The 144,179-nt window shown below is 40.7% G+C and overlaps 1 protein-coding gene across 1 annotated transcript; it reads right to left on the bottom strand.

Annotated features, from left to right (window-relative positions):
• Positions 1 to 34,104: 34,104 nt before the first annotated feature.
• BCAS1 (brain enriched myelin associated protein 1) lies at positions 34,105 to 112,792 on the bottom strand. Its single transcript, XM_077832320.1, has 12 exons — positions 112,721 to 112,792; positions 112,064 to 112,148; positions 98,450 to 99,039; positions 85,064 to 85,207; positions 84,184 to 84,228; positions 76,986 to 77,126; positions 72,748 to 72,783; positions 72,173 to 72,376; positions 57,376 to 57,543; positions 46,647 to 46,712; positions 41,132 to 41,383; positions 34,105 to 34,179 (listed from the first exon to the last, which is right to left on the bottom strand). The coding sequence occupies exons 1-12, from the start codon at positions 112,790 to 112,792 to the stop codon at positions 34,105 to 34,107; spliced, it is 1,878 nt and encodes a 625-aa protein (XP_077688446.1).
• Positions 112,793 to 144,179: the final 31,387 nt, after the last annotated feature.

Below are 144,179 nucleotides of genomic sequence, written 5' to 3'. Positions count from 1 at the left end.
CATGGACACCCACATCTTGAATACTGCATGCAGATGTGGTCGCCCCATCTCAAAAAAGATATATTGGAATTGGAAAAGGTTCAGAAAAGGGCAACAAAAATGATTAGGGGTATGGAACAGCTTCCATATGAGGAGAGGTTAATAAGACTGGGACTTTTCAGCTTGGAAAAGAGACGACTAAGGGGGGGATATGACAAAGGTCTATAAAATCATGATTGGCGTGGAGAAAGTAAATAAGGAAATGTTGTTTACTCCTTCTCAGAACACAAGAACTAGAGGCCACCAAATGAAATTAATAGGCAGCAGATTTAAAACAAACAAAAGGAAGTATTTTTTCACACAACACATAGTCAACCTGTGGAACTCCTTGCCAGAGGATGTTGTGAAGGCCAAGACAATAACAGGGTTAAAAAAAAGAGTTGGATAAATTCCTGGAAGATAGGTCTATCAATGGCTATTAGCCAGGATGGGCAGGGATAGTGTCCCTAGGCTCTGTTTACCAGAAGCTGGGAATGGGCGAGAGGGGATGGATCACTTGATGATTACATGTTCTGTTCATTACTTTTGGAGCACCTGGCATTTGCCACTGTCAGAAGACAGAATACTGGGCTAGGTGGACCTTCGGTCTGGCCAAGTATGGCCATTTTTATGTAATAAAGTTGAAGGTGTTAAATTATGTTTATATTGGTGTTAAGAGGGGTATTACATCAAGTTAACTTTACAGAACTGAAATTAACTCAGCTGAAATATATACATCTCGTAGGGACTTGCCTACATAGGGAAATTGACTGATGTAGCTCTGTTCTAGGTATGCAGGTCAAATTTCAAGCGTGGACAAGGCCCCAGTCTAGATAGGGCCACAGAAGAGTAGCAGGTTCTACTCATACAGCATAGAAAGAACTATAGACGGAAATTAAATAAGAGTCATTACAAGCAGGTTTTTTAAATAGCAAAGAAAGAGTCTCCTTATTCTTAGGTTTCAGAGTAACAGCCGTGTTAGTCTGTATTCGCAAAAAGAAAAGGAGTACTTATGGCACCTTAGAGACTAACCAATTTATTTGAGCATGAGCTTTCGTGAGCTACAGCTCACTTCATCGGATGCCTGCATGATCCGATGAAGTGAGCTGTAGCTCACAAAAGCTCATGCTCAAATAAATTGGTTAGTCTCTAAGTTGCCACAAGTACTCCTTTTCTTTCTCCTTATTCTTAGATTAACAATATATACCCCCAAATCCCAATGACAAATGTAAAGGGAAAATATTTCTTTATAAACAATCAATAAGAAGATGCGAGGTTTCAAGGGTGCAGTAGGTATGTAAATAAAAGGCTAGTTTAATTACTATAAGAAAAGCTTTCATCAGGGTGTTCATTTTTTTATCCATTGTTCTTAGCATATTACTAGCAATAATCATACTTCAAAAAAATGATGCAGGAGGGAGGGACCCTTTTTCCAACAAAGCAAACATGCCCTGACAAATATGAAGCTTTGCAAATTCATCTCTATTTCTGGAAAAGCCAGACATTCATAGAGAGTACAGTTGCTTCTCCCAACATTCAGCTTTTCTAAATAGTCATGGCATAGGGACCAACATGAGTGTTTGCATGTGTGTGTTACCATGGGCAACTGAATAACTGGGCTGAATAAATAGTTGTCAAAACCACTCATATCTTGCAGACACACCTATAAAAGATTTACATGCATTCACTCTGTTCTTTCGGTTATTCAATACTGCATTTAGCAAAAGGTTAGTGTGGGTGTGACAAGTACTTTATAATCTTGCAGGGTGACCTAGTAACTTCCTTAAAAGGTATGGTTCCCCCCACCATGTTCCCTTTTTTCAATTACAATGGGTAAAAAATACTTTATGTAGGTGATTAAAGTTTAAGTTGTCTCATGCATTTTAGAACTGTTTACCTGTGATTTAAAACCAGTATCTGTTGATCAAAGAGATAAGCTGTCTCCATTCTGTCTGGTGATTAGTAGTTTAATAGGCCCTTCTCCACCTTCAGTTAATTTCTTTTAGTTTTACCTGAGTAAGAATGAATGGATGAATGCAAGTTTGAAGTTTGCTATTATAAGTTGACATATTATTTTGCCTAGCTCTACATTATTATGTCTGATGTAATGGTTCTGCAATTTAAGTTTTAACAGCTGCTGCAGAGAACTGCAATTGGATAATCACAACCACACAATTACTTTGAAGTTGCCATGTCACAATAAAACCTGCAGTTTCTTGCTAATGCTGCACTTGGGGTTATTAACAGCCATTTGGGGGAGAAGATTTTTGACATGTCTTCAAAAACTTGTTAGCTGTTTCTGCTAACTTCATCTTGAGAACTGCAGATAAATTAATACTGCATTCTTCTTAATGGAAGTTTCACATGTAAAAGAAACTGAAATAAAGTTTGGCCTGATTTCCTTTAGCATTTGTTTATAACATCGGAGCTGAAAGAATCTTATGGCTTGGCAGTCCATTGCCTGAATTAAGAAAAAAAAATTAGTGCAAATTGCATTGAGATTGTGACACTTTGATAACGTGAATAATTCACCTGGTTGAATATTAAAGATAGACGAGAGACTCTGTCCATTTACCAGCTCCATCACAGAGAACAAGTCATCAGCTTTAAATATTTTATACCCACTGAAGAACAGTAAATGTTACACTCCACCCTTGCAATGATTAACTTGTTAGACAGAAAACTCTTGAATCCCATCCTCTCTTTGGGATGATGGGACGTCATCAATGATTATAAATATTTACTTGAAAATAATGTCAGAGTTAGACTTCATTGAAATGCTAAGTCTTTGTTGGCTTCCCCTAGTTCAGGACAGCTGAAACAACAAAACCAGTTAGACAACTTTTTTTTGGTCAGGTATGTACTGAATTACTGGCAATAAGCTTCAGGCTTCTTGAAAAAGTTGGTTTCTTTTTCCAAATCCTTACAGTGTGGCTTCATTTGACTATCTTCGTTGCTTTTTCTATGGATGTTTGTTGCTGGTTCAGATGGTTACAATATCCATTTTGGAGCCAGACACGTAGGCTTTAGTAAAAAAAATAAAAATAAAAATTTGTTGTAGCTTCCTTTTTTCAAAACACCAATGGGCTACGTTACAGCTTTTTCATGCTGAAAGTTATTATACATAGGCCAGGTATACGTATGTGTGGGGGGGACTGGGTTTTGTTTACTAGAAAAGGTAAGGAATACTTGGAAAATGAAGATAAAAGGAATTGCTTTCATGCTTTTTCACATATGTCATTATATACGTTTGTCTGGAATATAGTGCCTGATAACAAATTTCATGAGAGCTTTTTCTGAGTAGGAATTTCAAGATTAACCAATTCAGTCTCAGAGAGTTTATCTAAATTAGGGAAATTTGATCTATCTATCGAGGTACTTTTATGCACCCCCCTCCCCACCCCGCCATAGCATCTGAGGGTATACCTACAATACATTGGGAACAGGCGCAGTTGTAGCACAGTAATATAGACGTTTCCAATGTTGAGGGAAAGGGTTTTTCTGTCTATACAAGTAACCAACCTACTCGAGCAGCAATACCTAGGCTAAAGGAAGAATTCTTCCACTGAACTACTTGCATCTACAACCCTGAGCGATGCAGCTAGGTTGACCTAGGTTTTAGGTGAAGACCAGGCTTGAGTGCCATAAACACCTCTGTGTATCTTACCTTACATAAACTCCTCTGTGTAAGTGCTGTTATCCCCCATTTTATATCTGGGAAACTGAGGCCCAGCTCCTCAAAGGTATTTAGGCACATAAGTCCCACTGATAGACTAAGGACCAGATTTTTAAAGGTATGCATAAAGACAAATAGACACCCAGTAAGATTTTTCCAAACTACCTAGATGCCTACCTCCTATTGAATCAATAGAAGTTAGGCATCTAGATACTTTTGAAAATCCTATCTGCATCTTTATGCACTTACATACCTTTAAAAATCTGGCACTAAGTGATATGGCCAAGGTCACACTGGAAGTCTGTGGTGGAGCAGGCAATTGAACCCAGGTTTTTGAAGTCCTCGACTAAGGCCCTACCACTGGACCTTCCTTCCTCTCAATCCCAGTATGTTGATGTTGTATCACAGGGTATGTTCCACTAACGGAAGCGGAAATTCTCTTGTAATCTCTTGACTCCAGCAGCTGAGTCTTTAAGTAATACACCAAATAAATACTATGAAATGCATCAAATATGGAAAGACTCATGATACAATCATGAGAGTTGTCAACTCTGCAAACTATTTACAATCCTGGTGCAGAAGGGGAAAAGTAGCATAACATTGTCTACATCTGGTCATTTTCCAGGTGTAGACAAAGCCACAGAGTTCTGAGGATAATTTCTATATCATTTACACTGAGTGAGAAACAGACAAAACTGGGACAATGTTCAGTCGTCGTCGTCGTCGTCGTCTTTTTTTTTTTTTTAAAGTAGGCATTGTAAATTGCATACCATAAAGACAAAAATGGCTTTTGAAGGGCATATCAATTTCTGTTCTATAGACAATACCTCTTAAGAGTAAATAGGAGTTGGTGTCAGAATTTTCCCACACAGGCCTCTTTTCACAAAGAAACAGAGGAGAAAAAAGGCAATTTATCACTGTGTGTGTGTGTCAGAGAGTATGCGAAGATTCTCTGCTGTTTCATAAGGAAAATGTGGTGATGCATACCAGGATGTGGGTGACTCAAAGGTTAGTGCTAATATTATGCAAAATAAATGTGTGAGAGATGGGGAAACAGATCTACAGTAGAATGGTATACACTGTATATACCCCATTAAACACACACAAAACACACACAGGCAAAATATCTAGAATCCCATTAAAAACCACATACACACAGAGCCAGACAAATGTGTATTTTTTTTTTCAACTATGACTTAACTTCTAATAAGAATTTTTCAAAGGCTATAAATAGGTGACATTCATAGTTCTCTAATTGTGCTTCATGAATTTGGCTGGTAAGATTGTTTAATAAAAGCACAAACGGACATTTATAGTGCTTTGTAAGAGCCAGATTCGGCCACTCTTACTCAATTGCGTTGTGCCATTGATTTCAATGGGACTACTTATCCTGCAAGGTACAACTCAGCCTGAATAAAGGTGGCAGAATCTTGCTCGATAATATTGAATCATAATCTGGATCGTTTAGGGACATTTATTGCTACCAGTCTGCACAGAAAGTAGCATCTTCCTCCATATTGATACCAATTGATTGCAACGGAGCAACTATTCAAAATGATTCAGGGTATCAAAATCTAGCTGTTAGTTTGTTTCTTTCAAAATTTACTTTGATAGTGGTAGCACTTAAAGGCCCTAACCAGGCCTAGAATTCCATTGAGCAGAGCCCTACACAAACATCTAAGCAGACACAAGTCCATGTTTTTACAAAGGTACTTAGATGCCTATAGATGCAGATTGATGCCTAGTGGAATTTTTAAATGGTGCCTAAGCAGGTTAAAAAGAAATGGAGTACTTGTGGCACCTTAGAGACTAACAAATTCATTAGCAAAGGGTTTTCTTCCCCCCCCGCGCCCCCCACTCTCCTGCTGGTAATAGCTCATCTTAAGTGATCACTCTCCTTACAGTGTGCATGATAAAAACCCATTTTTTCATGTTCTGTGTGTATATAAATCTCCTCACTGTATTTTCCACTAAATGCATCCGATGAAGTGAGCTCTAGCTCACGAAAGCTTATGCTCAAATAAATTGGTGAGTCTCTAAGGTGCCACAAGTCCTCCTTTTCTTTTTGCAAATACAGACTAACACGGCTGCTACTCTGAAACCTGAAAAATCCTGCTAGGCATCTGTCTGTATCTTTTGGCACCCAAGTACTGTTGGAATTATAAATGGCCCTATGGTCCCTGCCTTGAAGATCTTACAATTTTATTGAAGTAGTTTCTGACAGTGGTAGAACTGTTAGTGGCAGAACTCACAGCTACTTCATATTGTGCTGTGAACAAAGCAAAAACAAAACTCAAACTTTCATAGGTTGGATTTTCCCTATCTATAAAAGCTACTAATTCTGATGTGATTCCTGTGTCATTACCTTGCATATTAGGCCTCTCTGACTCAGAAAACAAAGGCAGAGTGGGTGAAAAGAGCCCATGATGTAATATACCAGCCTTCAGAGTGAGAAATTCCATCTTGATAAGTAATGGCAAATCCAAATATGTGCAAGTTCAACTTTTGCAATTCTGGGCTAGATTGTGCAATCTTCAACTTGCACTACTGTGCATTTACCTGATCACTTTGACATTGAGCTCAATAGAGCTACCCCAACATCAACAATTCTTGCATAACCTAGTCCTGTCATATGTTTTAATTGTACAGGATACTCAAGATAGTGAATCTGCCACCCTTCCTCCCACTAAATGACATTCATCTCTGTGCAGAGATAGCAAAAACGTACACCATGTTGTCTCACTTCTGGCCCTGTGTGCCCTGTGCTTGCCCATGGGTGCATTTCACCCACGATTGCTTTACTCCACAAGTACTCCTATTGCTGGACTACTCAAGTAAGTAAAGTACAACTCTAGGTGAGTAAAGGTAACAGAACAATGACTAATCCTATTGAGTGGATAAAGGGTTTGCAATCTGGAACCAAAGTACTGCATTTGAAATGAAACGATTAGAGAAAGTGCCTTTTATTAGGAGACAAAGAATTATGAAGCCGTTGTTAATGATGCATATGTTGGCTTCTTTAATGCTCTAATATTTATTAGCAGTGAATTTTTGTTTGTGGGGGGGTTGCCCATCTACTTTTTTGTTAGATTATTGCTAGGAGTCGCTCGTGCAGTACTGGCAGCACAAGATGATTACTTAATAGCAGGCAATGTTGCTTCCACTTTCATTAGATCAGCTGTATGCACCTCTTAGAAACACAGAATAGTTACACACAACAATAGTGCTGCTTTTTATTAAATGTTCAATATTGGTGTTGCAAGCTCAAATGCGAAGCTCAAATGTGTTGGCTCAAATGACCACTGAAAGTCAATGATACTTAGGTGCTTTTGTAAATCCTCCTAGCCACCTAAACACTTTTGAAAATCTGGCCCTTGATCCCATTGACTTTCAATGAGACTAAGGCCTTGTTAAGGCTACAAAATTAAGTTGACCTAAGTTAGGTCAATGTACAGCCAGGGCAGTAAATACTGCGGTGGCTCATGTCCACGCTACACCCCAATGTCAGTGGTGTGCATCCTCACCAGGAGCGCTTCCACTGACTTAACTGTGTAGGCATTGTGGGGCACTGAAAGGTGGAGCCCTGCTGCCCCGGGGCTGACAACCCAAGCTGTGAACCCTGTGTGGGACTGACAGCTTGGACTGTTGGCCCCGGGGTGTGGGGCTCCAGCTGTGAGCCCCATGCAGGGCTGACAGCCAACAGGTGATATAAGTAACGCAGTGTCTACACAGACATTCTATTCCCCTAACTATATTGATCAAAGCTCCATGTCTCTCGTGGAAGTGGAGTTGTTAGGTCGGTGTAGTAGGTGACTTCCATTGGCAGGAGCAATGTTGTAGTGTAGACGCTTATAGAGCTAGATCGACATAAGCTGCCTTACGTCGACCTAAATCTGTAGTGTAGACCAAGCCAGTAGATTTCTAAGTGCCTAAGACACTTTCAAAAATGGGGCTTAGAAACTAAGCCAGTTAGGAGCTTTTGGAAATGTTACCTGCAGAATGCTAAGTATTATTATGTACTAGCTTCCAAGGTATTCAGCAAGTATGCAGACCTGTGATATTGTCTCCTGAGCCTCAGTCTGAGGCAGTTCATCATCCTATTAACAGAGGCTATCTTTCCTTACGGCAGGAGGAGAATGCGATGCATTCTGCTGTAGTGTAATATGATGAATAAGCAATAGAGTTATGGGAATCTGTTTGAAAACTGAAAAGTATATTTATTACCGATGCTCACTATTTACATTTGACAGATAGCATTTGCCTCCAACCTTCTGAGCCAGAAGTGGAACAGATGTTTGGGAAAGCTAGCTAATTTCCTGCCATTTGTGAACTGATTAGAAACTGAAACACTGGCATGCTGACACTTCTTTATTTTTGATCTTATTCATCTTTTGAAAGGAAAAGAAAGGACCACTAGGAGCTACGTTCGCAGAGCAATGGGCTGCACATTCTTGTTTCCTGTTTTAACACACAACCTTTCTGTCAAGGAAACAGAAAAGAGCAAGACTGTTTTCCACAGCCTCCTGCAACTTGGCGTTGCAAACTGTCTGTTTGTAACTGGCACAGTGAATATGTGAGCAAGACAGAGAGAACATCTGGTGTTCTCTCACGCACCTAACTACTATAACAATTGCTCTGTATGTAAATAAGGCAGCTCTGGTTGGTTTCAAATGCTGCTAGCCAGCAGGCAGTTGTGCTCTAAGGGTCATTGTCACAAACTCAAGGCCCTGGCCCATAATGAGGAACAAGGAATAGGGAACCTTTCCAGTTTTGGTTTTCAAAAACGTTGTTACTGAGCTTCATTCATGACTGAAGCCAAACAATCTCTGTGTTGTAATAGTTCTCCAGATTAAGAATTTAGGGCCAAATCCAAACCTGGTGTAAACGGGCTCAACTCCATGCAAAACTGCACCAATTCTCTAGCTCTAACTCCAGGGCAACTCCTTTATTATAAACAATTTATGTACTAGTATGAATCCCAGTGGGAGATCTCTGGGCATGTGTTATGAGTTTATATATTTGAGCCCTGAAAAGGCTTAGGATTTTCACTGTCTTGGGTCAGATAGAGGAGGTTACATAACAGCAATAGAAAGCACTGTCTTTTCCCAATACCCCGAACCAAGCTTTTTTTGTCTATCAGTCTGGGAAGCACTGGACATATATTTGGAAGACCCCAACAGGCCATTGGGCTGGTCATTATTCTGTATCCTTTGCCCATATTGCATATCATAGTGAGATTCAGAGCTGGGAAAGTATCAGTTTTTGACTTCTTAATGTATATTCTGGCACTATAAGTTGCCAAATGGAAGATACATATCTGATGAGCAGTAGGATATTCTGTTTAGTGAGGGCGGACAGTGATAACTAAAGAAATGTGAAGCCTTTCAGAGGTTATGATTAGGGCTATGGAAAAACTTTCACACTAAAACCCAAAGGAGTTAGGTAGAGGGGTGAGAAGAGAAACAAAAGCTCATACTGTACATTTCTTGCCAAACTTTGAATAGGTTTTACAAACCTGTCACTCCAGGTGAGTCTTCTTTACTGTAGCTAGAAAGTTTTTGTTTTGTTTTTGACTGAGTTTCATGATTTCATAACTGAAGGTTGGACAAATCCTCATAAACCCGCATGCATACACAGAGCCTGACTTGTTTTGCCTTTACCATACTAAGTCGGAGGAACACACACAAACTTATGAAACCTTGTGTGAAACTAACTCAAACGTTATCTCTCTCACAGTGTACAAACAGTGAGGATGTTACCAACAGAATATTCTTTTCTGTACTTCATTCTGACTGTTATCCACAGCTGGGGTAAACTTGTGTAGCTCAGTTGAAGTCAACAAGACTTCACATGCTTAAAGTGAAAACAAGTGCTTTGGTGGATTCAAACCAGCATGCTTGCCTCTTGGCAGGATTGAGCCCTGTGTCTTATAAAGATAAGCACAAGTATCTTTGTTCATTCATGGCCTGAATGAATGCAGCAGCATTTCTCCTTCATTCCCACCTCCCAATCACCTCTAATAGTAGTCAGCATTTGGTAGATGCCCATATTAATTAAAATTCCTAGCCCACCCACTTTCTGCCCTCAAATAAAATCCCACTCCCAACTACCAAAGCCCTGTTCCAATGAAATAAATGGACTCTGCAGCAGGCCTCTGGAAGGCTGCTTGGGTTTGGGTTTTTTTGGACCAGGCTCAAGGAGCTTTCCAAAAGAAAGGGACCCTCACAAAGAATGCTTCAGCAGCAGTTCACTCTCCCTTATCCTTATGGGGGTTTCTTGACAATTTCAAGAGAACTTGGAGAGCAGCAACAAAAGTAACTAGATTTCTGGAGGGATTTATTTGTAAGAAAAGGGTAAAAGAACTAACATGTATAACATGGTAAAGTGGTGACTAAGGGAGGAAATGATAATTGTCTACAAATATTTGAAGGTTGTAAGGAGTAGGATGAATAGTATAGGCTGAGACTGAAATTGACCAAAGGAAAAATGAGGCTGAATAGCAATAAGATCTTCTAGACTGGAATATTTTGTTAACAGGGGTGAGAGACGGGGGGGGGCTTGAGTCATTTTAAAACCAGACTAGATGAGGAACTGGAGAATATACTATAAGGAGCAAGACCCAGCTACATCAAAGGCTGAATTTCAAGCTATGAACCACTGACAGCTGTGCTGCTCTGGTGAATGTAGATTGCTAAACCCAGGATGAAGTATGTGAGAGCTGGGGACAAAGCGTTCTCGATTTCAGGGATCCAGCTACAAAACAATTTTCCAGAGCAGATCAGACACATTCAGAACTTTCCCGTCTTTAGGAAATGCTGTAAAATTTTCTTCCTCATTGAGAAAGCCTTTCTACTATAACAGTGGTTCTCAGCTGTGGACCATTGCTTGTTCAGGGAAAGCCCCTGGCAGGCCGGGCTGGTTTGTTTACCTGCCGCGTCCGCAGGTTCGGCCGATCGCTGCTCCCACTAGCCGCGGTTCGCCGCTCCAGGCCAATGGGGGCTGTAGGAAGTGACGCAGGCTGAGGGATGTGCTGGCCGTCTTTCCCGCAGCCCCCATTGGCCTGGAGCGGCGAACCACAGCCAGTGGGAGCCGCGATTGACCGAACCTGCAGATCTGGCAGGTAAACAAACTGACCCGGCTCTCCAGGGGCTTTCCCTGAACAAGTGGTGGACCGCAGTTGAGAACCACTGTACTATAAGAATGACACTCACAATGTTCACAACCCCATCAACCAGAGAAATCCCGCCAATCAAAAACCCTACCCCAAGCAGAGTTTCGATCCCAAAAAAAGAAAGTACCAGAGAATCGCTCAGTGAAGCCCACTTGGGACTTCACTATTGCTACTGATTTTACATGGAAGGTACTCAAATACTATGGTGAAGGGTGACAGTTTAAAACCCTAGAATAGAGGAGGTTAAGCTAAAGCAGAAAAAAAGGCACTCATTTTAAAATAAGAGTGTCCATCTGGGGAGCTATTCCGCAATAGCTGTCTGGTCAATGTACCCTTGTAGACAAGCCCAGATACAATATATGGAACAATCCTACAATAGTAGGGAAATAAGCAATAGCTGATGTTCTAATTGATGTTTTCTCTAATTTCTGATTTTTATAAACTTACATTTTAATAGTTAGTTCTAGGGACTTGTCTGTTAGAAAATTTAGTGTAAATTTAATTTACCTGAATTAAGCTAAACTGATTTAAGTGAAGCTTTAACAGGTTTAAGTTGATCTATATTAGGAGGTTGCACTAGCTTTACCAGATTGATTTAAAAATCAATTTAGTTACCCTAGCGCAACTTTTCTAATGATCTTATTAGTTAAAATTAAGAATGGTTTAGTCATCAGAATGCTTTAAACATGGTCAATACATTTTACATTACCTACCCTGTTTGTTTTAGTGCTTTGGGATGTTTTAAAAACTATACTTTACAGACTTTTTCTCTGTTTAAATGATGAACTGAATAGAAATAATTACTCAGACCTGAATTCATAAAAACTAAAACTGATTTTGCAACAATGGAAGTCCCCCTTTTTTGCCTAATTTAGCAACATCTGGAACATACCAATTGGTGATTTCACAGGGGTAGAAAGGATATCCTCCCAAAATGAACAACAACTTGGAAATATGTAATATGAATATAAAGTGATCATTCTCATTGTCTTATTAAGTCAAAATCAGATTTTAAGTTTCTCCATGGAAGTCAATGAAGTTACATGAGGGATTAATTTGACCCTTTTAAAAAATATGTACACACATGTATAAAAGCAATTTTTGTACACAATGAAGTTAATTTACGTTGCTTTAGGAATACCTATTTAATCCATTGTGCTTTTCAATAGGTGTTCTTTTGTGGTATTTAGTTGAATTGAGCTTCATTAGAAATTTAAAATTAGAAAATATTTCTATTTAAGCAGTGTAGAGGATAGAAATTCTATTTTGCAAAGAATTTTGAGATTAAAAATTTGGCTTTGTTCCAAATCTGAAAATTTTGAAATATCTCCAAAATGTCTCTTATTAGGAGACATATAGCTTGGCGTAGGATAAATGTTTGCTTTTTTACATCTGATCTTGCGGTATGTCTTTTTCTTTACTGTACATTATTGACACAACTAATATTGAACCATGAAGATGGGACTATAGAAAATTAATCATGCTATAGAAATTAATCCAACAGGATTAAAAACTTTTGTTTTCTTGTTTCACCTCTATGCCACTACAGCTTGAGATGTTTGTTGATTCCTACCAATATTCTCATTTCAGCTGAAAGGTCTGATTTTCATAGCTTAAGCATGCAACTGTATGTGGCACCTACATACATAATTGCACCTCTAATTTATGTATGCACACAGATATGTCTTAATAGACATTTGGCGTGTAGTTACCCAAGATGTGCAGGCAATCCTAGGAGCAGAGTCACAGAGAGAAATGAAGAAAGATTAACAACTCACCAGACCTCCAAAAGTGCCCCAATGTTTCCAGAATTTAAAGTTTTGGTTTAGGTTCTAAAATGGGCAAAGATTCATACATTAGTGCTGGCCAACACAGTAAAATAGTGTTTTTAACTATACTTGTACAGAGAACACACTGATATTTAACTAGTTTGATATTGACCCCTTTATTTGCTTGTTTGCAACTGAGCCTGTTTTTATACACAACTAGGTTCAGTGAACGCAAAAGTTACATGAATCCTAGTGTAAATAAATATTTTGGTAGAGCATTTACTACCAAAAGTGTTCTTGTGGCCATTCTGAAAATCCATTTTCATTATTTGCCTAATAGCTAATTTGCAGATGGACCTCTCCCCCCAATATCTCATTTGAGTAATCCCATCAGGAAACAGAAATAATATTATGTGACCAATCACATGACAAGAAAAATGAATGACAATGAATTCTCTTTTTGGCTAGTTCATGAACAAACCACAGGCTAAAATTTGCTTGCATAAACCATTTGCTGAATTAGTTTTGAATAACGAAACAAGAAACAAAAACAGACTTTAAGAACAGAAGAAAAGGCTAAATTGGATAAATCATTTACTGTGAATCAGTGAAATCTAAAAGTGGTTTAGAATTATTTTATTCTATCAAGTTTTTATTTATCCAACAGATCCACCTATCCCAAATTTTTCCATTTATACAAATGACAGCCTCTGGCACACCCCAGATGTGATGAAGGGAGCAACAATGAATAATTATTTGAATGAGAAGGGGGGTGGGGGAAATCTCTGAACTTTTCAAACCTCTTAGTTCAGATTCAGGTTAGTTCTGATTTTATGCAAACTAGTTTGCCTAAATTTGATTTTCACTTACATTATCTCTGCTGCCCACCTTCCTCCAAAAGATTATAAAACCTTACATGCTAGATTCCGAGTCTTTATTTCCTAGAAGTGAGAACATCAACTTCCCTTTTGTGTAACCATATGTGCTGTTACGTACAAATGGTTCATGGCTTTTGGCTGTTTTATCTGTAGCGATGGGCCTAATCCCACAGAAACTGGTTCCAGATCCAAACTTCCCTAGCTTTAGCGGCTTCCAGAACAGATTTAATTTGGTTCCATTTCTATTTATCAAGCTTTGCAAAAAGGACTGTTGGACTTGGTGCTTCTTGTTAAAAGGGCTTGACGCTGCAAAGTACTAACAACTCTCAAATTGGATTTACTTCATTTAGAGTTGAGAGTATTTCCTGCAAGGAATCGTTCAGCACTATGCAGGCTGTATCCTTAGTTGTACTCTAGAATAACATGTTTTCCTCTAGCAGAATTGTGTTGACAAATCTAAAATGAGTGCAGAGTTCTCAGAGTCAGGACAGTCTTTTTCTAAGAACACAGGTATCGCTTAAAAAAAAATCTGTACCAACAGGTTCAGAAGCATGGTACATGTGGGAAGTGGTATTTTGCACTCTTCTCAGAATGTTGCATCCATTGTGTGCAATAATAAAACCAGCATTCAGGCCCTGAGAGTAAGTCACACACTTATTCGGTCTTTAGGCTTTGATACTCTGTTAACAGCTGAGAAATCTTTATTAGAAGCAGAGTAGCACAGTGCATTTTGTTAGGCAGAGGCAGATCTGCAGTGGTGTGTGTGTGTTCCCAGTCTGAGTGAGTTGGACTAGGCAAGCAGACAAGTTTGTCCATATATATTGTGTATCTGAATACAATATAATTATTTACACTCTGCTTCAAGTTTTCATTCATTAAAGCAGGGCTATGGTCAGAGGAGCGATTATTTAAAATGCGCTTAACATTTCTACTCCCTTCTGTACCTCTGACTGATTTTAGGGGCAAAAAGTGGCATCAGGTTTGCCTTCTGATTTTACTGGCAGCAGTAGATACATGGGATCTTTGGGGTGACATAAAATAGACTAGAGCTGGTCAGCCAAATTCATCCCTAGCATAGTGCATTCTGTTATGGCAGGGATGAATTTGGCCCTGTCTGAATAAAAAGTGGCCTTACCCTGGCTGTGACTAAAGTATAGACATACTCTGTGAGTCATTGAAACCTCCCGTCACTTTGTCAGCAGGCATGCGTGCAAACACAATCCAGAGGGTCAGTGTCTGCTTGGAAAGTGGATGCTTGAGTTAGTCCCTGACTGTCCTCTACACTCTCTAATTGATCAAGGCGAGGGCTCTCCTTTTTTGGATTGTCTGATGGGGGCGGGGGGGAAAGGTGTTTAATTCCTGCTTGCAGAGGCTATGTCCACCGTACAGCTTATGTCAACATAATTTATGTCCCTCAGGCGGATGAATAAATCGCCCATCTTAGTGACACTCCTGCTGACGTAGCTACTGCCGCTCGCAGGGGCTCGAGTAGTTAAGCCGATGGGAGACTCTCTCCCATCAGCTTAGAGCAGCTACGTTAGAGAGCTGTGCCCTTAGACTTGGTTCAACACTCCCCATTCTTTGCCACCTCCTCCTTGCGGCGACCATGACCTATGTACACGAACTGCACTGGCAGAAGTGCTCTCGAGTGGAAATGTGACAGGATTGCCCGAGCTGTTTACACTTTATTATCGATTATGAGATGTGATTCCGTTAGGCAGGTAGCTCTGGATACAGCTTTGGAGTCCAACCAAACTTCCCAAAGCTTAAAAATGAAATTATAACCACAAAGGCCCAGCATCAGGTTTGCCTTCTTTTTCTATTTCACATAATTACCTGTTCACACCCTGATTACTCCACCCACCCCTACCAGCCGTGTGAGTAAAGATCAAGGGAGTGCTCTCATTGCTCTGGACAACAGGCCTGTATTGATACATCTATCAGTATCACCCTAGAAACCCCAGCATACTGTCTCCTACCAGGTCAGTGCCAGCATCCTGAAATACTCACCAAACCAACAAAACTTTGAACTTGAACAGTGGATCCCACCTGTGGCGTTCAGAAATCATTCTGAGCCCAAAACACTCAGAAGAGATCCTTTATTTATTTAGTGGTAACTGCCTCTGCATAATGGAACATGGGCTTCTGCAACATCTGTCTCTGAAGCTAAAGTATGGTTCCCAATCCCACACTGCTCACCCAAGCTTTGGAACTGGATCCAGGACTCTGTTTCTCTCTGTAGTGGCCTAACCAGAAGACTGAATCTGCACATCTGGAATTTTGGAGGGTGACATAAATAGGGGTCCGAACTCTCACAGATAGCTCTAAGACCCATCTTTATTTAAAAGTATAATCACTCAAGTGCTTGGGCATTTGCTTTTCATGAGTAAGGGTTGACTGAGAAATGTTTGGGTTTATTAAACATAAATAAGCCCCCCCCTCCTTCTCAATTAAGTATTTGCGTTACCACAGTGCCTAGGAGTCTGTCACAGATTCGTACCCCATGTGCCTAGGTGCTGTCCAAACACAGAATAAAAAGACAGTCCCCATCCCGAACAGCTTACAGTTGAAGTATGAAGATAAATATTTCTTTGACAAAGGGATTGCACTGATAAAAACATTTTCTACACTGGTTGTCCCAGCTGTGTTTTTTAAACCAAAATGTATTTGCAGAATAATACAGAAAACATTGGCATATGGGGCACATTGGGCACTTCTTGCTCGAGCAGGGGCTGAGTATGCTCTGCGAAAGTATGCATGTTAGAGGGGTTAAAACACCTCCTTTTCTGTCAAGATTATTGCTTTCCCTGTTGCTACAACCCAGGGAGCTACATGGATGGTAAATTATGGGTCGTTAGCTTTCCTGGTGTAGACAAGGCCTTCTTTTTACTAGTAATTGAAGTACTGGCTAAGGTCGATTGTTGTGACATGCAGGCAAACATGTACAATTGTATTCCTAATTTACACATGCAATTGCTACAATTGCACCTGGAAATGGGTTAGCCATGCAATGCAAATAGCTAGTTATATCTCACTAGCCATCTACACACTTACCTGATTTACACATGCAATCACAAATAACTGCAAACACAAACTGGTCATGCAGTTGTGTGTACCGTGGACATGTAGTTCTGAAAAATCACACTGTGTAGGTCTTTGCTTAACTGCTTACAATCTTCACAGTCACCGACCCTCTTCCTTTTGCACCCATCATGTATTAATAGCATCAATTAGTTATAGCTAATAGAATTGCTTTCTCCTTTAGAAGCCATTGGTGGGTAGAAAAGTTTTTTCAGTAACAGATATTTCTCAGGTCTTATACAGAAGAATATGAGTTGTTTTCCAGGAAGGATATGATAAGTGTGTGTCGCAATTTTTCAAAGCAATGTGGTGAAGCACACAGGTAAGTAAGTGAGCTCACTGCAGCTGAGTTTCCTGCTCACTGCAAACAGCAGTCGATTTCTCACCCCATCTCTTGTTTTGAGTGCAACCTTTTCATATTTATTATTATTACAATTGTTTATTTAAACGTTACACATACACAAATGGGTCAGCAAGACAAGGGGGGGAATGTTAAACACAAACCTGTTCCCATGCAGCATAATATAATATCACTAGTTCTTTAGACCCACTTTTTTTGGGGGGTGGGAGTCTATGTGAGTGCGTAATGCAACAGGAGGAATCTGGGGGTTGAAAAAGCTTAACTGGCTTTTTTGAAGCGGGGGGGGAGGGGAGACATTTTCCTTGTTTCATATAGTTCCAGTCATTTCTGTTGTGCTCACTTTAGCTGAAGTCCCTTTTATGCATACACAAACTTTGAAATTAATATTGTAGTAATTTTTGAACGATTTCACAACTGTACAGATTGTGGAAGTGACGTTTAGAGAATGGGAGGGACAACTGCAGTACTCTTTTGTCCCCTCTGTCGTGTCTTTCCCCTGCCCCTCGTTGTCAATGTCACCATTTATCTGTCCATTCCTCTCCACATTTGTAGGCCCTGATTCAGAAAAGCATTCCGATTCAGGAGAGCACTTGCTTAACGTTAAGTCAATGGGATTTAAGCACATGTTCAGAATTAAGCATGTGCTTAAGGGCTCACCTGAATATGCACGTACTCAAGTGCTTTGCTGAATAGGGATCATTCTGAGGAGAATATATACATATTTATCTAATATAAATACTATCCCCCTTCACCCGAGGGAAGTGGGAACAGGTATCAACAAGTACATGGTGCAGTGATTACCAGAGACGAGAGAGGTTGAACTGTACCTTCTACCAAAGGAAAGCAAATGACAAAGAGAAGGATAAATAGGAGTGGAGCTATGCTACTGCTCCACATCATCCACAGTTCTTAGGGTGTGCCACCATTTTGTTGTGGCTGTGAACGTGTTCTTGTACAGAACCTGTGTGAAATAATACAGGGGATAGTCTTGCTCGTCATGGAAATGTGTGAGGGTCTGAATGGATTTGTGCAGCAGCCCCTCATCCGCCTCTTTCTGTGAGCAGAAGATTCGTATAGAGAAACTAGAAAGCATAGAGTTTACCAAAATGGTGTCTTCCATTGTCTTCTCATGCAGTGATATCACAGACACAGCTGATGCTGAGGGACCTGAAGCCACCTTCTCTCTCTTCTGCTGATCTAGATATAAATCTTTTATTTATTCACCCACTTTCTGAGCTTGTTTCTACAAGAAAGAACCACCAGGAAAAAGACTGCAGTGCAACTGTCTGAATAGTTTTATTCAGCTCCTAAGAAACTAAATCCAACTGCCCTCTACTGGCCACTGGGGGAAGACATTTGGAATGATAGCGTGGGTGGGGGAAAGGCAGTAAGAACAAGAGGGAAGTGAAATTAAGCAACAGTAGAAGGAAACTGTGTTAATAAAATGGGCATGGCCCAAAAACTGCTCAGATAGCAGGACTAACAACAAAGCCTGCCAACAATGAATAATGTAATGTACGTACATGCTGAGTACTGTATTGCTGGTATGAACCCAATAACAAGCCAGGATGTTGAAACTTCTGTCTAGGGAAAAATAGAATTGAAACCTGTTTTAATAGGTTTCAGAGTAGCAGCCGTGTTAGTCTGTATTCGCAAAAAAAACACCAAACCCTGTTTTAAGTCATTATTTTTCCTGTATCAGAAGAATTTAACACAGGAGCTTTGTGATTTTGTTTTAATTACTTCATTTTGGAAGAGAGAAAGAATTGGGATTATTCAGTATTTAATGTCAGTATTTACAGCTAAGAAAAGCAGTTGTGCACAACAGTACCACAGGAAGATAGGCCTGGAAACAATGATATGTGTGCTTTAGAGCAGTGCTTCTCAACCTATCTGATGTGGGGGACAGGCAATTTTTTTCTTCAATGTGCACGCAGATCGGCAGCCGATGGTGCCGGTCCACGGACCACCACTTTGAGTAGCCCTGCTTTAGAGAACTTAATCCATGAGACCCTAGAAACTGTGGGTTTGTGTGGATGAGAATATGCATACACACATGCACTGACAAAAGCAGTTCATGGAAAATCTTGTTTCAAAAAGACAGGCCTCTCTGGATAGTACAGTTTGCCCTAGCCCTGTTAGAACAGCAAATACCTTTGTGAGGTTTTATTGCTTAAAGTGGTGTCACTGTGCTGATTGTAAATTCCTAACATGGTTTACTAAACTTGGGAGATCATATATAATACTCCGTGATATAAAGGTATAAGAACACACAGAATTTATAGAGTGTAATACCCTGCAGGGTCTTCACAACCTCAGTAAAAGTTAGAAACAAACTGAACTAATACTGCAGAACAACTCCAATAATCTACCGGGGCAAAAAGTAGAAAAAGCGAGACATATCAATGGTGAAAATAATAATTTTTTAAAAACCTTGTTAAAGTTCTATAATAGATGGTGTTTTTTCTTCTGCTTCAGTTTCGAGACCATGACTAAGACTTAAGGCATTTATAGGGAGACAAAGATATTGGGAAGTTAGCAGTAAAGTGGGAGAACTGGGCTGCGACTTCAAATCATCATCTAATAATAACTAAGAATGGAGTTCAACTGCAGTATGAGGAAGTTACTCAGGAAAGCTGTAGTCTTGCCTTTGGGGAGGGGGGAGGATACTATGATCTGGTACAGCCTTTATGAAGCTGGATGGTATTGCAATTATTCACTTGAAAATAAGCAGACAGACTGTACATCTCTGCAGTCCTCATTTCATCTTTCTGCTTTACCACTCGTAGTGACTCAGGCACAGAACTGCATTTCTGACACCGGGTTTGGATAATTACCATGTTGTGATTTTGTAGGAGCTGTACGTGAGGCCTGATTCCAATTTCACTTATACCTGTTTTGTGCAGCTGTAATGCCATTAATGTCAATTTAACTGAGATCCGAATCAATCCATACTTTCTAAATAACTTTAACATGTGTTTGAAAGAATAGCATCAAAACCTTGTGCAGAGTCAAAGATTCTTGAATTGTATTTTGGCTTGTACTTATTATATTTATTTAGTCATTTATATTGCAGGAGCACTCTAAGGCCTGGATCAAGAAACATGGCCCCACTGTGCCAGGCACCTATACAAAGATGTAGTTAAGAGACCATTCTTGCCCTAAGGAGCTTAAAATTTTGATCTAATTTTTGACTGAAGTGTCTTCACTTATACCCGAAAGAGACTGGCTCTATCTGAATAAAATGTATGTTTCTATCTAGCATCTCCCACTGTCCATTCATAAAAAGGATTGTGGTCTTAATATAAACACACACAATAACATTATTTTCAGTATCAGTGATGCTTTTATCAGCTCCATCTTTAATAATTTACTGCTGGGAGTAGTCAGCCCATATGGCTATGCAGTGGTTTGTTTGCAGTCCATCTCTCTCCATCAGCACCTCCCTTTAACCACACTACCAGCCTTGCCTGAGTTATGAAAGCTCACTTACTGCTGAAATCATTTATACAGAACACAACAGTCCTAGACTTCAAATCATGTTCATTATTTGGCTCATGCATAAGCCTCTCACACGGCGGATATTAAACCATAAACATCTCAAGATTAGTTTTAATATTGAAAAGCTGAATTTCTATAAAATGCAATAGGGGAAAAATTAAGATTGGAAAAAAGCTATTTTGACTCATCTGTGGCTAGATGGATGCATGTAACCAGAACACCCACTTCATCTGAATAATAACTTGGATGAACCTGAAATATTGTTCCTGGGAGTCCGTTGTTATCGGAACTGTCCTTTGGAAATAGGGCTGGATTACGATATACGCCGAGAGAGTCTGCTTATACATACACAGATGAAACATGTATAGATATCATTTCATATGTTCCTGGCAGGTCATTCCAAACAGCACCAAAGACTTGATTTGACATGGAACAGTGTTTCACTAAAGTCAATGGAGTTGAGAGATCATAGGATTAGGGTGCAAATTATGGACAAGGTCCTCATATCTGCTCTGGCCCCTTTGTGACAGCTAAAGGCCAGTGGAGTAACACAAGAAGTCCTTAAAAACCTAACACCGGAGAGAGGAAGGATTTCCTGGTGCAGGTACTGTGGAGGACCCCATCACAAGCCGGGGTGTAACGTTTATCAGGGCCATGGCTGCAGCCCATAGGGCAGGCCTGGAAAGCTGTTGTAATTTAGATAGAATCCCAGGACTGCCTAAATTATGCCAGGGACCTCCTGAGCAGCCCAGGGTTAGGAGGGCACAAGGATATCTTAAAGCTGCGTTAGCTGCCCCCTCTAGCTTGGCTGGGGTTTTTGCACTAAGAAGTGCATTATGAAATCTCACCCCATGAATATAAACATGCTACGATCTGACTGGACCACAAATTCCCCTCTTCCAGTGGGTTCCAGAGTGGTTTTTTATAAACCAACCAGCCAACCAACCAACTCCCAAACCCCAGTGTTTTGGCTTCAGTGAAAAGAAACTGAACTACTTCTATCACTTGCTTCAGTTATTTGCACTGAATGGAATAGCATCATATTATCTAAATGGGGAAATCATTTTTGGAAGCAGATATTACCCTACCTTGCCAAATCTGATCTTTCATTGTAGCTCAGTAGAGAATTTTCTTGCTGGCTACACAGTAATACCTGAAGAACTAATTTAGAAGATCTGTAGTGGCCTGGTGTGTATGTTAATAATGAATTAATGCCATTGGTTACAAGAATTAATTTAAGGCTGTACAGTGAGACTTTCAGAATTGTTTAAGAATTGTTTACGTGCCCAATTCCCACTGACTTTTAATGAGAGTTGGATGCTTAACTTCCTAAGGCACTCGTGAAAAATCCCACTCATTAATATTATGTGCTTATTTCTTCCCCCAAACAAGTGAGCATGATGAGTGTAATGGGAGGAGCAAAACAACTACAATTTTTGGGGTGGAAGGAAGCATTAGGATCAATACACCAGCTCTGATAATATACGGCTAGACTTATTTACACCTGTATACATCTGGAATAACACCATCAGAGCTATACTAGATTAAAACTTCACTGTAATTACTGCAGTGTAATTAAGATACATATTGGGTCCATAGTGTATTTTTCCAAAACCTATAGGGCCCAATCCTGCATTTTGCTAATCTGGCAAAATGAGTGCTGAGCTGGGATTGGGTCCACAGTGGGTAAAATAGTTGCAAGTGACTATTGCTTTTGGATATCCCAGTTCTTGGATGCTCACTTTAAGGAACTTTAAAGGTGCCTGATTTTCAAAGGGTGGATGCTCAAGATTTTCTGAAAACTGGCTCCCTTTTAAGGTTCCTCAAATTAGGCACCCCAAAATTGAGGCACCCAAAATGAGAGTCAGCTCGGAAAATCTTGGTAGATGTGTGCACATAAAGAGACATTGATGAACAAAAAAGCTCAAGGAATATTGTATGCAAAACCTTTAGAACTATTTCTATCCTAGAATAAAGACATTTACAGGTAGTTCTGTCAGTGGTCAGTTGTAGTTGTAGTGATGTTCATTTCCAAGCAGTTAAAAGCACTACCCTATGTAATTGACTAGGAATGGTAAATGCCATTGCTTGTCCTGCCTACAATGGTTAAGATTTTTTTTTTCTAAAGATAGAAAAACAAAGCAGAAATTTGATGGAAATGGAGTAAAATATACACTTCTTCCATTGGTAGCTGAAACAGATCCATAGTCTCTCTAAGATAACACACCACCCATTGCAGGAGACATGAGGATGAACACTTAATTCAGGCTAAAGTAAAATAAACTCTGTTACCATATGGCACCTTGACAAAAGCATATGCTTTAAATGCTTCAGTGTCCATTTTATATCACATCACTTTGAGTCAGCCATAATGATTGTCACGTCAGTGTCGATAAAAGAATGAAGACTTTTGAATCCATTGAGACTTTCCTTAACCCCTTCTACACCACTCCAAATGACATGCTTCAAACGGATAGGCCCAGGATCTCTTTCTCTGGCCCCTTTTGTCACTCCCTTTAAAGCCATTTGCATTAGAAATGTATGTATCTGATGAAGTGAGCTGTAGCTCACGAAAGCTTATGCTCAAATAAATTTGTAAGTCTCTAAGGTGCCACAAGTACTCCTTTTCTTTATACATTTAAAAGGAAGTGTGCAGCATCTAATGTGTTCATTAAAGGCGAACTGCAGTGCTAATATAAACAATAAGACAAGGCTGGAAATCTGTGCTAAAAGGCACCACTTTAAAAAAAAAAAGATTGAAGAAAACATTCACCATCGAAAGCTCAACTTCCTCTTTTTAAAAAAAAAAAAAAAAAAAAAAGTTACTCCTTTGGAAATTCTCTGCCACTTGCTGACAAAGACACTCCAGAATTAATCGCTCTAACTTCAAAGATGTCAATATGTCCAGTGCAACCCTGTGTGTGTTAATGCCGTCAGTGTGATGCCACAGAGTGGTTCTGGAATGTCTTTTGAGCATCAAACACAGGAATTTACAGGGAGGAGCGATATGTGTTTTATGCTCTCGTGTATTTCTGAGTCAAGTTACATTTTGGCATTGTTGTTTACCTTTAAATAAATATTGACCGAGATAAAAGTTATTCCAACATAAGAGCCTAAAATTAGGGTCCTAAATCCATATTGGGGCACCTAAATAAAAGTGGCCTGCTTTTCAGAGGCAATGAGAACCTGCCACTTCTTTTGGCTCTAAAGGGACCTGCAGGTGCTCAGCTCTTCCGAAAAATCAGGCCCCCCTTTTTTTAGTGCCTAAATACAGATTTAGGAGAGGCTGAGGCCTGGTGTATAATTGAAAGTTTTACTGGTAACTGTTTCAGTGAGGGATGTGCTTTTTAGTTTAAAAGCTTCTGTGTGTATGTCATTATTACAGCATGAAAGTGCCTTATACTGCTATAGTTATTTCCTATTCCCCTACAAGAATAGTTTACTAATATGAAGCACCTCAATACTGATGTAACTGCATCCACATTAGCTGACGATACAGTTAAAGTGCTATACCTTTCTAGTTTAGATAAGGCCTAATTTTAGGCACCCAACTTTGAGCTATGGATATTGAGCTCAATTTCAAATCAGTCTGTAGAGAAACAGGCATAGTTCTATCTTCATAATGGTGAACCATCTCAGTGAAAGCTGCCATTGTACTGATATTTCACAGCGGGAGGTTCTGATGATTTTAAAGCAGGACTTGGAGATTTCAGGTACAATTAAATATAAAAGAAAGAAGGGACTTTCAAAATAGTCCCTGGGTTCTGTTATTTCTGTAAAGTGCTAACATATGAGCACTTGGTTATCTGGTTTTGTTGCATCCTATCCCTCAGCCTTAGATTATATGCTAGGATGTCTGCAAAGAACCTTGCATACCTTTGATATTCAATGTCTTATGTTCCTTCTATGCCTACACAATGCCAATTTAAATTGAAAACTCTTTTAAGTCAGGGACCTTGTATTTTCTGTGTCTATTCAATCTCCAGCATATTTAGGTCAATAAATAAATACATAAAAAGAGTGAGTACATTTCTTCGAAGGCCTAAATTACTCAATTAAGTCACTTTAAATCTTGCTCAGATAGATTTATCTTAGGTGTCTACCCTAGGGATTTGCACTGGTTTGCCTAGATCAGTGTTTCCCAAACTTGGGACACCGCTTGTGCAAGGAAAGCCGATGGCGGACCCGGCCGCCATGTTTGTGGCCACTGGCTGCGGTTTGCTGTGCCCGGCCAATGGGGGCTGTGGGAAGTGGCGCGGGCCCAGGGACATACTGGCCACCGCTTCCCGCAGCCCCCCATTGGCCAGGCACAGCAAACTATGGCCAGTGGGAGCCGTGATCGGCCAAATCTGCGGACTCGGAAGGTAAACAAACCGACCTGGCCCGCCAGGGGCTTTCCCTCAACAAGCGGCGTCCCAAGCTTGGGAAACACTGGCCTAGATCAATTTAAAACCTAGGTTAGTTAAACCGATGCAACTACCTAGTGTAGACAAGGTCTTTGTTCTGTTGTTTGTACGTGTGTAGTTAAATGTAGCTTAAGTATAGCTAGGTTAGCTGGTGTATCCTGTTAGCTGGTGTATCCTGAGGAAATCATTTTGTTTGACAAGTTGTATTTAATCTAAGCTATCTATTCATTTACTTAGATATTTGCATCTCAGCATAGCATCTGAGCGCCTCATATATTCATAGTTGATTTGGTATCACTTGCTGGGTGGTGGAAGCAGGTGCCTCTCTGCTTATAATCCAATATTCAGAAGCAATATGGTAGAATATACAGAACTCTATGTGCTCACAGGGAAGTGATAGTCTCCTGCAGAAAGCCTGAGTGAAAGGGCTTTGGGAAGGGGAGCAATGTAGGGATAGAGATAGGTTGCAGGACACCTGCACCAATGGGCTGCAGCTGCTAATATGGCTGCTGCACCGTAGTAATAATTATAGTCTGCTGCATGCCACGCACTACCTCCCACCCCCATAAACATATCCAGGTGTATGCTGAGGCCAGCAGTCATGCAAACCACTGAGCTGCTGGCAAAATCCCCACCACTCCTCCAGATTGCTCTCAATACCACTCCTCATGCTCTTGGAGAGAACTCCTGCAATGTCCCACCTACATGGCCACCCCACCACATGGGGTGCAGTAGAACCAGGGCAGGTCTGGTTTGAACTGGACCTTTCAGAGCCTAGGTGAAGTGGGAGGATTTCACCTTCAGTGTGCAGACATGTGTGTTTCTAGCTATCTTCCACACAGAGTTATGTAACTACAGCAGGTGGAGGCAGGTGATGTGGTAACCACACATTTTTCTCAACAACGCAAACAGAAAAATTTGTTTCTGAGACAGGTTTCATTTTACATGCAAATTTTCCTATTAGCAATTCCTCTCTTCTTCCTTATTAGCCCAAACAAAGTTAACTAGCCAAAACTGCAGAGAGAGAGAGAGAGAGGGGTTCCTATGAATTCCATGTCCGAACACAGCAGGACAGATGCTGATCCCTTTACTGTGGTGTAAATCTGAAGTAACACAGGTGAAGTCTATGGGGTTTCTCTAGACTTACAGTGGTATAACAAAGCAGAATTGGGTCCAGTGTGTCAACATTCAGAGAAGACACCGCAGATTTTACTCATTGCTATCTTAAATTCTTACTCACTGTGTAAACTTCTGTATGGTTAAATGGACACAGCATTATTGATGTGTCCATTGATCTAATCAACTATTTGTAGGAGTCAGGATCATAGGATTTGGCCCCAGAGATATTGCCTGATAGTTAAAAGACTGTCTAGTCCAAACAAGGTTGCAGCATAAGCCTATGGGCAACTATGATTTCTAGTCAGCACAGGTATCCTTATTTTAATTCTTTCTGTTCAGTATGCATTTCCAAAAGGAAGCCTCTGTATACTATTGGTGTGTCCTAGGGACTGTCTGTTGGGGTTTCTTCAGCCAATGGTGTATCCCCACTTGGTTCAGCAGGGTGTTAGGACAAGCCTGCCTCAGTTTCCCCTTTGTTTGCTCAATCTCCATTTAGAACCACGTCTAGTAGTACCTCACTATGACTCCAGCCAGATGTTTAATAGTCTCCCCCCTCCCCCCCCCCCGCCTCAGGGCAGTAAAGAGTCTTGTGGGTCAGGAGACCAGCAGTGGAGGGTCAATAGTGTCTGGAATTTTGGGGTTCAGATCCCTTTGTTCATCAGGCTTTACTGCCCTGAGAGGGGAGAGACTAGGGCTGGTACAGGAACCCAGGGTTCCAGGCCAGAGATCCTGTGTGAAGCAGTTGGAATCAGTTTCCTCCATCCATTATTGCTTCCTACTATGTGTCTCTTGTAGGCTGTTTCCCATACTCGCATTCTGTGATCCTCTTCTTCTGGAGGTCCAACTATCTGGTGGGTCTTGCACTTATTGGCGGATTTGCTCGCCTTGGAGCTTCACGGCAGCCCTCAGCTTGGCCGTTTTTCTGAACACACAGTCCAGGTTGACAATTTGGGGGGAGCCCAGGCCTGCCCTCTACCCCGGGTTCCAGCCCAGGGCCCTGTGGAATGCAACTGTCTAGAATGCCTCCTGGAACAGCTGTGCGACAGTTACAACTCCCTGGGCTACTTCCCCATGGCCTCCTCCCAACACCTTCTTTATCCTCACCAGACCTTCCTCCCGGTGTCTGATAATGCTTGTACACCTCAGTCCTCCAGCAGGTGTCACACTGGGCAGCTTCCCACTTGTCCAGTGATGAAGACCCCTGCTCTCAGTGGGTTCCTCAGCCTCTTCGGTAGCCATCTGTCCCTTCTGCCCTGCAGTCTATCTCCCCAGCTTTTGCAGGGCTACCAATCAGCCCCAGCTGAGGAGCTGTTAATCCTTTCATGTCTGTGACAGCACGGGCTCTGTGCACCCCATAACACAGATCCAAAGAAGGGCCAATTCATGCAGTAACTGCATTGTAAGCAGAACCCATCATGTTAAGTAGCCAGCAGAGCTTTCCTTTTGGCAATCTCAAGGCATAATTGCTCTTTTTTATATCTGTCAGTTGTTTAGATTGGAAATACTATATCATGGATATAGAAAGCATCATTCCATTACACACAGGGATCATCCATAGTTAATATCACTTTAATTATGATTTTCTGTTTGTTCTTCATCCCAAGTTTGGTTCCTGAAGACTGAGACCTATAACTAGAAGGGGCCAGATCATCAGCTGGTATAAACTGATGTGCTTCTGTTGAAGTCAGTGATGTTAACTTACACCAACTGAGGATCTGGCCCTATAGCTGGTTGGAAAAAATTGACAAAAATAAACTTTCTGTGAGGAAAAAATTAAATTAAATTTTGTGAGAATTTTGTAAATTCATCCGCCCACCCTCATTTGTATTCAAGAATTTATTAGGGTTAAAATTCATTTAAAAATTCTCTAGGTGCTTTAACTGGGGTGGATCTACAATGTTCAAATCTAGATCTGAACTTGTCAAAGGTTTGGGGGTTGTTTATGTCAGAGTTCTGCTTCCTGCCCTGCTCTACTAAAGACACATACAGTAAACAGACTGCAATAATCAGAAAGTACTTTTCTCTCCTTTCAGGAAATTCTGCATGTTAAAAAAAAAAAAAATTCCATAGATAAGAGTGGGTAATCTCAAATACCTCCAGTGCTGCATTACTTGTGCACAGTGAGGTGAGAGAAGGAAGAAGTTTGGACTCTGTTCTTTACTGGTTTAAACATAAATGGTTAATGTTTCCTTTCAAGTAGCTTGGATTCTTTTTAATGGTTTACTAGGCAACAAATTTAATAGGAAATGATTATGTAAAACTGAGGAGTCTTGATAAGGGACTTATTCTCCAAGGCTTCTCATTGGTGTGGCTTTTTTAAAATTTTTTTTAAAACAAATAATGCATGCTTTATGCTGAGGGATTTACACACATCATCAGCCTTAGTCAGGGCTGGTGCAGAATTTCCTGTTTTTGTGCTGTCAGAACTGCTAAACTGCTCAAACTGCCAGTAAAGACCTAGGGTGTTTGTCCAGAAGAGGTGGAGTCTGCAGCCATTCCAGGCTCTTCACTGATATTCTCAAGGGCACATACGGAAGTCAGAGCAGTTCCACATGTAACCCCCCAAATGGGGCCAAATCCTTCTGCAGATGCTAGTAGCACTTTCTGCTTATCACTTCACAAAGGAAGGACTGTTTTTGTTGTATTAAACAATGAATTTTGGTGCGTAAGTCAGCTGAAAGGAATCTTGTGAACTCCTATAGGCACAACAGACAGAAGCTTAGCTATAAAAACCGGTGCTCTTACCCACATTGCAATTTGAAATTCATCTGCACACGCTGGCTGGTGCTTTGTTACCCACTTGCAGAACTAGACTGGGATCTCAGATCTGAATCTGGCTCCTAATCTCTCAAAGCAAAGAAGCCATTGCACACAATGGGTAAGATTCTGATCTGATAGGATTCGGATCTGACTCACATAAGGATGCTTTTGATTAAGTGCAATGTAAGGCTATGTCTACACTAGCACTTTTGTTGGTAAAACTTTTTGTCAGGCTATGTCTACACTATAGCCGGGATCAACGCTCTGAGATCGATCCACCGGCGGTCGATTTAGCAGGTCTAGTGAAGACCCGCCAAATCGACTGCAGATCGTTCTCCAGTTGACCCCTGTACCCTACCCTGACGAGAAGGGTAAGGTAAATCAATGGGAGAGTTTCTCCCATCGACCCTCCGCGGTGTAGACCCCGTGGTAACTAGACCTAAGGTACGTCAACTAGGGTGACCTGATTTCCTGATTTTATAGGGACAGTCCCACTTTTTGGGTCTTTTTCTTGTATAGGCTTCTATTACCCCCACCCCATCCCGATTTTTCACACTTGCTGTCTGGTCACCCTAATGTCGACTCCAGCTACGTTAGTCACGTAGCTGGAGTTGCGTAGCTTAGGTCGACTTACCACGGTAGTGTAGACATAAGGGCTGACCGACATAAGTTTCATTGACAGAAGCGCCATGTGGACAGTGTTATAGCTACCACTGCTCATTGTGGGTGGTTTAATTATGCTGACGGGAGAGCTCTCTCCTGCCGGCAGAGTGGCTACATGGTAGATCTTACAGCTGTAAGGTCTGTAGTGTAGACATAGCCTAAATGAGACCAGAATCAGGCCCTGTGTGGGCTTGTCTACACTGGCACTTTACAGCGCTGCAACTTTCTCGCTCAGGGGTGTGATAAAACACCCCCCGAGCTCTGCAAGTTTCAGCGCTGTAAAGTGCCAGGGTAGACCGTGCACCAGCCCTGGGAGCCGTGCTCCCAGCATTGGTAGCTATTCCCCTCGCGGAGGTGGGTTTTTTTATAGCTCTGGGAGAGCTCTGTCCCAGTGCTACACAGCCCTGTTAAAGTGCTGCTGTGGCAATGCTTTAATGTTGCTAGTGAAGACATGGCCTAATATGAAAATGTTAAATCTACAGTGAGGTGTAAATCTTCAGCAGAACCACCACCTGGATGGGCTCACTTTGCAGCTGCAAACACCAGGAGCAATTCTACTTCTGGATACAGTTCAGTTAGGGGGAAAAAAAGCTTTAATTAACAACTGATAAGATAAGAATGTTATAGGAATAATATTGATGCCACAGTGCTTCCATAATTAATCTACTTTATTCAATCTACGGAATAGTTTTGATTTCTTTTTGATTTCACTTCGGTAGCATCCTGGACAATATGCATTTTTAAAAAAATGTAAGCATCTACAGAACTTTATCTTGATCTCTAGTCACAGATAAGTCTTCCTCTTCTTGACCCACATGTCGGGAAAGCCAGAGGAAAAAAATGTAATACCAGTAGCATTAATAAATCAATCAGAGAAGGATCTTGCGGGAACAGCACTGAACTAGGACCCATTTAAACCGAGTTCAGTTCCCAGCTGCAGATTCCCTGAGTGACCCTAAGCAAGTCACTTAGGGCCAGATTTTCAAAAGGCCTCAGTCTGAATTTTGTTGTGCCTCAGTTTCCCATCCAGAAAAGGGGGATAATCCTTTCCCCCACCCTTTGCCTGTTTAGATTGTATGGCCCAGATCTACAGAAGTATTGATTTTAATGGAAGTTAAGAGCCATTTGTGGATCTGGGCCTAAGCCCTTTGTCAAGGAGCTCTTCTGTGTCTGTACAGTGCTTAGCACAATTGTTGATTTGTATTCCTGTAGCACCTAGGAGCTCCAGTCATGGAACAGGACCCCATTGTGCTAGGTGCTGTACAAACAGAGAGAAAAAAGATGCTTTCTGCTCCAAAGATTTATAGTCGAAATATAAGGCAAAAGACAACCGTCAGATGCAGCCAGAGAGACGGGGGAAAGAATGGGGCTCTGTTTTTGTGCAGGTCTCTAGGCAATACTTAGTACAGAAATAAAACACTAAAATCAAATTCCATATTTTGGCTGTTTTTAAAATTCAGCTTCTATTTCTGCATAAAATCCGCATCAGACTGTTTGACACTGGAAATTACATTGTTTTCCTCAATTTGTGTGTGTATATCTGCTACTGAGTCTGCTCAGGACAGTTCCAGTCTTGAAAATGTCAACTATTGGCCTCTTCTAGTTTAACAAAGTTGGGCACCCGGCCAGTTTCCAAAGAGAGAATTTGTTTGCAGGTTGAAAAACCTGCAGCATGAAACTTCACAAGAATCTAATTGTTTTTCTGCATTTCCAGTGCATAGCCTGGCTGAAAGAAAACTAATCCTGTAACGAGCAGAACACATGGCCATGGAGCGCAAAACAACTTAACTGTTGAATGAGCTCTTTTATGGAGGGCAGTCCATAAATCACTGTCAGTTGGAGGGAGGCATTTCTTATGCGAATGGCAGCTATTTATTTAAACTCATTTCCTAGGACGTTTACTTATTCCTGAGACAGCACTTTTGGTTTTAAAATTTGATTTCTTTAAAAATTCTAATTTAAGATCATTGGATATTTTGCAATATTTCTGATGTAATGTGGTTTGGTATTTAAAAGCTTAGGGATAAAGATAGAGCCACTCTGTAAAGTTCTTCATGTGATTTCTTGACAACTGGGGCTCAGTGCAGTATTTTGGTCTGGGAACCAAGAAACATTAGCAACCTTTCCCTTTGTCTTTGGCTGTGGCTTTAACAAAGCCCTTCCTCCCGAATAAGCTCTCAATCTTTACTTTATGTGAACACCTACGATCTAAAAAATATCTAAATTTAGTAACATGGCACTGGGATCGAGGAATCTCAACTGAATTCATCCCCTACGACCTTTTTTTCCTCTTAGGGCTGCATGTCGTGCTGCTTTATGAGAAGGCTGACTCTGCTTCTTCAAAGCTTGTAATCTTCCTGTTATCAGAGAGGAATCAAATGAAAGGGGTAGTTCCTGTGTAACTGGGCCCTGCCAACACTAACCACTATTTCATCAGTATTAGCCACTCGGTGGCATGAAGTCATCCGCAATCGCTCTTGACTTTTTTGACCTGAAAAATTGTTTCAATGTGACTTGTTTCAAAATTTCCTTGAATTTGACTTTAAAAAGGGTGAGATGGAAATAAAATGTTTAGATTTTGTTAAAACAAAAAAGTTCAATTTTTTTTTACATTTTTGGTTTGTTCCCCTCCATTCCCCCCCCCCCAAAAAAGCGAGTGAACCAAAAAAATCCATTATTCATACTGCTCTGTGTGGCAGTCACTTCCCTGATTCCATTGTAGAGATAAATTTCTCTTCTAAGGAAGTTCTGGCCTTCACACAGACTTTTTAGCATTATAACAAGTCAGCTTAGGGGAGTGACCTTTTTGTTTTGTTTTTTTGTAACTGACAGAGTTATTCTGGTACAACCTCTACTGTGGATGCAGCTATACTGGTATCAAGATGCCTTACACCAGTATAACTATCGGTATAACTATATAACCAGTATAACTGGTTTTGTACCACATTAAACTTTCCTAAGTGGAACAGTGAGAAAATGGGACCTTAACTTCAATCTGATAAAGCTGGATATAATAGGACTGATTCTCCTGTCATTTACACCAGTGTAATGAGAATTAACTCGTTGCAGTCAATGGAATAACATAGGTGTAAAACCAGTGAGCTCTGGATCAGGCCCAAGATGCATATTATGGTTTTGTACAATTACTCTTGATTTATATCACTATATATGACATCAGATTTAAGGCCCATTATGGTTGGGAGAAGAACAGAAAGTGCTGTAATTATTAAAAGACCAGTGTAGCTTTCTGACACTGGCACTAGTTTTGGTCATCAGTTGCAAGACTATGGGTTTGAGAGGCCCACTGCAGCATTATTTCCTAGCTACAAAGGGTCCTAATGAGAAAGACAGATCTTTTCACCTCTTCCTTCATAATACTCATCAGGAATGTAGTTCTGCAGATGCTATAGAATCCATCTGCTACAGTGATGATATTTGGAAAGGACTGAAGTTTGAAATCTGATTTTCAGTTCTAATCTATTCTTGCATTGAGGAAGTATGACAGATACTTATTCCACAGCCAAGCATGGTATGGATGTGTAATTTATCCTTGCTTACATATCAATGATCAAAGAACAAGGACAACCTGAGTCCCTGTATAAGGATCTTCAGTTAAGGATTAAAGATGTGAATGATTTATTTTTTTAAAAGGAAATGCATTTGGTTGTATATTGATTTATGTATGATTTAATAATCTATAATTCAGATGCTTCTATGCATTAAAATGTCAGTCCCACCATTCCCTGTTTGAGTTAGTATAAGTGTTTAATAAACCAAAGAAATCTGAAATCATTTGTAAAATTTATTAACCCTGATTATTACAAGAGTTTTGTAAAGCAGGTAGAATCCTGATCAGTCTTAGGGTTGCTTTTTATTAGGATTAATTACAGATATGAATGGAGATGAGTAACTGACAAAACAACTAAGTTTTTTTTTCTTTTCCTAAATCTGAAAAACATTAACAACATAAGATTGTAGATATATCCTCTGAATTAGTAGTATAGTGGAGATGCTAGCGCCCTCTTGTGCTGTATGAATAGTTTAAGTATTTGTATTTGTTATTCTACCTCACCAAGTCAAGGAAGAAACTGTGCTTTAAATCACTTTGAGCCTTTGCATTTTAGCCTTTTAATTTACATTAATAATGTACAGACCAATCTGAAGCATAATCTTAAAACCACTGATTCTATTATACCGCAGACCTTGCTAATTACAACATAATGACAAACCACATAAGGTTCGGTTGGTTGGTTGGTATTGACCTTTAAATATAAATTTTATCAAAATATGATTTTTTTTATGACTGCTTTAAAGCTCTGTAGCTAAGAATTCTTTGTCCACTGCTTTGCCACAAAAACTGCAATCCTTTCATCATATTCATTTACTCTGCTATTCATCTTTTTCACTGTCACTTTCTGACCTCACCTATACTTCCTCTCACCCCTATAGACTTAAAAATCATTCCCATGACCTCCCTTTAATTATATTACACATTGTTTCTTAATGACCTTTACAGTTACTTACTAACATCTAATGAACAAATTCTGTAAATGATACACCTCAAATGTACACAAACGTTTGCTTTAGTCTTCAGTGTGGCCCTCTTTTGATGACAGCCATAAAAAAGGAAAATAATGAGCCATCTTTACTGCAAGGGAGCTCATAAAGAGTGGCTGATTCTTCAGCAGCCAAGCATCTTCATTACTTGGATTTTCCAGCAGGTAGAATAGACACTGGATCTGTCTGAACTTCAGCATCAGATGTCCGTTTCGGCCCCTGAGGAAGAATATACAGAAACATGTAAAAATAGTTGAACCATGTTGAAGAACAATTACATCTGCAATTATGTTTTGGTCCTTTGCAAACAGACATTTCCATTGATGTTACCTCTCTTCTCTCTTCAATTCTTCTCCTTTAATCAGTTTTTAACACTACCGAGAGCTGGAGCCCCATCTGCACACTCCCCACAATGGGATTAAAATGGTGCAAGCCACAACTATACCTGAACATGGCTGTTGCTCATTCTCTCTGGTTATTGTTTTGAGAGAACTGCACTAACCAACCATGCTATATTATTGTGGTTCTAGAATAGTTCTCAATAAAATATCATTGTCCAAACTGGTTACTGCACACATACTAGAGCCCTTCAAATGGGTTTAGGAATTCTGCTCCCAGTATAAAGGAACATTAAATGCCTTTACGTATTTAGGTATTTGAAAATGTCATAATGATATTGCATTTGTAATGCCCTGTCTATACTACAAACCCAACTCTTTTGGCAACAGTTCATGACACTCCTCTATCCTGATTATAACAAACATGGTTGAGTTGCATCAGCTCTATTCACAACACAGACATGGCTCTGTCTTACGTTGGGTGAAATTTTCCAAGTAGTTAAAGCCATACTGTAAACCCAGTTTTAGGAGATATGGGGTGCCCTGCCCCATTTGTAGTGGTCTTGAAATCAGCACAATAAATAGAAATATGCAAAAATCAGTTGAATAATTCTGAAGGACAGGCTTCTTAAACAGTCTAAATCTAAACCCATGTCTAAACTATACAGCTAATCCATTTTAAAATTTAGTTTAGCTGAACCAGATCTAAAACCATTAAAAGATTGCCTGCAGTAGACCAGTACCATGTGTTAGCTATGTTTACGCAGCCATACCTACCATTCTGTCTAACTGTGTTTATTTAAAAAAAGAACAGGAGTACTTGTGGCACCGTAGAGACTAACAAATTTATTACAGCATAAGCTTTCGTGAGCTACAGCTCACTTCATCGGATCCGATGAAGTGAGCTGTAGCTCACGAAAGCTTATGCTTTAAAAAATTTGTTAGTCTCTAAGGTGCCACAAGTACTCCTGTTCTTTTTGTGGATACAGACTAACATGGCTGCTACTCTGAAACCTGTGTTTATTTAGTGCATTACTGGGAAATCTGGACAGCTATCATTCATGACTTCAGCAGTGGCTCTATTGCCTGGAGAGGACATGCACACAGGGTGACACCAATAATGCATGGAGCATTGCACTCTGGGACATACAGTTTCACAGAGAAGTGGGAGAAAGGAGGATTAGCTAAACTAGTCTCACAAGCACGGTTAGGGAATCCTCCCCCTTGTTCGCAAAGCAACAGCAGATACTTTGACATTAATCCACATGGCCATGTTAATGACCTGCTGCCTGCTGGCCATTTTATTTTTCTTGTTCTAAAAAATTGCAGCATAACACCTCTCCACCCTTAAAAACCACCACCACCACAGTTGGCCAAAGAGGGCACTGTTTTATCCTGTACAATCTGTGTTGACCCAGATGCAGACTGATGTGACTCCAGTGATTGTAAGTGAGTTGCACCCGCTTACCCCAAAGTTGAATTTGAACTACTGTCTAGAACTAGATTGTTTCTAACTGGTTATGCCCTGCAGACAGCACAAGCTGGCTTTCTAAATGCATCGATATTGGTAGTTGACCATAATTATAAATCAACAACACAAAACAAGCTAGTCATTCCAAATTTAGCCAGTAAAGAGAGTCTGAACATCAATTAAAAGATTTCCCAATGTTAGATGATAAGCTTGAAGTCTGTCAACTGTAACTGTGTCTGTGCAACGCATGAGTACGTTAACTTGAGAAATAAGATACTATTATTTGCTCTATTTCCTGTAAATACTGCAGGCTGGAAGTGAACTCATTTTGACTGACTTAGCACATTTGCCAAATAACATCATTTATTTATGTTCACCTATAGTGCATCCTGATCGCTGAGCCCATTTTCAAAGTGGCTTGTTAAATAAAACTGGAAGCTGGAAAGGATGCTGGCCTGTGATTCTTATTACCTAGAATTTTCAAGGCTCTTGAAAGTGTTGATACCTCTGTTTTAACAAGCAAGTTCCAGATCTGCCCTCAGATACATGGGCGGGCATGGTTCCCATTGGTCCAAACTCTGCTCTCAGTTATTCCTGTACAACCCCTTTGAGGACTAACCTGGAGCACATTTAATTTGGATTGTATCTGTTCTAAGTGTGGGATCAGGAATGTAGTGATAGAACGGCAGTTCTGATTCAGAGTGCGCTCAACAAAAGCATTGCCTCTGTGCACACTGTACTGAAGATCCCGATTCAGATAGTTCCCAAGAGTGTTTTCATGTGTGGAAATCCACAGTTTCCGTTTATTTCATTTTGAGTTGTCCTACTTCTGAAAATCAAGCCATTAATCCCTAGCTTTAGTAAATGTACATTTTCCTGATTCCCGCTCTACCCTAAATTCCTTTGCATTTTATTATGTTGTGAATTCCTCTTCTGCTTATGTAACAGACACAGAATTGTGTAGCTTCTTTCAATGAAATTCAGATAGTCAATGACCCTTGTTCTCTGACAGACCTATGCTATTGGTGCTGTAATTTTGCCTAATAGCATAATCTGTTCCACTAGTAGCTAGGAACAGATGCCTGATCTCGACTTTCTAATCTAGTGCATTCCTCTACATTCCGTTTCCTTTATACTATGTCCTTTTGCAGAAGAATCAATGGTTTCAGGGCAGAGTGTTTTTTAAAACAGCTGGCCAGAATTCAGGGGACAATCCAGTGGACTTTGCCCATGAAAATGCACAATGGAGTATGGAGACAAGTAAGGTCTAGAGAACCTCCACTTCTGCTAAAATATCTTCTATCCCCATTTTATCAGTCCAGAGCTCAGCACTCTATCAGAGAAGCTCTTACCAGATTTCTGGACTTATACTTTAAATGGAGGATACTATGATTGGTTTATGTATAGTCTAATACTCTAAGAGTTTAACTGTTACAACTTGTGGTGTGCACTTTGCAACTTATTTTGGTTTGAACTATTACTGTTCTATTGGAAAGTGTTGGTTTTTGGAAGGATTGCGGATTGACTTCCTTAGACATGGGTAAAAAGTTGAGTCATAAATGAATGAAGGAGTGGAAGTATGCTGTCAAATATTTCAGTCTGGGGAACACTTCTGTTTTAAATGCTGAATATTCTTCCTGATTGGAGAGGTGAAAACATCCATCTCCACTGTGCAGCAAGATCTGGTAGTGGGTTGTCTTTCCCAGTTGAAGAGCTAGCCAACTGGCCAGATAAGCTATAAATCTAAAACCTTTACACTGTATACATAAATAAAAAAAGAGTTATTCTGTTCACAAAAGAGGAAAGATACCTGAGTATTTTAGGGCTCTGTTAATGCAAGAAAAAATGATGCACTGTATGGCCAAATTAATATCAGGCATGAGAAATGCAAATTAGCAAAGAAAAATATCTCAGAGAATCTCTTTCTATTCTCTCTTCACTTTACTTGCTTGTAGCAGTATCCACCTCTCTGTCTCTGCACACAATCTCACCTCTCTTGATGCAAGAGCCTTCTCTGCTCTGGCTCTGAGACATCCTTCTGCCTCACTTACTCTCGTACAAAAACATATTCTCTTGTTTGCCTCCTAATCTCTTTGCAATTATTCTAATGCTGTTTCTATTTAAGGCCAGGTCTACGTACACAAGCTTACAGCGGCACAGCTGTACCGATACAGCTATGCCGCTGTTAGAGTGCTCATATAGCCACGTTATGACGATTGGAGAGAGCTCTCCTGTCGACATAATAAAACCATCTCAACGAGCTCCCACCGACATAATACTCTGCATATGAGTGCTTATGCCAGCAAAGTTTACGTCGCTCAGGGAGGTGGGTTTTTTTACATTCATGAGCGACAAAAGTTTTGCTGACATATGCACTAGTGTAGACATGGCCTAACTGTATGAAAAGTTTCTGGATGCAGCTTGTTTGAATGACAAAATACAAAATAAAGAACTATTGTCTACAAATACAGAAGCCCTTTCTCACTCATTGACTTCAGTGAGAATTTTGACTGAGAAAGGACATTGGTATTTGGCCCACAGTATTTGATTTCTGCAGAATTCAAACCAAGAAAGCAATTCTCCATTATTTCTAGAAACAATAGAGGTAGTAAATATTTGCCTGGTCAATTTGTAACCCATGTGAGGACTACCTCTACCCAGTTCCCATAAGAGGTTAACAAATCTACTACAGCTGCTAGCTAAATCCTTTAGCTCAAGCAATAGAAGCTCATGGTTTTATACCAGGAGGTCCCAGGTTGAAACCCTCCTGTTGGCCAATCATAGAATATCAGGGTTGGAAGGGACCTCAGGAGGTCATCTACTCCAACTCTCTGCTCAAAGCAGGACCAATCCCCAATTTTTGCCCCAGATCCCTAAATGGCCCCCTCAAGGATTGAACTCACAACCCTGGGTTTAGCAGGCCAATGCTCAAACCACTGAGCTATCCCTCCCCCCAAGTGGGATTGTGGGATTGGTTACAAATATTCATAATATGCGCCAAAGTGGGACTGGTTACAAATATACATAATATGAGCCGAGTTTTCCAGACACGTGAGCACACTGTATGCTTGTGAGTCATGTGGTACATACACACACATTTATATACTTGTGCATATTGGGGACTTGCACACACATTGAGTGGGAAAGTAAACATGCACTCAGGAGCACATGTCTAATAACTGTGACCAGTTTGTACAAAATACAAAGAGCAGGTATAAACAAGGTTCTGCTTCTTCCAGAGGATGCTGAGGAACAGGATCTACCCGTGACTTCAGTGGGAGCTGCAGACAGTGCTTAATTTGTAAAGAAAGGTGCTGGGGCTCAAGCAATTTTTTACTTTCATAACTGATGTGGCAAGCACAGTGGTACTGGGGCTATGAACTGCCAAGCCTAGAGGTGTTGGGGCTCAACCCTTACAAGCCCCAGGACAAATTAAGCACTGGCTGCAGATGAATGGAAGTCAACGGAAATTATTAGTACTTAGCATCTGGGGTGAAATCCTGATTTCAATGGCAAAGTACCCCCAGATTTTAGGAAGGCCAGGATTTCACTCAAGGCCCCTAAATGATACAATTTTTTTTCCTGTTTAACATATATGTAAGTGGCTTCATTATTATTATTAAGAGATCATGCAGAAAGAGTTAAGTTTCCTTCCTTCTCCTTCCCTGGACAATATACAAATTTTTTGTAGTGCAAATAGCACAGTGTAGGATAGATCACAATTCTGTGAAATGAATGTTAATCAAACACTCCTTATGATGTGGAAAAACATCTGCCACAAAATGAGTCATATTGTTCTGAACAACAGCTTAACTTTCTAACGTAATGTTCTAAAAGGGCTAGTTTTCAAATCAGTGTCAATTTAAATTCTGTTCTACTTGCTTTTTCCTCTTCTGGGCAGTGGTAGTTGGCTAAGTTTTATTTTATTTTCTAGCCACCCTCTGAGCAGAGCCAGGGGAAAAAAAGTTGTAAATAACCTATCACAACCAGATTCATTACAACTAAGGTGACCTCCTCGTTTTGTATTCTTCCCAGCACTGGAAGATGTCCACTGGTGATGTCCATTTGGGATGTAAAAAGATGTGGCTAGCCTTGGATGAGGGTCTGAAGTCAGGAGTGATCGCATAACACTTTGTACTCAGTCTGTCTGTTGTGGTAGGGAGAGTGGAACAAGTTGCTTCCTGCCAATTGATTTTATGAATAACTACTAGAAAATCCTTAACTTCTCTGTTCCTGGCACTGTTCCCCCCATCCTTCCCACAGCCCCCATTGGCCTGGAGCGGCGAACCGCGGCCAGTGGGAGCCGCGATCGGCTGAACCTGTGGATGTGGCAGGTAAACAAACCAGTGCGGCCCGCCAGGGGCTTTCCCTGAACAAGTGGTGGACTGGCTTTGAGAACCACTGGTTTAGAGAGAGGGCTTCTGAACAGAGGCAAGTGGCTATCTGTGAACTAGCTTTTGCATTGCTCACCATGAGAGAGACAATGTCGGTGAGGTAATATATTTTTATTGGACCAACTTCTACTGCTGAAAGAGACACGTTTTTGAGATACACAGAGCTCTTTTTCAGGTCTGGGAAATGTAATCTGAGTCTCCTAGCTAAATAGAAGGTGGGACAGATTGTTAAGCATAAGGAGTTAACACGTTGCAAGAGCCTATTCACAATGAAGTAGGCAATGACCACCTCTGCAGTCATAGGACAAAGGAGGATTAGTGGATTACTGATTGTTGTAATGAGACATAAAATCAGTGTCTCCATTCATGATTTTTAATGTCTAGCAAAGTTATGAATTTTAGCTCCCATGCTCATCTTTTGAAGGTGTGGTGCAGCTTTTCTTTGAGGATGAGGACTGAGAGGTCGGATATGGAGAGCGGTGGTTTTGTAAAAAGCGTTCACCTGCAGGTGATAGGGTACTTGTGTCTTATTATTTTTTTCTGTGTCAGTTCATTTGAGAGCTTAGTGATTGTCTGTCTGGTTTTACCCACATTGTCGTGCTTTGGGGGACTTAATAAAAGATATTACCTCACCCATCTTGTTTCTCTCATATCCTGGGACCAACACAACTACAACAAACTTGCTTGCCAAGGGCTCACTAGAACCAAGCATGTGTTCCCAAGACATTTTCCATCTGCTCTAATGTTGATTGGAAGCTTTGTTCCCACTTTTCCCTGCCTCTGGCTGAAAATGTGCTGCCGTAAGGCCCTGATCCTGCAAGCTGCTCCATGTAAGTGGACTCCAGGGCCGCTCCATTGAAGTTAATAGCGTGTACCAGTGCAGGGGTCTGCTCACAAGAGGCAGCTTGCAGGGTCGTCATTTAAATCAGCCGAATCACAATTTAAAAGCAAAAATTAATTTAACCTACTAAGCCCTTAAAAAATCCTCCAAATGACTGTCTCTTCTCTATTTTCTTGAGGGGGGAGTCCTTCGCAGTGTCTCCTCCATTCTGGATTGAGTCGGTGGCTGTGGTTTGCTGTTGTCTGGAGTCTTGCTGATCTTGGGTTTCCTGTTTGCTCAGCTCTGTTGTAGACGTTTTGTCTTTTGAACTCTCCTTGCTCTTCTGGCCCACAAGTTCACTTTCCGTTGGGGCGATTGGCCTCTCTGTGGAGCCTGATGTCTAAAGCAGTTTCAGACAATGGTTATTTTTAGTGGCAAATATAAACATTTTGGCAGGAGGTTCATAAATATAGTAAAAATCAAAGGCCACCTCCAATGTACAGAGCTGGGGCCTGATTCAGCAGCCTTTACTTAGGACAGTAGCCCCAATGAGATTGAGATCACTTATGTGAGTAAAGACTGAGGATCAGGCCCTTTCTGCATAGCCTTTATTTTTATATATTTCTACGGTGAAGCTTCTTTAGCTGGCAGCGGCACGTGATTAAAAAAAGAAAAGACTGTATATTTATAGATATATAGAATTACATGCATGCTCTCACAGCTGCAAAGATATAACCGTCTCTGCATCCCAAGCTGCAAAGTCCCCATACAAGCTTGAAAGTGCAAGGGAAGGAGCGATAAAGACAGATAGCAGGGCACATAAAGCAGAGGTAAAAATATCCCATCTATAAAATTACAGTACTCCACCAGGTGATTAACAAGCCATGATTTGGCCATGGAAGTCCAGTGCTGCATGGAATTGCCAAAGGAGACACTGTGAATTCCTCAAAACACAAACAACATTACAGAGCAGACAAATACAGTGAAGGTAAGAACTCAAACTGAGAAAACAACTGGATAGGGTCAAAGGTCACAAATCAAGATTCAGATCTGAAGAACAAATAAAATAACATGATGATTCTGTCAGTTTCTGTGGCTGTACATTTGTGCTAAAACATTTGCTTGCAAATGGGAATTTCTTTTTGCATTATATAAGACTTGTCAAAACTATCCTGACTCACTTATTGAGTTAAAAAGAATCATGGTAGTGGAGCCTACAAATTAAGACATATTTAGGCCATCTGCAAATTTGGCCCTTGCAGCCTGGAGATGCCCCCACGGTTTAACAAATTGCAGTGTTGCCAACTCTTCTGATTTTATTGTGAGTCTCATAGTAGTGGTTGTTTTTCTTGGAGCTCCATCTCCTGGAATCATGTGATTACAGGAGAATATCAGCTTTCATTAAAAACAAAGTAAGTCTTTAGCTATCATGGTTACAGAGAAACTTCAAAGTATAAACTCTAAAGGCTCAAGAACCAGAAGACAAATAAAAAGAACCCAAAATCTACTATTAAAAAAAAAAACCTCATGATTTTTAAGCTCATCACATAATTTTGGGGGCCTGATTTATGATTTTTGAATTCCTGGGGTTGGCAATACTACAACTGGTCTACTTCACATAAGTCCCTCTTTCCTTTTCATCATAGAATCCATAGGGTTCAAAGGGACCACAAGAGTCATCTAGTCTAACTCCTGGCCAAGATTGCAGGATTTGTTGTGCCTAAACTATCCAAGACAGATGGCTATCAAGCTTTCTTTTGAAAACCTCCAGTGAAGGAGCTTCCACAACTCTCCTAGGCAGTCCGTTTCATTGTTCTACCATTCTTATGGTTAGGAAGTTTTTTCTGAGATTTAATCTAAGGCTATGTCTACACTATCACTTTTGTCAATAAAACTTCTGTCGGTCAGGGATGTGGAAAAAAAGAGCCCCTCCCTTCTCCCAACCAAAATAAGTTTCACTGACAAAAGTGCCTGTATGGACAGTGCTATGTTGGTGGGAGATGCTCTCCCACTGACGTAGCTACAGTTGCTCATTGGGGGTGCTTTAATTAAGCCGACAGGAGAGCTCTCTCCCACCAGCATAGAGCAACTCCATGGGAGACCTTACAGCAACACAGCTGCAGTGGTACAACTGTGCTGCTGCACGGCCTGTAGTGTAGACATCGCCTAAATCTGCCATGGTGTAGTTTGAACCCATTGCCTCTTGTCCTGCCCTCTATGGCAAGAGAGGACTTTTCTCCATTTTTTTAAGGCAGGCTTCCAAGTATTTAAAGACGGCTATCATGTTCTCCCTTAATCTCCTCTTTTCCAAACTAAACATACCCAGTTCCGTCAGCCTTTGCTCATATGGCTTGTGTTCCATCTAGGGTGACCAGACAGCAAGTGTGAAAAATTGGGATGGGGGGTGGGGGGTAATAGGAGCCTATATAAGAAAAAGCCCCAAATATCAGGACTGTCCCTATAAACATCTGGTCACTCTAGTTCCATCCCTTTGATCATCTTTGTCACTCGCCTCTGGATCTATTCCAGTTTTTCTACATCCTTGCTATAAATGTACTGCTCACACAAAAATCTTGCAGGTCAGAGAACCTTTGTTTCTATATCCATGCCAGTTCCACTTCTGTTGAAGATTGAACAACTTAATTCCTTGACTAAGGCTATGTCTACACTACAGCCTATGTCAGCATAACTTATGTCACTCAGGGGTGTGAAAAAACCACCCCCCAAGCAACATAAGTTATAAAGACATAAGCGGTCTTGTGCACAGTGCTACGTCACACCACAGCTTCTGCTGCTGGCGGAGGTGGTTTTATGATGCTGACGGGAGAGCTTTTCACCAGATGCGCTGCAGCTACACGGCTGCAGTGCTGTACTTAGACACATGGCTTCAGTTATAATATTGTCGTTATTTTCAACTTTGAGCCCCTGTTCCTTTTCTTTTGGGTAGGTAGTAGGTCTATGTATTGCTTCCTTGTACATTTATTTCTCCACCTTTCCATAAAATCAAATCTATATCATTTCTCTGGAATTCCCTCATTCTGGTGTGGCACATAAGACGACCCATCAAATTTGGCTCTATAATCGGGTTTATAATGCAGTTTGAGCAACGGCACTATATACCATAGTGAGGCCAGCTTTGAGTCAGAGTTTCAAAGGAAAAGGAACATTCTTAAGGCAAACTCAGATTTATCGACACAGACACTATGCTTTATCTTGTAAATAATTGCATATGGGGTAAAAGAGCTGTTTTTTCTGTGTTCCGTGGGCACCCAAAACTTACAAAGGGGGTTTCTGAGGGTGCAAGGAATACAACGAAAAGTGCTACATAAAACCAAATTTAATTCTGTCTATCCTTATTCTAACTAATTTCAATGTCAAACAAGAAGCACTCATTTGCTCACCTCCTGCTTTGTCTGACAAGATACTTGTCCCTCTTATTTGCCATAGATTGCTTTTTGAAATGTGACTATTTAGTGGATTCACAGACCTGCATGAACAACTAGAAACAATCAAAGTACAAAGGTTCTTGCACTACAACAGGCCATGTTCACCCTACGGGTGTATGGTGGTATAATTGCTTCCATCATTGTAGGAATTCCACCTCCCCGAGTGATGGTAGATAGGTTAACAGAAGCATTTTTCCATCGACCCAGCTGCATCTACATCAGGATTCTGCATCTACATCAGGTCAGCATTGCTAGAGCAGTCAATGGTGTGGATTTTTTCACGCACCTGAGGACCACGGCTATGTTGACCTAAGTTTTAAGTGCAGACTAGACCTAAGTTCCAAGATGTGAGGACAGAGTCTAGCCCTGATTAACACCCTATGAAATCAATGAGATCATACAGGTTGTAAAGTTAGGGCAGAATCTGCCCTATCATGTTTATTCAATTGTGTGAGTTCCTGATAGTTATTGTAGTTTTTCAGGCCAAATCCAAACTGGCTTCAATGGGACTATTTTGATGAGTGTAGCAAGCAGATTTTGGCCTTTGATGTTACTCAGAAAAAACACTTTAAACAATATCGGTAATATTTTTTTCAAACAAAGCAGAAAAAAAATCAGATAATCTCTTTGAGGTGTTTCATATTAATCTTGAAAGGCAGGAAATTGACACATTTAATATTGATGAGAGTGACACCAGGAAATACAAACTGAAACCTGTGAATAATGAACCATGTTAATGTTTCTCATTTTAAAGGTTGATCAGCATCTGACAAACTGCATTACCTCTTTTGGAGTTAATTTACTCCCACGGAAAAAAGTAATAAAAAAGATTAACAGGATAGTATTTTTCCTGTCATGTTCAACTTAGGCTTGATCCAAAGATTTTGAAGTCAGTGGAAAGATTCCTGCTGACTTCATAGAGCTCTGGATCAGTCCCCTAGTGCAGTTATTTCACATACAACATGTCAGTAATGAAGAGAGAAATGGAATCAGAGCATTCCAAGAAAAGCTACAAAAGATAAATTAAGGCAGTTGTTTGATACAATAGCATAACCAGTTAAAAACAGGCAAAAAAATTAAAATAAAGTGAAGAATGGATGGATTCTCCTCAGTGCAAGTGAGAAGAGAATTAGGCCCAATACATACATGTTTTTTCTAGAAATATGGTAGGTAATTGGTAGCAACTGACAATTAAAAAAAAAAAAAGAAAAGAAAAAAAAAAAAGAGAAAAAAGTACACAATATGAGCCCAGGACGGTAACCTTTAGTCATCTGAGAAGCCTCACTGTAAGTAAAGACTTGTTAGCTTATAAGAGTAAAGGTTTCAGAATCAGACCTTGTATCTTCTGTGATCTCTACAAGAGAATAATCAGCTAAGATTAGCTTAAACTATCAGCAGATGTTACACAACAGAAAAACACTTTCCTGATGATAAAAATGAGAATGAAGAAAGAAGGTCTGATAGGTCAATTTCCATCACCGCTTTAATTTTGCTACAGTTACAGAAAATCATAGCATTCCATACATGGCCAGATTCTTAGCTAGTGTCAGTTGATTTAGCTCGAGTGACATAAAGGGAGGTCTGCTGATTTACCCCAGCTGAGGATCTGGCTTACAGTAAAGTTCACAGCTTTTGAATTTCTACTAGAAAAGTCAGTGATTTTATAAAGAAATCTTGGCACAATAAGGAATATAAAGGGACATGATCAGGTAGTTTTGGCTCATGCTTTAGGTTTTGTTTAAAGAAAAACAAAACAAAGAAATATTTTCCTGATTTTCGTTAAATTTCAGTGAAGGTTTTTACTTTAAATTTAACTCTTCTTCCATAATGTCTGTCGGCAAATAATTATCTCTCCAATAGTGCATGTGAAGCACAAGAAAATAACCGACTCAAAAGATATCTGGTTAATTTCACCGTCCAAGGTGATTGAAGTGCAAAAGTAAACAAATAGCATAAAGGCTGTAAAGGAAAATAGATTATAAAAATTGGTTCATTTTACTAATTATTTTATTATGAAAATGAAAAACATTTAGAATTTTTTTTTTAACCTTCATCCATCCTTATTAAGCAACAATGAATGGAAAAAAGATTCCATGGACATGATACCATCTTTTTACAATCAGCGATTTTTGTACTAAAAAGCCAATCAGATACATAAGTGGGAAATAAGCTACAGTGAAACCCATCACCAAGAGATGAATAAATCCAAACACTTACTTGGTGACTGGGGTCTGGCCCATTTATCTCTTCTGAACTGGTAGCCCCTCCATCACTTTTTACTGACTAAAATAACAAAGGAATATAGGTCTTCCAAGCTTTAAGCATAGATTCAATATTAAGTCAAAAGTCTAAAGGCTTAATTTAAGCACATCATTCCTAACAATGTAAACGCAAAACAAAACTATCACATCTCAAACTATCTGCAAACACTATTGAAATGGGTCCCCTTCCATGGCTGTATCTCCAAGGTAAATTTTTGCATATGTATTTCAATGCAGCACTGTAGTCTTTTGGAAGGGAATTTTCCTGTTGAAGGCTGTACAATATGAACAGTGTCTCAGTACATAGATGATTGTGATGTATGATAAGTGGGATGAATGGTGCTATCATCCCTGCCATCAAAGTTAACTAGGGACGTGATTCTAGCTTACAGCTTTGACAACTCGCCTTTATAGGATTATCCTCTTGAGAGGTTGTACTTGTACTTTATTTCTACATATATGCTTAAAGCTGCATTTGACAATTAAAAACTGTTGAGATTTGCACATTTTCACCATTGCTCTACATTTCCCACCCCAATGTATTCTATTTTATGCCTTAACTCTCCAAGGAGTGTGTACATATAGGCAACAGCTTGGTCTCAGCTCTTCTTGGCCAGAATAATCAAAGTAGACTCTGAGGCTGTAGCACAGGCAACGTGTTCAAAGTAAACCTTGACTCTGAATTACATTTTAAAAGAATGATCTGATATACCCATATTTTTATATGATATATAATTAGTTTTATGGGTGGATATGACAAAAGGACTCATTAAAATTTGGGTTAGCTTTTAGATTGGAATTAATAATTAAAAAAATTACTAGAACAATGTAAAAGTAGTCAAAGTGTCTGACTGGGTTCTGTTTCCAATAATATAACATGTTATTCTGTTGCGCATTGCTTAGCCATGGAGTATTAAAGCATAAAGTGAACCCCAGTATTTCAAAGTTCCCGAGCTTGAATGTCATTTTTCATTGCATAAGTGCAGTGAAAACAATGAAAGGATGTGACTTTTGCTCTAAAGATAGACCAAGCGGATTTGTGGTTTTCTGCAGCTTGTAGATTTATCACTTACAACAACAATATTATCAGCTCAATCCTGAGTGCAATCTCGTAGCAAAGATCTCTTTTTGGTGTATGATTCTTTTCTTTTCTCTCTAGCTGTTGAAAATCAATACTAAATAGGAGTTTGTTCAAAAGCTAAAGATTTTAAAGGGGTTTATTATGGGTAACCAAATGTGGGGAAAACATTATTCTCTTAGGAACATGTCTTGGCTTGGTTGATCAATTACCTAGTTATATTAATGATGGTTGCTATCTGTGAGAAAGGTTGAAGAAATTTGGGAGAGGAAGCACTGTGTGATCTTTGTTACATTACAGGTTAGTACTCTAGTCCATGGTGTATGATGACTGTATAGCGATAAGATCGAGTTTGCGTTTCTTTTTCAGTGACTCTTCTTCATATATGTTTAAGATTAATTTTAACAAGTAAGTTTACCAAAATAGGAGCCACTCTACTGCCTTTTATAGGAAGGAAAGAAGAATAACTTTAACAAACCTTCAGTAATCTCTCATCATTCAAACTACGAATTATCATCCGTGGAGCATAATTAACTATGGGCTAAAACAGTGGTGGGCAACCGGTGGCCCGTGGGCGACACGCAGCCCGTCAGGGTAATGTGCCAGCAGGCCGCGACACCTTTGGTTTACACTGGCCATCCACAGGTACAACTGCCACAGCTTCCAGTGGCTGCAGTTTGCCAATCCTGGCCAATGGGAGCTGTGGGAAGCTGCGTGGGCTGCAGGGACGTGCTGGCTGCCACTTCCCACAGCTCCCATTGGCCAGAAATGGCGAACTGCAGCCACTGTTGCAGATGGTCAATGTAAACAAACTGTCTCAGTGGCCCGCCAGCGGATTACCCTGATGGGCTGCGGGCTGGCCGCAGGTTGCCCATCACTGGGCTAAATCCTACAATCCTTACCCAGGGAAAATTCCCATTTGTTTCAATGGAAGTTTTACCTGAAGACTTCACCCTAAAGAACTGCTCTGTTCTTGTGTCTCACTTTAACCAATTTAGGGCTGCTATTGATGGGCCCCTGAAGTGTTTCCATGACAAGAAGGGTGGGTCAACATGACAAGATAGCACACAGGGTGGGAACAGGGAATAACCTTGCTAAATACAGGCTACATTTTTGTGAGTAATGGCTGTCAGTTAGAATTGGGACAGTGTAAAATACCTATATCTATATTTAAGAGGAAGTTGTTACTAAGGACTTGTCTATACTGGGAAATTGACGAGCATAGTTATTCCGGAATAACTCCCCACATGAGCACTCCATTCTGAAACAAAATGTGACTTTATTCCGGAATAATTACTCTGCTTCTGAAGCAGATTAATGATTCTGGAATAAAATCACTTTTTTATTTCCGAATAGTGTCCACATGGGGGAGTTATTCCAGAATATCTAAATTATACCAGACTACCTATAGCAGAATAGTTTTTCTGGAATAGGTAAGAACATAAGAACAGCCATACTGAGTCAGACCAAAGGTCCACCTAGCCCAGGATCCTGTCTTCCAACACTGGTCAATGCCAGGTGCCCCAGAGAGAATGAACAGAACAGGTAATCATCAAGTGATCCATCCCTGTCACCCATTCCCAGCTTCTAGCAAACAGAGGCTAGGGACACCATCCCTGCCCATCCTGGCTAATAGCCATTGAGGTATGCCAGTCAGTTTCCCCCACATAGACAAGAACTCAATCCCAGCTTTTCCACTGACCTCAGGTTTATAGCTCCACTCACTGTGGTCAGAGAAAGGAGAGAAATTTTATACTGTTCGAAAGTTTCCTCATAATATCTGCAGATATTCATGGCATATGATACATACTTGTTTTGATCAATTAAGCCTGAGTGGCAGGAGAGGGCTTTGCATCCATGCTTGATCACAGATGTGGCCTATAGTTCAAGCAAAATAATACTGACATTCCTTTATGTTTAATATTGTTCTAAGGGGTTGGAGTGAGTCAGTACTTGGTGGTGCATCCAGCCAGCCCTTCCCTCATGATTCCAGTAGGTGTTGTAATATTTATTCTACATAATAAGGTTTTAGGATTATCTCTCTGTGAGTCACTCTGAAGCTTAAAATGTATGAGTCAGTGTGGAATGATGGAAGCAGCTACAAGCATGGCTGAGAAGCTCTTTTTGTTCAGAATATCACCAGATTGAATCATAACCAGGTATCATGGTCTGTTACTATCCAATGTTTAGGTCTCAGACATTTATATTTCATGAATTACACCTGTGTGGTATACAGGTATGGTGTAGAGCTACGCCATGCTAAGAGTCCAAGGCCATTATGATATCAGAGGTAACTCAACCAAACACCATCCTTTCTCTATAGCTAATTTGCATGCAACAATTTCATTGATTGTATGAGGGACACTCTACAGCTGGGGTCCCGATTGCCACTCACACAAACCAACATAAATCTGCCAGCACAACCCCTCTGGGTCACACACCATCACAACCAACACAATAACCCCAAACACATATAGTCCCTCATGGCAGCACACACCTCTCATCCACCACCCACACAAATCCACACACCTCCCAGCACAATACAACACAATCAGCACACACAACCGCAAACATCACTCTGAAGGCTAGAATGTCTGTTGAGTCAGTGTGAAGCAACAAGCATGGCTGAGAGCGCTTTTTGTTTAGAATATCATTAGGTGCAATCATCACTGCAGTCTTCTACTGTCCAGTTTTTAAGTTGCCAGTGTTTTCAGATTTTTTATTACATATGACATTATGAATTACTCCAAGCGACAGTATTTCATTAAAAAAACAAACACATGTTTCTAGCCCTTACAATTCTAAATGTCAAGAAAGTTAGCCATACTGATGCTCATAATTTTAGCAGAAAAGCCCAACTACTATGGACTTGTAAGTGAGGGTTATGCTCTTGGCACAGTTTGAGCAGAGTAGCACCACTCAGGCCTTGGTTAGCCTTGATCAACCTCTGCCATCACTATATTGGACAAACCTCTCCCCTCCTTGCTCAACGGAGGAGCTGTAAGAATATTTCCACTGCCGAATATCCTGTGGACCATAGATGACAAAACATGTGGTCCATGGCATTTCTCAATAGGCACACAGGCAATAATAACTTGTTCCATTTCCTCTGTGGAAATCTAATCTATGAGTTATGAAAAAATAGGGACCTCCTTCCTTCACTGGTAATCAAAGATAAACTATATAAATCTTCATCAAACAACCTGAGGCTCTAACTTGTCTTTTGTGTTCCGCTAAGGAGAGAGCTCTTCTGCTCAACCAAAATGGTAGAAGCAACACTAAAACTGCTGTAGGCTCATAACATCTCCAAACCAGAGTTTTGCCTCCAATGAAAAAAGGACAAATTCTACCATTCTGGCATATAACTGGTTCACTTTGAATAATCTTTGGATGGCCATTGGTTTTTGTCCTCAAGCTGCCAAATTGCTCCAGGCTCAGGACCCCCATTTATGAAAAGTCCACCGGGGAGGTTATTGTTATGGGAAGTGACTGCTACCTTCACTCTGATGGGGAGGCCCACACTGCCCAAAAGTGGATTGCAGAAACTGGAAAGGGGTCTTGCCCATGAAGGCATGGCACGTCCTGATTCCTTGCAGTAGCTTCTCCCAACAGGTTTCATATAATCCTGGAAGTCTATGGTGACAATACTGACTGCCCCCTCCATTGCTAAGAATCCTTCTCTGAGTGCAGGGGATTAGCTGGCACTTGGCTGAAACCAGGATCTTTGATTTTTCTTTTAAAAGTAATAATTCTCCACAACTGCTCCCTTTTAATGGAGGAAGAGGAACTGGTAAACTGCTTCTCCATCTGGAACATACTTTACCGACAGAGGAAAGTGTTAGAATCTCTGTAAAGATTCCAATTATGGAATAACCCATCATAGACTAGTGCTTGGTTGGCTTGTATCCATCTAGGCTCATATAGAGCCCCTGTCACCATAATATCTGAACGCCTTACAAACAATCCTTTCAGCACCCACCAGTTGTGGATAATATCTCCCTATTTCACAGATAGGGAATCATGGCACAGAGAGATTGTGACTTCTCTAAAGTCACAGAGGAAATCTGTGGCAGAGCCAGAAATGAACCTAGATATCCTGAATCCTAGTCTAGAGCCTTAAATAAAAGACCATCCTTCTCTAAAGCTTCAAGATTGATATCTCTTTTTGGTTTTTGTGTGTAATATAATTGTGGATGTTCTCATTATCCATATAAAATATGCTCTGGTTTTGAATCATGCTGAATGCTTGGCCCTGATGATATCTTGTAGCAGAGAGTTCTACTGGTAAATTATTCATTCATTTATATAATATATATATATCGAGAGAGAGAGAGAGATTTCCTTTTGAATAATTCTTAATATTGCTGCTTTTCATTTTTATTGAATTCTCCCTTGTTCACCTACCTCAGGAAATAGAGGTGAAGGATCCCATTACTTTTCTGACTCATCAGGTTAACCTGAAGGTGTCAAATGAAACACAGCATAGACAAAATCTCTTATATTTGTAGCAATTGGGAAAGTGAGAGCCTTTTGGATCCCCTTCCACAAGCATTGCGGAAAAAGTAGAAACCCAGATAATCAATTTAAAATTAAGACAGTTCCTACTTCAACAATGTCAATAGCTGTAATGATATGTCCATTACCTAAAGGAATATAACAACAACAACTAAGCTAGAGATAAATCATTACCCAACCAAGAAGCTTGTGGCCATGCAAACACGAGGCCCTGCAACATTCCATTCCAGATACAAACTCCCCTTGTAATAATCATTTAAGTATCAGAGGCCTTGAATAAATATTTGTTAAGATACTATCTTTTAAGGATTTATTGCCTGTTCCACCCTTGACAAGGAAACACCTAAGGAAGTGTCAGATGAGTTGGTGGCCTGTATCAAGTGTGTGGTACATCTTGTACAGCCGAGGGTATTTCTTTTAGTCATTTTTCACAACTCCAATAGCCTCCTTGCCACAGTGTCCCATGTTATGACTCTTTAGGTGTAGTATTAGAAAGCACATTTTGGCACTGGTTGGGTTTTCTCCTGTTTTGTAGGTGAGAGTTTTATGAAACAGATCTAAACCCGTAAGTCATTGCTTTAGCTTTAGGTCGTTGGTGTTAAAGATTAAACTCGTCACCCACATGTAGGAGGCATATAGGCTGCGGTGAAAAGTTGAAAGGTACAATCCAAACACAGTGGGCCTGATTGTTCAGTCCAACACCCCATAGTGTCCCTCCTAGAGAGACGTACAGATGACATCAAATAGCCTTTGAGTGGAAATTACAGCTACTTGGTTACCACAGTACCCAGCTGTTCTGTGCAAAGAGATTCCCCACCACACACATCTCTGCACAGTACCAAGCCCAACTGGAGCACAGGCACTTCTCCCTCCAGGTGACCCCCAGGAGTGGACGAGCATGTCAGGGGAACAGGATGAGGTGGGGAGATATGAAGCTATAATTACCCAGCTCTAGACAACAGCTGGGGAATCCTAAACACTTCCTGCACATTTCAGCATGTGGTTATTTGTCGAAAAATGTTAGGAAAGGTGGTTGTTCATCATTTGTTACCCTTCTGCTTTTAAAAACTTTCATCCGGTTAGGGAGCAGAAATAACACCATGCAACTTAGGTGACCAATCACACATCAAATAATATACCTACTCAATGTCTAGTATTCTAGGCAACCAGATGGATAGTATCCAATAAAGTGAAAATCATTCAGTGAAATTATTTGGCACATACTTCAAGAACAACAAAGGAAATCAGGGTCTGTTTGGGAATGATTGGATAAACCAAAATGGGCTAAATCAACAATAAACAGTTCAAAATGCCGTAGGTTCAGTTATGCAATTAGTACAAATCTGTTTTCAGCATGGAGGGGATATTTGTCATAGTCTTAGTTCCTTGTTTTTATTCCTTAACAATGAGGATAATATATCAGCGTCTTCCTCTTTTAAAGAAGCAGAAAACAGAGACGCTGAGCCAAGACCAACTCCTTGCTCTGATTAGAGCAGTGTTACATTTAGTGCTTTTTAACAGAGTCTTGTTTGTTTTGTCATGGCGACGTAAGATAGGCATGGAAAAGAGCTTTATATTTAACCAGTGCTACTTTTTAAATTTTTCAGGGTGGGGGTGGGGGTGTCATGGTCATCTCAGAATTGAAGCCTGATGTACATAGCTGCTGATTCATATGGCCTGCTTTTGTAACAAGTTAGGCATGCATTTGTTTACAAGCTTACATGATCAATTGGGTGACAAATTTTTATGTAAAAAGAAAAGGAGTACTTGTGACACCTTAGAGACTAACCAATTTATTTGAGCATAAGCTTTTGTGAGCTACAGCTCACTTCATCAGATGCATACTGTGGAAACTGCAGAAGACCTGCCTTATTGCATCCGATGAAGTGAGCTGTAGCTCACGAAAGCTTATGCTCAAATAAATTGGTTAGTCTCTAAGGTGCCACAAGTACTCCTTTTCTTTTTGCAAATACAGACTAACACGGCTGTTACTCTGAAATTTTTATGTGCAATTACCAAATGTCCATATGCAAACAAAGATTTGGGGCTGGAACTGGGATTTAAAAAAAAAAAAAAAAAAAAAAAGCCCCAGTGAGTTAAGTGCCCAGTTCCCTTTGAAATTAAATGGTTGTTGGGTGCCTGACTCCTTTAGATACTTTAGAATATCGGAAACTAGATCCTAATTGTATTACTAATCTGCATGGTGTGCTGGATGCCTTCCATTCAGTCTACATGGGGAAGCAACCCTCTTTGTTCAGTGAATGATAGTGGAAACAGGGAGTTTGATTGGATTGCAGTATTGAATGTGTCTGTGTGTCAGAAAAGAAGCAGAAAGCTAGCACAAAAGCTAGGAGACAGCCAGAAAAGTACTTTTAGGATGGCCTTCCTTCGGAAGAAGCAGAGAGAGAAAGCGCAAGAGCACTTTGGGGCAGAGTGCTCACTGGAAAGAGGCTTGGAAGTGCAAGCCTGCTGTGTTCAGGGAAACAGGACTTCGTGTACATTCTTTGTACATAAACAAGACTGCACTCAAGAAATACCTGACTCCATCACCAATTTCTCCTCCTAATGGAAACAACCCGCAAAGCCCCAAGCATCAATTAACCACTCAGACCTGAGGGACAACAGTATGACAACTTGTTCTCTTTACAGTCCTTCATCTCCACGCCTCTCCATTTGTTTGTCTCAGCCACGTGTTTCATCATGTCACAGCCAAAATGGTGAGTTCTTTGGGGCTAGGACTGTTTTTTTTTTAATTGCATGTCTGCACAGCTCCTAGCACGATTGAGCTCTGATCCTGTACTGATACCTGTAGCTGCTACAATAAACAATTCTCCCCAATCTTCAGATCTGCCATTCTGGAAGCTGGGGATCTCAGAAGTATAAGGATGCACAAACCATCCTCTTTCTTCTAGGAATACCCACTGCACAGAGGTCTAGGACCAGGAGATTGTGCAGAGTTGCTCTGTCAGCACTATGCCCCCTGGATATCCCTTATAAATCTTCAGGGAATTGGTTAAATCAGCTTTCTACCTGCTTTCAGCAACTGGAGCAGACCCGAGAATCCACATGTGTGCTGAAAAAATATGAGAATTTACTTGTGGCAATGGTATTTTCAAATTAGAGTGCAGTGGTCCAGCCAAATGCATACCTAACTTGTTAAAAGAATGTAGGGTGATCCAGATAATGGCTCTGTCATAAATATAAAGGGAAGGGTAAACACCTTTAAATGCCTCCTGGCCAGAGGAAAAACCCTTTCACCTGTAAAGGATTAAGAAGCTAAGATAACCTCGCTGGCACCTGACCAAAATGACCAATGAGGAGACAAGATACTTTCAAAGCTGGGGGGGACGACGGGGGGTTTTGGGGGGGAACGGACGACAAAGGGTTCTCTCTGTCTGTGTGTTTTTTTCGCCAGGACCAGAGCAGGAATGCAGGTCAGAACTCCTGTAAAGAGTCAGTAAGCAATCTAGTTAGATATGCATTAAATTCTGTTTTGTTTAAATGGCTGATAAAATAAGTTGTGCTGAATGGAATGTATATTCCTGTTTTTGTGTCTTTTTGTAACTTAAGGTTTTGCCTAGAGGGATTCTCTATGTTTTGAATCTGATTACCCGGTAAGGTATTTACCATCCTGATTTTACAGAGGTGATTCTTTTACTTTTTCTTTAATTAAAATTCTTCTTTTAAGAACCTGATTGCTTTTTCATTGTTCTTAAGATCCAAGGGTTTGGATCTGTGTTCACCTATGCAAATTGGTGAGGATGTTTATCAAGCCTTCCCCAGGAAAGAGGGTGTGGTGCTTGGGGGGATATTTTTTGGGGGAGACGTTTCCAAGTGGGCACTTCCCCTGATCTTTGTGTAACACTTTGGTGGTGGCAGCTTTTAACCTAAGCTGATAAGAATAAGCTTAGGGGGATCTTTCATGCAGGTCCCCACATCTGTACCCTAGAGTTCAGAGTGGGGAAGGAACCTTGACAGGCTCCGATTTCAAAAACTCTGCATCCACCTAATTTCTGCATACAGTTTCCACAATTGTGCATACACATATTTGAAAACATGCCATGACATGCTGGGCCATGATATGATGTCAGATAAAAGCTAAATTCTATACAGCTATGACTCCATATCAGGTAACTACCTAACCAATAAAGCAGCATCTGAACCACCTAGCCAAAACAGATAAAATGCTTTTAAAAGTCCCAGACCTGATAGTGTTTTAATCAGAGCAGCAGGTTAGTTCTATACCAGGACTGTTTTCTTTTCTGCTTCTTTAGGATCATTTGAAGAAGTGACCTCAACTGCAGTGAATGAGTGTACAATTGCCGGTTAGATTACTACACTGTCATTTGCATGTGCGTTTACCATGATAGTGGTTCGTGTCCATGGAAATAACAAGATACATGCCACTTATTACCTTGATCAGTTCCTTGTATGTTGTTTCCATTTCCACCCCACTTTGTCAGCAGTTGAGGGTTATATTTTGATTTTGTCTTTTTAGATTGTAAGATTGGTGAAGTAAGGGGCTGTATCTAGGTAGCTAGCCCCACTTGGGCTGACAATGGGGTTTGAACCTGAGACCTTCAGCATGCTAAGCATAACCCTCTGTCTCTGACCTAAAGAACCAGCTGCCTGATTCAAAGCCCACCAAAATTAATTAAAAGACTCCCATTGATTTCAATGGGCTTTGGATCAGGCTCTATCTCTGCTACTTAGGAGCCGTTAGCTCTAGCAGCCCCATAAACGCTTGTGGAGCAGCCACTAGAGGGAGCTATGTAACAAAATAAACAGTGGGTGACACTTTTACAGCACCTAGCACATTTTGGGCTCTACAGAAATATAAATAACAATATTTTATGTGTAGTAATAGTAATTACACATGCAAAGTAGCCACACAAATGTTTTCATACTATTACAAGAGCATTTACGTGCCTCTGGTCAGTTATAAAGATTGTCTCCGTTATTTACATATGTAGCTTTCATTGCTGTATGCAAGCAGAATTGTAAACTCATTATGAGAATTGCTTAAAAAGTTACCACCCACAAGTTTTGAACAAGGCTCTCTCAGATCCTCTTGTTCAAAGATTCTGCTTACCAGTTTAAAAAACTTCCTCAGGTTTGTTTTGGGGTTTTTATTTTCTTCTCTTCTAGGTTTTACTTCTGCAGTTTCTGGGCTTTTAGTCTCATCTTTGTCAGGAGCCACTGCTTCTAAGGATGCCTCCACTTTCTCATTGATTACAACCTCTGTGTCTTCTGGTGCAGTCTAGGGTTATTTTTGACAAATATTAAGAAGGCAGAAAATCATTCATCTGTCATACTCTTTAAATCAGTACTTTTTTGTAGTGCTGTTATAATGTAACAATGATGTCTTGAGTTAGAAATGCAGGAATTCTATACAGAAAGAATGAACATCAGGTACAATTATTCTATGAATTGCATTACATCCTTTAGGGCCCCCAGTCAGGAAAGCACTGAAGCATGTGCTTAAGTCCATCCCTATTTAAGAAAATGCTTAAATCAGTGTGATTTAAGCGCAAGCTTTGTTAGACACGTGTTTGAGAACTTTCCTGAAAAAAAGTGCTTTCTTGAATTGGGGCTTTAGTTCCCAAGTACAATATTCACCTTTACTCAAAATTTAAAACAAAAATGTAATCAACATAGAATGTGAACACTTACAGTGGTATAAATCGGGAGTAATTTCATTAAAGTCAGTTATACTTCTCTAAAATGGGCATGAGTGAGAGGAGGATCAGGCCCAGGGGTTTGTAAACAGAAATGGGAATAAGATTAAATAACTTGTGAAAACAATAGTGGGTCTAATTCTTCACTGGCTTTCACCGGGATTAGTCACTCTCACCAGTGCAAAGGAAATCTGGGGTGGATGAAAGACATCAGACTCAGAATTCTCAACTCAATCATATCAGTAGTGCTCTTCCATCCCCCTCCCCCCACTTTGCACAGGTGTAAAGAACTACATGAGCTGCAAGGTAATGGAGAATCAGATCCATTATCTTACCAAGATCCTGATCCTATAGGGTCTAGAACACCTCCTGCGTGTGCTCAACTTCCACTGGAATTCATGAAAGTTAATACGTGCTCAGCAATTTGCAAGAGGTGCTCTGCATTTAGCAGGACTGGGGTCCAAATGAGCTCTAAAGTATTAATGAAAAATTGTGTCTATGAATGCCTCATTCCACAGTCTACGTAGGGCCACACCTCTGAGAGCTTATCGTGTTCAAGCAAACTTCACAATACAGAGAACACAACCAGGAGGAACATAGGTGCCTCATTGATGTATGGATGCTTCAGATCCCACCCGGGTATGGGCTAAACGTGCATTTCCTTGGCTGACTGCTCTCTCTTTTATAACTGCGCAGGTACATAGGTGCTGGAACTAGGTGTGCTCCTGCACTCCCTGGCTTGAAGTGGTTTCCATCATATACGGGGTTTACAGTTTGATCAGTGGCTCTCAGCACCCCGCTATACAAATTGTTATAACGCTCCTGCCCAGGTAGAACCTCCCCCCCAAAAGGACTTTCTCCTGTGCACTAAAGAAATGTTAATTAATTCGGAACTCACAGTCACCATATAGAGAAGCATCTTCCTTTCTGTCTTAGAGACCAAGCTATTCTCATGGAAATAACCTGAATAATTTGATCTGAACCCAGCCTTTGCAGCATTTTACAGCCAATTGCAGAATGATGCATAACATCATAAACGCATCTTACTTTGCATTCAGCCCCTTAAACACTGAACTAAAACGAAAGTAGTTACACTAGACGTTGACATTTAGACATGACCTGTTGTTTACATTGCCAACAAAGTGAATATAATTTAAAATATTGTACAAAGCAACTGCTGCAAATGTGTCACATCGATTTATAGACATTCATGCAATATTTATGTACATTGTATAGAGTTACTTTTAATGTACGAGCCTATATGGTGACCTCCTCTTAGTTTACACACTGGGGATTGAATTGGGGACCTAAAAAGCATGAGCTGCTGCAGTTTGAGCTAAAGCACCACGGCTCTATTGCTATAGGCTGTAACAACTGCTATCCTCCGTGCCCTGGGCACAGAGGGGAACGGTAACATGCACACGCGGGTGCCCATGGTATAAAGCACATCATCTGGATTTTTGAAAACGGGGCTGGCGAAGTGCATGAATAATCTGCAGTAAATAGTCCTGATTGTCTGGATATAATGCAACTTTTGTGGGTGAAATGCATGGAGACTGGTGCGGGAGGGTTACAGGGGAAGAAATCTATTTCACCCCCCCACCCCATCTCAAAGGCTCTACAGCACAACCCCCCCTTCCCCATGACTGTTCCTTCAGCTGGTGAATGACAAGTGGCTGTAGGCTCTCTGCACCATGCATGTGAAGGGCCCACAGGAGCTCTATAATTGTTCATCCCTACTGCCAACGCTGCCCTTTCTTACTATTTTGTTTTGATCATTTGGACCCATTAAGGGTTCAGCTGCAGCTTTGCTACAAGCCCCGAGGGCATAGTCACACTGCCTCAGGACCAGGCATAGTCAGTCTGGTTACTGGTTCTCCCCAAGCTCCAGGAGAAAGGTAATTTGAGCCAGCCCTGTACCTACAGATAACTTCCCCTGCTGCTCCAGCTCCACTGCTCCAGAGAGCACACTTGAGGGGCAGAACCAAGGCTCTTCTAATCCTGCTCTTGCCCACCCATTCCCTGCCAACCTGCATGGAAGTGGGAGTAGCGACCCAGTGCAAGTTGTCTCTCCCCACCCCATGCTACCATTGGTAATGTGTGTATTGACCTCCTTACTCCCCTGCTCAGGTACATAGCCATGGTCACAACTGTGCCCTACGTATCTACAGGCAAAATTTTGCCATCCTGATTCACACTGCATAGCACCTTCCCACACAAGTAATCCCATTAATTGCAATAATACCCCTAACAGCACCCTCCAATGTAAGTATGACAGGATTGGACCGTATATTAGTTCAGAGAAATTAGCCTCAGATTTCCTAGCATGCATTGAAACAGATTGTAATATATTGCTAAACATGGGTTTGTCTGATCTATTTTTTTTCCTGGGCATTTTTTTCCTTTTTCAATGGGATGAACGGTATTTTGATAGGAATCAAGATTAGATGTTCACAATCGTAACTTTTTCCAGCATTACATTTAATTGCAATGTTCCTCTTCTAGAAATTCCTGTGTGCATCTAAAATGTGTTTAAAAATTACTCTGTGAACAGAATTTAAATGTATGAAAGTTAATTAAACAGTTAATTGATAGTAATAATTTTAATCTGTATTTCTATTTGATCTGCATTATGAATACACACAATCAATTCACCATTTCTTTGCTAGAAGGAAACGGATCATTGCATGAGCTGGAAGAGTGGCTCAGTAAGGCAATGACTTAGCTTCAAGGAGCTCATCTTTCAAAGATTAGCATTTGGAATCCTATTACAGCTACTGCTGTTACAGCTGCAGCCCGAATGAGTTTTCTCTCAAGCGCTTTCTGTGCAGGGGGTTTAGTTTCTCTAGCGATAACAATTCCATCCTGGGAGGAAATGCCAAATACTGGAGGGAAGGAAAGAAGTGCTGCTGTCTGTTAGAAAATATTAAGAGATAATCAGCCATTCAGAGGGATTAATTTGTTGAATATTCCATGCTTTACAACATTATACTTACAGTAGTGAGGTACTTTTATTCATTGGTCACTGGACTGTACAATTTAAGAGTAGGTAATTTAGAGTCAGAAAAATTTAGGAAAGTTAAATAAAACTTCCAATTTAAAAATAATATCAAACCTATTTTATAAACGCAATTACAGAGCCAAATTTTTTTAAAATAGGCAGGTACAAAATGCACATCTAATTTTCAGTGATGACAACTGCATATGAAATCTCTCATTTTACCTGAGCAATGTTGCTAATACACATTTTAATTAGGCATCCCACAGTGTTCCTGAAGAAATTATAAGGTGCCTTGTCTGGAGTTCTTAGCCTGCTATTAGGAATGATATTTTTATAATAATTTGGTTATAATTATTACGAGGAAGGAATCCTGTACAATTGCATATGTGTGTGCACATACCCTAGAACCCCCTTTTATAATTTTCAAAGTTTTTAAAGTATTTCCATTAACTTGACCTGGAGGTGGAACTTTGTATACAGTTATCACATCAGGGTTTCTTTATACTTACAAATATTAATCAAATCTAATTGTTTTTAAATGCTAGATATGTGCTGGCTTTGGAACTCAGGTCAGATCTGTGAATTATTTTTTAAATGTAGATGTTATTATATAATTACCCCTTACTACCGCATTCACACTTTGCATTACATACATGTTGATCCACTATTCTCAGTCAGAACTTTGTGTGCACTTTATAGGTTGTACATTTGTGTGCCTAATTTGCACAACCCAGTACTGCAATTGTCAGAGCTTCTGTGTTAATTGATCATCACAGGTGAAATTCTTACCCTCCTGAAATCAATGAGAGTGTTCTCATTGCCTTTAACCGGGTCAGGATTTCACCCCATGCTTCTAACCAGTGACTGATAGATGAAATCCCTATAGCCATTTTGAGTGCTGTTACTAGATGTGTGTGTACATATTGGATGCACAATTGCATGTGCTTTTGTCATATTATACCTATTTTCTAAAACCCCTCAGCCTGAGTCACAGGGTTTGTGTATGCTACCGAGATCCATACCGGAATAGCTATGCCAGCATAGCTCTGTATTGTAGATGCAGAAGAGGTTTTTCTGTTGGTGTAGGAACATCACCTCCCTGAATGATGATAGCTACATTGACAGAAGCTCTCTTCCATCAACATAACTGTGTCTATGCTGTGGGTTATGGCTGCACAGCCTCATCGGTCAGGGGTATTTTTTTTTTCACATCCTGACTGACATAGCTATGCTGATATAACTTTCAAGTGTAGACCAAACTACACTCTCTCTCTCTCTATTTCCTATAGCATTGTATACTGTAGATATGCCGCTATAGCTTCTGAATTACAGGCCTGGCCTGTTGTTTCAGCATGATGAATGAGACAGGAAAATGACTACCCTCATCCTGTCAAGATCTATTTTGTGTGTTATACTTACAAAAATGCATTTGAAAGTTACTTATTTTCCTTCAGCCCTGTAAGGTTCAGACCTTTCATATTATGCTTTACATGCTATAATGATGATTTAACTTTCAGATCTTATTTTAAAATACTTCACTCCAGAAAATGAAACTCCTTCTGACTGTGCTTTGTAAATAAAAGCTGAAAGAGAACACTGGAGCTGCTGTACAAACTGCAAAATCCACTCCATTGCTGCCATGACATCATAAAGGAAATGTCACTCCTATAACTACAAAGATAGTTTCCAAACTGCTGCTGTGATTCTGTTAACTTACAGTTTTATTTCACATCTTGGTTGACATACCGATGCTTGGCTGTATTTAGTTTTTCCGTGCAGGATGTTTCAATGGAATGCAAAAGCTTTTAAACTTACACACAAAGCAATAAAGGGTCAAATTCTTACTTTCATTGCAAAGTATGAACAATTGGGCTCTGTAGTAGGGACTCCATGCATGGGTTGGGGGAGGGCACTGGACATAGAAAACCGAAATCTTTTATAGAAGACTTCTCTTCTCGAAACCCTGATAACTCATAAGGGGTTAATACCCAATAACATATTCAATATTTAAACAGTTATATTCTTCATACCATTAAACTTCAAGAGGAAGTATGGGCCACTGGTTACTTGCCTGGGATTCTGGAGATTCATAGATACTAAGGTCATAAGGGACCATTATGATCATCTAATCTGACCTCCTGCACAACGCAGGCCACAGAATTTCACCCACCCACTCCTGCGAAAAACCTCTCACCTATGTCTGAGCTATTGAAGTCCTCAAATCGTGGCTTAAAGACTTCAAGGAGCAGAGAATCCTCCAGCAAGTGACCCATGCCCCATGCTACAGAGGAAGGCAAAAAACCTCCAGGGCCTCTTCCAATCTGCCCTGGAGGAAAATTCCTTCCCGACCCCAAATATGGTGATTAGCTAAACTGTGAGCATATGGGCAAGATTCACCAGCCAGATACTACAGAAAATTCTTTCCTGGGTAACTCAGAGCCTTCCCTACTCTGCCACAGACCTCCTGTATGACCTTGGGCAAGTCACTTAGGCGCAGGAGGGATTCATTGCTCAGACAGTAATTTACACAAACCTCTCACCATTTTACCTAAGTTTTCTATTGAAAAAGGAACAGGGAACAATAGGAAGTTGGACTGCAATGGGAGTTAGGCACCTACATATCTTTTGAGGATTTGAGTCTTAGGGCTTGTTGAAATGATGCATTAGTCCAGGGGTTCTTTCTGAGGTCCCCCCCAACCTGCTATAAAAACTCCATGACCCACCTGTGCCACAATGTTTTTCTGCATGTAAAAGGCAGGGCCAGCATTAGGGGGTAGCAAGCATGCATTTGCCTGGGGCCCCACGCCACAAGGGGCCCTGTGAAGCTAAGTCGCTCAGGCTTTGGCTTCAGCCCTGGGTGGCGGGGCTCGGAACCCCAGGCTTCAACCCCATGTGGTCAGACTTTGGCTTGCTGTGGCCCAGGACAGAAAGTCTAATACCGTCCCTGCTTGGCAGATCCCCTGAAACCTGCTTGGGGGCTCCCCAGTGGGCCCCAGACCCCTGGTTGAGAACCACTGCATTAGTCCACACCAGCCAGGCTGTAAATTCTAGTGCACACTAGTGTGTGGTGCACTAACTGTCTGTGTGAACCCTACTGGCTCACACTTAAAGCTCCCCAGTGCATGTTGCTGTACTGGGACTACATCAAAGCTCACCAGGGAACTTTAAGTGTGAGCCAGCAGGGTTCACGCAGACAGTTAGTGCACCACACACTGGTGTACAATGGAATTTACACCTCCAGTAGTGCAGACTAACACACCATGTAGACAAGCCTCATGTCTCTGTTTCCCATCTGTAATATGGGAATATTAGTACTTCCCTACTTCCCTGGGGTATTGAGAGTCATTCAGACACAATAATAATGGGGGCCATGTAGGTACCTAAGATTAAGACAGAAAGGACATTGGTCTATGATCCCTGACTTTGGATATCCCAAATGGTTTCTTTTTATAGTTTCTCGTCAGGTTGTAGAAAAAGGCTCTGAAATGTTGACTTGGATTGTAAGTAGGATTTAGAGTCCGTTCACAGGGTGGTATTTCATCCCACATTAACTTTTATAATACAGTGCCGAGAAAGGTCAAAGTAGATTTCTTTTAGTAATGGATGAACCTGTTGGGATTATTGTTCAGTTTGGAGCTGCAAAGCAGCAATCCCACAAAACACAGTAAGAACATCCCCAGAAATCAGGAGTTATAAATGATTTGATTTTTCTTTTGTGAGAACTGCCAATGCTATTAATATAGTATATATTATACACTTATTAATATAGTATATAGTAGTTATTAAATGAGTCTATTGGCAAGTCATGCTACATTGTATTCTACTTACTTTACTTATGCTAAAGTATACATCCCACAATACCTTTTAACAGTATAATTCAGCGTTTGGCATAGGCAGACAGGAAACCTGTCAATGTCAAGATACATAAATGTTCTGCCCTGGTACAGGCTTGGGGTGTGCCTCAACGCCCATTGGCACCAGGGATGTACTGTCCAAAACAAAAGACAATGAAAGGACAGAATTGGTTATGGATGGTCAATAAACTTTGAATGATTTTACATTAAATTACATTCTCCTCTAGGGATTGGGCCTGTCTTCCTCTGTACTCAACAAAGCAATAATAAAAATTAAAAATGACACTATGTTCTGTGATTAGTTTTAAAAGGCGGACTCTACAATTTGTATAATAATAAATTATAGGGAGAACAATTTTATCAACTTTATTTGTCTTGAATACATGGTGATATTCCTATAGCCATAAATTACATTGACTGAGCTTTCTGGATTTATAAGTCAAAATTCTGCTGTCAGTTACACTGGGGTAAATTAGAATTAATTTCACAAAATTCAAGAGTTACTCCTGATTTACACCAATGTGACTGAGCTTAAATTCCTTAAAAAGAGAGAAAACAGACTTTGCAGAGAGCAAGCCCAATCCTTAGAATAGTATTTCAAGGTAAATACCTTGTTTGAAGGAATAAAATGAAATCCACCCACTAGCCTCACTATTACAGAGATACCATTCTATTTTTATTATTTAAAATAATAATTTTCTCAGCCTCTTATAACCGTATTTTACAGCTTTTTTGCTTCTTTGTTAGTTGGAAAGTACTGTTCTGCTTCCTGTAAGATACTGTTACCTGTTTCTTTTCCTATAAAAACTTAAAGTGGTAATGGTGGTTTGTGCATAAGTTAATGTCTAAGCTCTGAATCCTTCCTCTGACTTACAAGACTTTCAGGCCTTCCTACGATTCAGTAATTGGTGTTGTACCAGTACCCTGGAGTTTTCAGTTCAGTGTTTTCTTTTATGTTAGCACTATACAAAATGCAGTGAAACTGAAAATGTAATTTATTTTTGGGCCTGATGTAATGAGCTGGCTATAAGGCTTTGTTTCATTTCCTGAGCATCCTTTCTTACGTTTAACGTAAATCCTATACTTTGCCTTCTGTATTATTCTCACATGGTAGCTTGAGCTTGGTGCTCTCTATCTGAGTCTAATCTCCACCCTGCATAGGACTCGACTTTTCTATTTTTCTTGGGCCATGCATTTCCTAGCTAACAAACCAAGCTGTATTTTCTTTTAATGCATAAGTATTAATTAATGAGTTCCTCTTTTGCAATTTTTTAATTTAAAAAAAAATGCAGCTGAGTGTGATTTTGATCTCTACTGCTTAAGAGGCACATGGCAGAACTCAATAGCCCAGTGGGAGAAGTAGAATGGCTTTAAGCCACTTTTGTGTCCTTCTGATTTTGGGTGGCCCCTGTGTAACTTAAAAAGGTTCTGTTTAAGTTATTGCAGCCTGTCCCTGCCGGCTTGTGGGAAGTGGCGCTGTCCAGAACCTCTATAGTGCTATATGCTATGGCCCAGCGTTTGATGCACGTCCCAACCCTAGCCCCACCCGAGCATGCCTGCTACATTAGGACTTTCAAGGGGCTCCTCAGAAATCAGCTGTGCCTGTTTTTCCTAGTTACTATACAAGGGATCTTTCCTTTTAAAGCCCCTTTATGTTGCTTTGGCCCCTTGAGGCAGGATAAAAAGACCAGAGTTCAGTGATATCCTGACCCTCGACTCCCATGCAACTTTGCCAGTAGTACATTCTGTAGTGGAGGTTGACAAAGCGCTTCAGGGACTCGATAAGGCCTGGGCAATACATTATAACCACCTTCTCCACCCAAATATTCATTTTCCTTCTTTATGGCACGCACCCTTCAGGTACTGTTTGCTCTGCAAATTCCATGCTAATGACTCAGTGCTGAAGGTTGCTGTTTAGTACATGCTTATCATACCTGCTGGACAGCTTGCTGGCTATACTGTCAATAGATGAAGCCTCCCATCTCAGTAACAGAGGCAGGTCTTTTGCTGATACATCTATGACCTCAAAACTGTAACTACTTCAAATTGTGATTTTCCCCTCCAGAATGTATCCATTATTTGAGATAATTTACTGACTAATTTCCCTGAATTCTTCTTAGCCTGCAGCTTGTTTGTAATCATTCTATATTCAAAATGGCCATGTGGTATATTTCTATGCCTAGATACGTTCCAGTCCTGGAATCAGGTTTCCAGTGCAAATACTTGTAATTACAAATGCAAAATTTGCTTTTCCATTAATATTCACCATTTGCTTAAAATATAGAAAGGCTACGTTGGCAAACATTCCAGCCATTTGTGAGAATATTCCTGGAAAGTGATCACAAAATAGGGCCAAACGCAGCAGAAGTGAATTAATTTGGAGAGTTAAACAAGCATTCACAGATATTATTTTGCACTGTTTACCGAGCTCTAATTAAAGCATTAGCACTGCAGTCTGTTGACAGTCACTTCATTAGTTATATTTTGAAGTGAAAGCTCCTTTTAGAGACAAGCATTTTAGATTCCAGGGAGTCCTGCTGGAAAGGGAGAAGTAACTGGATCTGTTTGTTGATTGTTTCTGTTTGTTAGTTCAAAAGAAGCACTACACATTGGTGTGAATTACACACACTTATTTTGAACTGCTACTAGCTTCTGCTCTCTAACAACTAAGGAAAGAGAGCAATACGTTAAGTATGCAAAAGGAATTGATAAAGTAAAAATAAAAACCAACAAGCAATATCTCCAAAACAACTTGAGTTTCAGGCTAACCTATGAGGGGGGAAATCATTTTGTGCCTTTATGCACTCCTTTGGCCTCAGCTGATTAGGTCACCAAGATTCCTGGTTAAAGGAAATATAATATATTCCTCTATCAAGAAAACCTAAGGAAGTGACACAAATCTTTTGCTGGTAAGGGATAATCATTCAAACCAAACAGGTAATTTAATATTTTTAAAAACATCTAAAAATAAAATATAAATATAAATATTCTGTTCTCAGTGACACCCATTTATATCTCTAGTAACTCCATTGAATTCAGTTCTCCCTGGTCAAATCAATGGAGTTTTTATGGAGTTTGCACCAATGTAAGGTTCAGATTTGACCTACAGTACCCATTTCTCAAACAGAGAGAAGAGTGAGATTTTCAAAAGACAAAGGGCCTAATTTCCCACTGGTTTATACCCACGTAAACAAGATACACTTCAATGACTGTAAAACAGTGTATGTGGGAGAAGAACTGGGTCCAAAGATTATTTTAAATTAACAGAATATAGCATCAGAAGCTCAGGTGGTGTAATTTAGCATCATTTCACTGGAATCAATGAAGAGTTAATTCACACCAGCTGAGAACCTGGTTCATATTTTTAATTAGCCTAATTTTGACCATGCCTGCCACATATGAGATAAGATAAAATAATTCTTCCATGACAATCAACCTTCCTTTGACAACAACTAGTTCATTAATGGAGACAAAAGATACATTTTCATGTATTTTTAAATCAGCTACATTACAATGAGAGAGAGCGAGGGAACATGAATGAACATGAACACCCGACAGGGAGTTGTAGACTGGTGCAATGCATTATTTCAATCATTAAAGCCAAGCCAGGGATTTTATTATGAAGCAATTACAATATGTCTTGTTTCCTACCGAGAAAACAAAACATTTGAAAATAACACCTGTTTAGCGAAAAATGCAAATATTTTTCAACTTGTCTGAGAAAAATCAAGCAACTTCTAAAGCTAGACAAACACTGCTTTGGATTAAATAAAAAGCAAGACAGGGCTTTCAGACAAAATTCAAAACAATTTTTTTCCTGAGCTTTGTAAAACTTGGGCAATTTCTCCAATTTCTCTTATTTTTCATTGTCCCTTTATTTGGTTTCAGTTAGCTCATGATATTTCTATCCCAGCTGGAAGCAGGCAAGACCAGAAATCTCACAACAAATCTTGTTCTCATAAGACTTCCAGCCAAAGTTTGCAGAATCAGGAAGTCTGGATAGTTCAAAATTAGGCAAAGATGGGCCCATGCAGCAAAATTTGAGTCCAGGTTTCAAAGACCTCAAAAGTTCAGGGGTCTTTAGAGTCATGCATGTGGTGAAGGCCCAACTATACTCAGAAATTTCTAAGGGTCACCCATATCTGCTGCAGTCTATGTTAGGTCTGCACAGAGATATGCAGAGCTCTCTATAGTCCCTGTCTACCACTGGGGCAAATTTCCACTCTGATCAACCAACACCATTTGGATGGTGAGGAACACAATAAACCCAAGGCTGGAGTGGGGCTGGTGCCAGAGCACGTGTGGGACTCTTGTCTTGCAGTAATAGTGTTTATTTTTGTTCCAAATTTTGAGGGCCACAAGAAACATTAGGTAGGATGGTCAAGCCCTTTTTGCAGGCTCAAGGAGGTCCCACATGCCAGGAAGGATCTTGACATGTCCTCATACCCCTTCAGTCTCCCTTCAGATTGACAGAGGTTAAAAAAAAAGAGAAGAAACAAATGGAGGGAGTTGCCTGGGCCTGTCATATTTGGACGGGGTTGTGGTGTGTGAGGGCAGCTGATATTTATACTGGATGGAACTCACCACAGTGCAGAAGGCCTCTGCACTACTTGAGTCCAATTGAATCCCTCAGGAGAAGACTTTAGTGAGACTCCCCTAGTGCAGAGGCTTTGTGCTGGCCATCTGTAGAGAGCAGAATCTCACTTATTAGTCCTAATGGAATTTTGGCCCATAAATCTTCAATGAGAGTTAATGTTCAGGAACAGATCTACATTTCCCTTCTTTCCTCTTACACAGTAGACTAGGTTACTTATTTATTAAAAAATTGACAACTTGGCTTAAAGTGAATTTCTGGTACAACTCCCACTGACGTCAGTGAATTTACAACTTAATGGATTTGTCTCTTTGATTCAGCTGTTTCTCTTCTTATCCCATCTTGAGGCTCAGTATGCATCTTGCTCTGCATCTCCATTGAGCCAGACATATTCAGAAAGTGGATATGGTTTCTGTAACAATATGAAACCTCTCAGATATCTCTTTCCCCACTTTACAGGCTTCCTTTTATTACAAATACCTGATTCATCCAATGCCATAGGAAAATAATAAACCCAGACAACTGCTTTAAACTGTCTTGGATGTGAAGTGAAACAAGCAAATCACGCTTGCTTCATCTGTGAAGTAGTAAGCACCACAAATGTTCAATGTTAGTGGCATACAGAAACTATGTCTCCAATTCTTCTGCCCAGCAGAGAAATCATAGACAAAGAAGCTCATGGGCTTCATTTAATCAGTATCTACTTATTTGGAAGCATTTCATTTTTGGCATCTAAATTTGAACCGTAGCCCGGGGGGGGCAGTTATTCACAATACAATGATTCAGTGTAGTTCCTCTGGTAAATAAAACTAGATAGGGCCCCGCCTTTTTGTATGTACCACAAAGAACCATAGAAAATGCAGCTTCATTTTCATAATTCCTGCTAGTTTCTATCAAATATATTGCTTTACCTAAGGGCTGCCAACCCTTAGGTTGTCTGTCTGAACCCACAAACTTATAAGTAAGTTCATTCTTGTTTGAAACCCATTAGAAGAAACAGACCAAGGGAGGGACAGAGTTTCAGAGCGTCAGCATGAGTAAAACAAATAAATCATGGGACTCCAAAAAAAGAAACAGACTCTGTGACATTGCGTGTAAATATGATGTAACTGGAATATGCTTTGTGCAAAAGGTCTCTTGTGAGGTATCTTTACCAAGCTTATAATCTACTGAGTGTGGTCATCCTATTTGTATGAATGTATCATTCTTATATCTGAAACTAGGAATATGTAACATAACTCTGAGGTCCTACTGTAATTATGCAAAGTGTGGGCCATTAGTGGTGGTTAAGAATCTTCATGGCTCCCATTGACTAGAACAATTGATTGTAGATGGCTCTGTTTACTTGTAAGCCTTCCTGTATACATGGGTGTCAGCTAGTGGGTAATGAAGTTTTACAGTGACATGTGATCGTGTCACCTGAACTGCAATCCATCTTTAACCTGGTGCTTTTCCATTTAGAAGGAGGGATGGGAATCCAGAGAGAGACAAAGGATTCCCGCCTTGTGCCAAAGATATATTAGGGAGTGGAACAGAACAAAGGGGCCCTGTCATGTGGAATCTTCTGTTTTTCACCTAAGATGCCTGCTGGAACTAACAAGGATTGTACCATGGAAAGGATTGGGCCCAGACTAGGAAGGCGTCTAGTTGTGAAAGAAGCTTATTGGAACATCTCTAAGGGTGAGATTTACCTGTATTCAGTTTCTTAGTGTATTAGGCTTAGACTTGCATGTTTTGTTTTATTTTTCTTGGTAACTTATTTTATTCTGCTTGTTATTACTTGAAACCACTTAAATCCTACTTTTTATACTTAATGAAATCACTTTTGTTTATTAATTAACCCAAAATAACCCAAAGAAAGCTTATGCTCAAATAAATTGGTTAGTCTCTAAGGTGCCACAAGTATTCCTTTTCTTTTTGCAAGTACAGACTAACACGGCTGTTACTCTGAAACCAAAGTAAGTGATTAATACCTGGGGGAACAAACAGCTGTGCATATCAGCTCTATATCAGTGTTATAGAGGGTGAACAATTTATTTATACATAAACTTTATACAGAGTAAAACTGATTTATTTGAGGTTTGAAACTGGGTGTCTGGGTGCTGGAGATAGGCAACTTGCTAAGCAGTTTTTGGTTAAAGTCTGCAGCTTTGGGGGCGTAAACCAGACCTGGGTCTGTGTTTGCAGCAAACTAGCATGTCTGGCTCAAAAAGCAGGTGTTCTGGAGTTCCAAGCTGGCAGGGAAAATGGGCTCAGAGGCAATTCCAGCTTGTCAGGTGACACTAACCAAGGGGAGGTCTCTGTGACCGAACCCATCACAGACCACAGACTACTATGGAAATTACTCTAAAAACCTATAGAATTTATTAAAGAATAATATAATCTCTAAAGGATTTTTAAACCAACCTATATAATTTAATAGAGATTTATATCACCTATTCATAGGGTTAGCTCAAAAATTCTATAGGAAGTTATTACTCTTTATTAAGTCATATAGGCCTTTTCCAGAAGGGTCATAATTACACACTAGTAAAGGAAATACATGTGCAAATAACCATCAATAGCCATTTGCACAGGCAACTGCACAAAGCACATGCACAGTGGTGGTAACTGCATAGACATTCACACTTACCTATGTTGTCTAAAAATGTGACTCTGCTTAACTTTTTGGCTTTGGTTCCTTCATCAGGAATCCAGATACATTATCTTCCCAAACTGCGGAGATGGGGAGCAGAGGAAACCATTCCGAAATCTAGACATACCTTTTTCCAGAAGAGTTTGCTCAATGGTGTGGAAGTAGGTGCAGATCTCTCCTTAGCCATATCTTTGGGGGCTTCAGTAGTTGCTGCTGCTGCCTGCTTCTGAGCTGCGGGTTCAGGGGCTTTTGCAGTCTGCGATTCCTGAGAGGGAGGGGCATTTTTTTCAGATTTTACATTGACAGAGGTGACCGGCAGCTGTTCAGCACCCTAGAGACATACACAAAAATCGTTACAGCATCATTAAAACTTTGTAAAGGAAAACGGACTCAAAACACATTCAAGCATCACTCATGACAAGAGCGATGACGCAATAAACCACGCTCACCCAAGAAATATGACACAGTAGAGCACAACTTGTACAGCATCACTCATACAAATTGCATTGCCATACACTTCAAAGGTAAGTAATGCAGTGAACTCATGGCAAGGAAGATGTAAACTAAGTAGAAATCCATCCATTGCAAAGACTGTTAACTGTTACATTCATACATTGTGTCAGACTGGATGTGGCAGTGACATTAGTTAAAAAAATGACTATATACAAGTCATTTGGATGACTTATAAGTAATCCTACTCACTTGGGCATTAGTTGGCTCCTGGGCCTCTTTTGTGGACTAAAGGGAAACAAAGCACAACGGTAAGTTTGTTTTGAACAATACCATTCTTCTCAGTTACACAGTGTAGGAATTGGTTGTATCGCTAATCATTTTCTTTTCAGTGAATACTTGTGTGTGTCAAAGTCCAGACTCCTGCTGCCATGTAAATTGAATTGGACTGCCCTGCTTCTACCAACCCTTTTTTAAGAAACAAGGCAGCTGTAGTTTGAGCAGCTCCAGCAATAAACCTTTTGCTTGACCTAGAGGAATTGCCCTTTAATGATACACACTACATCAGCTCTACCTTACTGGAGTAGAGCTGGCTTCTAAAAGGTCTTGGGCTTTCATGCTTACTTTATGGAAATCACCAAACTCAAACTCATCCACTAGTACACCAGTCACCTTTATTTGGTGCATTTTGTGTCCTTTTCCCAACAATTTATTTATATCTTTAGAAACACAGGAGTTTCATGTCAGGTGCTTCGTGGCCAGTTCTCATGCATTTATTTTCACAGACTTGCACTTTCAAGAAAAAAAAAATCTCCAACTCATTTCCAAGTATAAGGCATAACAAATTAAAAACAACAACAACTAGACATAGCTTTTCAAAGGCACACATTTGTGTGTGTGTGCCTGTGTGCACGCATATGCACGTACAACCCTCAATACATGTGTACAAACCTTGGCTTATGTTTGTAGATGGGGACTGTTTGCAAAATGGTGTCTTTGAAAATCTGGGCCTAATTTCTGTGATAAGAAATGTTGAGTGATAAATGCTATACTGCGGCCTATATTTTGTAGCAAAACGCAAGTAAGATATTGCAGATAGTGCTGCAATAATTGCTTAATCAGGCCTTTAAATGTAGGTGGATCTGATTATATTAGGTGCGGCTGACGTAGAGAATTGTCTAGGATGGATTTGGGGCTATATAGGGCCATGTAATGTTTGTTTTTAATTTCTGTTTTGAGGCCTGGTTAATATTTGAGCTACGCCCATTACAAATAACCATGCAAGTACATTTTTGTTGTTGTTATGATTGTTCGAGCATCAGGTCTTATTGCAGAGTTTTGCAAAGCACTGTATGCCCTACTTCAATACTGAAGATAAAGGTTCTGTACTCTTGAGACCTTTTGGGAGTAACATTTACCCAAGCTCAGAAGGTCTGCACACACCCTTTAAAGCAGCTGCATTTTGCAGTAAGGCTGTTCAGGAGGAGAGGGAGACGGCAAAGAGAGAAGCCGTGGGGCATCTCTGCACTCTAAAGGCCATGGAGTGTGCCTAGAATATATCATCTCTGATTATCATCAACAGAGCAGACCACTGGGGCAGCCTAGGGAAGAAACCATGAGGTCCACACTTATGTGGATCAAGGGAGCTAGGAATTTCCAGTCTATAAACTGGTGTTGTAGCTACAGAGGGGCGGAACCAGTGGTTGGAGGTTGATTCCATTGCCCCCACCCCGCCTCCCTGCAGAGTTCCCTACCCAAGACCTGTTAACTCAGGGCGAATTTATATTTATATGTAAAAAATCAGGTAAAACTCAGTGGTCTTAGTTGGGATTTGCTTTTCGATTTGGGAGTTTGTTCACATGAAAAGTGTGATCTTTGGATTTATTGCAACACTGGTAGCCTTGCAGCACACAGTTTATGCAACCAGATCCAAACTTCACTGAACCAGTTATCATGACTCTTGAGCTGCTCACTCCAAATAATAGGGCAGCTTAGATTAGGAAAGGAGTAGCTGAATTCTGTAAAAGGAAGAGAAGCAATAAATTAGAATATAGGGCAAATGCTCTTCCTGCTTCTCTAATTCTAGGCACCTTGCCATGCAGTTGGAGATTTCTTGAAAGAACAGGTGTGAGTGTTCTGCTGGAGACATGAATTTCCCCTTTTTGTGGTTAACTCCAATGATCCAGAGTAATTTACAGAACTCCAGGGTGAAAGCCAGAAACTGACTTCAGCTATAGTGCCTGAAAGTTAATTAATAATTTCTCTCCTCCCCAGATGGAATTTCATAAATCAATAAAGTTATATTTAAAAACTAGATCTGAGCATAAAGCGACATACACTCAGGATCTGAATAGCAAGATGCACAGGGATTCAGCTGGGAGAATCCCATCAAAGCTAACAAAATCCCAGGGTACCAGGCTTAATATGTTTCCAGTTATTAGGGTCCATGTTACTGCTCAGAAGCAACATTTGAAACTTGGTTTTTAGTATGCTTATTTTGACTAGAAGTTAGTATTTTATATAAGTGACAGCACTGAAAAACAATGGATTTTTTAATCATTGCTATCCTCCTTCAATTAGGATGAATACTTCAGGATTATTACTGAAGCTAACAAGGCTATTAAATAGAAAAAAACTCCAAGTAACCAAGGGTTCTCAAAATGAAGTGTTCACAGTTAAATTTTATTAAAACAATTAACTATAATTTTAAATACATTAGTTCTTTATCTAATTGCCTGAGATGTCTCACGTTTAAATTACAGTTTGTCATGTCACAGGACCAGAAATTAAGACACGAGGAACTCCACTGTTAAGTTACTAATGTCAGATTTTGAAGCAAACCAAGACAAAGGACTGACCTTCCTGTGCTGCACAAAAGGTAGTGCCCTGATTTGAAACCTCTGCCAGAACTAACGGGGTAGTGTTTTAGCCACAACTTTGAACTTTCTACCTTTTTCACTGGAGAGTGTAACAATTTGTAGTTCCAATATTACTTACACTTGTTTTATAGTGTGGTAATTTCTTACATATTTAAACACAAAACACCCACACACTCTGAAAAACACAATTAAAAAATCCCCACAGAAGGAGGAATGAGTCAACATAAAAAGTATGCATTTTTAAATAGCTTTTAAAAACATATTAGCTAGTAATGTTTCACACTAGTGCAGGGTCTAGGGGGTAGGCTGTGACCAGCTAACTTATTTTAAATGCATTAAATATTCTACACTATTTAAAAATGTGTTAGTCAAAACATGTTAGCTGTCATGTTTTCAAAACATGACCTATTTTCCTCGTCTAGACAGTGCCCAATAGTTTTAACTGCAGCGGAAAGACTGTCGTACCTTCCATGAGATTTAATGAGACGGAACATTTCTGCTCTAGAAAAAAAATGAAGGAACATGGAACTTTTAGTGAACAGTGGAGAATAAAATGTTTTTGTCAGTTTTAAAGAGGTGCCTCCCCACCGCTAACCCTAACATAGCTACTTATTATAAAAGCCCCCTACTCCCAAAACATTCCAAGTGGGTGTCTGAGTGGAATTTTTGCATGCAATTAATATTATTTTCCTCCCTCAGCTAAAGGGTCTCTGACTCTACATTCTTTGGGATATAATGCTACTGTTCTTTGTCTCCCAGCCACAGTGCATCACAACATAAATCTTGATCGTCCTTGTTAAGACAAAAGCTTTGATTAAGATCTAACCCACTGAATACTAGGACTGGGTTCAAAATTCTCGGTCAACACTTCTTTTTCCTATGGAAAACTGGATTTTCAGCTACATCAAAATTTTCATGGACAGTGTCTGCTTTCCTCAAGTTTTCACGAGGAAAAACAAAAAAGATTTTCAACCAAGAACAAAATTCAGTTTTCAGCCAAAAATGTTTCAGTTTTACAATGAAAATTCAAGCATTTCAATGGAAAAATATCTCATTTTTCAACCACCTCTACTGAATACATGTTTGGGGTTATAGGCTCCAGTTCAGCAAGGTATTTAAGCACATGCCTGACTTTAAGCATGTGAATAGTCCAATTAAGTCAATGGGAATCTTTTCATTGTCTTCTTTAGAAGTTGGATTGGGCCCTTAGAGCTAGCATCCCATTGAAGGAGACCTTTTTTTTTTTCATAATTCATTGTTTGTCAGTGCAAATCTTCTATGTATTCGGGTTATGGCCATTGTATGTTTGGTTAGCGTTAATGACTTATTACAATAATAAAAGAAAGTAGGTTTTAGCAGATTAGAGGAATTCTTTCAGAATCCTGAATTCACAGATGGTATATGAGGGAAGTATTTCCATGTTGCAAAACACTTTTTCCCCACAGGTTTTAGGTATATGCTCATGTAATTATTTTTCAAATTATTTAAGGGTTGATCAGATTCCGATTTCAGTTGCACCATATGAAATCCCATCATTTTAATACTTCACCCTGCGACAAGAGCCATCTGTTACTTCTCAGGGTTCCACTTTTGCTAGAATCATATACAGACCTTATGCCTAAAGAATTTGCTAAATGCTTTGTGTCCTAACTTGGGACTCTCTGACTTCTTTTTCTTGGCTCCTTTAGCTTGGGATTCTGCTGATGTCTTCTGAGCAGGATGCCCACCATGGCCCTTTTCCACTTTGGATTCCTTTTGTGCAACAGCATTCATAGTCTATTACATACTCCATTTCCTTTAATGCATTATTAATTATACATAATTAAGTATTAATTAATACATAATACAACACTTACATGTGGTGTATTAAAGTCAAACATTTCATTTCATCCACCTGGACAATAACATGCCAAAATAATGTTATATTTTTTGTTTAATAGTTATCTCTCAGTTCCCATGGACTTTGTTTTAGGTGAACAGTAGCAAAAATTTGACAGTCATCACTTGGCAAACCTCCTCTTTCTGTTACTTCGGTGGAATTCAGATGATTTGACCAGAGTTACAAATGAGAGAAGAATTTGTATGTGAATGTTTAATCTGAGTCCAGTGGGCCAAAGTCTGAATTAATTTACACCAATTAAATCCAAGATTAACTTCATTCCAGATTAAACTGGTATAAATGAGATCAGAATTTGGCCCCAAATTCATCATTATGCTAAGGCGGCAATTCTACAAAGATTAAAGCATGTACTTAATTTTGAGCACATGAATAGTTCCTTTGAGTTCAGATGGATTATTCATGTGCTTAAAATTAAGTGGGTGTGTAAATCTTTGCAGGGTCTGGGTTTATCTTTATTATTTAGGGTTTTTCTGATGCTGTACTGCTGATTATATAAAAAAGGTTTCTGAATAATATGTATAAATAATAAAAATGTATTAATCTTCCATTAATGCATTAATCTAAAATGCATGTTCAAAACATTCTGAGATATATGGAAATGTGTAAAACGCTTATGCAATGTCTACCAGTCATGTTGAAAAAATCAGAGAAATATTAGGAAGTGGGCAGATACTAACATTCTTAAATCAGGAAGTAAATGTTTCAAAGTCACTCCATTGTATATTCCCTTAAAAGGACACTGCTTCTGAGAATGATCTTCCAATCTGAGCATGAATCAGGAGTATCCTACTCTCTGATACCAGATCTAGAAGTATAGTCTGGTTCAGGAATAGAATAGCCAATTCTATTTCTGAACCAGACTAACCCCATTACTGTAATAATATTAATGCCAATACTCTATAGAGTTCACAGGTAACACCAGTTAAGATTTCTCCTTTATCCACCTCTTAGAAAACTTCAGCCCTTTTTATAAACGTATGAAAGTAAAATGGTGTTCAATAAAAACATTCAGTGTATGATACATACTCTTTAAGGACAGGTTTCAGAGTAACAGCCGTGTTAGTCTGTATTCGCAAAAAGAAAAGGAGTACTTGTGGCACCTTAGAGACTAACCAATTTATTTGAGCATGAGCTTTCGTGAGCTACAGCTCACTTCACTCTTTAAGGTTATAGATTATAAAGCCAGAATGGACCATTGTGATATTCTCATTTTAGGTGGGATGGTAGAATGTTTTGTTTTATTTAATTTTATTTTTTTTATTTAATATATTTAATTAAATATATTTATTTAAATCTATGTTTGTTTTATTTTGCTATTTGCAAATGTCTTGGGCTTAATTCTGATCTCTTATCCCACTGTAACTCAATTTATTGCAAACAAGGTACTCCTGATTTATATTTACATGAATGAATTAAAAATCAGGCCTAATACATTCAAAAGTATGAATATGCCAGATTAGACCAATCAAATCCAAAACGAAAACTACCAACTGATCACAGTTGTTTTTATTGAAAGCTTTGACCAATCAGAGTTGACTGACTTATAGAAACCACAAGAACACTGAGTGATCCAAGTCCCAAAGCAATAAATATTGTTTGGTCTACAATGCCATCAATTAAATTAAAGACACTATTGTTCACTCAATCGTGCAGGATAATATGAAGTATTTTGCAGGAAGCTCTGAAGCTGACATAGCATTAGATGTCATCCTGACACCTAGATCTTCCCTTGACACGTAGTTGCCCCTAACTCTGTCGCATACTATCTCTTGGATTTTTTATTATGTGATAGTTCAGTTAGCTATTAAGATTAGCAATGGCCAGTTCTTCTTTACCCTCTTCTGTTCTGCAGTGCTCTTGATATACCCATGGCTCTGCTGAAGGGTTGAACATAGTGGTACAAAGTCAGGAGTACTGTGAAGGGTTGAATAAATGGTTCAGTTGAGGGCAGATTTGTTCCAGTCAAGTGGATAACTTTGTCCAATAACAACTTATAAAAAAACCTCAGCTAATCCTATGACAGTGTGATTCAACAGAAGAGAAGAAATACAGATTTATCGTATTGGCCAAATTCTGCTTCTATTAACATGGGTGAAACTCCAATGACATCAATAAGGTTGCACCCATGTTTGGAGAGCATCTCTCTCTCTCTCTCTCAAAAATAGATTAAGTCCATAGGTATGTTGGTTAACAGCATGTTGGTGTGCTTTAAGACGCCAAATTCAACCCTAAAGTAGTTTGTTCTTTGTAGGCATGAAGGTGAGGATCTTCCTAACATTCTTTGGACAGATCTAAGGGTGTGTTTTCACTGTAGAGCTAACCCAGGTCATCAGCCACATTGAAAAGGCTTATCTGTGACTGCAGAGCCATTGGCCATTATCTTTGAAAACTCAGGGTGATTGGGGGATGTCCCAGATGATTGGAAAAAGGCAAATATAGTGCCCATCTTTAAAAAAGGGAAGAAGAAGAATCTGGGGAACTACAGCCTCACCTCAGTCCCCGGAAAAATCATGGAGCAGGTCCTCAAGGAATCCATTTTGAAGCACTTGGAGGAGAGGAAGGTGAGCAGGAACAGTCAATATGGATTCACCAAGGGCAAGTCATGCCTGACCAACCTGATTGCCTTCTATGATGAGATAACTGACTCTGTGGATATGGACAAAGGGATGGACGTGATATACCTTGACTTTAGCAAAGCTTTTGATACAATTTCCCACAGTATTCTTGCCAGCAAGTTAAAAAAGTATGGATTGGATGAATGGAGGTGGATAGAAAGCTGGCTAGATCGTCAGGCTCAACAGGTAGTGAGTGATCAATGGCTCAATGTCTAGTTGGCAGTCAGCTGGCTGGGAGTGCCCCAGGGGTTGGTCCTGGGACCAGTTTTGTTGAACATCTTCATTAATGATCTGGATGATGGGATGGATTGCAGCCTCAGCAAGTTCGCGGATGACACTAATCTGGGGGGAGAGGTAGATATGCTGGAGGGTAGAGATATGGTCCAGAGTGACCTAGACAAATTGGAGGATTGGGAAATCTGATGAGGTTCAACAAGGACAAGTGCAGAGTCCTGCACTTAGGACGTAAGAATCCCATGCACTGCTATAGGCTGGGGACTGACTGGCTAAGCGGCAGTTCTGCAGAAAAGGACCTGGGGATTACAGTGGACGAGAAGCTGGATATCAGTCAACAGTGTGCCCTTGTTGCCAAGAAGGCTAACTGCATATTGGGCTGCATTAGTAGGAACATTGCCAGCAGACTGAGGGAAGTGATTATTCCCCTCTATTCGGCACTGGTGAGACCACATCTGGAGTACTGCGTCCAGTTTTGTGCCCCCCCACTACAGAAGGGATGTGGACAAATTGGAGAGAGTCTAGCAGAGAGCAACAAAAATGATTAGGGGGCTGTGGCACATGACTTACGAGGAGACGCTGAGGGAACTGGGCTTATTTAGTCTGCAGCAGAGAAGAGTGAGGGGGGATTTGATAGCAGCCTTCAACTGTCTGAAAGGGGGTTCCAAAGAGGATGGAGCTAGGCTGTTCTCAGTGGTGGCAGATGACAGAACAAGGAGCAATGGCCTCAAGTTGCAGTGTGGGAGGTCTAGGTTGGATATTAGAAAAAAACTATTACACTAGGAGGGTGGTGAAGCACTGGAATGGGTTACCTAGGGCGGTGGTGGAATCTCCATCCTTAGAGGTTTTTAAGGCCCGGCTTGACAAAGCCCTGGCTGGGATGATTTAGTTGGGGTTGGCCCTGCTTTGAGCAGGGGGTTGGACTAGATGACCTCCTGAGGTCTCTTCCAACTCTCATCTTCTATGATTCTATGAGCCAACTTACTGCGTCACCACTGTGCTGCACACAGCTGTGTGTCACTAAGACTTTTGGGGGCATATCCCATAGTTCTTGTGCTACAGTAAGAAAAGATGCTCTATGATTCCTTCCCAGTGAATTCTGGGAGAATCTGTCTGTCCTGGAGGGAACTGTGGGAAGACCCTGGAGGACTATTGGAACTCAAATGTGTCCTCACTGCAAAGTGGGTGGGTTACCAGTTCGAGATGAAGTGGAACCTGGACTCTAACCCATAGCAGCAGCTGTGCCAGCTAGTTTGGGTTGGAAGCACAACCAAAGTTGGGTGAGGACATGAGTGGGCATTACGTAGGTAAGAGTATGGGCTAACTCTGCAATGAAGACACATACTTAGAGAGAACTTATTCTGTGGACAAAGTGGTTGCACTATAAAAACCGTTCCCTGTTGTATTCATGAAGAAAAGCCTGCTTCTGCTCCCACTGAAGTTGATGGTAAAACTCCTATTGATTTCACTAAGGGGAGGACCAAGTCCTAACTGGAATTAGGGTCAAATTTTAGTACTCCTGTTTGCTGACAGGGTTTTAATATGGTGAAAGTGGCAAAATTCCTGTTTTGAGGAAAAGCATTGATTATGAATTCCTCTCGATCAGAAATTCATTATTTGTTCCTCACTCTTTTCCTACCAAACTGATGTTGAAATGGGAAGGGAGGGGAATAAAATTTAGTGCTAAACAAAACAAACACACAAAATATTACTTTCTTTTTTTTTATTTTTGTTGAATTGAGTGAAAATGTGATTTCTCACCAGGAGTGAAGATTTATTTGTCTTGCCAATCTAAATACTTAGTCGTGGTGTTAATTCTGGAAAAAAGAGTATTGGAAATAAAAGTGTGTTCTTCGCAGAAAGCACTCCCAGCAATCTCTGTGTATTGTGCACAAAGGCTGATTGGCATATCCTGCTGGAGGCACCAGGACATGTTTACTTTTACAGGTGTGTTAGCAAACCAAACCCAAACAGTGTATTTGTTTCCAAACTACAGTGTGCCTACATCCACAGTTATATGTTGCAGAAATATCAGGCTGGTTTTCACAAAGTCAGGCCTGCAACTGTCTATGTAGGCTGGGATTTTCAGAGGCTCCTGAGACAGCTGGGTGTCCAAATCTCATTGAAATTCAATTGGATTTGGGTGCCTTACTCCTGTTGGCTCCTTTGAAAATTTCATCCCTGATAGTTAGGGGCAGCTGACAGAGTTGCGTGGACAAGTTAGGTAATTGTGTGCATGACCTATTACATGTCCAAACTGTCAACATTTGGCTGGTTGTTAAGAATTAAGAATGAAAGGGTCATAAAGAATAGTAGGAAATTGGTATAAAAGAAGAAATACATTAACAGTTATTTTTTATTACCGAATATACAGAATTCTGATGCTACTTTTTAAACTGTTTTATTCTCTTTAAGCTATTTCTCTGAATGCACTTGATAAAATCTAATTAATAAAAATAATGTAGGAGGTTATTTAGTTATAGTCATATAAACTGATTACCAGGTTCACCGGGAATTCCTGTAGCTACTGTAACATTGCGTTATTAAGCTACATTATATTTTCTGATGGTCCAATTCTGCTGCTGATGATGCCATTATGATTTTTGACACTGACTTCAAAATGGGATCAAGAGCAGTCCTTAAAGGCATACTTGTTTCTCTTAGAATGATTTGTGCTTTTAAAAACAGTTTCCAGAACATATGCAACCTTCACAAATTAGATGTATACACTTTGGACAACGCCAGGTTTCAGATATGCACAATAATAAGACTCCTACCATCATAATGCTTCACAGAGCTACAATAATGATGATTCCTGGAGCTCACACATTTGATGGGCCAATTTTTGCTCTGTTACACCAGTGTAAATCCAGAATAACTCTTCTACCTTCAGCAGCAAGACTCTAGATGTAACAGCATGTAGAAATTGGCACAATGGGCCATATCTTCAGCTAGTATAAAGGAGTGTAGTTCCAATAAAGTCTGTGCCTATGAAGATTATGCTGATTTTCACGAGCTGCTAGGGGTGGGGAGGCAATGCCACTGTAGGAGAGACTGCAACCTGCATGCTGCATTACATTAGAAGAATCTGGACATTCTTTCTACTCCATTTTAAAATCATCATGGAGAAACTGACTCTCACCTCCCCGTGTCCTCTAAAGCCTGAATAAATGAGAGAATTACACAGAGGTGGAGGGGGACAGAATTTAGCTCACAAACCAGGATCAGGGTGCAGGTTTCAGCTACTTAGCAGGAATAGTACAGCCCCTCCAACTACAGCATGCTCCTAGTGTGACCGCTAGAGACACACAATGAAGGTGTCAGGTCTGGTCCCACTGAAATCACTGAAAGTCTTCCCTACTGATTAAAATGGGAGTTAGATCAGACCCCTGGTGGGCACGTTCCCACCAATGGCATCTGGTTTGGACCCCAGCTCCAACAAGAGCAGAATGTGTTGTCATCTTCCTATGGACCTGTTCCACACCCTGCACAGAATAGCTATAGTTCTGCATGTGCTGAAAGACTTCTGTGACCCTATGTACAAAGAGGTGAGAATGTCGCCCTGTATGCAAGGCCTCAAGAAAAAGATCTATATTCACATTTAAATAATAGGAAGTGAAAACTGGCAGCTTTGCATAGCTGTATAAGCAAAATCATAAAGAAATCCTGACCCTATAGTAGTTAATGGGAATTTTGCAATTAAATTCAGTGGGCCCAGAATTTCATCCAGAAACCCCAAACTGATCTAGTTTGAGAATCTAAATAACTTCTAATATAACAATATTACTATTTCAGCTTCAAACTTCTAATATGGGAAGTGAATTAAGTAGTACATTCAGCACATTATTTGAAACTGAATGGAAAAAATAGACTAGTCTATGGTCATCTTTCTTCTTTTGTATTTTATTTCTGAAAGGTTACTGTTTGTTTTATTACAACAAACAGTAACCTCATGTACAGATGAAGGGAAGGCACAGGAGAAGAAAGGATAGCATTGAAGCCAATCTGAGCACACTGTAATGGTAATGACAGAGAGAAAAACATCAAGCAAACTGCCTACCTTGTCCTCAGAGTCACTTTTGGCTTCTGATTTGCTTGGTGAAACCTTAAATATTTGAGAAAACAAAATACTGTAATAGTTGATGAAATATGTCCAAATTCAGTTTCTTTCAATAGGAAGGATCTGGAATTTCATCAGTTAGTTAGAACCTAGCAGGCTTATCTATGACATAAGGGAAAGAATACACATGCAACCTACAATATCAAACTCTATTTTGCTTTCCAAATGGGAAAGACTTATTGCATATTAATATGAGATGAATTCATTTCCTGAATGTAATTTTGAGACAGTGTACGGAAAGATAAAAATCAAGATAAAATATATATTAGACAAACCTACAGGTTCTATTATTCCCTAAAGGTGAACCCAATCATGAATTCTGATCCTCCTGGATTATAACCTATGGCATTTGCTGTCCTTTTGCATGGCTAATTTAGTATTTTCATTACCCTGCTTCCTCTCTCATTAACAACTATTGTTCTTCTTTGTACTTAATGGTTTTCCTGTCTCTTCCTTGGCTTACATTTGTGCTGCCAGTAACTGATGATTGTTTTGTTTGTACATTTAGACATTTTCAAAGCAAGTTTTAACTCACAGAAAATATTTTTAACAGAACTGAATGACTTGGGTTCTAAAATAGTCTATAAGAATAGAGAAAGTTTTCCTAATCAATACCATTAAGTAACTATTGCACAGTCTCTCTCTCTACCTATCAATCTAAGCATTCTCTAAGGCATCAGTTTAGTTTTACAACATTAATCTTTGGTACCTGAGATGATGAGCATATTCGACATTCATAGATGCATATAAATTGGAATTTAATACACACTCTTTGTTTTTAGGTGTTCCCTATACAGCAAAACTGTAGGCAAAGACTTACCAGTGTTTTAAAGAAACTCATGACAGAATTATTGGAGTCTGTTGTGGCAGATGCCTTGGGGTTCTCTTGTTTTACTGCTGCCTCGTCAGTATTGACACCTGCTGAGCCTTGCTGCACGGCTTTTTGGTTGCAGTCATCTATGTCCTAAAAAAGAAGCACAGTTTCTTCAGACCCAGCTTGTTTAATTTCCAGTGGAATGTAAAAGTAACACTTGTGATTTGCATCCTGTTGCTCTCAGAGTCATAACCCCAATTCCAGCCATACTTATCCAGCCTACATATTCAGAACAATCGAGCATTTATACAAATCTTTTTGTCCCTCTCTTCTAATGTAGTAAGCATTTGCAGCTGGCAAGAGGAACACTGTTCTGAGCTACAGAGTATAACACACATAGCAAATAAAGTTGCATGCAGCAAAACAACCCCCTTTTTCTACCAACATGGCTTAGCACTTGTGAACAGGAACAAATGGCTGAGATTTTGGCCTTTGAAGCCGCAGTGTCTGATTACAACATACAAAGAAAGCTTCTGCTCCTCAATATTCTGCAATTTCCAGAAATAATTTTTATTTAGAAAACGCAAACAATATTAAAAAAACCTCTCAAACCATCACCAAATATCAACAATAACTCTAGCTTTTTAAGCCACACACAGCTGTCTGTCAGCGGGGCCAGATTTTCCAAACAGTACAATCAGGACAGTTCTTCCTATGCTCACACTCAGAATTGGGAATCTATTTTCAAAGAAGCTCACTTCCCATGTAAGCAGTAAATAAGGGCCAGATTTTCAGAAGTGCTTAGTAGCTGCCGTTAGTACATTTACAGCCTGATTTTCAAAAGAGTACAATATCCACCCTGTTGAGCTTTTCTCAAAACCTGGAACTCTTAGAAAATGTGGCCCTTAGACTGTCTTCATTATTTACAATCTTGACACCCTGATGACTCAGAAACTACCTAAAGAGCTGTGCAAAAAATTCACCTCCCCCTTCCCAAATATCTTTTACATGAATACATAAAAGAAATAACATAAAAGTGTGAGCCCTCACACATCTTTAGGTCTTGATCTTGCAAATTCCTAAGTGCCTCTTGAGAGGTACTGACCCTCCCCATCTTCACTGAAGTCTGTGGATGTTGGGGCACTGAACACCTTGTAGGATCGGGCTCTGGGCTTTAAGGGCTCAGGTAGCAGACTATTCAAATGCAGTGGATCTCATTGTAACTAACAAATAACAGTGCGATTAGCAAAGTGCAAGCAGACCAGTTAGGGATCTCTGCTCCTAGTAGATAACTTTGTAACTCTAAAGAGGCTAATAGATCAGTTAACCACCACTGTATGGATTTATACACATGAACATGAGTGAATTCAATTTCAGTTTACAGTGTTTTACGTATAAATGACTCTTTGAACAATGATTGGGCATATTCTTCTTTCCCCCCTTTATTAACACTCAGGTTCCCTTTCTCCATTAATCTATTTTTGGGGCTTGCTCCTGCAAATCCTACTTATGTGAGCAGTCCTGTTGCAGTAAGTAGGACAGATCACATGAGTAAAGTTTTTCAGAGTTAGAGTTTGTGACCCAACAAACAATAAGCCAGGTTCTTTCCCCTGTTCTGGCCTTTCCATACTGCTGTGATGGCATAGGGGGACCAGAATCTGGCCATAACCGGTCAGCTGAAAATGCCTGTATTGGGGGAGTGCTCAGCTTGTATTTCTCTGCCCAGAACAATAACAACTGATGATTCAAACTGCACTCTATCCTGAGAGGGGAACGCATCACAGAGACGGGCTGTTTCCTCAACTTCTCCCCTTTTGGTCTGCCTATATCCACCTATCTTGAGGGAGCTGAGCTTCTTCCAGATCGATAAGAAGCAACTTCACAGTGGGTGCATAATTCTCTCTCACTTTCCTGGGGCCTCCCCACACCTACTCCATTCTGCACCTTTCCATGCTGCAGAAGGGGAGAGGAGAAGATGGCCCAATTGTCTTCATTTCAAAAGCCTACATGAAGAGCAGCAGGACGCAGAAGATCTATGAAGAGCCCGAAAAAGAGCTCTGTAAGCTCAACAGCTTGTCTCTCTCACCAACAGAAGTTGGTTCAATAAAAGATATTACCTCACCTGCCTTGTATCTCTAACAGAAGATCACTATGAGATAGCAAAAGTCCTACCAGCTAGGTATGCAGGTGCACGGATGGGACTGCTGGATGGGCTATGCAAAAGAAGTGTTCATACAAGATGAGGTTCGGTTGAGGTTCCACTGAAAATTGGGCCCCCTATAATTTTAATCCAGATAGTTTTCTGTAATTTTCTTATATCCAATGTCTCTGATTAAGGACTGAGAAATGCTCCTTCTTTCTAAATAGATAATAATTATATAGTGGAATTCAATGCAGCCATGCTTATTTACACTAGATAAATATCTGGCCTTTGAACCCTCAGGTAATTAAGTTAATCATCCCTTGAACTTATTTATTTTTTTAAAACCACTTAACTATATAGCTTGTTTTGTCCTTTTTCTTTAATATGTCGCCCATTTTAGTCTTTATATGTAGACGCTAGGATCCTCACTCACCCCGAATGTGTAAATTACCACGTTGCATTAACCATTCATTTGCACAGTGGCATTTGCAAAGTAGGCATTTACTTCTATGCGTTTTGGCACATGCACAGTTTGGAAAATGTGGGTCCTAAGTTGTCCCTGTCTTAATGGCTGGTACTTGGACCTAGTGATACCAGTCTCTACTTTAATGTTTTCAATAGTTTTGCCCTACTGGAGATATTAATACATCAAAGACTGGGGCAAATTGGGAAAAAAATGGTTTCAATGAGATGTGTTAGTTATGGTAAAATAGCAGGAATTAATGAAAACTGCACTCAGCTACACGGCACCATCCATCCATTTACTAAGCCACTAAGTTTTAGTCTCAAGACTACTCACTGATCAGTATGTATGAACTGAACCACATAACTTACATTTTATGAGGCAGAAGGTGCAAAACAAGTGTCCCTCTTTCACCATTCAGGCAGAATTTCAAAAAGTGAACATTGCAATTAATATTTAAGTATTCTCCATGCACCCACTTTTCTCGGGGAAAATAAATTTTGAAATGTCAAAATTTCCTATGGGATAGCAATTCCATTTTCCAATCAGCTCTGGTGGTCCTGGACATGAAATTATTCTCGTACCTTTAGCTTCTTGTTGTTCTAAGGTCTTGCTTGATGCTGATAGAGAGCAGAAATGAGATTTACATAGGACGTTTGATCCTGCACAATTAAAGTCAATGGCAGCATTACCATCAACTTCAATGGATATAGGATCGAGTCTTTGCTGAGATGCACACACTGCTTTTCTGCATGGGGGATTGGCATAATGGGGAGACCATGGTGCTGAGCTGTTATCCACATTATAGAAACGAGATGCTCAGTAGCCATTCATTTGGAAATGGGTATTTCTGCTGGGAGCAAGCGTGCAGCCCAGGCTGCACTATACCCTCCCAGGATGGGTAGCCTCCTCACCAAACTGAATAGCTGTCTTACCTACTGGTGACTCTGTTAATGCACCACTCTTCACCTTCAGGCGGGCTATAGTCCTTTTTTCTTAAGCTCTAATTTACTGTTTGCAGTCCTTTGCTGTAAGGATGCCACCAGGCAGTTGTTCCCATTGTCAGTTTGCTTTCTTGTAGTGCCATCAAACACACTAGTTTGAGATGTGAAGAAAGAGATTTTGCAGTTCTTAAAAAAATAATAATAATAAGTTTTGCCTTGAAAATACCAATGCAGTACACTAGAAAGACCAGCAGCCAGGTCGGGGTCCAACGTACAGCTCAGAGACCTGTTATGAACCCTGCCATTTCTTCTTGCTCCTCCTTTTTCATGGCAAACAGCACACCCCAATTACTTTAAATGACTCCAGTCTGTCATGCTTGAAGGAATAACGACACATGCAAAGTCTGTTCATAGATCAGATAACCAATATGGAACCTGGAGCCTTTAAAAGCTTGTGGGTTGTTTTCTGTTAAATGGGTTTGTGGGGTTTTCTTTAATTTTTGCTTACATCTCAGAAACAAAGCTTCATTATTAAACATAATAACAAAAAATTAGAAACTTTTTAAAAAAAAATTCAATTTTTTCTTGGAAATGTCAAACTTACAATTTTTTGATCATCCATAAGATTTTTTGTAAAAATAATTGGAAAAAAAATCAAAAACTTTTTACAAATTTTGAACATTCAAAATTTTTCGACCAGCTCTAATTATAATCTACTAAACCATGGCAAGAAAACAGATTTTATGCTAGAATGATCTATGCAGTATTGTACTGTAAGTGTAGTCCATTCCTGTATTCAGTGCAGAGATGTTCTGATTCAGTACTGTTTCAATGCATTATTGACTTGGGGCCTAAGATCTTATCAGTTACTAGTTTTTTACCTTCTATTCCACACCCACCAGGGGTGCAGATATTACAACAAAAAAAGGAAAAAAACAGCAGAAAGAGAAATATTTCTGTACCCTTTAGTGACGTATTCACTAATGAGCTAAATAAACTAAAATGGAAGTGCATTTTTAAATGCACTAGGGACATACTGCCCTTTTCACTCCCTCAACAAAGTTTACCTCCTCTCCAGGAGGTAAATATTGGCATTTTGAGAAGGTACTTTATTGTCTAGGTAACTATAGTGATGAGTGCAGTACAGTGCAGACAAATGCATCTGAGTTTATATTGATTCGTTTACTTATAGTTAGATCAAGCTGCCTGTCCCAGGACGAGCACAGGAGCTCCCTAGCCCAGCCCCACCACCTCCCTGCCACTCCCCTGGGTAGCGAGCACCTCCCCAGTGAATAGGGAGGAAGGAGTTTTTGCACTCAGAGAGCACAGGGACTGAATTCAGCCTGGTCTCTAGATGTACTACACAAGTTGGGGCATAAGGAGGGTATGGAAGGAAGGTTCCTTGTACCCTTGTACCTCCACTGCTCATGGAGCAGGCCGCTGTTATTTTCTCAGGGGGGAGGATGTTTAGCATGAAGACTGCTATACAGAGCTGTGCTTGAGTTCTAAAAAAAAAAAAAAAAAGCCTTGATGACATCACTGTGAGTCGACTTACTCACTGGCAGCAAAAAGGGGGTGGGGGGGGCTCTATACTCCTGCCAGGACCCTTCAGCCTGTGCAGTGGCACAGGGCTCTCTGGGGGGAAGAAGAGGGTGCCCACAGCACTGGCCATAGGGAAGGCAGGGACAGGGCACAATGAAGGAGTGCCCAAGCCTCCCCCTTGGCCGGCTCTGAGTGTAGACCCAGCAGCTTCTACCTCCCTTCTTGGCCATGCCTTGGCCTCTCCTCCTAGCCCACAGTGCCAGAACGCCAGCAGGGGCTCCCCATTGGGTGAGGATGCAGGCAACTGACCCCTACTGCAGAGCCGCCCCACATTGCTGGCTTGGGCATGCCCGTGAGGAGAAGCCGTGGCTTCTGGGTTGCTGCTCAGAGCTAGCTGTGGGAGGAGGGCATGGCTCCCCTACCTCTCTCTTTTGTGCCTCCTGACCCCCTCCATTGTGCTCCCCTCTTCATTGCACCCCATCAGAAATACCAGAACGCCATCCGGAACATTCGAGCACAGCTCAAGTGCTGATACAGGGGCTGTCTATACGCCTTGCAGAGCACTGGGGGACAAGATAAGAAAGGGACACTCATGCAAATCCAATCACCAGAAATCTCTGAGTAGTAAGGTAGGCTCTAGACTTGGGAGATCAGGGTTTGTTTCTCAGCTCTGCTATAGGCTTCCAGTATAATCCTGGCAAATCACACAGGGCCAGATTTACAAAGGTATTTAGGCACCTAAAAATGCAGGTAGGTGCCTAGCTGTAGATACAAAAGCACCTGTGGAGATTAGGCACCTAACTCCCATTGGAAGTCATTAGGAGTTAGTCACCTATCTGCATCTTTAGGTACCTAAATACCTTTGTTAATCTCGGCTTTAATCTCTCTGAGCATAATTCCTCATCTGTAAAGTGGGGATGACATTAATACTACATTTCTCCAACCCTTTGTCTGCCTTGTCTATTTAGACGGAGTTCTTCAGAGCAGGGGCTGTCTGTCTGTACACAGAGACAGACAGACACGCATGCACGCACACATATAACACTCAATAATTACAGGGCCCGGCACAAGGGGGCCCTAATCTTGGTAGTGGCCTCTAAGTGTTATTTCAATACTAATAACAACTTATAATCATACAGTATATTTTCTTGAAACTGCAGTATGGATTTACCAGGGGCAGAGAAACCGGTGACACTAGTAGTAGTAATAGCCGTTAGGAGATGACGTTCCCACTTTCTTTGAGGGACAAAATTGAAAAAAAAAGTTGCAATGTATCTTCAGTAGGTGGTAGCTTTGAAATACCTTGAGAGAAAGGACTCGCTGGCGTTAGAAAGGCGGACAGGAGGTTTCCATCAACCTGCCATTAGGCATTTTTATCAATCTCCACTTTTTCAAAGAAATATTGCTTTGGGTCATGTTTCTGAGATTTTCTTCTTCTGTATCACAGAATTTTAAAAGAACTATTTACATATGATTTACAAAGGAGCATATATTTGTATGGGCAAGTGGTGGGCTGGGGGAGGAGGGAAGAGGAATTCTGAGCATGTGAAATCATGAATGCAATTAAAAAACTTTACTAGAGGGTTTCTTTGGTGTTGTGAAATGTGCACAGAGTGGGGTACATTTTGAGACCTGTAGGCAAGGAGTTAAGTACACTGGTTTCATTAGCAATAACAGGATTTTACCTGCTTAAATCTCCAAGCCACCATTTTGCAAGTCTACCACAGAAAGATATGCATCACAATGGCTCAGAATGGTTTAACAGGCTATTTAGAAATTTCTTGCAAGGACCTGACACAATTGTTTGTACAGCTGGCAATTACAGGCCAAAGCCTTTCCAAGAACAGTATGTTCCCTGTAAAACACATGCAGTCTGTGCCAGTTTCAGTGGCCATTCTTCCAAGGATGCCATGTATAGTGGTACTGGACACGTGATAAAAGCTAGCTCTGCTTCAGATGGGAAAGGGACAGTTAAGTGTGAGGCAACAGACCAAAAAAACAGGACGCAGAATATACATTGCTAAGCAAAACTAGCCTCAACAGAGTGCTTGAAACTGGTGACATCAGCAAAAGAACTTCAGTGAGAATTGTTTAGTGACGTTAACCTGAGTTTCTCTCTATTTCTCACAAACATACTCTCAAATAGAAATGAAAGACACACACACACAAAACAAACACAGGACTGTCTTGCGGCCATCATTGGTCAAGTAGGAGTAGGTTCTTTATGTTCATACAGCCGTTCCAACGCATCTCATTGCTGAACTGAAACACTCTCCTATGAGAGCCAGGCTACACAGTGTGCAGAGAGGTGGAGGATTTAAAGAGCCTGAGGCACCATGCTACCAGAGCCAACTCAAAGCCCAACATGCCACAAAGCACAACTAAATCCTCAGTGACCCTTTCTTTCCCCTCAGTAGACCCCCCCACATGTTGCACAGCTCATATTTTCATATGCAAGCAACCAAACTGCATCAGCAAAATGGGTGCACAGAGGAGCAAACAAGCAAATTGCACTCACGAGATACATACACCTTTTCTTCTGGACAGTTTCACACACAGTTACCTTTTTGCCCTATAATCACCCGTTTTGTACAAGGAGCTTCCCTAAACTGTTAGCCTCCATCAACATTCAAGCTGCAAATTCAGACCCAAACCTGTGTCGTGATATGGGGCTTTAATTGTGGCCCAGCACTACTTTCAACAGGAATTTTCTGAAGTAAGGAATGCAGCATCAGTCCCTTACAGTGTAAGTCAGGAGGAGGTAATAAATATGGAACCTCACAATCTAGAGCTGTATTTAAATATCCACAAAATGCTCTGCATCAGCACATTCCACAATGACAAATGCTAATAAAAAAACCTCTGGAAATAACATAGGAGGAAAGTCAGCATTAGGAGCTAAATGTTCCTGGGTAAATGCATTTCTATAAGGAGCCAAGCTTTTGAGTAATTAAGGGTTTATACTAGAATCTTAGTTCAGTCATTAGAAAAACGTATCAAAAGAATGTAATCCTGCCAACACTTTTGTTTGTATGAATCCTGGCTCAGTGAAACATTTCAGGCAAATAATTTATCTTTTCTTTGGCTTAAATAGTAAATTCTTCATCAATTCATGAATCCTGTCCTTGTTTTGATTATGCTGTGATGTGAATGTAGTTTTGTAGACCACGAAAATAAAGACTGGTTTGTCAAACACTGAATGCTTGTGCAACTCCTAAATTAAAACTGTGGAGTCTATCCTTCACTTACCAGCAGTGTAACTGGTTATTTGTTAAAAGAAAAGGAGTACTTGTGGCACCTTAGAGACCAACCAATTTATTTGAGCATAAGCTTTTGTGAGTTACAGCTCACTTCATCGGATGCATACTGTGGAAAGTGCAGAAGATCTTTTATACACACAAAGCATGAAAAAATACCTCCCCCCACCCCACTCTCCTGCTGGCAATAGCTTATCTAAAGTGATCACTCTCCTTACAATGTGAATGATAATCAAAGTGGGCCATTTCCAGCACAAATCCAGGGTTTAACAAGAACGTCTGAGGAGGGTACAGTGCTAATAAACGATGGTCACATAAACACCACCCTATACTGGAAACCTACTGGCCGCTATTCCTACCTACATGCCTCCAGCTTTCACCCTGACCACACCATACGATCCATCGTCTACAGCCAAGCTCTGTGATACAACCGCATTTGCTCCAACCCCTCAGACAGAGACAAACACCTACAAGATCTCTATCAAGCATTCTTACAACTACAATACCCACCTGCGGAACTGAAGAAACAGATTGATAGAGCCAGAAAAGTTCCCAGAAGTCACCTACTACAGGACAGGCCTAACAAAGAAAATAACAGAACGCCACTAGCCGTCACCTTCAGCCCCCAACTAAAACCCCTCCAATGCATTATTAAGGATCTACAACCTATCCTGAAGGATGACCCAACACTCTCACAAATCCTGGGAGACAGGCCAGTCGTTGCCTACAGACAGCCCCCCAACCTGAAGCAAATACTCACCAGCAACCACATACCACACAACAGAACCACTAACCCAGGAACCTATCCTTGTAACAAAGCCCGTTGCCAACTGTGCCCACATATCTATTCAGGGGACACCATCACAGGGCCTAATAACATCAGCCACACTATCAGAGGCTCGTTCACCTGCACATCCACCAATGTGATATATGCCATCATGTGCCAGCAATGCCCCTCTGCCATGTACATTGGTCAAACTGGACAGTCTCTACGTAAAAGAATAAATGGACACAAATCAGATGTCAAGAATTATAACATTCATAAACCAGTCGGAGAACACTTCAATCTCTCTGGTCACGCGATTACAGACATGAAAGTGGCAATTCTTCAACAAAAATACTTCAAATCCAGACTCCAGCGAGAGACTGTTGAATTGGAATTCATTTGCAAATTGGATACAATTAACTTAGGCTTGAATAGAGACTGGGAGTGGCTAAGTAATTATGCAAGGTAACCTATTTCCCCTTGTTTTTTCCTAACCCCTCCCCCCCTCAGACGCTCTTGTTAAACCCTGGATTTGTGCTGGAAATGGCCCACCTTGATTATCATACACATTTTAAGGAGAGTGGTCACTTTAGATAAGCTATTGCCAGCAGGAGAGTGGGGTGGGGGGGAGGTATTTTTTCATGCTTTGTGTGTATAAAAGATCTTCTACACTTTCCACAGTATGCATCCGATGAAGTGAGCTGTAGCTCACGAAAGCTTATGCTCAAATAAATTGGTTAGTCTCTAAGGTGCCACAAGTACTCCTTTTCTTTTTGTGAATACAGACTAACACGGCTGTTACTCTGAAACCTGGTTATTTGTTGGTTCTCAACCTCAGTGATGTTTTGACTTGAACAGGCTCTTATAAAGGCTACAAATCACAATCCACCAAAACCGATAATGTGCTAACAGCAATAACTTGAGTTTCTTTTTAATTGTGTAACATTGTGCAGACACAATCAAGTTAAATTAGCAACTGTTTGGGGGATTTTGGGTATAATTTTAAATCTTAATCCTTCTGCCATCATACATGCAAAGTTACTAGTTTTACAGGAAACATAGTATGCGTGTATTTGAAGACAGAGGCCAGGCCTTAGTTTAATCAGATGGAATTAAAGCAAAGCTCAGCAACTCAAGAATAATTATAAATTTGACAGCATTTTTATCACCTCGTTTAATCTGGCTATACAATGTTCATTCCTGGCTCATCATGAAAGGTCTCAGGCTCCCACACCCCCTGCCTTTTTGTGTTCTGTCCCTCAAATATACAAAGAAATGCCACAAAAGTCAAGGCTAAGGCTGAAGTTTCACTCTCACATTGAGTACCAATTGAGGCCCTTACCCTACAAGCACCTATGTACATTTGTGACTTCACTGGGACCATTTGCATGCTGAAAGTTAAGAGTATTTACAGAATCAGGGAGTTAGTCCACAAGTGGTTCCACTGAATTCCAAAGGCCTTATATGCAAACTAAGGCCCCAATCCTGCAAATACTTATGCATGTGCTTAACTTTACTACTCCAAGTAGTCCCATTGATTTCATATGTATAGGTCTTTACAGGATTGGGGTTGAAGGTAGTATTCAACATGAGTAACAGTAGCAGATGTCCAAGTATCCAAGCTAGAGCTGTGGAATAGCAGAAACATTTCTAACGTGTAATTGTCTGAGTTGGAAAAGTTTACTTTGATTTGATCATGTTTATGATGCATTGATGTTCACTTTTAACAAACGCTCGCATGCTTGAGGTTTACAGAGTGAGAATTTGTTCACAACAAGCAAATGTTTAACTCAAATTCCTAGTGAAAAGCTACTTTTGATTATGTATTGCAGTGTACAATGTATGCTTCATGTTTCACTGCTTGCACCAACCAACAGCATGAACTGTACACTGCCCATTTTATAATCAAATATGCAATTTGAAATGTTTGCTTTGTGCTTGCTTAACATAAAAAAAGAGAATCACAGGCCATCTAGAAGTGTTTGCCAGTCAGCGAGGGGTGTGATTCTCTATAACATTTTTATACTACCAAAAATCCCTACTGTAGATGCAGTTATAGCAATGTCGGTTTGCTGATATAGCTTATTTTGTTTGGGGAACAGGCATAAGACATAGCTCTAAAAACATTCTTTATTTATGGTATAAGTTGTGTCTCCTCTCAGGGGTTTACTTGTGAGCAAACCATTCCTAGTAAAGTAAAATGGCATAGGTCAAGTCTAAAGAAATTAACAAACAAAGCATGAATTGTGAATTTTATATTTAACTGTAAAGGTAACAATTCTAATCAGCTATAGGCCAAGACTTAATCCTGAAGAAATTTGTAAATATTTTTTAATACTGGCAGAATATCAGTCTTTCCCTGGATAATTTGCAAACTGAAAGAAAAGGTAATATGTACTGAATACATTATTCATTGTGGATTATTTATTCAGCTCTGCTTTAAACAGTGGATGATTTTAGATTCCATGAGTCCAAGTCAAAACACAAATACACAAGTGTGCATAGGCACTATATCCCATATGTTAGAAATTAGCTGTCTGAAATACCCAGTGATTGTGCACCATTTTTGAAGGACAGGCACAAAAACACATTTATTATCAGTAAACTTCTATTCTTTCAAACTCTTATCTTAAAAGAAACTGGCAAGCCTTAAAAAAAAAATTGATAAATAGATTTATTCTGGGGCTGAGATCCTCCAGAACTGAGATACCAAACCTTGGGGGTGGGGGGGGAGGGGGGGATGAATTTCAGAGTAGAAAAAGAGAGACTTATTTTAGAAACATTACTGCAATAATATATTCAGAAGGCAAACAGATCTCGTTCAGAGACATTGTCAACAGTGCTCAAGGCAGCAGTTAGTGATATTCCACCATTAATGTAATTAGAAGACTTATACTAGAGCCATCAAAATAATAATTGCTCTTAAAATTGCCTTTTCCTCCATAGATTCTAGTAAACAGCTGTCCAGTTTTTATAATGTCTTTTTTCCCCAGAGATCATAAAAATATTTGAGCTAGATCCTCAGCTGATGCAAATTAGCACATTGAAGCAAACAGCAGAGTTACACCACTTTACACCTGGTGAGGGGCTGGCCCTTTGAGCAACATAGCCATCCTTGAAGTGCCATGATATGCAAAATCAATCTCTAGTAATTTTGATGGTATAAAAATTTACAGATGAAGCCTGAACTCATCCCTTAGAAAAAATTTGGGCTGGATGCTCAGCTGTTGTAAAGTAGCGTTACTGTGTTGAAGTCAGTGAAGCTATGTTGATTTGCCCCATTAAGTTTAAGAACCTATTAATAATCATTTAAAAACAGAAAGAACTCTGATTACATTTCCTCCTACATTCCACTAGTTCTACTTCAGAGTGCTAACAGCCCTTCATAAATAAAAAATAAAATAAAATTAATAATAAACCACTGCACATTTACTTCTTGCTACTACCCGCTATTCACAGGAAGAGTAAAAAGAGCCATCACATTTGAGACAAGTATAAAGCAACTCAAAAGTAGCATCAGAACAATTGGTATAGATACAAAACAATTGCTTATCTCAAATGCTGAGATCTTTTCTATAAAGCACACAAGAGAGTCAAGGTCTATTTCCAGCTCTGCTACTGACTAGCATATGACCTTGGGCAAGTCACTTAACTTCTTAATGCTTCATTTTCCCTGTCTCTAAAATTCATTCCTATCCATTCTAAAGAATTTTCATTCTTTGGATGAAGAGCACTACACATACAAAGTGCGAAGAGTTACTATGGTATTCTAGTCTTCACTAAAGGTTGTGACCTAATATGTATGATATTCAGAGGTAGCTAGTGCATAAAATGAGTAAGTTAGTATTTTATAAGCTTCATGTGAAATATGCCTAAAGAATTTCCTAAAACCATTCAATATCAGACACTGAGCTCCTAAAGCATGAAAGTCACTTGTGCTCCAAGTACATTTTTTACACTTGCAGCCAGCTGGTGTTCATCATCTAGACTAATGAAGCATGAATATAGCTATCTTGCCCAAGTCTTTGGTAAAAATATAAATGAACTTAAGCTGTACGTCAGACATCACCAATTTTGTCATGAAACAGATGCCACAGCTTTTTTTCATCTTCCAGAGATTGTTAGATACCCCTGATAAGTGGGGGAGTCACACTACAAAACAAAGATATTTGCTGCCTGATTCATACAACCATCAGAACATGATGCTGTCCTGCACCATTAAGATTCCTAAGAGATTTCATTAAGGAAGAAATTGATATTCCCATTCAAACACTTGCCTTCCCCTGTGGGACATTGTTTGGTGTGCTCTGTAATCCAGCAGCCTCTTCCTCTGCGATACCTGCGTCAGGAATTTCTGTAGTCTGGCTTTCCTCTTGGGTTTCAACTTGTGTCTTACTCTTTTCTTTCTCCTTCCCCTTTTCCAGGTTGAAGAGTCTGTCAAAGAAAGTTACTTGTTTTGTCTTTGATAAGGCTTCGTCCTCTGTCTCAGGTGATGCTAATGCTATTAGTTCAGTGTCACTAAGTTCTGCTGTAGAAGGGGCCTGGCTTAGGTTTTTATCGGACCCTTCCTCCAGCACAGCTGTTGCAGGACTATCTGCTATCTCACTTGATGCTTTGTTCACTTCAGGCATCTCTGAACTGACATCAAGCTTAGATGATCCAACTGATGAGTCTGTAGCTTGCTCTTCAGTACGTCCTGGTACAGGCCGTGAAAAAGCAAAGAGAAAACGAAATTTTGCAGCTGGCATGGGTTTCTTGGCCTCAGTCCCAGGATTTTTTCCATTTGCATCAGAAGTGGAGCTTATCTCTATTGTCTTCTCGGAAGAAACGGCCACATTATTCTGTTCAACACTTGTCCTTGCATCCACTGCAAATAGAAACATAAAACAGCAATTATCCAACAAAGCGGGGAAGTTATCCTATTAATCATGGTGGTCTAGAGCTTTAATAAACTCATTCTAAAATGCAATGCCTGTGTGAAGACAATATATACTGCAATGTGTTAAGTAAATGTGGTGTTCTGTGGTACAAAATGTGAGCTTCTGCTTAGCTTTGAGGCCCGATTCTCTGAGTTTCTGATGTTCTCTGTTCTCACTGAAGTCAGTGAGAGTTGTGGTGCTCAGCACCAGCCTAGGATCAAGCCCATGATTTCTTTCCTCAGACTTCTACCCTAACTAGAAAAAGACTAACAAGGGGAGGGGCAGAAAGTATTCCCAACTCCATTTTACAGATGGGAAACTGAGGTACAGTGAGATGGGAGAGGAAGGATGGCCCAGTGATTAGGGCACTAGCCTAGAACTTGGAAGACCCAACTTCAGCCCTATTCTGCCACAGACTTCCCATGTGATCCCTTGGGAAAGTCACTTAGCCTCTCTATGCCAGTTGGGTACCCTCTACAGTTTGCTTTATTTTGTCATCTAATATTTATATCGTGGCAGCACCCAAAGATCCCACTCAGAACAGGATCCCATTGTGCTAGGCGCTATGTAAACACATCCATGCTTTTCTGTAAAACTTGCTAAAATGCCCATCTTAACAGAGAAACATTGAAATTGGACTTTCAACATTTGATTTTTTTTTAAACTTCATATTTTAAATTTTTTTACTTAAAATGGGCCAATTTTTGCATTGAAATGGGCTCATTCTTGGGGAAAGCACCCATTTTTTTTTAGCCAAAACCCCATGCAAAATGATCAGTTTTTCAGTAAAACAGACTGTTGTCTAGTTGGCAATGAACTGTGAAAAAAATTCCTCAAATTTCACCTTGTTTAGCATTTTGCCTTTAAGTTTTCGTACACTTCAAATTAAATGCTTGAAAGGCAACAGTACTAGCGGGTATCACCTAAGAAGCAGCGGCATAAAGAAGTAGTTCACGTTCAGTAACATGGCTGAGACAATGGCTTAGTTCAGCAGATGACAATTTGAACATCACAACAATGCTGCCTAGAATATTTCATTTTGATCCTTTCCCATTGCGCAGTAAGGACATCATAGTCCTTGACGATCAACAGTATGACTCTGCTGAGATTTTTCTTGATAGAGCACAAGAGAAATCTGACTTACAGCAGCATGCACAGTGTAGCTAAGATGAATATATTATTATTTATATTGTGGTAGTGCTTAGGAGCTCAGTCATGAATCGATACCCCATTGTGCTAGGTGATGTACAGACAAAGAATAAAGAGAGAACAACGAGGAGTCCTTGTGGCACCTTAGAGACTAACAAATTTATTTGGGCATAAGCTTTCGTGGGCTAAAACCCACTTCATCAGATGCACATGGAGTGGAAAATACAGTAGCATATATATTTATATGTAGTACATGAAAAGATGGGAGTTGCCTTACCAGGTGGGGGGTCAGTCTAATGAGACAATTTAATTATCAATAGAATACCAAGGGAGGAAAAATCACTTTTGTAGTAGTAATGTGGGTGGCCCATTTCAAAGAGTTGACAAGAAGAGGGTTCCTAGGTCCATACACAACAAGTAAATCAAATTTACACTCTTGTCATAAAGTTAACTCTTTGAGTAACTAGTTTAGACTCCAGATACTGCTGTCTCCATTCTACTACTGCCTACCAACCAGCAGGTGGGAACCTTCTATAAACTGGAGTGACAAGAGAAAGACAGAGCTTTAGGAGTCAGCTGATATGCCAGGGTGAATGTAAATAGGATTTGTTGAAAGGCTTGCCAGCAGGGAAGGAAACAACTGATGAAAACTGAGGGCTGTGACAATGAGATTCATCACCAAGGTGAGGTTCTTACCAGATGCCAAAAGGGCCGGTTCATTTAGTTTCTCTACTTTTACCACTTTCAATCTGGTATTTTCCTCCTCCTTCCTCATGTGTGTGTGTGTGGGTTTCATTAACTTGTGTTTGTCAATAAACAGATTTTTTCCTTTTCCAGCTCTGTACTTTAAAAGGTAATCTCACATTTTATGCCTTCCCTGTTACTGCTTATGTAAGAAAATAACTTATTCTGGCAACAATTTTGTTATCCTTTAATAAAACAATATTATCTAATTGCTTCTGCAATATTCAGTGTGCATTTGTTTGAGCATCTGTGCATGCAAAGAGAAGTTTGCATACAATTATTAAATAGCTACTCCCCTATCAATTTAAGGTCTACTAACTATTGATATCTCTCTCTAAGCACACAGGGCCAGATTGTTAAAGGTTAAAGGGATCTGAGTTACCCAGGAAAGAATTTTCTGTAGTATCTGGCTGATGAATCTTGCCCATATACTCAGGGTTTAGCTGATCGCCATATTTGGGGTCGGGAAGGAATTTTCCTCCAAGGCAGATTGGAAGAGGCCCTGGAGGTTTTTCGCCTTCCTCTGTAGCATGGGACACGGGTCACTTGCTGGAGGATGCTCTGCTCCTTGAAGTCTTTAAACCACGATTTGAGGACTTCAATAGCACAGACATAGGTGAGATGTTTTTTGCAGGAGTGGTGGGTGAAATTCTGTGGCCTGTGTTGTGCAGGAGGTCAGACTGGATAATCATAGTGGTCCCTTCTGACCTAAATATCTATGAATCTATGAATCTACTTAGGTGCCTAAAGATGCAGATCGGCACTGGCTGAGATTTTTAAAGGTGTCTAGTGTAGTTCCTGAACTTCCTCAGGAGTTTTGCCGGAGAAGGGACTGCAGTATCTGGCCTTCACTTAGTAATTTAGAGAAAGAAAACTTGAGAAGGAATTTCAGGAATTCAGATAGGGATGTGGAAGACAACCCAGAAAAAAAGAACAAAAAGGTAAATGGACATTTTTTTTCCAGTTAATAACAAGGACAAGAAAAGTCCACTGGAAATAAAGATGCTTATATCATAAAAGATGCTGTGTTTTTTAGAGAGAGAATCTTGTTAAATTCTCATTTTTTAAAACATAGCTTGTGAAGCCAAGAAAGTACTTATGTCTCTAATTATCACCAAAAAGAAGAGCAGCTGCACTGCGTGAGCTTAGAGTTTTTCATGTCTTGAATGGAAGGTTGAGAATAACCATCCAATCAACTTTAAAAGTCTAGTTTCAATCCATAAATACAAAGACATTCCGAACTGAGTCTTCTACTCTTTAATAGCCCCTGGTCATTTGGATCATCCAGGACTAGACTAACAGATGATCACAAATGAGTTTTATTTGACAAGTGACTATGAATTTGTAGTAGTTAATTTTGATAATTAATAACAATTAAATGAATTGCCAACTAAAGCAAGTACATGACTAGCGCTGGTTAAATTTTTGACAGAATAGTTTCCATCACAAATTGCAGTTTTGTTGAAATCAAGATTGTTCGGGGGAATCTGTTGATTTCAACAAAATATTCACAATGAAACATCTAACAGTTGAATTTCAACTTTCTTGTTTAGTTTCAATAATGTCAAAATGTTTCATTTTTACTTTATCATTTTGATTAGTTTTGTTAACTTGTATATTATTTTAAAATATTAAATATAACATCATATTTTTAAAATAATGTTTTAATATCAAAGTCTAAATGAGATGACTAAATGTTATCAAAATGAAATATTGCAATGACAGATGACTCCATGCATCTGAAGAAGTGGGTTTTTTACGCACGAAGGCTTAAGCCCAAATAAATCTGTTAGTCTTAAAGGTGCCACCGAACTCCTAGTTGACTAACACAGTTACCACTCTGATTCATTGTTTCAGATATTGCAACTTTCTTACAATTCAAAAACATCTTTATGTTCTTAAACTAAAATTTGCATGTCAGCCTAAAACCCTTTTAAAAGTCCATCAGTGTTGTCTAGCACGATGGACTGTAATAGCCTTGAATGAGCCACCGCAGTGCTTCTGGTGAGTAATACACATTTTAAAGGATTCTAAATATGTAGTCATACAAGAAGGATTTTTTCTATTTTAAATTTTCACCTTTTCATTTAATTTTCAGTATATCTAATTAGTATGTGACTTTCTTTTCCCAGATATTTAAAATGTCATTGTTATTGTATTGTTAAAATTGCTGTACATTTAAGAGTTCCCCCCTGCTGTATGTATATTACCTCACCCACTTTGTATGTATTTACATGGCACACCCCAATGGTTTGCTAAAAGAAGTTTTGATCTGACTAAAAGATCATCTATTTTCAAAGGTATTAGAGCCTCACTTATGAGCATAGTAAATTTGTTTTCTCCCTTTTCAAGCTAATATTCTTCATAGAATGAAATTCTCATTCAGAAATCTATGTTATAGGGCAAAGTTTCAAACTGGTGGTGGCTGGATGACTTTGCTCCATCCCTCTCAGAACGCAGTGCTCTTTACAGATTATCTGCAAGCAGCACTCTTGATATGTAACCATTTTGGGCTGCAATATTGTAACTATCTGACAACTCTGCAGCAGCATTTTACTGGACAAGCAGAGAAGAATGCCATTTGTTATAGTTACCAAATTAATTGCACTTCTGACCCTCTCCTGGTCTCTTTGAATGTATCCCCTCAGGTGTCGGGCCTTGAGCTGTTACTTCTGGGTTGGGGAAGGGTAGGGTGACCAGAAAGCAAGTGAGAAAAATCGGGGCAGGGTGAGGGGTAATAGGTGCCTATATAAGGAAATCAGGACTGTCCCTATAAAATTGGGACATCTGGTTACCCTACAGAAGGGAGGGAAGAATGGTATGTTTCTCCTAATCTCAGACCAGTCCTTGGGTGGCACTGGTCTGCATATCAACTGTGGTTACCTCAGCAGATCTGAATTAGGTTCAGCACATGCAGTTCTGTTCTCTCCAGTAGCAATGACAGTCACTAGGCAGCCTTCTTAAAACAAAGTATTTAGAACAAAAGCATTTCAAAAATTTTAAAACACTGAACCAACCATCTTCCACAGGGGGATCCTGGTAAGTCTAAGCCTCCCATAGACCGCCCCTGTCCCCCCCCCCCCCAACCCCTGAGACTGCTTGGGTCTGGGTTGCATAATCTGTTCCTTCAAATCACTAAGCAGTTCACTCATTCTGCACAAGGGAAAGTGTCTTTAAAGCTGCTCAGCCTTTTGATCACCCCACCCAGGAGTCAAATCACTTAATTGTTTAGGGTTGCTTTGCTCTCTAGGCTCCTAGACTTGGAAAACAGCTGTGTAACTTTGGGCTGAAGCCTGGATGTAGGCCACTGACATGAAATTTTTCCTGAAATGTTTGTTGGGAGGTTGCTTATTGAGCGCCATTGTGTTACTTTCCTTTTTTTCCCCCTCAACAGTCCCCTGTTAAACTGGATCAATATGTTCATGCAGAAAAGCTTTACAATCCAACAGAACTGTACTGTAACTTTACCTTTGCCTCCAGCTCCAGAGCAATGCACCTAGGGAGGCAGCCACCGATCCACCCACACTGATGAGTAGCAGATGGCAATGGAGCCTTCCAAACAATGTTATTCCCTTTAGTTGTATCAGAGGAGTAATTTAACTCTCTGGATTACTTTTGTTATATTAGCAGATGGGTGTGTGAAATCCACCTATTTACCAAATATACCATTAAATACAAACAACTCCCACATGGTAAGGGCGTTGTTGGAAAGCACAGTAAGAAATTAACAAGATAAAGATTTGGATCTGATAGAGATGATGCATAACTGTTGGCAGGGGCACAATTGAAAACTTCTGGTGGTATGCAGCGGGGTTAATAGGCTATTTAAGATTTATTACAACTAAACAGTATGGAATTGAGGCTTTGCACCATAATGCAGCTGAACATTCTTTTACTGTTCCAGAAAAATGTTCAAAGGCTAGATATTTCTACTGGCTGTAGCATACTGGTAGTTTTCACTTAATAATAAAGTTCTAGATAAGACTGGAAACAATATTTAGTAGCTGATATGTGTAAGCAGCGAGAAATGGAAAATGTCCCAGGCAGGAGAAACACTAGTAACATTCACTCTGCTGTATCTGTAGAAATGTGAATTGAAACAATAAGGCTACCAACCAGTGTTTTCTCAGCACGTAGCAGGATGCTTTAACAAGGCTTCAAAAATAACAGGTGGGAAGAGAAATTAAATAGTTTCCAAAAGGAAAGCAAAGAGACATTTAAAAGATGTGGTTGGCAGCATAGAACAACCATGCCTGAGCACTTGCGGCCAAATGTTCAAAACAGTCCAGGGCCAAATTTTCAAGCATTCTGCACCCGGAACTGGGACCAAATTTTCAAACAAGGTCAGTTCTCATTTAGGCATCTAAATAAGGGCTAGCTTATGACAGTGCTCAGCACTCATAGGGTGCCATTGTGATATTTACAGATAGATTTTCAAAAGAACGCAGCATCCAGCACACACCACCAACGTGCTGAGCTCTTTTGAAAATCTGTCCCCTCGTGTTGGTGCTGAGCACTCTTGAAAACTGTGGCCTTTCTCATCTTTATTGGGATTCTTTAGGAGTCAAAAGGTCTGATCCTTCACCTGTTGAAACTGATGAAAAGGTCTGATCCTTCACCTGTTGAAACTGATGGAAAGCTCTCATTCCCTTGAGTGAAACTGACCCTAAATGGCTTCTCTTTGAGAAAATGCACGTCACCACCACCCACGCATCACTGGGTTCTTTTCAGCTGATATTTGCAAAGCTGCCTAAGGATTCTGTATGTGCAGTTCCGGTTAGAATTAATGGGAACTGGATATCCGGATCATCAAGGCAGCTCTGAAAAACCCCAGCCTTGAATCACACCATACTTCCAATTTTTCTAATGCATCAGACATTTAGGTTACTGCCTTGCAATGGTCTCTAGATAGATTCCTGACATCAGTGGGACTCTGTGTCAGTTCAGGGGTCCATCTACATGGGATTCATTGCAGGATTTGAGTCTTCAGAGACAATTAGGTGTATACAGCCACAATTTCATTTCTCATTTGTTTTTTCTGTCTAAAGATGTATCAGAGACACCCGATGAAATGCAAAACTACTTGCACATAAAGATTTACATATTTCCTCAGGTAATTGATTCTGTGGAGCGAAAATGGGGCAGTTTCTCAAGTAAAATCAGGCTTGTTTCTAAGTGAAAATGGGTCCTTTTCTTTGAGTGATTAATCTGAAAATTAAAACTAAACAATATAGACAGGTCAGGGGGCTAGGTTACATGATGTTTGTCTTCAGTTAAATAAGTCTTGATCTTGCAGTATAGATGGGATTGAGCATGCATGTAACCATATTCCTAAATTGAAAATCTAAGAAAAAGCATGTTTTTGGTACTAATATACCCATTTTGTTGAAATTGCAAGTTTAATGAAATTTTGGTGAGAGGAGGGATGTAAAACTGACATAAAACCTCAATAAGACTCATAGCAAAAGGTTTATATTATGTTATTTAAAAAAGTCACAAAGTTTGGAGTCACATTATGTCCGTTCATATATTAACTCACCAAGAATCAAAAAGAAAAAAAATAGGGGAAATCATGAAATTCAGAATCATGCAGCATTCTTCCCTTGCTCTGGAAAAAATAACCTCTGATTGTAAGTACAATTCCCTGCTTCATAAATTTCACCAGGCCTTTGGCTGATACCTTAATTAACTGCCTGCTAGCTCACCACATGGACATATTTGGAGAAAAGCTGTATGTTGGTAACAATGGTAGGTGTGTGCATGTAAGAGAGAGATCCATAAATGAAGTCGATACATATTTATATCAGAGGGGATCTAGCTTTCTTAGCAAAAGAAAAACAGTCCATGTATGTAGCAGTAACTAATCAAAACTCCATTCTTCCCTCTGTGGCAATAACTCACATAAGGGAGGGGAATCCAGCCATGTTTCCAGGATTCTTGCACTGGGGATTTGAACCGCTGTGCAGTAAGGTAGGAGTTCCACTGACTTAATCTGCAGGCTTCAGGGAACATGTAGGAGACAAGGTCATTCAGGCAGATGGCTCTTTGCATTTGCTCTACTGTTGAGCCCCATGGACAAGAGTCTCTGTGGACCAGTCATGAAGGTATATGGATAGCATACACTGACCAGTGGGTTTCCCCCCGCCCCCCCCCCCCCGACAGTATAGTTTGGAAAACAGGAAGGAAAAGGCAGCTATATGTGAGCTGAACCAAGTCAAATAGTGTTAATCATTCAAGTATTGAGCTAACACCCACAATTTATACATGATATTGACATATGTTCTATGTACAAAAAGAGAAGGCTCCACCTATGTACTGTAGTTATACACAAAATAGTAAACTAATGTCCAGGGCAGACTATTACAGTCACACAGGTCAGAGGGCTGAATTACATTATGATAGTCCCTAAACACAGATAAAACAGGCTTTGGTCTTGCAGTGTAGATGTGACTGAATCCTTGGTTAACCATATTTCCAAACCACGCTACAGTCCTGATGGTCACATATGCAGTTATGCTCTGTTGTTGTAACTGTGTTAGTCCCAGGATATTAGAGAAACAAGGTGGGTGAGGTAATATCTTTTATTGGACCAACTCAACATATATTGCCTCCCCACACCTGGTCTCTCACATATACGTAGCTATGTAAATTATGATTTCTCTTCTGTGTACTGTACCTTTAAATTTCTAGACATCTAATGAAAGGAGCTGCCATTTTATGTTGTGTTCAGGAGCAGCCTGTTACAGAGGAAAGACACAAACTGTGTTCTCCTGGAGAATTTACTTTCTTTAATAACTAAGCGTATGGGTGATCTCTGTAAATAAAAAACACTGTTAAAGTGCCAGTCAGTGGCACAATTCAGGATCATAGTTAGGTGACCTCTACATGAAAAAAAATGGATCCATGTCTTAATCAGGTCTGGGGGACAGTCATGTTATTACTACTTTCCCCGAGACATTCTGTGTCTGTACTGTAGATCGCATCAAAAACAATCAATTTACTAGTGTATTGGCCTTTTACCCACTAACATCTCCTCTGTTAAGGGAGTTAGGACTTGTAACATCTTGTCTCAACTTATTGCTTGTACTATATACAAATGTAAAAGAAAGGAGGTTCTAATAGTTTTTTCTTAGTCAAAACAATATCCCAAGAGTAGCCAAGAACATAATCAGGAATCAGAAAATGAGTCATGAATGTTTAGTACAGGGGTGGGCAAACTATGGCCCACAGGACCATCCTGCCCAGCCCCTGAGCTCCCAGCCAGGGAGGCTAGCCCCCTGGCCCCTTCCCTGCTGTCCCTCCTCCTCCGTAGCCTCTGTGCACCGCGCCGCCGGTGCTCTGGCCCGCTGCTGCTGCTGGGCAGGGCGGCGGCATGGCTGCGAGCTTCTGCTGCTCTAAGCAGTGTGGTAAGGGGGCGGGGAGAGGTTGGATAAGGGGCAGGGGTCCCAGGGGGCAGTCAAGGGACAGGAAGCAGGGGGGTTGGATAGAGGGTGGGGTCCCATGGGGCGGTTAGGGGTGGGGGTGTGGATAGGGATCGGGGCAGTCAGGGGACAGGGAGCAGGGGGAGTTGGATAGGGGGTGGGGTCCCGGGAGGCAGTCAGGATAGGGGTCAGGGCAGTCGGGGTCTGGGAGCAGGAGGGTTGGATAGGGGGTGGGGTCCTAGGGGGTGGTTAGGGGCAGGGGTCCCGGGAGGGGGTGGTCTGGGGTGGTCAGGGGACAAGGAGCGGGGGGGGAGGGCGGTGTTGGATGGGTCGGGGGTTCTGAGGGGGGCAGTCAGGGAGCAGGAAGCGGGAGGGGGCGGATAGGGGGTTGGGTCCAGGCTGTTTGGGGAGGCACAGCCTTCCCTACCTGGCCCTCCATAAAGTTTCGCAACTCCGATGTGGCTCTCGAACCAAAAAGTTTGCCCACTCCTGGTTTATGAACATATGTAACATTCTTACCATGACACTTACTAAAATTGTTATAGATCAAGCCAGAGACATAGATTAATAAAAATGCATATTGGATATGTTTTCTGTCTGCAACACAAAAGTCAGGGCTCCAGAAGCTCACCTCCAAGCCTGAGTTTGCACATTCCCACCCCCTGTATTTTAGAGTCAGCAAAGTGATTTTTTTGCAATCAGTGTACTGATTTTTCTCCACTTAAGTATAACTTGTATTAGCTTCTGGAGCCCTGACTTCTGCGTTCCAGACCAAAAACTCATCCAACGTGTAAGATTGGACTTGATTTTAGCCAAAAGTTGAGAGGAGAGGATAAAAGTGAATGTTTACATGTTTATTACTGAAATCCCTAAGAAATATTCATTTGGTTTCTAAACCTTCCTCTCATTTAACACCACTTTATTTTGGGACATAAATTATTTATATATACTAGTAATCTCATTTATTTGGTAGCTGTGCAATACCATGCAACTTGCCCTCCTTTACATCCCAATCTTGTTAGCAATCTAGAAATATGGCTTAAATCCTGAAACTCTTAACAATTTGTGTGGATGTCAGAAGACCAGAATATAGTCACGCTGAGCAGATTAAGGTCCAGATCACTGGAGCTAGGTTAATTTATACTAGCTGAAGATCTGGCATAAAATGCCCCTCTCCCCACCCCCCAATCTGATTTCTTTGCCCTGATCTTACATACACACTTACTGAAGATCAAAATAATCAACCTGTGTAACTCATTAGCAAACAAGTCAATATTGTCACAGGGCTGCAATATTTTTTCAGCTCATTTCACTGGCCTCCATCCTCTGTCAGTATCAGGTGCATCCTAACTTTCAAGGTTTTGTATGATTCTGCCACACCTATGTTGATCCTACCACTGGAGTTCATCTGGCAATTTCAAAATAAACTTTTAAATTCAGGGCATTTTATTGGCATAGTTTTTATTTATAAAAAAGAATTGGCTCATCATACATTTACAGTCGTCGTAACACAGATATAATACATCTAAACATGTATTATATCTGTGTTACGACGACTGTAAATGTATGATGATCCAATTGTTGAGCAGCCCTGAGCACCCTCAACCTCCATTGAAGAATACTTTTGGCAGAGCGGCACAGGGACACAGATTAGGTAAACATTTTATTTCCTGTAGGTCTGATTCTGTTAGAAATGGTGGGATAGGAGCACTTAAAATACCCTAACATGTTTCTAACCCATGCAATCCCCATTCTTCCAACCCAGCTGGGGTGGGGTGTCTACCCCACACAAGGCCTGAGTAGGAAAAAAGGGCCAATTAACCCCATGACAGGCTGCACCTGGAGGAAAGTCAGGACTGATGAGGCCTAATGGCTGATGAAGCTGAGCTGGGCTAAGTACAAAGAGAGGAAGTATGTAGTAGGAGGAGGTTGTATGGGAGGAACTCCGGAGAGAGGGGGAGTTGGAAAGGGAAGAGGAGGAGTCCTAGGGGATGTAAGCCCTGGCATCCTGCCTGCAAATGCAGACTCTCTAGCAAGAATCTGATGGGGGTGGACTAGCCACAGGGAGTAGAGAAAGCTCCAGTAGTAGCCTGGGGTGAGGGGCTAAAGAAAGATAGGATGGAGCCCAGAGAAAGAGCAATAGGGTTTGAGATTGCATACACTGTGGTTGCTAGACATAGGGTCACTGTGCTGGAACCTGGAGTAAAGGATAGGCCCAGTTCCCCTATTAGCCACTGGGGAAGTGGTCTGGACTAGGCAGTAGAGCAGAAGACTGCCGGTTGTCCAGTGGGACATTGAGACCTTGGAAGGGGAGAACTGTAGTGACCTGGCAGGAGGGCCAAGCCATGAAGTGGGAGCAATCTAGTCTGGAAAGAGAGAGAGAGAGAGACACCACATGGCAAGCAACTGAAGGAGAGGGCATCAGACTTGTCGAGAGCTAGTCCCCAGATGAGTCCCTAGGAGACACTCCAGCAACGAATAGTAAACCTCCCGACACTATCTACCATCTATTCTCCTGCCTCCCCTTTCTAATGATCAGTGTCTATGCCAGTGACCAGTGCATTCTCCACTTGGCACAAGAGCACAATGAAATCACTTGGTAACTCTACACTGGGTATCACTGGTGCTGCTGCTGACTGTTGCTCGCAGGGAGCTTTTGCTCCCATCAACACGTTATACGTTCTCCTCCGTTCCACTTGGTGACACACCTTCCCACCATGTACCCACAATCTCAGAGCATCTCTAAGAGGCGGATTCAGCCCTTCACTGGCATGGCTGCAAGCACTGGGACAGAGAAAAGGCAGTTTGGACCTCTCTTCCAGGACTTGCAAGGGTTGGTGGAGCCTTCAGGGCTGCCCTCACTTGTGCCCCTTGCTGCAATGGCTCTTCTGGGGCTATGCAGGGGCACAAAATACTTGGGAAGTAAGATGTCCCAGCCACACTGCTTCCCACCCTTAAATCATTCCCTTCCTTGTTTGGCCCACCTACAACAACTCCAGTCCATCCTCAGGTTTCAGAGTAGCAGCCGTGTTAGTCTGTATTCGCAAAAAGAAAAGGAGTACTTGTGGCACCTTAGCGACTAAGCAATTTATTTGAGCTCCACAGTATGCCTCCGATGAAGTGAGCTGTAGCTCATGAAAGCTTATGCTCAAATAAATTGGTTAGTCTCTAAGGTGCCACAAGTACTCCTTTTCTTTTAGTCCATCCTCAGTCCACCCCAGAACACCCCTGCATCTTGGGCTCAGGGAGAGGCATAAAGCGTCCCTGTGCCAGGTTTTCACCTGTACTTAACCCCTTTGTGCCAGCCTGGGCTAATGATTTATCCGGTCCTAAATATTCAGTCTACTTTCAGTCTACTTTCAGTCTAAAGTATAACTCTTTATAGTTCAGGTGCAATTTGCAGCAGCAAACACCTAATCTGATTAAACAGCTTAATGAGAGTATTTGTATTAGCTGCTCTCTTTGCTATCTTATCTTCTTGAAAGGCCTGAGCTTTGAAAACCACAAGCCCCTATTCACAAGTCTGAGCAGACACATGAGCTAATCTCTTCATCTGACAATAAACATTGCTTCTTATTGCTTCAGCTTTAACCTTGTATCTTCCTAGCTGCTAGCAAAAGCAGAGTGGATGTGACAGTCTTCCCTTTCCAGTACATACCTTTATCGTTTACAGAAGAAACAGTCTGTACAACCTGAATTGTGACAGGTCCATTTTTAGCACTGGCTGGTGGTTCAGACACAACCTGAAACATCAAATAATATATCGTTCAGCTGCATGCCTTAGAATAAACATTTGCATGAATTTGCACACACCAGTGTAGCAGAAGATACCTGGTAAAGATTTTTAAAGTGTTTAAGTGACTTCGAAGCTTAAGTCCCATTTTCAAATTGACTTAGAACCTTAGAAACTGAGTGGAGCAATGCTTAAATATCTTTAGAAATCTGGGTTTTCGTGCCTGAGGCCCAGATATTAAGGCATTTAGGCACCTAAATCAATGGAATTTATTGCTTTGTTGATCCCATCAAAGGGGACAGGAGTGAAATTCTGGCCCCAGTGAAGTCAATAGGGGTTTCCCCATTGACACCAATGAGGACAAGATTGCACCTCAAGATTATGATGTCCATGCATCCTTTCCTCCCACACTATACACATGGGAATAGGGAATCCAGAATCCAGGCCTTAATATAGGAAGGTTGTATACAATAAGGGTGGGATTTTCAAAAGCAGAAAAGGGAGTTAGGCACCCAGATTCTTGTCCATTCTTATTAATGTAACAGTAGCCAAGGAACATTAGAATGAATATTTCTCCGTTACCTGATAATTCTCTGTTGTGCACACATTTTCTTGGTCTTCAGGTTCTTCTTGAACAGTCAAATTATTTCCCATATTTGCTGTGCTATGAAAAAAAAAAAGTTTATTGATACAAAGTTGATGCATGCCTATGAAGGAATCTATCAAATTAAGAGAAGGCAACTGACCACAGGTTTTCACAGGCACCTTAGAATTCCCGGAAAGTCCCATTTGCTTTGCAGAAAGTTGCTTCTTTATTACATCACTGTCTCTTTGATGCTACAGGCCTCATTACTTGGATACAGCCTCCTCTACTGACAACTGCTCACCAAAAAAGGGGCAGATTCACAAACATTTCTGGCTTCTTCACAAAGTTTAGTTGCAGCCGAAACATGGATTGTTTGTTAAGACTTTGTGAACTGTTAAGATATGTGAAACAAGAGCACAGAGCCTGTGTCTGCTAGCTGGAAAGAAGGCATAGGGCATGCAGGGAATTGCTTACTATTAAGACTAAAGGCAAAAACACCACGCACGTACTGAAACAAGCAGGGGGCGGGAGAAATTATCCCAACAGTTTTCACACACAGGGCAATTAAAAGGGGGAAAAAGCATGCATCTAGGCATTTTGAAAATCTGGCTCTTGTCAGAGGAATGGTGTGTGCAGTATGGCAAATCCTACAGGAGATGTTATTCCCCCATTCCTCCCTGACAGCCTCACATGCCTTGCCAATGGCATACAGAGGGTATGAAGGTCACAGATGGTGTCAGGGAGATAATTCCCCTGGCACAAAAGCAATGTAGACCCACCTGCAGCTCCAAATGTGGGGGTCATGTCCAGGTGGGGTATTTTAGTCAGGTAATAAGTTTAATTCATTAAGGACCTGATCCAACACCTATAGAAGTCAATGACTTCACTGGGCTTTAGTTCAGGCCTTAGGTGACTGGTTTAGGCATAGGCAATATATTTGAGTTAATCAGCAAGGTCTCTCTTTGACTGCCTTATATCATCTGAACTCTCCAGGTCTTTAGACTGTAAGCTCTTCATGGCAAGGAACTGCAGCTTGCTTAGCACAATGGGCCCAATACAAAGCCCAGGTTCCTATTGCCTTTCATGGGCTTGGGGTCAGGGCCTATATGGTGTTCAAGCTAAATAAACAAAAAGAAAAGAGCCTGGACCAGACCTTAAAACAGGAAATTCTCAAGTATTTTGGGACTGTTCAGTTCTACAGTCATTGGCCAACTTAGTAGTTCATTCCACTTCATCCCATTAGGTCTATTAAATGATGGTATCTGAGTGCCGCAGAGAAATAAACAAAGCTATCTTAGGCCCAAATTGTCAAACAGGGCAGGCAGTTCCATGTTTCCCTCTTTGAAAATGTGGGATCCAGTTTATTATTTTAGTTAGGCAGGAAGTACCAAATTTAGCTCTCACTTACCCCCACATGACCCTAGTCATGTTGCACAGATATACCTCAAAGGAGAGTTTTTTCTAGGTATTTGAATTAGACCATCATTAAATATTCAAGAAGGAGGAAATCCAGGGGTTGTTAAACTTTATTGGTCAGACTTTGGTTCTGCAAAACTTGTTCAGAAGGTCTCCCTGTAGCTGAAGCCACTACGGTTGGAGGTTCAAATAACTGATTACAGTTAGGTCCTAAATTCTGCTTAGAGGGGCCTAAACCAGGGGTAGTTTTGCTAAACCTCATCAAGTAGGGTTTTTTCCCCAGGGACAGTTCAGAACTGGTTTCTTTTGTATGCAAACTCCCAAATTTGGTGAGATTACGGCTGAGCCTCTCTCACATCCTTGGTCCCTGTGATTTGTTAAAGGCCTGACACTGGACTGAAGTGAACATTGAAATAATCCCATTGATTTCAGTACATAAACACAGCAGATATATTGACTTAAATAAGAGTACCTGTGTGAGTACAGATTGTAGCAGGGAGCCCTGACTTCAGACTGCAGAGAAGTTTTACAAGAGGTTTATCTTTTCAGATGATATTTCATCTATACATCAGAACTTTTGGCTTATTGTGGAAAACAGCCAACATTTCCCCATGGATGTATAATGGCCCCTTGTCCTTGTTGGGTAGTTCTGTTGCCTAGCAACAAAGTAGCATGCTATCTAGAGGGAAAAAAAGGATTCAAATCCCACTGCTTAATCTCAGTGGGGAAATTCAGGGTCTAGTTGAATCTGCAGAATTTACTTCTATTTTCCATGCAAAATGTTACCAGGCTTACCTGCTCAACAAGCAGACTATACCATTTACACAGTGTAAGCAATACTTGCAAACTATGTGTTTCACTTCCCGTGTATGCCTTAGATGTAACATCCGTGCGTTTGAAAGAAAAAGAACCCAGTATCTGGTTATTTTCACAAGAGTCTGGGGTCTGACTGTAATCTCACTTGCAGCAGTTTGATATCAGTACAACTCTAATGATTTCAACTGCATCTCAGTGGTACATTACTGAGATCAGAATCTGGGCTCAGAACTTTACGTTCCTACATAGAATTAAATTTATAAATGTGACTGAAAAAAATATAATTCCAGATGAAATAAAACATCTATTGTTATTAATCATGTATATTACTGTAGTGCCTCAGGGCAAGCCCAAAATGAGGCCCCGTTGTGACAGGCACCATACAGAGTAGCAGGCAATCAGAATAACATTCACACTGAAATTCAAGAAATCCTCAGAGCCGCCTATCTCGTGGAAACCCAAAAGAGGTAAAAGCTCATTTGAAAGCTGCTTTTGATAAAAGACTGGGGTTAACTCATTACTTCATTGGCTTGGATGATGTTGAAATTTCACAAAAAGCCAGAGAAAATTCCATCATGTGAGTGTTTGTGATATTATCCATTCAGACTTATCTCAGGTCACAGCAATTGGTCATTATTATGCATTACCAATGGCTGCTCTACAATCTAAGTGGAAATGTGGTTACTGAGAAAAAATAAGTATCAAGTCTCTTGCAACTACTATCTGGGTACAAAATGACATGGCCTGGAGTCAAGTCATGACTCTGATTCTCTAATATTGCTTTAAAAATACCCCAACAAAACATACATGATGCTGATATTCAAGAAAAAGCAATATTCAAGCGAAAGGTCACTGCCACCTCTAGACAAAGCTAAGCATCAGTAGAAATGATTATATTAACAACACATATGCAGATAACTATGCTAAACCAGCATCACTTACATTTGCCACAACAGTCTGGTACAGACTTGTGGTTGCCTCTCTCCTGTAATCCTGCCATTATGTTTAGATATCACTGTAGCAAAGATTGGTATGACAGATTTTCAGCACCTGCATTTGGAGCCAGATTTTCAAGAAAGCTTAGCTCCTATTTGGCACCTAAATTAAATGGCCAAGATTTTTTTTTTTTTTTCAGAAGCACTCATCATCCAGCAGCTCCCATTGTGCTGGGGACTTTTGCTCATCATAGCAAACCTACTTCTCCAGCTTCGAAGCCTTTGCAAGCATACATACTGCCCACTGACTTTGCTCTAGATTGCCAAACAGCAGGATACAACGAGGCTGCCGGCCGCAGAAGATGCTACAGCCCCAAGATGCATGCTGTAAAACTCAAGGTTTCACAAACAGCGGCTGTATTTTTTCAAATATCCAAATATTTCCCTAGCACAGTAGGTTGCCTGCAGGAGGTTGGTTAGGTCTATTATTGAAATAGTTAAGTCAGCTCTGCAATTCAAATCAAAGCTGAATTTTTCCAAGTGCAGGGCTACTAGAATCAGGGCCCCATTTAGGGACCATTTCTATTCTCCTAAGTTATTTCCCAAGGAAAGTGCTCGTTCGGCAGGATCTTTTTGCACACATCTAGTCAGAATGGATAACATCTTCCCAGTAGGCTATTCCAGCTCAGATGACAGAAAGCAGAACTCAGTTTAAGGCAGACCCTCTCATTTTTAAGGCTGGTTAGCAAAAGAGCGGAAGCCCAGCTCCATTAACAAAATGTGAGTGCATAATGTGCGCAATAGTAATTGGTGCAAACTGTGACTGCCTGCCAACTTGGCTGGTTAAAGGTCCAAGCGACCATTTGTGTATGCAAATCAGTTATTTGCACATGCAATTTCAGTAAATGCACACACTACTTTAAATGTGCCTATGAGAGAAAACCTCACAATGGCAATGAGGAGCATTATGAATTCCTAGTTCCCTCTAGTCTGACAGGCTGAGCCTGTCAGCTGAGCACCATGTAATAGGCAGTTGGGCCAGCCTGCCTTTGCAGTACATTACCTAAAATTACAGTACAATCCCATATAAAGACATTAAGGTGGAACCCCCTCTTTCTCCAGGCCAGCAGTGTGGTGATTGGATGGGTTGCTGGATCGAGGATGTGTGCATTCTCTCCTATATTTGTTCTCCGGACTTTACTCTCCAAGGCTGTCATGCCAGCTCCTTTCAGCACCAGCAAACTTACTTAGACCAGCGTTTTTGAATTTGGGTTGCCTAAAGTTAGGCTCCACAATCCATTTAGACACTGACATAAAAAGGTCATCTAAATGCATGACTTTCAAAGGTGCTGAGCAGCTGCAATTCACATTTATTTAAGTGAACTGAAAGTGCTCAGTACCATTCAGAGACGTTAAGCAGAGTGTAGGTGATGCTTTGGTGCTGAATTAACTGAATGCCTGAACCCTTAAATGTACTTTAAATTCCATGATCATCTGTAAGTTCTCTTTTAAGCAGAATCTGATCTTGTCAGTCGCTATCTGAGAGCCGTTCTCTAACTATGGACACTTTTTCTCTCAGAGCTCCCCGTTGGGTTCTCCTCATGTATTCAATCAGATTTCCCATTTTACAGGTGTGTCACTTTGTTATTTCTACTGTGGCAGCACCTAAAGCCCCCAGTCATGGACCAGAACCACACTGTGCTAGGCGCTGTACAAATACAGAACAAAAAATGGTCCATGCCTCAAAGAGCTCACACCTTTCAGATACAGGCATGTAGGCAAAGCATGATTCCACATGAGATTTGCTAGCAAATCTCTCCCAGACCTAGCTTGCTGTGGGGGTGAGTATTGATATTTTTGTAGAGACACACACCATTGTGGGAATTAAGTTGGAGAATAAAGTCCTTGCCATGGTGTGGACGGAGTATAAAAGTAATTTTGCCATCAGCCTGGAGGTTTCTTTTAAGAGGATACAGATTTTTATATCAAGTTGCAACTGTAACCTTGCAGGAGGATCAATCAAACCTGGGGGATAGGAATGTAGTCTAACTGGATTTAAAAGGAAAGCATGCTATTAAGTCAGACACAACTCATGAACTGTTTTTCACCTCTTCTACTGGGAATAGGGAAAAGAAACCCCAAAAGAAATATGTTGGTTTTTTTGAACCATAGCATTTTCCACAAGGGAGAAATTCAGTCCTTTTTTGGCTCTCTATGTAAGGGTGAATGTCATCCCCCCTTACCCCACCATCCAAAAATTATAGGTTTGGTTCTGCTGTGTGTATACCTGGTTTTACAGAGTAAAGACTGAGAAAGTAATAAATAAAAAGTGATCTCTTGCCCGGTGAAACCAGTCTGAAACTGACCCTTTAAATGCCATTTATTGACCAATCTAAGATTATTACAGCAAGCTGTGTCATATAACATTCAGTAATACAGGAAAGTACACAGGGAGGTCAGGCATTCAGTTAATTCAGCACTGACACAGCCCATGTGCTTTGCTTAAAATCCCTTTACAATCAATCAGGCTTAGTTCTCTTTTTTCACTATGTTCTGTGCCTAAGGAACAGCGAGTTTTGCTACTGATTTCAGAGGGAGTAGGACTGCATCCTAAACCCATAAGTACATCATATTGAATCTGCTCGTATGCTGCTGCAGTGAGAAAAATAAAATAAATGCAGAACAAAGGAGTACGAGGACCTGTCACTAAGTAAATATCCAGCTGAATAAAGAAACTTTTGATCTGAGCCATATGCAACCAAGGAAGAAATAGGGCAGGGGCAGGGCCTTCAGAAAATACCCTTCCTACCTTTATAGAAGTCATCCAGCTCTCAGATACCCTTTGTAGAAGATAGCTGGGATGGGTTTGGGGCTCTGAAGCTGAGGGGGAAGGGGACACAGGACTCGTGAACTCTTGAAGGAGAGTTTATACACCTTACACGGAAGGGACACAAGGGAGGAGTGAAATTGCTCATTCTGAGCAAACAAGAACCACCCTAGAACAATTCAAACTGCAACAAAGCTGTGGCCACCCATTCAGAAAGTGCAAAATTAAAGTCCTTATGGTTTCACATTCAATCTTTGCAAGACAGGAGTGGATTTCAAGACATGCATTAATCAAAAGGGAAGGGTAAACTAGCTAATGTTTTTTTTCCCACTGAACGCATCCGATGAAGTGAGCTGTAGCTCACGAAATCTTATGCTCAAATAAATTTGTTAGTCTCTAAGGTGCCACAAGTACTCCTGTTCTTCTAGCTAAGACTGGCATTTATAGTCACACCTCAGGGTCTCATGGGAAATCTTACCAGGAAATGACAATTCAACCAGTCCCAAGAAAGCTTTAATAGTCCTTGCAATTTGGTAAGAATCTCTCTTGGAACGTCTGTTTCCTTTTTTGTCTGTCTGTCTTTTTGCACTAAGCATCAGGAAGAAAATGCTGATGCACAGCAAAAAACAACGTGCACCAGCCACACTGAAGAATAAACAAACCAACACACAGCTTTGCAGCTGCGTACTTGGCAGAAGTTAACATGAGAACAGATAGATCTAGGTTGAATCGTGGGGCAGTAATGGTACGCAATGGAAACAACAGCACAGTCCAAGATACAGGAGAAATCATAACAGTGTCAGTTACCTTGTACAGGTTCTTGCCAAAGAGTTCCACGACCACTGAGACAACCTGGAGCTGTTCAGGTGGAAGTGCTGCAGTCCCTTAGCAAACAGCTGCCAGCGGTGGCTTGTTGTGCCTTTAGTAATCTGCTATCAGAATGCTCATTAACACTAGGTGCAAATATACAGAGGGGTGGAGTGCTCTACTCCACCAGCCCTGTCAAACTATTTTCTGTTCCTGGATGTTAGGGACACTCAAACCTGTTCAGTTACATCCATTTGCTTCATTTCCCCCCCCTGCTGAGTTCTTACACTGGGCTATCCCAGCAGCAATAAATTCTCTCTCCTCCTGGGAATAACAACTGTTTGCTGAACACTGTTTAAAAAAAGCACAATTCTCCCTCACATTGGCAAAATACGCCAAGTGAAAATTATTCCCTGCTTTTCTGTTCAGTGTTGATGAGATGGATCTTAAATTTCCTTCTGGAAAGTGCAATCATATTTAGCAATTTAGAGCATTGTGAAATATTAACTATTTAATCCTTATGATGCTCTTAATAGGTATTACTATTTCACATATAGACTTTGGGACAGGGACTGTCTTTTTGTTCTGTGTTTGCACAGGGCTGAGCATAATGGGGTACGGAAGCATGACTGAGGGGCTCTATGGTGCTCCTACAATACAAAATAAGAATTTCCTGTTTTACAGATGGGGAAAATGGAACACCCAGGAGTGAAAAGATTCACACAAGGACACAGAGCAAGACAGTTTCAGAGCTGGGATTAAGACTCAGAAGTTTCCATTTCTTGGCCCCATACGCAGAGTATTAGACCATGTCACTTCACTTACATGCTTCTTCAAGCCGTAGCGGTGTGACATACAATGTGAAAATTATCTTAAGTTATTACTGGAGTGTCATGCGGCACACTTCCTCCGCAGCCCTGTCAGGGTGGCACAGATAACCTATCAATTTCAAGTGTTCAACTCTATTAATCGGCTTGCTTCTAGCCCTGCATTTCTGTGCAATACCTGATCTCAGAACTCAGCTAAATTAGAAAGCTAATGCATTCCATCCATTTCTTTCCACATCCCATCTTGCTCATTTCCCTTTTATTATTATTCTTGAAACAGGAAGAGACCCCTGGTTTAACTGCTATGGTATCCTGTCCCCAAGAGTTTCAGTGCCAGAGGCTTCATCCACCAGAAAACCACACAAGTAAAAATCCTGCATAACTGTGTAATTAATATACCATTGGCCCAGGTCTATGGGTGTGGATAGGAAACCATCCTGATCAACCCATACCATGAAGCATGCAGATTGCCACCCCAGCTAATGTCACTTCAGGTGCTGTTTTTGTTAAAACAACAACAACAATTATTAGCTTTTTATAACCCTATTAAGCTATTTGCCCAAGTAACACCATACATCCTGGGCTTACCCCACAGAGAGCAAAATTTGATTGTAGTGGCCACAACCAACTGTCAAAAGTGAGGTTTTCACTGATCAGCAATTTGGAAACTGCTTATGCAGTAGTGAATGGCAAATTGAATACAGAGTTCCAATATAAACCAACTGCCAAATTCTAGTTACATCCATTAGAACCTGGCAGTCTCTGTTTGCTTCACTTGGTCTTCTTTGGTTACTGTGGGATGACTACTCGCCCCAGGAACCTGGCTACTTATGAAACCTAGTTGGGAAGCTTGAACCAGTAGGAAGCAATTGAAAATTTTCATTTAGCATGTGGTGTATGGCTCTCTGTACTTGCCCTATGTTATCAAAGAGCCACTAGGTATAACTTAACATTTATTAAGTTGGGAAGGAAGTGGATTTTCCATTCTGTGGGAAATTCCACAAGTTGGAGTTGTTTTCCCTGTTCTGAAACAGAATGAAGACAAACATTTTGAAATTTCCCATAAAACAATTCTGGAAAAAAAACAAATATTTTCTTCCAATAAAATTAAAATGCCTTGCTCCACTTGGATCATTTTTATAGTATACAATTTTTAAAGAAAAAGCTGTTTTGAAATGAAAAACAACACTTCTGTTCCAAAAATGTTGAAACTGAACGTTTTGACATTAAAACACTTCATGTTTTTTTTCTAAAACGGGGAGAAACACACATCAAAACTGACATTTCCACAAAGTATTTTGCTTTTGACAAATTGGCAGTGTGATGGAAAAACGTTGTCAGAAAATTTCTGGGCAGCAGTAACATTTATCCCCTGATTTCAAATCTAGGATCAGACCTTGCAATCATTTGCTTAGTTTCTAAATCTACTTCTTACTCTACTTTGACTCAGGCAAGTCTCAGTTGATAGATTGTCTGAGTCAGCACTGAGGTGAAGCAGAGCAAGGACCCTGGATTTCCACACCACTGTCGTTTTCAGAATTCACTATACGTTATCCAAAACATAATGTTGACTGCCATCTGCATCATCATGTAGAGAACACTGAAACAAAACCAGTCCCTGTCTCTCTGTCAATGAGCAGGACATTCTTCTATTCAGCCTCTAACCCATGGTATTTACACTATAGGCTGTTTGCTTTCTTTTATTTACCAAAGGATTTTCTTTTCACCATTACTTACCCGGGCATTTTTCCTCACTGTGTCACTGGATTTGGTTTGATCTGGGTGGAACTCATTTAACATTTTAATCTAAATGCTTGTTTGCATTCTGCTTCTCTGCAGACATCAGTGGCATGAGACAGCGGTTAAATCTGCTTCCCTTATCAAACAATCCCAATTCCTCCTACCTTGGAAGTCAAAGACGGAGTTTGGATCTTTCTCAGTTCCCAGCATGTTCACAAACAGGCTGATCCTACAAGGTGCTGAGGGCCCTGAACTCCCATGGGATTCAACAGATGTCTGAAGTCAAAGCCCCACACTCCCTTTATAACTCATTTTCTCTTACCTGATTTGGTAAGAAGTATTTGTGACAGCAAAAAATAACCCGTTATAGTCCTATATACACTGAAGTAAATGAAGTTACACCAGGGATGAATCTGCCTTGGTGAGGGCCCAGATTCACTTCTTGTAAATTCCAGACAACCTTAATGAAGTTAGTGGAATTCCCACTGGCATAGCTGAGAGCAAAGCCTAGTTTTATTTCTGTTAAGAGGATTTTATTTTTCACAGACATCTCTTAATGTACAATTACCCACTGCCAGATCATAGCTGCTTCTGAGAAATATTTCAGTACCGCTTTTATTGTCCCTTTTATATCCAATTCAAAGATATTCTAAATATTCATAGACTGAAAGAGATAGGAGCTGACATCCAGTACAGACCAATGGCCCATCTAGTCTAGTATCCTGGTTTTGATAGTGGTTCCTGCAGAATGCTCCTAATTATGCAGTTATTTATGCTCAATAGAGGTTCTGGGGGAGAGAGAGTCGGGTGCCAGAGAGAATTCCTCCTCAAGGAAAGGAAACTCTATGCTGCCCTGGTGGCACAATGGCTTCAATTATCTCCCAGCAATCAAAAATACTGCATTTTCTATCAGGAATTTTTAATGAGACTGTCACTATTGAAATCTTGTCTAGGAGGTGCTTCCCAGAGCAGCTCAAACTTGTGCATCTGACAGCTTCATAAACCTTCCTGTTAAATTATACAGGGGCACTGGACCATTAATCAACTAGCTAGTCATTTTCTTTTATTCATGTCCAAAATTTATGCCAGCACAAATCAAATGTTTACAACTGAAGAGAGGTTTGAAAAGTTAGTCCATTTGTGCGCCCATTTTGTTCCCTGCATTATCTGTGATCCTGTAACAGGGCTGGCCCATTGATTTGGTATGGGGGTCGGGATTGTTAACAGGCTATTATATTTAAAGCTGATTGAATGGAACAGGAGTAAGTAGGTAACAATACATACATATCAACACTAGAGGGAGCTAAGTAAGGAATCCAGGGGAGAATGGTGGAGAAAAACAAGGTGGAGCTGTGATTCAATTTAATCCTATTGAATAATTGCTTATTTCAACCAAAGTGCAACACAGGCTATAAATTGTCCTTCCCCCTTCAATCCAATTGGCAGAGGGATAGGCTGGGGTCATGAGTGTCTCACCTCCTCCCCTTCTGTCAGTAGGGCTAAGATTGAGTTAACCCTTTTGTTTTCCAACCTGCACAGAGACTCCAAAGGAGAGGATCCTGTGGTGCCGAAAGCCTTCCATCTTTTCTAAGCAGTCACTGACCATGAAGTGAGAGAAGAATCAACATTCATTGGTCCCTTGATAGGTCTTTAAGTTTATTGTGGCATGACTCATAAGTTCAGCTGTGAAGTCTGAGTCAGCTCCTACTGATGCTTGTTTAATTCACAATTACTAATGGACATTACAAAATAAAAGGATTTCCACAATGAAAAATTCCAGGTTCACTGAGTCCAAGTGCATTATCACCCAAGATGCCAGAATAGGGTAATCTGTAGGCATTTACAAAACCAGTTAAAATTCACAGAACTCCTCAAAAGTAACTTAACTGGAATGAATCTGATATGGTTACAACAAATAGTCTGGCAAGAAAACAATAATTCTGTTTCACAAAAAGTTGAGGTTACAAAATTTGTTCTCTTTCCGATTGGAATGAAACCAAACCCCTTTGGAATTTTTCCACAAGAAGATATGAAAGAGACAACCCCAGAATAATTAACAGTCCTGTGGTTAGAGCACTCAACTTGAATCTGGATCCCCATCCCAAGTCAGTGCCCTAGCCACAGGGATATGGAGCAAGTCGCTCTGGACTAATAAATATTGAATTATTTATACAGAGAATGTCTCTCTAATCCAGTGATTAGAGCACATACCTCGGATGTGGGAGAGCCAGGTTTAAGTTGAATGTCCTAGTCACTGGGCTATTGCCTATTCTAGGGATGGGTCACTCTCTTAGACTAAAACAACTAGGAGTCCTTGTGGCACCTTAGAGACTAAGCCCTGGTCTACACTAGGACTTTAGGTAGAATTTAGCAGCATTAAATCGATGTAAACCTGCACCCGTCCACACGATGAAGCCCTTTATTTTGACTTAAAGGGCTCTTAAAATCGATTTCCTTACTCCACCCCTGACAAGTGGATTAGCGCTTAAATCGGCCTTGCCGGCTCGAATTTGGGGTACTGTGGACACAATTCAACGGTATTGGCCTCCGGGAGCTATCCCAGAGTGCTCCATTGTGACCGCTCTGGACAGCACTCTCAACTCAGATGCACGATTGTCTGCCGTGGCTCTGATGCAGGGAGGGGCGACTGAGGACACGGCTTACAGGGTTGGCTTCAGGGAGCTAAAATCAACAAAGGGGGTGGCTTTACATCAAGGAGTATTTCAGGCAGGACTTCACGGAGGGTTCCAATAAGAAATGGTGCACCTAAGTTATTGTTCTTATTGGAACAAGGAGGTTAGCCTGGCTTCTGATTGATACATGGCTAGATTTACCTCGCTGCACCTTCTCTGTGAGTGACTGCATTGTGACCTAGAGGAATGAGTCCCCTAGACAGGGGAGGGGGGGAAGCAAATGAGTACAAAACAAATCTGGTCTATTTCTTGTTTTGATCCACTCCATCTATCTTTTACATCTTTGGCTGGCAGCAGACGGTGCAGAAGGACTGCATGCCATCCACATCTCATGGCTGCTCGGCAGAAGATGGTACAGTACGACTGCTAGCCATCCTTATCTCTTGCCTGCCTGGCAGAAGATGGTACAGTACGACTGCTAGCAATCCGTATCGCCTGCCTGCTCACCATAAGACGGTTCAATAGGACTGACTGCAGGACTAAAGAGAATGACCTGGTCAAGTCACTCCAAATTTAGTCCCTGCACCCATGTCTGCCCAGGCGCTCCCAGCCGACGTGGCCAGGAACACCTCGGACACGACGAGGACGACTACCAGTCGTATTGCACCATCTGCTGCCAGAAGGCAATGGGTTGCTGCTACTGTGTAGCAATGCTGTACCGCGTCTGCCAGCACCCAAGAGACATACGGTGACGGTTACCTGAGCGGGCTCCATGCTTGCCGTGGTATGGCGTCTGCACAGGTAACTCAGGAAAAAAGGCGCAAAAGGTCTCCAAGGTGCCACAAGGACTCCTCGTTGTTTTTGCTGATACAGACTAACATGACTACCTCTCTTAGACTACGAATTCTCTCCTGGACGTGAGAAACTTTCCCCCTGAAAGTTTATTCAAACATATATTCCCAAGAAAAGTTTTGGTCTTTCAATTAAAAAAAATCAAAAAATTCCTGAGCAGCTTTAGTTACATATTAGGTAATTCCAGTGTCACCATCTACAAGTATTTGAAGGGAGTATAGGGCTAAAGGAAAGCAAGGGGTGAATAAGGAGGTGTCACTAGTGATAATGGGCTAAAGCTAGTGGAACTCACTCAACAATGTCCCCACTGACTTCTATGTAATCTTTCTACATCACATTTAACACCAAGGTATTTGAATGTCTCTGTGAGACTTTTCCCTACTAAAGGCATTAGAATTTGGCCCCATAGGATTAAGAAAGCTAGGAAATTTTATACTGAATATCAGGAAAAAAAACAAAACACATTCACCTTGAGGGCTGTTGCCTGATCTTGCAATAAAGGTGGCAAAGGCTCTATCCTTGCTAACATTTACATCTAGGCTTGATAAAGCCCTACAAATTATACTGTAAAAAATAATGGCCTGTCTTTTTTCCCAGCTGTAACATTGTTTCTAGGAGAGTGAGACTGGGAACTCCCAGGGTCAGACAATTTTGTCAGTTGAACATAAGTCCCTTACTTAGTACTTAACCCACCCTGGGATAGTTTTCTAGATACCCAAATGAAATGCAATGGATAAAGTTGCTATAGCTTTTATGCTTAGTGATTCCTGGTGACAACCGGAGGAATTTCAGCTTTCAGCAACCAGCTGATTTTTTTAATAGACACAATACCCACCTGCTGAAGTGAAGAATGACAGAGCCAGAAGAGTACCCAGAAGTTACCTACAACAGGACAGGCCCAACAAAGAAAATAACAGAACACCACTAGCCATCACCTTCAGCCCCCAACTAAAACCTCTCCAACGCATCATCAAGGATCTACAACCTATCCTGAAGGACGACCCATCACTCTCACAGATCTTGGGAGTCCTTGCTTACAGACAGCCCCCCAACCTGAAGCAAATACTCACCAGCAACCACACACCACACAACAAAAACACTAACCCAGGAACCTATTCTTGCAACAAAGCCTGTTGCCAACTGTGTCCACATATCTATTCAGGGGACACCATCATAGGGCCTAATCACATCAGCCACACTATCAGAGGCTTGTTCATCTGCACATCTACCAATGTGATATATGCCATCATGTGCCAGCAATGCCCCTCTGCCATGTACATTGGCCAAACTGGACAGTCTCTATGTAAAAGAATAAATGGACCCAAATCAGACATCAAGAATTATAACATTCAAAAACCAGTCAGAGAACACTTCACTGTCTTTGGTCACTCGATTACAGACCTAAAAGTGGCAATTCTTCAACAAAAAAACTTCAAAAACAGACTCCAACGAGACTGCTGAATTGGAATTAATTTGCAAACTGAATACAATTAACTTAGGCTTGAATAAAGACTGGGAGTGGATGTGTCATTACACAAAGTAAAACTTGTGGCACCTTAGAGACTAACCAATTTATCTGAGCATAAGCTTTCGTGAGCTACAGCTCACTTCATTGGATGCATCACGAAAAGCTCATGAAAAGCTTATGCTCAAATAAATTGGTTAGTCTCTAAGGTGCCACGAGTACTCCTTTTCTTTTTGCGAATACAGACTAACACGGCTGTTACTCTGAAACAAAGTAAAACTATTTCCCCATGTTTATCCCCACCCCCCACCGTTCCTCACACATTCTTGTCAACTGCTGGAAATGGCCCACCTTGATTATCACTACAAAAGGTTCCCCCCGGCCCCCTTCCCCCCCCCCCTCACTCCCTCCCCCCCCCCGCCCCGGCTCTCCTGCTGGTAATAGCTCACATTACCTGATCACTGTTGTTACAGTGTGTATGGTAACACCCATTGTTTCATGTTCTCTGTGTATCTCAATCTCCCCACTGTATTTTCCACTGCATGCATCTGATGAAGTGAGCTGTAGCTCACGAAAGCTTATGCTCAAATAAACTGGTTAGTCTCTAAGGTGCCACAAGTCCTCCTTTTCTTTTTGCGGATACAGACTAACACGGCTGCTACTCTGAAACCATCATAATTTTAACGATGTATTTTATTTAGACACTGCCACTTAAAGAGGCTATGAAAAACAGAGAATAATTGCTTCAGCACAGGAAGCTGTAGGAAAGCTGAATCATCAGTAATTATTGCCATACCACCACTATTTCTCTGTGGGAACTGAGAGCCACACTCTGTTTAGATGTCACTGATCTAAGTAACTTCACTTACCTCAAGGAAGTCTTTTCAAGTTTACTTTGGGGTAAGAGCAGAATTTGGCCTAGATATTTCAGTTGAAACATGGCTGAAAATAAAAAGCATTTGCTAATGTTCTTTAACAGATGGTTTGGAGTGTGATGTTACAATTTCAATCATAATTCATAGTCTATGCTGTAAAATGGGAAATTTTGTGGGAAAGGTTGTTTTCCTCTTCCTCTTCAGCAGAAAAAGGTTTTTTCTGTCTTTAAAAGAGCGTTACAAAATATAAACCGGCTATTTCTTCATGTGGGAGCTTCCAGAACAGATGAAAGGTTACCGTGTCAGAACCAAAACAAGGAGTTATTGTATGTACAGTTGCTTAGTGGGTGGAACAGGCATTTGTAACCACAATCATTCTCCTGTATGAGCATTTTATGTTCCCACCAAATATGCACTGACGATAACAGTACTATGTTAAATATTTCACTTCATTAATACAGCTTCTCCAAAGCCCAAATAATTATTTTCACCAGCTGTTAGTGCTTTTGAAGCTTCATGACTACAGCCTTCTCTTTGATATCTTCCATCATCCCCCTCAGAATGACACATGAAAGACCCAATTTCCGAAAAAATGGCTTACTCATGTCTAGGCTGCAGTATATCAATCTGCACTTTGCTGAGAAACTAGCTTTTTGGCAAATAGTTCCTACTGAGCAATTCAGCAGCAATATTAACAAGAGGGTAATTATAAAGATCATGACTGTGTTGCTGTGCATGGATCATAGGCACGCAAGCTAAAGAAACACTGAGAAAAGACCAGGTCTGTGAAGTTTAGGGTGTGCAAGTACAGTATGGGATGCACACGAATATAGGAGTATGGTGTCACTGGAGCAGCATTACTTTCTCAAATCCTCAACTTGCGTCTTCTCCCTACAAGCACATCACACCTAAGAGAGTTCTGTGCATACAGGCACCACAAGACTACCGGCATCAAGGTTCTGACTTCTAAACTGGGCTTTTCTACCAACTCCTTGCATGGCTTTCAGCAAGTTAATCTGTTTCCCCTTCTGTAAAATTACACAAAGGGATAATACTTACCTGCCTCTGAGAGATCTAGTGATGAATGGTTCATGCTTACAAAAGTCTTTGAAAATCTCCAAGAAAGCAGTGTGCACAAAATATCACAGAATACTTTGCAGAGTGAGCTAATACAGTCAAATGATACTATAGTTATTGAATGTATGGGTCTCTCTTCTACTAGCGTGGAGAACTAAGTCACTGAAGGCCAAGGCTGCTGGAACCATTTTTCCCTTCAAATATTGGTGTAGTAAGTTAAAGATAATGAAAAATACAAGACAGTATACGCAAAAAAGACAACGGTAGCTGTAGTGCACTGGCCAGATGAAAGCTTTATTACTAATTACTTGAATATTTTTTCAGTTAATGGATACAAAGTGCTTTATAAGCACAAAGGTAATTTTGCTACTATTGTTAGGATTTTGTTTTGTCTATTTCTACACCCCTTTGAAGTCAATGAACTATGCTGAATTGTTCCAGCTGAGAATTTGGCCCAACATTTAGATATAATCATAAATACTGAGTTGGGAGGAGTTACAGCTGGGACGAGAAAGTTTTCTGCTAAAGTCTTCCCAATTCCAAAAATGGTTGCTTTCACATCTCAAGGGACATGACACAAGTACTGTATAAAATCCAGGATATATGGAGCTGACTGGGCTTACTCTATGCTTTTGCAGTTTTAAATGCATCATAGATATATTTGTATTTAGCTTTTTTCCCCCTCTGACATTTTCTAATTTAAAAAAAAATCAGTTAAAAGGGGGAAAAAAAACTTGCCAATGTACAAAAGTGACATAAAAAGGAACCATAATATACTCACATCACATTAATCCAAGATTATATTGCAATTAATGAGCAAAAGGGCATGCCTGATGGCTATAGCTCACTAGAAATTCACCAATATTTGACATAAATGTCATTTTTGTAGGGGATACAATTGCTTCTTAATATACATTTTATGAATGAGTTTAGTATTTAAGGCTCTGAGGTAATAGCACTGGCTACTGTTACCTCTACCTGCCAGTAGAGACAGTATTGCCACAGACTTCACACATACAGCTCTGACACCTACAGTTTAGCTCTAACCTACCAGTGCATCATTTCTGCTGTGCCCTAAGTATGCTGAGCTGTGCTAAATGGTGCACTGGTAATTTCGCAATGTGAGCCAATTTCCAGTAGGGGCAGAGATGAAAAAAGCTACCAAGCTAATTTTCATTTGTGACCTAAACTGACAGTTAAACTTCGCAAAGCTAGCAGAAACAAAAACAAAGTCTCCTGGCCTACAAATTTAGCTTTTAAATGAAATTCAGTGAAATGACTTTTTGCACTGAGGTGATGAATCAAGTGTTGTGCTTTGAAGCTGAATCTTTTCATGTATGATATTGAAGCCTGAGTGAAACAGCATTACCTTGTTGGATTTCATATGCTTGGGCCTGTTTCTTGTGGTGATTGTGTTGAAACAGCAACCCTGAAGGTAAGAAAGCTTCACAACCCAAGAGGCTCCTTAGAGCCCACCTACCACCCTCTACTATTATATCCTGGATCCTTATACCTAAACTAGCACAGGAAGAGCCTCCAATCACATTTCCTAGCAGGATAGATAGCATTAAGGGTGGTAACTTCTCACCTGAAAAGCCTTTTCTTTATTGACTCCACAGACAGCAAATCTACCTGTCCACTCCCACAAAACCAACTGGGTACACCCATGAGTCAGAGCTGAAGTAAAGAGAAATTTTGATCAAGCCCCACCTAAGGGCTAGTGATATGCCTCAGAGATTCAAGCCTAAATCCCCAAAGGTATTTAGGTGCCTAGCTGTCTCTCTGGGCCCTTATGTCCACCATTTAGGCACCACTAACATTTTCAGAACTAGCACTCAGGTGCCATGTAAACTGGTAGGCACCCAAGTCCCTTAAGTGCCCACATTTCTGCTTATAGGTATGTGCACAGCCACCTAAGCCTTGACACCACCCTCAGCTAACAAGCAACTCAGAGCTCTAGCTCACACCAAAGTGTGGGAGGCTCTCTAGTGAAATTCTCAACCTAGATGGGGGAAAGCTCCCCTACCAGCTGAGCATGATCCAGTGGGCATGTTTACCGGATACTTGTCAGACCCCACTGCGGGAGGGCTGGATGCAGGCCACAGCACCTGCACAAAAGATAGCCCAGGACACAGAGAAACATAGCAAGGGTGAGAGAGTATTGAGCGTGGAGAGAGGGTATGCGTATGTAGCAGCTAGGCCAGTGCCTGCCAGCACAGGTAGACAGACATGCACTAGGTCTGCTTGAGCTCGCGCCCTCAAAGTAGCAGTGTAGCCGTGGCAACGTGGGTGGCAGCTCAGGTAGCCATCTAAGTACAAACCCTCCCAACCCACAGGGCACATATTCGGGTGGTTGGTGTGAGCCACTATGGCCACAATACTTTCGGGAATGGGCACCTGAACAGCTAACCTAGATTTAGGTGACTATTTCGGGGGGGAGCTGCAGCTAAAGGAGCCTCAGTTAAAGGGGGGTGCCTATATCTAGCCTGTCAGTCAGCTTCTTAGGCACCTAAGCCCTTCTCCTCAGCTTTTCACTCCTGGCTAGCTTAGGTGGTTTCCCACTCAGGTTGCTGCCATCTAAGGATCTCTTTCTTATGCACCTAGTTTCCCCATGCACTCTATGGGGAGCCTGGGGATCTAGCTTAGGGCTGAGGATTCCACTAGGAGGCAGACAACACTGAGCAGAGCAACACCAAACTATCTTTGAGGATCTGGGCCCCAGTCATTTTTTCCCCTCACCATCTACCCCAATAACATGCTGCCCATACTGTAACATGGGCCTCCTGCAACACCGCCCTCCACTGAAGACATGGATGCTGGAGAGTGAGTTTTCCCATTTCAACAAAGCCATTTGTATGACAGTGGCACCTTCAGAAATTGTTCAGTACTCCCCCCCTTGTGCAAGGCACTGTACATGCATACAGTAAGAGACTGACTGCCAAGAACAATATAAATAGAGAAAGGTGGGAGAAAGGAGCACTGTTATCTACTACAGAGGAAATGAGGGCCAGGTTTTTAAAGCTATGTAGGCACCTAAAGATGCAGATAAACATCGAGTGGGATTTTCAAAAGCACGCTAAATACCTTTAAAAATCTAACTGAGAGTTTAAGAGCAAATTCTCTCCTATCCCAGAGCTTTGCTTGTTGCTGTATAACTCCCAGACCCTGAAGCTCAGCCCCAACACTGATATGCATCCCAATGCTGTATATTTCCCCAGGAGCTCAACTCTGGATACATACAGCAAAAGCAGTCTAGCTGATTGTGACTGCTTAGCCAGAGCCAAGGAGAGGTGATGTCAGTAAACTTGGATCCCAAACCAGCTTGGTAATCAACACCTTGAATAGCACATAGAAGCAAATGTGGATTGGGTAAAGAGCAGAGAACATGGGAGTTATGGGCTCACATTAACCTTCTTAGGTGCACTCTGTCTTCAGGAATGCCCCCAAACTGAGTGCATTATAGACACACAGCCTGGAGGTAGAAAAGGACATTATACAGCTGACCTCAATCATGGCTTGGATTGAGAGCGTTCTGTAGATGGCCCCAAATATTTTAGTACTGAGTGAATTTAAACCCCAGCAATTAAATTAGGTGTAACTGAAGCACTGACAGACCCCAAATTATAGCAAAATACTTTTGTAATATAGTCACAGCTGCTTCCTTCTAGACACACATTGACTGCATTGGGCTGAAAATGAGATGCATTATTACAGTCACTTAACGGTTACAAGCATGAAACAGGGTTTTAAATTTTGTAATGCAATCCACACAAATCCAGGCTCCTTGGCAATAGACACTCTCAATAATAGGAAGTGGCTTGAATACCTGGGCCAGCAAACACCATTTATTTCAGAAAAAGCTAATGAATCAGCAAGTTTATGCTTAGGAGAACACATCCCTCTACCCACTCGTGAGTATGTATATCAATCTGAGCTTAAATGCTTGTATCAGCAAATTGAGGATAGGCAAAGATTTAACTGCTTAGAAATAATAATACTGTTTACTAGCATTTTCAAAAGGAAAAAAGTTTCTTTGTATCTTTATAACTACTTGCTAAGTGGAAGGTAAGTTTTCTCAATTACCATTTTCTGAATGTAATTAGGCACATTTTGTACCCCCATTATTAGATTAAACTTCTCACCCCAAAAATTCACAGCTCGGGTAAAATCCGAGGGTTTCAACGGAACCAGGATTTTACCCCTAGTTTATGGGATGGCCTCAGTGATATAGTGGTACTCCAGCAAACTTCAATACAAGATTAGTGATGGACATTCTAAAATACCAGACACATTTCGGTGCATGGTCTGGAGGAAAACTGAGGACAATGGCCCCAAAGGTCCAAAACTTATGCCTGTGTTTTAACATTAGAGAGTATTCCGATTGAAGTCAATGAGACTACTCCCATGCATAAATGTGTGTTGGGTTGGGACCAACGTTGGAAATGAGGAGTTTGAATTCTAGCCTACCTCTGCCACCGACTTCCTGTGTGGCCTTGAAAATGCCATCTAACTTCTCTACCTCAGTAAAGAAGTGAATCACACCTAAGTATTATAACATGGTGTGGTTTAATCTTATTACCGCTATTCACATCTTCCCTCCTATTGTTTGATACACTCAGAGTCCTGTTATAAGCTCTTTGGGGCAGGAAATGCCTCTTTTCATGTGTGTCTACAGCACCCAGCACAGTGGATCATCATTGCTATGGGGACCTCTGGTAGTAATGCTACCTGATTTACCCATTCTAGACTTAACTGTCCCAGTAATGGGGCTTCCATCACTTCACCCAAAGTTTACGCTAACACAGTGGTTTTCAACCTGTGACCCACAGACTCCTGGGTGGTCTGCAGACTTTCTAAGATTTCCAAAGGGGTCTGCACCTCCATCGAAAAATGTTAGGGGTCCACAAATGAAAAAAGGTTGAAAACCACTGCCTGAACAAATAGGCAAGACAAAATACATTCTCTACTGCTAGGAAGATTCTAGCTTCTAGAAAAGAAGACATTAGCTACCAAACTCCCAAGAACACCTACCTCATTAAGGTATTAGGTAGCTCAGTTAAGCTGGACCAACTCCATTTCACTAAATACTCTGTACACTAGCAATGCCTCCATTTAGGGCCAGCAACGATGCAAATGTTATCTTTCTCTCTGCCAACCACACTAACGTATCCTGTCACACCTAGGTGTGTCATTTTTTATATTGACAGAACGTCTGTGGTCACATTGTTTCTTTGTGCTCCCTTGTCTGTCACATCCACCTGTCTTTTGTTTTATACTTACATTGTAAACTCTTTGGAGCAAAGACAGTGTTTTAGTTCTGTTTGTACAGTGAATAGCACAATGGGTCCTGTCTAGTTAGGTACTAGTTCATTACAAATAATAAACAGCATTTTAAAAAGAGATTTGAGGAGCACTTTTGTTATTAAATGGTGAAAATACACAAATTAGTTTTCAAGAAGTAAAGCCATTGTTGGGCCTGTAGACAAAGGTTAGCTAACTCTACAGGTTTTATTTGGAAGGCCTATAATCAAAAATTATATCTGGGTCTTGCCAGGCTGCACCTTTGTAGTATTTTAAGTAAGTTCCAAATGAATGAGACCCTGAAAGAAATGAGTCAGTTAAACAAGACTTTTAAGCCTTACCACTTAAGAAGTGAAAATGGGGACTGAACACCCCTAATGGAAATGCTCTTCTTTAATATGACTGCAAGAGAAGGGAGATGGGGAGGCAAAGGAGATTCTGGCAAGCAGATTATTGTTGTGTGTCATACCTTGTGTGAACCATGAGAGCGTTCAGAATTATTGTCACCATGCAACTAGTCAGTAGATGGCAGTGCTGAATCATTAATCTTATGTGCACTGGTGGCCTAGTAAGAATTTCTGAACCAAAAATAGTGTTGTAGAGACAGGCCTGAACTAAAATTCTGGATTTGAACACCTTGACACTTGGGAAGGCTGGTGTCTGAACTCAGATTCAGATTTGAATTTCAGTGCTGCCCCGATCTGTATAATGGGCTGTATTTAATCCACTGATCCAGAACACCCCTGAACTTTTGGGGTTCAGAATTCAAACCGCCTGATATGTGTCTGAATTTGGGAGCTCAGGTCCCTCTCTACTTCTTTGGAAAGTCAGATATATCCCTGGATCTAGAATATGCACAACATGCCCTCAGGCAGTGGGCATGGCCTCAGATCTAGTGAATAGGGTATTGGAATGGGAGACTGTCAAGAACCCTGGATTCTTTTCACAACTCTGCCAGACCTTGGGCAACACTCAGCATCTCAGTTTCCCCATCTATGAATAGAGACAATCTTTACACATGCATTCAGGCAAGGTACTCTCCATTTTTGAAAATTTCATCCCAAACTAGGTTAATGATTGTGTGTGCATACCTCCCACTCTCTCCCCCGAGCCTCAGGCACACAAGCTCAGGACAGAGTGCTGTTTGGACAGAATCCTATGACACCTACACTCCGTGTGTATACACATATAATCTTGGTGGATTCTGCTCATACTTGTGGCTGGATCCAGGCCCTACAACACAGATGCTAAACAAACATTTTGAGGGAGGAAGGGACACCCTGTATATTACTACAAAGGCTGTTCTGCCAGAAGTAGCATTTTTGCAATAACAGTTTCCCATATCTCTTGCATCGGTTTGTACTTACAGTAAATGTACTAATAAATCAACAGAGGCCTTTAATCTGGCAGCCCCTTTATTAACTGTCGCTTATGAGGATTCTGCAAATGGAACTGGGAAACTGTGTGCCTCATTAGCTGCAAAATAAATGGATCAGATGGATGGAAGGAGAAAGCTTTCTCTTAACTTTAACTAAGTATCATAGATACAGACGCAGGAGGAGTCCCTCTGGGCTAACTGCAGTTCTTAACTACAGTATGACACTTCCTATATTTGTTTTTGTAAACATAAAGATGAAGGCAAGTCAGAGGGCATGGAGGAGCTGTTGAAAAGCAGTGTATTCTTCAAAAGAGCAAGTTATGCCCGACTCCCTTTAACAATGATTTTAAGGAGATGGGTGTGTCTAGTGGTGAGAGGAACAGAACTAGGAATCTAGATTTCATGGTATTATTCCTTCCTCTAGCACTGACTCAGTGTATGACTCTGGCCAAGACAATTATTATACTTTCTGCTCCTAGCCTCCATAGGTAACTGGCTATAGTAATGTGTGAGGCTTCATCGCTAATGTTTGTGAAGTGCTTTGAGCTCTTGGATTAAAGAAGTTAAGAGTTGTGCTTTAGGTGTATGTTGCTATCAGTTTGTTTTCTCAGCACTACACCATTAAATTTGTGAGGAGTCTGCCAATCTGCAGGGCAGCTGCTATTTTCTGAGGCAGGGCTGAAGTGGCGTGTTTACAAAGCAGATGCACGTACCATGATCTCACTCAGACTACTCCCCCCTTTATTTTGTTGTTTTCCTTAATGCACAAACAAACAAACAAACAAAGTATTTTGGACTGAAAATATTTGCCCTTTGTTTATGGGAAAGCATAGCAAGTCCAAAGTAGTAATATTGTTAAGGAAACTGAGCTTTGTGGCACAGACACGAAGAAGAGCCCTGTTCTAAGTTTTGACAAAGTATATGTCTTCATCGCAATCCAAGGTGATTGCAGCTTAGGTAGACATGCCCATGCTGGCCGCTAAAAATAGAGGAGTAGATAGGGGGCTGCAGATTTCAGCACAAGCTAGCAATACTAGTACCTACCCAGGGTCCCCAACAGATTTGTACAGCGCACACCAAAGGCCACACTGCTGCATCTACAGTGCTATTTTTAGCCATGCTAACATGGATACAGATAGTGCACATATGTCCACCTGAACTGCAATCACACCTTAGATTGCAGGGTAGACATACCCTAAAGCAAGTGTAACCCACTGGCCACGGGGTGCCCAATCCACTGATGTTATCAGTCTGTTAGGGCCCCAGCTAAGTTGTTTTATCTCATACTGTGCTTTTAGTTCTGGAGGCTCCCTGGTTCAAAGCCCAGTCGGCCAAGATGGCACCCATCACACAAACATAGTCTGAACCACGATTCCATTGAGCCAATAATTTAGCAATATTCCAATAAACATTGGACATCTTTTTGGATAACCAACTATTATAACTCTGGATATTCTCGTTAACCAATTTTGGAATGGATATTAAACCTCATGCTTCGAGGTTTAAAACAATTTTCAGGTAAGGATTAGGAGGAGATAATGTGAGGAACACATTATCTCACATCTGCCTAGTGCAAGGTTTCTTGAACCTTGCTCTGAAGAATCTGTTACTGACCATCATTGGAAACAGGACACTGGACTCGATGAACCACAGGTCTGACCCAGTACGCAATTCTTATGTTCCCATGTTTTGGTTGTTCTGAGAATTCAGACTGCGCCCTTGATAACTGAGCTGTAAGAACATTCTATATATTGACAGGCAAAGGAACACATTAATATTCTACCTTTGCTTCCATAGTATTTCCATCAAAGGTATAGCATAATATCCTGAGAAAATGATATTCTGTCACTTTTGAATCTGTGGGGTTTTGTTTTGTTTTTTGTTTACTATTCACTCAGTTCTAGTAACTATAACGCTGTTAAACTGTGAAAAGTGGAGTAAACTGACTTTATTCTGTGCAAATGGAGTTTCCACCTATGTTTGGCCCATGCTTCTGACTCTACAGGAAAGGCTTTTGAATAGAGCCATCAAAAACATGTTTAGTTTCATTTGCAGTTCACTATGTTGACCTTTGTGTAATTTTTTTGGAGCGTTAGTTTATGTAATTCAGATTAGAAAGAACTCAAAACCTCAAGTGAAATTCAGCCAAAAGTACTGAGTTTTTCCTGGAATCAGTCCAAAACCATAGTTTTGCAGAGTTTTTCACCCGAAGCTATCAGTCAGCTACAGGCTAACTTCAGACTTTGCCCTTGGTTGCCTGAAACTCAGCCCCAGGATTATTAGGAATGCAATCCAGGGCATCTGGAAAATTGGTTTATGTATGTTACCTTGAAGCTTGGCCTATGTACACTTGACACTCTGGCCTACACTTACCTGAAACTCATCTAACCTGGCCTTAATTAAGGTTTGTAATGAATCCTAGAAGCAGGCAAGGGTTTGAGTCTCAGGATAAATGTTATACAACTCTTCTCATAATATTCCTGTCCTGCCACTATTACCAGATACCAAGCAAGCCTCTGCCCTACTACAAAAATATTTGTGCCTTTTCTCACCTGTAGCAGCATGCAGTAAGTAAAGGGCCTTATTTTTTTGGTTTCTGGGTATTTTGTTGTAATTGGAAATGGGATACTCTGCCTTTCTACTCTCTGTAGCTGGCTGCTGAATTTGTTTTCAGACCAGTCCAGGGATCTCCTCAGCCCTCTTGGGAAAGAGTTTTCTGTCCCCTCAGTTGGTTTCAACTAGATACAACTGTGCTAAGCTGCAAAACCATGTGTGTGTGTATATAGGGGATGGGGAGAGAGACAGAGATAGTAGAATGTGATACAAATAGAAATATTTAACTCAAAGTGGCATTTTTGTTATTTAGTTGTCTTCAGACTATGGAGAAATAGTCACCTTATTACATAATTTATTTTTTTTTTAGTGTTAAGGCAGCTTCATGTCAGCTTCTAGTTCTAGCACGTGCATTATTATTAACTGTTTAACATAAAACAGAGGAGTTAGGGAATAGAAGCCAGAGTTCGCTAGTCTCACCTTGCCAGTTAAACAAACCCTATGATCCCCTTGCACCAGCCAAGCAGCACAAAGTAATCATCATGCACTAGAGAATCTGGGCTGTAAATTTTTACTGCAGATATAGAGCCAGATCCTGACCTGGTGTAAAGTGGTGCTACTCCATTCACTTCACTAGAACGACATCAATGCACACAAGATCACAAGCTGAACCTTCTTATATCGTTGTTGTTTTAGTAAAGATTTGGTTTGTGCACCAGAAAATTACTCTTTTAACAAGTCTCATTCTATGATAAGCTGCCTTCAAAAAAAAAAAAAAAAGAGAAAAAAAGTTTATTGCTGTTAAAACTTGTTTTCTAGGAGTTCCAGCTATGGGGTCATAAGGTGCATGTTGGAGTTTTCAGCTGAGGTTAATTATTTAATGCGATTCATATGTCAGTGTTAACTCACCACAATGTCATAGCAGATTGGACAGATGACTCACACAGCCTTCTTATCACTGCATTAGAATGGTGTGCTCAGAGTGCAAAAAAGGGTCTAAAAGGGAAGCAGTATGTTTTTCATGGTATCTTTTCCAATTGTTTTGAGTGGTATTGTTGCCCGTTGTATTAAATGATTAGCTATCGCTTGTCAGAAAAATACTGTACTGTTCTATATACTCTAGCCTGTGGCCTGGGTTTAAAGAGGACAGAGTAGTTACTGTATTTATAGTTAAAGTGTGACTTCAATCAGAGGGAGAGTGTGTGTAATGAGTGATAAGAAAATAGGTCTGTGCACGAGGGGACAAGTGTCCAAAAGATGGAATCATTTCAGGCCTGATCCTAGCTCCTTTGAAGTCAATGGAAAGCGTCCCATTGACTTCAGTGAGCTCTGGAAAAAAAGGCCTCTATTGTGCAAGTAGAAGTGTAGCCATTTTAAATAAGAACACCATCGAACTACACACACAGTTTGCGTGTGAAGAAGCCTGCCTAATACCTAAAATCAGACCAGGGTGGCAGAGAGAGACAGACAGTACAACAGTTCCACAGGAGTCATTTGTATTTTATAGAATGCCTTAAATAATATTTTTCTTTCTTGTTTTTGTAATTAAGGTCATAGACTAGAGTCCTCAGATGGTGTGGTATTAGTACCTTGCCTGGCTACTACAACAGATGGACAGAAGCCACTGAATGTTGCCGGTAGATATGTAACACTTTTTAAATTTTTTTCTTGCTATTAAAACAGCTAAATTGTTTGAGGAAATAACTCAAATAACTGTAATCCTGAATTCACATTGTGTACAGGTGATGGTGGATACTCTCTCACACAGAACTCTATCCCTGCTAACTTGTCAGTGTGAGTGACAGCTGGGTTTTTGGTCTATACAGAAAAGTGAGGTTGCAATACTGAGTAATAAGAGCTACCACACAAGGATAGGCAATGTGTGGGCATGGATGCTACAATGACCTGGAGGTAATCATTAACATCTCAGGGAGACTTCCTTTAGACTATTATTAACGTTTTCTAAGGTAGTCAAATACAAATGCAATTCCTTGTTATATTAGAGAGAGTAATTAATTGGGCAACACTTTCGCTGGTGGCTGAATGTTTCCAATCAAGCGTAGGCTGGAAATACAGACAGCTCCTTTAGTAAACAGGCATTAGTGGGTTTGGCTATTGTACAGTAATACATTCTGGAATATTGGTCTTGTATTTGCCTGACTGTCCTTTCAAGAGTTATTTATAGCTGTCTGCTTCCTAGGAAACAAACACCAGTGCAAAGCAAATACACGCACCACTTGTTTGTGCAGTATGTAAACCAGGTGACAATGTAATGAAATTTTGGGGCAGTCATTATGCGACACTTCAGTTTTCTGTTTGGACAATGTGATTTTTTTTTTTTTTTTTTCCGCTGAGAATTTAACCTGGAAGTTTGTTAGTCACAGTTTGGGGCCAGTTTGCAAATAATTCTAGTCAGTGGTCTCCCACAAATGTTACTACAGAAATAAATAAAAGGAGAAAAAGAGTGTGTGTGTGTGTGTGTATAAAAAGATGATTTAGCTGTCTACTAGGATTATATTGCAGTTAGCAGGAGGGGGAAGCCCAGGTTTATGTGTAAAGAATAGGGATGGTGAAAATTTTTGCCAAAACTATTTTTCAGTAGAAAATTGGAGCTTTGATAAAATAAAGTTGTTCATGAAAAGTGTGCTTCCTGAGGAAAATTTCTATTTTTCATCAAAAAAAATTAACACCCATAAATTGAAGTATTTTGCCCAAAACTCAAAATATTTCCATTTGTAAATACTGCAGCTGTGACTCTTGGGAGTTGTTCACCTACCTCTTGTCCCCATTCTCCTCTATAAGGTGGACTCCCCCCCAGACTTCATCTCCCATGTGGGCTGCTGCTCTAAACTGCATGTGGCTCCCTATTGCTCAAAGGTGTCATTCCACCAGCCAGGACATTGTGATCATATCTTCTTTCCCTCTGCCATGTCCCCTACATAAGAGTGCTCCACAGAGGGTGGAGTAGAGGTACAAAGCAAGCTCTGTGTTGGTGCATGGTGCAAGCTCTGCATGGTGAAAGAATCCTCAGGTAACTATCTCAGCCAACGGTAGGTGAATTTGATAAAGAAACTGAACTTGCAAATACAGAAGGGTTCAAATTTATTTGGGCAGAAGCTTTCGTGCCCTAGTACTTCAATATCCCTGGACGCTCAACAACAGACTTAAAAGTGGCCATTCTTCAACAAAAAAACTTCAAAAACAGACTTCAGTGAGAAATTGCAGAATTGGAATTAATTTGTAAACGTGACACCATCAAATTAGGCCTGAATAAAGACTGGGAGTGGCTGGGTCACTACAAAAAATAATTTTCCCTCTGTTGATACTTACACCTTCTTGTTAACTGTTGGGAATGGGCCTCGTTAGCACTGACCCCCCACACACACACTTGGTAAGGCAACTCCCATCTTTTCATGTGCTGTATATTTATACCTGCCTACTTTTTTTTTTGACTCTATGCCTCTGATGAAGTGGGTTCTAGCCCACAAAAGCTTATGCCCAAATAAATTTGTTAGTCTCCAAGGTGCCACAAGGAATCCTCATTGTTTTTGCTGATACAAACTAACACGGCTACCCCTCTGAAACCAGCACCCACCTAGATTCCTGTTTTTACACACAACAAATGAGTAACTTAAACATATTAGTATACTAACAACCAGATTCTCTGATCTGAGCCAACTAAAGCTCTAGCAGGACTGGAGGAGAAGGGGATGGTTGGGAGCAAAGGGGCTTTTGGCCACTTCTACAGCTTTCTGATCCTCAGCTGGCTCAGTCTCCCACTGTTGATTAGAACAGTCTGAGGGCTGCTCTGACCTATACTGGTGCAGCTGGGGTAGTTGGGGTGAGGGAGGGGACATGTGGCTCTAAACCACCTTTGTGGATTTGCCTTGACTCATAATTTAAGATGTGGAGTTAGCTAACATGTTCAAGCATTGGGCTTTACCTCAACCATCTTAGTAAATGGTACTAAAGTTTGAGACCACATTAGCTAACACATTCTAACACTCCTCCACATCCTAGTTAAGAGAACCAGTTGACCAGCTGCCATATCCCCCAAGAGCATGTTATGTCAGCTACGACAGTTGGAGTATGGTCCTTTTCCCCAAGCTACGTGGAGGACTGCAAGGGGGTTGTGTAGACTGGCTCACTGGGGAAATTCTCACTGTAGTGGGAACAAATATTGGCCTATATTTTCCTAATAATGAGAAAAGGTGTTTAATCTGTTAGAGCAGGGAATGCCTTTCCCACATTTAGCTATTATATGTGTCTTTTATGACCTGTGTCTCACTCCAGTTCGGAAAAGCTTTCACAGATATGATTCTGTCCCATATCAGCATAATTCAGGAATAACTCCATTCACATGAAAGCCAGTGTGAGTGAGAGCAAAAGCACTGCATAGGTGTAGAAAAACTGTTCTACAAATCATTATTTAAAGTAGAATGACCTGACATAATTCAGCACATCTGAACTTTGCCTTTGGAAATAGATCACGAGGCAAATCCTCACTTTGTTTTCTCACTTCACTTTTGAAGTAAACATGTCAGTCAAACTTGCAGCATTCTGAAATCATATACATATTTTCCTGTTCTCTTATCCCAGTTTTTCCCCACTGCCTTGTCCCACATAGAGCTACTATTCAGCTCATTTCTTAAGGTTTAGAATGGCTGACATATGCTGTTTATCCAGACAGCGATTATGCCCACTGTTGGTTACTTGTATGGTGAATAGCAGCATTCTTGCCTGCAACACTAACAATGTCATCATTGTACAACATTAAAAAATAACAGAAGGATCTAGGCCATGCTGTTTTAAAATTACTGGCATCTTATTTATTGCTTTCTTATTGAATCACTGTCCTTCCATACTTCCCAGATGCACTGGGCACCAAAGACCCAAATAAAACACCTCCTGTTTGCAGGAAAGCACAGAACTGGATCCCAGCTAGGCAGTTTGGGCCTATTTCTATTTTTTTAAAATAGATCTATGTTGGATTATTAATATCGCTATAATGTCTGTGTAGCATTATGGGCCAGATTGTGACTGAAACCCAGGTAGCCTGCTCAAGGGAGTAATGGGTCACCTATGACCCCCTTGCCCTGCAAGCTGGAGACAAAAAGCCTGAAGCTGAATGCAGGTTGTGTTGAACAAGTAGAACTTTATTCAACCCTGTGGGTAACTCTGTTCATGTGGCTGAGTCGCTCCTAGCTTTAACTTTCCCTGTTCCATTGGTGTCCCCTCAATATCAGTCCCTCCAGGGAACATTGGCCGCCTGACTCCAGTTTCACTGATCATGATGTATCTTCCCTATTTTACAAATCTGAGTAGATGACTACACCTGGGATGACCTCTCTCCCCCTTCTTTCTCTCTCTCCCGGTCCCATCTCCTAGTCTAGCAAACTCTCTGTGTCAGATCTCCTCCCTCCCTGTTGGGTTGGCCTCTGGACGGTTCTCTTCCTCTCTCTGTTCTCTGATCTCAAGCTCTTTCTGGGTGTTGTCTGCTGGCTCATAAGTGCCACCTGTTCCCATGGGCAGCAGGTGTCATAGGCTGGGGGAGACTGTGCCAGTGGTGGGTGGGCTGGAGGGACACTAGCCTGGGGCAAGGGCTGGCAGCAGCGGAGGCGGGTCTCGGGGCTCTGATGGGGGGTGGTGGAAGGGACGGGTTCTTGGGCAGAAGGGGCAGGGCTGGGGGTCAGTCTTCCCTAGCTGGCAGTTCACATGCCACCCATGCCTGTTCCTTTGGGTCATTTGTCCCTCTTGAGTTGTCACCTGATATGAACTGGGTGCCACTGAACCTCACACAACTCTTTTAGCCCACTCCTCCTTTTGGTGTCTCTCTAATGACTGGATCCTCACAGGAGTGCCTGTACCCAAAGCTAGTAGGTACCTGACTGACCTCTCATATCCTAGTGCCTGCTTTCTCTGATTGTTGACCATCTCCTCTCAGCAGTGACTC

This window comes from Eretmochelys imbricata, chromosome 13 (assembly GCF_965152235.1).
Source record: "Eretmochelys imbricata isolate rEreImb1 chromosome 13, rEreImb1.hap1, whole genome shotgun sequence".
In the NCBI taxonomy this organism is placed as follows: Eukaryota; Metazoa; Chordata; order Testudines; family Cheloniidae; genus Eretmochelys; species Eretmochelys imbricata.
The sequence above is the reverse complement of the archived record's forward strand: the minus strand, read 5'-3'. Positions and strand labels throughout refer to the sequence as shown.

Bases quoted from the DNA above. Each gene is read 5' to 3' on its own strand.
- BCAS1 (XM_077832320.1), bottom strand. From the start codon at position 112,792: ATGGGAAATAATTTGACTGTTCAAGAAGAACCTGAAGACCAAGAAAAT. The intron at 84,229-85,063 runs GTAAGTCTTTGC...CAAATATTTAAG, and splicing joins TGAGTTTCTTTAAAACACTG to GTTTCACCAAGCAAATCAGA. The intron at 77,127-84,183 runs GTAGGCAGTTTG...GTTGCACAAAAG, and splicing joins AAAGTGACTCTGAGGACAAG to GAATCCAAAGTGGAAAAGGG.